General features: G+C 41.8%; 2 protein-coding genes across 7 annotated transcripts; both read right to left on the bottom strand.

The window, feature by feature from the left end:
- Positions 1-26,305: 26,305 nt before the first annotated feature.
- pym1 (PYM homolog 1, exon junction complex associated factor) lies at positions 26,306-40,840 on the bottom strand. Of its 5 annotated transcripts, none has more exons than XM_060821009.1 (4): positions 40,549-40,743; positions 38,907-39,000; positions 34,705-34,744; positions 26,306-30,825 (listed from the first exon to the last, which is right to left on the bottom strand). In XM_060821009.1, the coding sequence occupies exons 2-4, from the start codon at positions 38,929-38,931 to the stop codon at positions 30,354-30,356; spliced, it is 537 nt and encodes a 178-aa protein (XP_060676992.1). In that variant the 5' UTR covers positions 38,932-39,000; positions 40,549-40,743; the 3' UTR covers positions 26,306-30,353. The 5 variants fall into 5 exon arrangements, with proteins under 5 accessions (XP_060676992.1, XP_060676993.1, XP_060676994.1 ...); XM_060821010.1 differs by lacking the exon at positions 40,549-40,743 and adding an exon at positions 40,342-40,495; XM_060821011.1 differs by lacking the exon at positions 40,549-40,743 and adding an exon at positions 39,482-39,656.
- A 9,715-nt stretch (positions 40,841-50,555) lies between these two features.
- Positions 50,556-92,312, bottom strand: eif4ba (eukaryotic translation initiation factor 4Ba). Of its 2 annotated transcripts, none has more exons than XM_060820885.1 (15): positions 92,285-92,312; positions 80,706-80,843; positions 78,227-78,432; positions 77,938-78,054; positions 76,134-76,188; positions 75,586-75,720; positions 72,410-72,508; positions 65,077-65,262; positions 64,091-64,334; positions 60,868-60,962; positions 59,413-59,656; positions 57,794-57,858; positions 56,904-57,024; positions 56,449-56,518; positions 50,556-53,476 (listed from the first exon to the last, which is right to left on the bottom strand). In XM_060820885.1, the coding sequence occupies exons 1-15, from the start codon at positions 92,295-92,297 to the stop codon at positions 53,405-53,407; spliced, it is 1,860 nt and encodes a 619-aa protein (XP_060676868.1). In that variant the 5' UTR covers positions 92,298-92,312; the 3' UTR covers positions 50,556-53,404. The 2 variants fall into 2 exon arrangements, with proteins under 2 accessions (XP_060676868.1, XP_060676867.1); XM_060820884.1 differs by having other exon boundaries at positions 59,413-59,662.
- Positions 92,313-144,179: the final 51,867 nt, after the last annotated feature.

Here is a 144,179-nt window from a genome sequence, read left to right on the forward strand (position 1 = left end):
ACATTCATGCGAGTGACCGGGTAAACCCCGAACTTGGTTACATGTTGATTACTCTTTCATGGATTCCACCTTCTTAGTCATTGTAGACACCACTCAAAGTGGTTGGATATTCATAGAGGTCATTTGTCAAACACGGGCACGACGATAGAAAAACTGGCCATCTGATCAAGATCCCGCTGTAATCTGAGGTTGTCCACTACACCTCCAATTTTGGTATCATCTGCAAACTGTACCTCTTATGCTCACATCCAAATCATTTATATAAATGACAAAAAGTAGAAGACCCAGCACCAATCCTTGTGGCACTCCATTGGTCACAGGCCTCCAGTCTGAAAAACAATCCTCCACCACCACCCTCTGGTCTTCTACATTTGAGCCAGTTCTGTATCCAAATGGCTAGTTCTCCCTGTATTCCATGAGCTCTAACCTTGCTAACCAGTCTCCCACGGGGAACCTTGTTGAATGCCTTACTGAAGTCCACATAGATCACATCTACCAGTCTGCCCTCATCAATCCTCTGAGTTTTTTTAAGTAACAATCAAGTTTGTGAGATATGATTTCCCTCGCACAAAGCCATGTTGACTATTCCTAATCAGTCCTTGCCTTTCCAAATACACGTACATCCTGTCCCTCAGGATTCCCTCCAACAACTTACCCACCACTGGCGTCAGGCTCACTGATTTGTAGTTCCCTGGCTTTTTCTTACTACCTTTCTTAAATGGTGGCATCACATTAGCCAACCTCCAGTCTTCCGGCACCTCACCTGTGACTATCAATGATACAAATATCTCTGCAAGAGGCCCAGAAATCACTTCCCTAGCTTCCCAAAGAGTTCTGGGTACACCTGATCAGGTCCTGGGGATTTATCCATCTTTACCCGTTTCAAGACATCCAGCACTTCATCCTCTGTAATCTGGACATTTTTCAAGAAGACACCTCTGCTTACAAATTTGTTTATCAATTTCTCTCTGACTATTAGGGGGTCTGCAATACCATCCCAATAAGGTGATCATCCCTTTCTTATTTCTCAGTTTCACCCACATAACTTCCCTGGATGTATTTCTGGGAATATCCTCCCTCAGAACAGCTGTAATGCAATCCCTTATCAAAAACACCACTCCCCCTCCTCACTTGCCTCCCTTTCTATCCTTTGTATTCTTGAACATGTTGCTGCCAGTCCTGTCCATCCCTGAGCCATGTTTCTGTAATTGCTATGATAGCCCAGTCCCATGTTTGTAACCATGCCCTGAGTTCATCTGTCTACCTGTTAGGCCTCTTACATTGAAATAAATGCAGTCTAATTTATATCGTTTGCTGCTTTGTCCCTGCCTGCCCTGACTATTTGTTTGGTACAGTTGGGAAAAGGAGCAAGTCAGTGTCAGACTGATCTCTTTCCTCCCACCTTACTAGTTTAAATCCTCCCGAGCAGCTCTAGCAAATCTCCCTGCCAGTACATTAGTCCCCTTCCAATTTAAGTGCAATCCATCCCTTTTGTACAGGTCACTTCTACCCCAGGAGAGATTCCAATGATTCAAAAATGTAAATCCTTCTCCCATACACCAGCTCCTCAGCCACACATTCATCTGCTCTATTCTCCTATTCCTACCCTCACTAACTCGTAGCACTGGGAGTAATCCAGATATTACTACTCATAAGATTTTTTAGATTAGATTACTTACAGTGTGGAAACAGGACCTTCGGCCCAACAAGTCCACACCGACCCGCCGAAGCGAAACCCACCCATACCCCTACATTTACCCCTTACCTAACACTACGGGCAATTTATCATGGCCAATTCACCTGACCCGCACATCTTTGGACAGTGGGAGGAAACCGGAGCACCCGGAGGAAACCCACGCAGACACGGGGAGAACGTGCAAACTCCACACAGTCAGTCGCCTGAGTCGGGAATTGAACCCGGGTCTCAAGCGCTGTGAGGCAGCAGTGCTAACCACTGTGCCACCGTGCCGCCCATAAGGACCTCCTTTTTAAATTCCTGCCTAACTTTCTATATTCTCCCTTCAGAATCTTATCCTTTTCCCTTTCAATGTCGTTGGTTTCAAGTGCACAATGAGCTCCTTCTGGTCCCTGTCCCCCTTGAGAATATTCTGTACTTTCTCAGAAATATTCTTAATCCTGGCACCAGGGAGGCAACACACCATGCTGATTTTTCACTGTTGGCCATAGAAACATCAGTCTGTGCTTCTGACTAGACAGTCCCCGAACACAATCGATCGTTTGGAACCCGACGTACCCCTCATCACACTAGAGCCAGTCTTGGTACCATCACCCCCTACATTTTCCAAAACAGCATACTTGTTTGAGATGGGGATAGCCACAGAAGACTCCTACACTACCTGCCTACCCCCCTACCTTTCCTGGAGGTAACCCATCTACCTGACTGTATCTGTGGCTTTTTTCCCTTCCTATAACTGCCATCCAGCACACCCCCCTAGCTCTTGTAAATTCCTCATTGCCTCTAACTGCTGCTCCAACCAATCCATGCGATCTGATAAGATGCACAACCAAAGACACTTCCGGCAGCCATATCATCAGTAATATGGAAACTCTCCCTAAACTCCCACATCTGACAGGAAGAGCACATCACTCTACTAAAGGCCATCTTTGCACCTTAACAATCTACAGACCCAGAAAATAGCACAGGCTTACTAGCACCTATTTGTAGCCACTGTATTTACATGGCCAGTCCAGTTGAGTTTCTGGTCAATGGTAACTCCCAGGATGTTGATAGTGGGGGATTCAGTGGTGGTAAAGCCATTGAATGTCAATGAATGATGGTTAGATTATTTCTTATTGGAACTGCTCATTTCCTGACAAATGTTACTTGTCACTTTTCAGCCCAAGCCTGATTATTGTCCAGGTCTTAGACATGAACTGCTTCTGTATCTGAGGAGTCTCAAATAGTGCTGAAGGTTGCGCAGTCATCAGCAAACATCCCCACTTCTGACCCGCTGATGGAGAGAAAGCACTGAAGACGGTTGCACCTAGGACACTACCCTGTGGAACTCCTACAGAGATGTTCTCGAGTTGAGATGACCTCCAACAACCACAACCATCTTCCTATGTGTCAGGTATGACTCCAACCAGCAGAGAGTTTGCTTCTATTCCCACTGACTCCACGTTTGCTAGGGCTCCTTGATGCCAGACTTGGTCGAATGCAGCCTTGATGTTAAGGGTTGTCACTCTCCCCTCTGGAATTCAGCACCTTTGGCCATGTTTGAACCAAGGCTGTAATGAGGAACTAGATGGCCCAGACAGAACCCAAACTGGGTGTCACTGAGCAGGTGCTGCTTGATAGCACTGTCGATGGCACCTTCCATTACTTTACTGACGATTGAGAGTAGACTGATGTGGCAGTAATTGGCTGGGTAGGATTTGTGCTGCTTTTTATGTACAGATCATACCTGGGCAACTTTCCACATTGTTGGGTAGATGCCAATGTTGTAACTGTACAGGAACAGCTTGGCTAGGGGAGCGACACATGCTGGAGCACAAGCCTAAGTTACACTTGTTGGAACATTGTCAGGGGCCATAGCCTTTGCAGTTTCTAGTACCTCTGACCATTTCTTGATAACACAGAGTGAATTGAATTGGTTGAAGACTGGTAGCTGTGATACTGGGGACCTCTGGAAGATGCTTAGGTCCTGTGATGGGATGCTGTTAGAATTACTGGAATTGTATTTTTGTGTGTTTTACAATCTTGAAAGGCCTCTTATGTGTAAATAATTTAGAGTCATAGTCATACAGATGTACAGCACGGAAACAGACCCTTCGGTCCAACCCGCGCATGCCGACCAGATATCCCAACCCAATCTAGTCCCACCTGCCAGCACCCGGCCCATATCCCTCCAAACCCTTCCTATTCATATACCCATCTAAATGCCTCTTAAATGTTGCAATTGTACCAGCCTCCACCACATCTTCTGGCAGCTCATTCCATACACGTACCACCCTCTGTGTGAAAAAGTTGCCCCTTAGGTCTCTTTTATATCTTTCCCCTCACCCTAAACCAATGCCCTCTAGTTCTGGACTCCCTGACCCCAGGGAAAAGACTTTGCCTATTTACCCTATCCATGCCCCTCAATTTTGTAAACCTCTATAAAGGTCACCTCTCAGCCTCCGACGCTCCAGGGAAAACAACCCCAGCCTGCTCAGCCTCTCCCTATAGCTTAAATCCTTCAACCCTGGCAACATCCTTGTGAAACATCTTTCCGAAAGAAAGGAGACCAGAATTGCACACAAAAGTGGCCTAGCCAATGTTGTGTACAGCCGCAACATGACCACCCAACTCCTAGCCTCAATACTCTGACCAATAAAGGAAAGCATACCAAACGCCTTCTTCACTATCCTATCTACCTGCGACTCCACTTTCAAGGAGCTATGAACCTGCATTCCAAGGTCTCTTTGTTCAGCAACACTCCCTAGGACCTTACCATTAAGTGTATAAGTCCTGCTAAGATTTGCTTTCCCAGAATGCAGCACCTCACATTTATCTGAATTAAACTCCATCTGCCACTTCTCAGCCCATTGGCCCATCTGGTCAAGATCCCATTGTAATCGGAGGTAACCCTCTTCGCTGTCCACTACACCTCCAATTTTGGTGTCATCTGCAAACTTACTAACTGTACCTCTTATGCTCACATCCAAATCATTTACATAAATGACAAAAAGTAGAGGCCCAGCACCAATCCTTGTGGCACTCCACTGGTCACAGGCCTTCAGTCTGAAAAACCCTTCACCACCACCCTCTGTCTTCTACCCTTGAGCCAGTTCTGTATCCAAATGGCTAGTTCTCCCTGTATTCCATGAGACCTAACCTTGCTAATCAGTCTCCCATGGGGAACCTTGTTGAATGCCTTACTGAAGTCCATATAGATCACATCTACTGCTCTGCCCTCATCCATCTTCTTTGTTACTTCTTCAAAAAACTCAATCAAGTTTGTGAGACATGATTTCCCACGCACAAAGCCATGTTGACTATCCCTAATCAGTCCTTGCCTTCCCAAATACATGTACATCCTGTCCCTCAGGATTCCCTCCAACAACTTGCCGACCACAGCAGTCAGGCTCACCGGTCTATAGTTCCCTGGCTTGTCCTTACCACCCTTCTTAAACAGTGGAACCACGTTAGCCAACCTCCAGTCTTCCGGCACCTCACCTGTGACTATCGATGATACAAATATCTCAGCGAGACGCCCAGCAGTCACTTCTCTAGCTTCTCAGAGTCCTTCGGTACATCTGATCAGGTCCTGGGGATTTATCCATCTTCACCCATTTCAAGACATCCAGCACTTCCTCCTCTGTAATCTGGACATTTTGCAAGATGTCACCATTTATTTCCCTACAGTCTATATCTTCCATATCCTTTTCCCACAGTAAATACTGATGCAAAATACTCATTTAGTATCTCCCCCATTTTCTGCAGCTCCACACAAAGGCCACCTTGCTAATCTTTGAGGGGCCCTGTTCTCGCCCTAGTTACCCTTTGGTCCTTAACGTATTTGTAAAAACTCTTTGGATTCTCCTTCATTCTATTTGCCAAAGCTATCTCATGTCCCCTTTTTGCCCTCGTGATTTCCTTCTTAAGTATACTCCTACTTCCTTTACACTCTAAGGATTCACTCGATCTATCCTGTCTATACCTGACATATGCTTCCTTCTTTTTCTTAACCAAACCCTCAATTTCTTTAGTCATCCAGCATTCCCCCACACCTACCACCCTTTCCTTTCACCCTAACAGGAATATACTTTTTCTGGATTCTTGTTATCTCATTTCTGAAGGCTTCCCATTTTCCAGCTGTCCTTTACCTGCGAACATCTGCCTCCAATTAGCTTTCGAAAGTTCTTGCCTAATGCTGTCAAAATTGGCCTTTCTCCAATTTAGAACTTCAACTTTTAGATCTGGTCTATCCTTTTCCATCGTTTATTCTATGTTACCTTTGTTTCATTTGTGTACAAAAACTCGATTTAGTTGTTAAATCCAAATCTGCAGCTTTTAAAAAAAAAAATCCATCATCAAGGCAGATTTCAGTCTAGAATCTGACATGTCTAATAATAATATCAGCTAGCATCATAAAGACAGACATAAATTATTCCCTTACAGTGAATGGTCAAAACCACAAAGTTCAAGTGTTCTCAAACATTTGCTTTTCAGAGTGGACACCTATGACCAGTGACACTGCACAAAGATCAGTGCTGGGTCCACTTCTGTTTGTCATTTAGATGAGAAAATAGTAAGTAAGTGGATAACACCAAGGTTGGTGGTATAATGGACAGTGAGAAAGGTTATCTAAGATTACAAAAAGATCTTGACCAACCAGGTCAATGGCCTGAGGAGTGACAGTTTAAATTGTATAAATGAAGTATTACACTTTGTTTTACCAAACAAGGACAGGACTTCTACAATTAAAAGCACGGCCTTGGATAGTGTTGTCGGACAGAGACATAGGGGTTCAGGTACATAATTCTTTGAAATTTGCATCACACTGTGGTTAAAGGCGGCATTTAGCGCACGCGCCTTCGTTGCTCAGTCCCTTGGAGTATAGGAGTTGGGACGTCATGTTGAGGTGGTACAGGACATTAGTGAGGCCTCTTCTGCAGTACTGTGTCCAGTTCTGGTCATCCTGTTACAGGAAGGATATTATTAAGCTGGAGAGGGTTCAGAAGAGATTTACCAGGATGCTGCCTGGAACGGAGGGTTTGAGATTAGATTAGATTAGTTACAGTGTGGAAACAGGCCCTTCCGCCCAACAAGTCCACACCAACCCACCGAAGCATAACCCACGCAGACCCATTCTCTTACATTTACCCCTTCACCTAATACTACAGGCAATTTAGCATGGCCAATTCACCTAACCTGCACATTTTTGGATTGTGGGAGGAAACTGGAGTATCCAGAGGAAACCCACACAGACATGGGGAGAATGTGCAAACTACACACAGAGTTGTCAGAGGTGGGAATTGAACCCAGGTCTCTGGTGCTATGAGGCAGCAGTGCTAACTGCTGTGCCACCCACAGAGATAGGGGGACAGGCTGGGACTTTTTTCACTGAACAAAAGGGAAATGAGGTCAAAGCAGATTGATTCTGAAATCAGACCCTGGTGGTGTTTCCCAGGGAATTACAGATATAACACTAGGCTGCAAACCAGTGGCCCCAAATGATATGAGTTCATGAAAGCATTCAGGGAGTGGGCTGGTTAATGGTGCTTGCTTTTCCAGCTTCCTGTTATCACTGTTTTCTGTGAAAATTACTTCGCTGCAAAACCAACCACGTATGGGTTAAATGATACCAAACCAAAGACAAAGACAATCATATAAATATTTAGAGGAGATTGTATTTTTTGTGTGCTCAGAGATCCCAGAAATACCTTCATCAGGGTCAGACCGGCTAACCTGCAGACAGAAACTTCTTCTGGTCAAGAAGTTTTGGAATACTACATTCAATTCTGGTCTCGCTGCTATAGGAAGGATGTTGTGAAACTTGAAAGGGTTCAGAAAAGATTTACAAGGATGTTGCCAGGGTTGGAGGATTTGAGCTATAGGGAGAGGCTGAATAGGCTGGGGCTGTTTTCCCTGGAGTATCAGAGGCGGAGGGTGATCTTATAGAGGTTTATAAAATCATAAGGGACATGGATAGAATTAATAGGCAAGGTCTTTTCTCTATGGGGGGGGGGGGGGAATCCAAAATTAGAAGGCATTGGTTTAAGATGAGAGGGGAACGATATAAAAGGGACCTGAAGGGCAACTTTTTCACGCAGAGAGAGTGGTGAATGTATGGAATGAGCTGACAGAGGAAGTGGTGGAGTTTGGTACATGAATAGGAAGGGTTCAGAGGGATATGGGTCAAGTGCTGGCAAATGGGACAAGATTAACTTAGGATATCTGGTCAGCATGGACGAGTTGGACCAAAGAGTCTGTTTCCGTGCTGTTCATCTCTGTAACTGTAAGAGCAGGTCAAAGGCTAGGAAGACTGCAGTTAGAGACTCACCTTTTGACTCCTCAAAGCCTGTCTACCATTTTCAAGGCACAATTCAGGAGTGTGATAGCATACTCCCCACTTGCCAAATGGAGTGCAGCTCCAACAGCTCTGAAGGTGGTCAACACCATACAGGATAAAACAGCCTACTTGATTGGCACCATATTCACAAACACACACTCACATAGTAGCAGTGCAAGCCTACAAGGTGCACTGCAGAAATTCAGCAAGGCTCCTCAGGTAGCACCTTCCAAACCCACGACCACTTCCATCTGGAAGGACATGGGCGACAGATATGTGGGAACACTACCCTCTGCAAGTTCCCCTTGAAGCCACTCACCACCCTTACTTGGAAGTAGATCACATTCCTTCCATGTCACTGGGTCAAAATTCTGGAATTTCCTCCCCAAGGGCATTGTGGGTCAACTACACCAAATGGATGACAGTGGTTCAAGAAGGCAGGTCACCACCACCTTCTCAAGGGCAGCTAGAGATGAGCAAGAATTACTAGTGTAGCCAGTGATGGACATGTTCAACATGTGAATTTAAAACCCAAACAAATACATTCTCTAACCCCACATAAATTTTGACTTGGTTATGGTTTCATTTCCCAGTTGAGATTCTGATGACCTTTCATAAAATAGCTAAGCTTAGACTTTCTCATCTTCATATAACTTCTTCAGACTTTTAAACAAACACTTCAGGTCTGGAAACTTGAATCTAAACTCTATCCATTGAGGTAACCTTTTTCTAAAAAAAACACAAACAGTCCTAAACTACCTCTCTTTCTTGGGAGCAACTGTTTCACACATCCACCTTCAGCCAAGACTTCTGTAAACTCCCCAAACTGAAATGGAAAAACAAATCTGTTTTTCAAGCTGTGGGGGTTTCCCTTAAGTACCCCCCAAAATTACAGAAAGCCTGACGCACTGCACTGTTTCCTTTGTTTGCTCATAAACCCTCCAAAATGAACAAAGCCCCATGAATTCCCAGCAAATCTCTCTCTAGTTGAGTGTTTCAAAAACAAATCACCATGGCTGCAGGAATACTTACAAATTAATAATTGAACTCCTTATTGGGCACACAGAAAATCCATATGCCACTTGTTCAAAATTTAGAAAATCCAAGTAACTTTAAACTGTACAAAAATCATATACCTTGGATGACACCATCTTAACTTGGGTGCAGTCCTGCAGCTGTCCACTGTCCTTTGGTACCTGCCCTAGTGATCATTCTCCTCATTTGAGAATGACAGTAAATGATGGTAAGCTATTCAACTACAAGAGGCATTTTATGCAAGCCCAACCCATTCTTAAGCAGGAGGCAAGAATCCTGGCTGGCTGACCTTTCTTGTTCAAAAGTACAGTTGTGGAGCTTCCCCAATTAAGTGCAGGCTGTCGGTAGAACTTTGGACTTGCCTGGGAAATTATCATTCTCATGAACTGACACACTAATCAGAGCTATTTCTACCAACAACTTTCAGAGACTCACTCATTGATCCTCACTGCACAGAGTCAGCACCACCTGAGCTAAACAAACGTGAAGATGATGGAATAAAATAAATCCAAAACAAAGAACTGCAAATGCAGGAAATCAGAAACATTCCCCCATCACCCTCCGTGAAAAAATGTCCCCTTGAATCTCCGTTAAACCTACCTCTCACCTTAAATCACCCCAGCTCTGGGCACAGACCAGGAGAATAGGTCCTTCTACTACACTAAGTAGACCCATCATAATTTTATTCATTTCAATTAAGTCTGCCCTCAGCTTCATCAGTCTAGCTTATTGAATTCTTCCTCACAAAAACAATTTCCCAGTTCACACATCTTTTTCAATCTACTCTGTATTCTCTCGTGCAACCATACCCTTCCTACAAATGTGGTGACAGAATGGCATGCTATAATCCAACTGTGGTGCTAGTATAATCTACAAGGAGACAGTGAGGACTGTCAACGCTGGACAGCAGAGTCGAAGCGTGTGATGCTGGACAAGCACAGCACATTAGGCAGCATCTGAGGAGCAGGAAAATCTACGTTTTGGGCATAAGTCCTTCATCAGGAATGCCTGAGTGGTTTATGCCTGAAACGTCAATTCTCCAGCTCCTCAGATGCTGCCTGACCTGCTGTGTTTTTCCAGTGCCACACTGACTCCTAGCATAATCTCCCAGCTTTTATAGGCTATTCCTTGGCTAAAAGACAAGAATGCACATGTTTTCTTGACCACCTCATCAACCTGTCCTGCTAACTTCAAGCCTCTCACTTCCTCTACACCTCTCAGGATCCTACCATTGTGTATTCCTTCCTCAAACAAAGGATCCTTCCCTTCTTCCGATTCAAATCTCCACAGTCAGATGTCCAACCAGAGTTAGAGAACAACAGGTCAAAGAAACCGCATTTGACAATCAATCAAATTATCTAACAACATTGCTATGAAGTGCCTTGAAACAGTTTACAATGTAAAATAACGCTTTATAAATGCAAACTGTCGTTGGGCTGCTGATGGTCCAGTAACTAAACACGTCAGAGTAGTACCAGGATTTCCATCTATTTTTACAATAGTTCATGGCACTGATGCTGTGGTGTATTCCAACATCTAGCCGATCCTGGCACTGACTCGGTAATGTATTCTCTATACTATTTCCATTGAAATCACAGCCTAAATTAAGAATCGACAAACTGGATCGTTGTTAACTGACTCTCCTAATCCCTGTGTTGGGATGCACATACATGTAGCCAACTTTGTGTGACTTAGCACTTGAATTTAACAGAGTAAGTGTCTCAAAGTGTTCAGGGCAGATAGGTAGTGTTTTGGTTACTTTTGTCTAAACAATGCAGCGAATTGAAGTCCAGGAATATTCAAAGTAAAGGTTTTCAGTTTGTGCTCAATCTCTTTTCTCTACAAATTGCTTGATCGGTATAAGATTGATACTGTTGATTTGAAAAAAAAATGAAAAATACACAAGTGTAAAAGGAGGAGGGGAACTGAAATGACAATTAACAAGTAAAATATGATCGAAGCGACAGGTCAGTTACTGTGTTGTAGCTGAACACAAGCATGATCGATAGGTATCGAGACAGGCTCTAATGCAATGAGGGCTACGTCAGGTTCCAAGAGATTGATTGTGTTAGGGGACTGTCTAGTCAGAGACACAGACAGACATTTCTGTGGCCAGCAGCGAAAAATCAGAATGGTATGTTGCTTCCCTGGTGCCAGGATCAAGGACGTCTCAGAGAGGGTGTAGAATGTTCTCAACGGGAGAGGGGCCAGCAAGAGGTCATTGTACACATGGGAACCAACAACATAGGAAGGGAAAAGGTTGAGATTCTGAAGGGAGAATATAGAGAGAGAGAGTTAGACAGGAATTTATAAAGGAGGTCCTCGAGAGTAGTAATGTCTGAGTTGCCCTCGGTGCTGTGAGCTTGTGAGGGTAGGAGTAGGAGGATAGAGCAGATGAAGGTGTGGCTGAGGAGCTGGAGTATGGGAGAAGGTTCACATTATTGGATCATTGGAGTCTCTTCTGGGCTAGAAGTGACCTGTACAAGAAGGACGGATTGCACCCGAATTGGAAGGGGACTAACATACTGGCAGGGAGATTTGCTAGAGCTACTTGGGAGGGATTAAACTACATGGTGGGGTGGGGGTGGGACCAGGACCCAGACAGATAGTGAGGAAAGAGATCAAGCGGAGACTAGTACAGTTGAGAACAGAAGCGAGTCAAACAACCAGGGCAGGCAGGGACAAAGCAGAGAATAGAGAACAAAGTAGGACAGATAAATTAGACTGCATTTACTTCAATGCAAGAAGCCTAACAGGGAAGGCAGATGTACTCAGGGCATTGTTAGGAACATGGGACTGGGATATCATATCAATTACAGAAACATGGCTCAGGGATGGGCAAGGCTGGCAGTTTAATGTTCCAGTATACAAATGATAGAAAGGGAGGCAAGAGGGGAGGGGGACTGGCGTTTTTGATAAGGGATAGCATCACAGCTGTACTGAGGGAGGGTATTCCATGAAATACATCCAGGGAAGTTATTTGGGTGGAACTGAGAAATAAGAAAGGGATGATCACCTTATTGGGATTGTATTATAGACTCCCTAATAGTCAGAGGGAAATTGAGAAGGAGATCTCAGTTATCTAAGAATAATAGGGTGGTCATGGTAGGGGATTTTAACTTTCCAAACATAGACTGGGACTGCCATAGTGTTAAGAGTTCAGATGGAGAGGAATTTGTTAAGTGTGTACAAGAAAGTTTTTCAGGTTGTAGATGTACCAACTAGAGAAGGTGCAAAACTTGACCTACTCTTGGGAAATGAGGCAGGGCAGGTGACTGAGGTGTCATTGGGGGAGCACTTTAGGCTAGCGATCATAATTCTATTAGATTTAAAATAGTGATGGAAAAGGATAGATCAGATCTAAAAGTTGAAGTTCTAAATTGGAGGAAAGCCAATTTTGACAGTATGAGGCAAAAACTTTCAAAAGCTGATTGGGGGCAGATGTTCACAGGTAAAAGGATGAATGGAAAATGGGAAGCCTTCAGAAATGAGATAAAAGAGTCCAGACACAGTATATTCCTTTTTGGGTGAAAGGAAACACTGGTAGGTATAGGGAATGCTGGATGACTAAAGAAATTGAGGGTTTGGTTAAGAAAAAGAAGGAAGCATATGTCAGGTATAGACAGGATAGATCGAGTGACTCCTTAGAAGAGTATAGTATAGAGAGGGAAATCAGGAGGGCAAAAAGGGGACATGAGATAGCTTTGGCAAATGGAATTAAGGAGAATCCAAAGAGATTTTACAAATACATTAAAAGGACAAAAGGGTAACTAGGGCGAGAACAGGGCCCCTCAAAGATCAGCAATGTGGCCTTTGTGTAGAGCTGCAGAAAATGGGGAGATACTAAATGAGTATTTTGCATCAGTATTTACTGTGGAAAAGGCCATGGAAGATATAGACTGTAGGGAAATAGATGGTGACATCTTGCAAAATGTCCAGATTACAGAGGATGAAGTGCTGGATGTCTTGAAACGGGTAAAGATGGATAAATCCCCAGGACCTGATCAGGTGTACCCAGAACTCTTTGGGAAGCTAGGGAAGTGATTTCTGGGCCTCTTGCAGAGATATTTGTATCATTGATAGTCACAGGTGAGGTGCCAGAAGACTGGAGGTTGGCTAATGTGATGCCACCATTTAAGAAAGGTAGTAAGAAAAAGCCAGGGAACTACAAATCAGTGAGCCTGATGCCGGTGGTGGGTAAGTTGTTGGAGGGAATCCTGAGGGACAGGATGTACGTGTATTTGGAAAGGCAAGGACTGATTAGGAATAGTCAACATGGCTTTGTGCGAGGGAAATCATCTCTCACAAACTTGATTGAGTTTTTTGAAGAAATAAGAAAGAGAATTGATAAGGGCAGAGCAGTAGATGTGATCTAGATGGACTTCAGTCAGGCATTTGACAAGGTTCCCCATGGGAGACTGGTTAGCAAGGTTAGATCTCATGGAATACAGGGAGAACTAGCCATTTGGATACAGAACTGGCTCAAAGGTAGAAGACAGAGGGTGGTGGTGGAGGGTTGTTTTTCAGACTGGAGGCCTATGACCAGTGGAGTGCCACAAGGGTCGGCGCTGGGTCCACTACTTTTCGTCATTTATACAAATGATTTGGAATGTGAGCATAAGAGGTACAGTTAGTAAGTTTGCAGATGACACCAAAATTGGAGGTGTGGTGGACAGTGAAGGCAGCTACCTCCGATCACAACGGGATCTTGATCAGATGGGCCAATGGGTTGAGGAGTGGCAGATGGAGTTTAATTTAGATAAATGCGAGGTGCTGCATTTTGGGAAAGCAAATCTTAGCAGGACTTATACACTTAATGGTAAGGTCCTAGGGAGTGTTGCTGAACGTAGAGACCTTGGAGTGCAGGTTCATAGCTCCTTGAAAGTGGAGTCGCAGGTAGATAGGATAGTGAAGGCGGCGTTTGGTATGCTTTCCTTTATTGGTCAGAGTATTGAGTACAGGAGTTGTGAGGTCATGTTGCGGCTGCGCAGGACATTGGTTCGGCCACTTTTAGAATATTGCGTGCAATTCTGGTCTCCTTGTGAAACTTGAAAGGGTTCAGAAAAGGTTTCCAAGGATGTTGCCAGGGTTGGAGGATTTGAGTTATGGGGAGGCTGAACAGGCTGGGGCTGTTTTCTCTGGAGCGTCAGAGCTGGAGGAGTGATCTTATAGAGGTTTATAAAATCATGAGGGGCATAGATAGAATAAACAGACAAAGTCATTTCCCTGGGGTGGGAGAGTCCAGAACTAGCGGGCATAGGTTTAGGGGAGAGGGGATAGATATAAAATTTTTGCACGCAAAGGGTGGTGCGTGTATGGAATGAGCTACCAGAGGAAGTGGTGGAGACTGGTACAATTGCAACATTTAAAAGGCATCTGGATGGGCGTATGAATAGGAAGGGTTTGGAGGGATATGGGCCAGGTGCTAGCAGGTCAGACTTTATTGGGTTGGGATATGTGGTTTGCATGGACGAGTTGGACCGAAGGGTCTGTTTCTGCACTGTACACCTCTTGGACTCTAAATGCTTGCAGCTTGAACAAATTCAGATTTGAGTTGAGGTACTGGAGTCAGAGCTGCAGCCATTGCGCCACATCAGGGAACGGGAAAATGCCCCGGACACTTTGCTCCAGAAGGTGGTCATACTCCTTAGATTTGGCAGTAGTTATAGAGCATGGAAACCAACGTTTTGGTCCAACTCATCCATACCAACCAGATATCCGAAACAGATCTAGTATCATTTGTCAGCATTTGGCCAACACCCTTCTAAACTTCCTATTCATGTACACATCCACATGTCTTTCAAATGCTGTAATTGTACCAGACTCTGACAGCTCGTTCCATACACTCACCACCCTCTACACAAAAAAAAAGTTGGTTCTTAGGTCCCTTTTATATCTTTCCCCTGACTTTAAACTTATGCCCTCTAGTCTTGGACTCCCTTACCCTGGGGAAAAACACCTTGGCTATTTACTCTATCTTTGCCCATCATGATTAGATTCCCTACAGTGTGGAATCAGGCCCTTTGGCCCAACCAGTCCACACCAACCCTCCCAAAATTAACCCACCCAGACCAAATTTCCCTCTGACTAATGCAGCTAACAGGGGAATTTAGCATGGCCAATTCACCTGACCTGCACACCTTTGTGGCTCTGGGTGGAAACCGGAGCACCTGGAGGAAACCCACGCTCACCACTGAGCCACCGTGCTTATAAATCTCTCAGGTCACCTCTCCACCTCCAATGCACCTGGGAAAATAGCCCCAGCCTATTCAGCCTCTCCCTATAGCTCAAACCCTCCAACCCTGGCAACATCCTTGTAAGTCTTTTCTGAACCCTTTCAAAGATTCACAACACGTTTCCTGTAGCTTCTTCAGTTCTGAACTGGAATCATACCAGACTGGAAGCATTAATTCTCTTCTTCGCCACAGATGCTGCCAGACCTGCTGAGTTCCTCCAGCATTGTACATTTGTTACTGATGCTATAGTGCAACACATACACTATCCTGGCACTGACCCTAAACTATATTCCAACACAATCTACATTATATCGCAATGCCCATTATACCACACTAAGCTTCTAGATTACATTCATATTGCACTACAGTCTTGTAATTACATACATCATATTTTAACCAGAGAGCTGCTTACATCATGGCTATCCTAAAATTCACTACAGTGCTCCATACATTCAATGTTGTCCCCTACTCATGTTGATGTGCTTGCTGTCTTTTTTTTTAAGGCTTCAAAAGCACCCTAATACAACCTCTTTAGACTATTTGGAAGTGCCAGACTTGTTTCAAGGATTGGATAGGCCAAGAAACGCTTCAATTTTGGCATTGAAGAAACTTAGCAGCACGTAGTCATTGCCAAAAACGATGATCCATCCAGAACAGTGTGACTTATGATTCCGTACAGTCACAGTAACTATTCTTCCTGAGACTGTAAAGATACATACAAAAACAGATTTAAGACAGGTTTGAATCAGGATTCAGAATTACAATTCCCAAACGATATAATAAGCACTGCATAGTCAAATGCAGCAAGTACACTAGACTTTTTTTAAAAATTGGGGAATGCAGTGCTATCACGTGTATTAAATATTACACTCAAATTCAAGATTCTATTTATTCTACTCTAGAATATTGCTGCAATAGTCTAGATGCCAAGAAAATGATCAGTGTGTTATTCAGGTGGCCATTTGTCACATGTCAGCGTAAACACCAGAGCTTGTTATAGCCAAACCTGGATCTGCCCACACCTTAAGTTCACATATGGCCTTGACAGCAGGTCACTGGATAGGTACCAGGGGTCAGCCTCATTGACAAATAAGTTGGCATTGATGCAGGGACACAAAGCTGGAGTTAGCAATTCATAATAAAAAGAACAAAACATTGAAAATACCATGATGTCCCTCTCTTCCTGCAGGAAATTTTGTACATGGTTACAGACATCAATTGAGTAGGATGCGCTAAAATAAATCATAAGCTGTAACTTTGAGAAGAGTGCAAAATACTGTTTCTGAACAAAACAAGCGTTTTGGAGAACGAGGACATAAGAGGAGTCTTAAATCTAGGTTGCTGGCGTTACATCTGAGCAATGCATTGCAGTGGTCAGGGACCAACATGCCCAAAGTTAACAAAACTATCAAAGTGAACAGGAGTGGCCTCTCTTCTTGGAAATGATGATCAATAATGCAATTTTGTTGGAGAAAGTAATTAAACTTTCAACGTTCAACTCTGGAAGTATGCACATGGGCTTTGGCTTATGATTATTTTGATTTTCTTCTGTACAGTTTTCTATATACTTTGCATCCTGAAGTAGTGGGTCAGGTTTACAATTTCACATACAACCACCAAATCAGAGCAGGTGGTGAAGAGGAGAAAATGCCAGGTTTCTGTTGAGCTGCGGTGTTGCACATCTTTTAACTACTAAATCATATGGCATTAGAATGGTATAGACCAACAATACATAAGTCTTAGCCAGACAATATAGCATTATATAAGGTGAACTGAACAAAGGGAAGATGAGCTTCTTCCTGCCCTCACTCAAAACCACACATTTTCCAGTTTGGGTCACTGGATAGCAACAGGAATGGGAACTGTGGCTGCATTCCCCACCCTATCTACTCAACTGCTTTCTGCTGTGGTACAACTCAGGAACTTTACATATTCTTGTCCTTTTGATCATCATGCAAGAATCACCCAGGCAGCAAATATCAAGTGGCTAGAATGTCCAGTGTTATGTGGATACAAACAGTGTTCTGGCAGGCTGTTTCATAGTGCTGTCAGTCTGGAATCACATAACCAAATGCAAATAGCAGATTTCCTTCCCTCAAAAGGCATCCAGGAAACAGATGGGTCTTTAGGACTGTTTGGTAGTCTCAGGGTCAGCATTACTGACTCTAGCTTTTAATTTCAGATTTATTTAAATTAATTTGAAATTTCCACGGTGGAATTGGAACTTACCACAATTACTAGCCCTGTAACCTGACCACTATGCTACTGCACCCCTGTTGCAATAGTATCCACCAGTAATATGACCCATTACATTAAAATAGTCAGTTTGATGATTTCAGGAATCCCAAAAGCACTCAATTGAGTACTTTTGGGAGTAATATTGTAACATAGGACAGATGGTAGTACATTGTGCACAGCAAGCTTCCACAAATATCAAATAATTAAAAATGTGTTTATTGTTGATTGAATATTTACCATTCAACACCACTCCAAGAATAACACCCCAGCTCTTCTTTCAGTTAGTGCCATGGGATCTGTTCTAGTGCTTTGAGGAGAGTGTCATGGCCTTCTAATTTGGATGAGACATCAAACTAAATGTGACCTAGAACTGATCATTGGCAGTTTTGAGTGTAAAGGAGTTCTTAATTGCTTTCTTCAAAAAGAAGTGTTTGCTTGTATTTCACATTTAAAATAAAAGGAATAAAGCAGAAAAACAGTGGATATAGTGTACTTAAATTCTAAGAAGACATTTAAGAAAAAGGTCCCTTAAAAAGGTTATTGTGGAAAATACGGTAGTAGGGTGACACCAGCATGGATCGAAGACTGGCTCACGAACAGGAAACAAAGTAGAGTTAATGGGTCATTTTCTGGTCGGCAGGTTGCAAGTGGTGTGCCACAGAGATCAGTGTTGCGGTCTCGACATTTTACAATTAATATGGATGAAATGGATGAAGGGATGTAAGGAATGGTAGCTCAATTTAAATGACAAAGTTCGCTAGAAAAGTAAGTTGTGAAGAGGACACAAGGAAGTTACAAAGGGATATAGATTGTCCCCTCACTTAGCCAAAGATCTGGCAAATTAAACAAAATGCAGGAAAACGTGAAATTGTCCAGTTATACGAGAATTTAATTAAAAAAGGCATTATCTAACAAATATAGGAACAAGAGTAGGCAATTCAGCCCATCATGCAGGTTCGACCAGTCAGTACAATCAAGGCTGATCAAACACTGCTTTTACACACGCTATCATCTTTAACCCAATAATGGCATAGATTTAAGGGGGAAGGTGAAAAGTTTAAAAGGGGATCTGAGGGGCAACTGTTTCACAGTGGGTGGTGCATGTATGGAATGAGCTGCCAGAAGTAGTGCTGGAGGCTGGTACAATTACATTTAAAAAGGCATCTGGATGGGTATATGAATAGGAAGGGTTTAAGAGTGATATGGGCCAAATGCTGGCAAAATGGGTTAGATTGGGGAGTCTGGTCAGCCCAGACGGGTTTAGCCAAAAAGGTCTGTTTCAGGGTTGTTTGACTCCATAGCAATAAAAATTAATTTACCTCTAGTCCGCTTCCACTTTGAGGTAGAAGTTTCCAGAGATTCACAATCCTCAAAAGTAGAAAGATTTCTTCTCGGAGCTGAAAGTGTGTTGCTGGAAAAGCGCAGGTCAGGCAGCATCCAAGGAGCAGGGGATTCGACATTTCGGGCATAAGCCCTTCTCCTCTGTCCTAAATGGCAACCTGCTTACTTTTAAAATGTTACCCCCTGGCTCTGGACTCCCAAACTAAGAGGAAAAGCTTCCCTGAATGTACCCTGTCTATCCCTTCAATTATTTTGAACGTTTCATGGAGATCATTGCTCATTCTTTGAGTCTAAAGAATATAGGGCCAGTTTGCCCAACTGCTCTTCACAGAGGACAGTCTCATCATCACAGGAACAAGGCTGGTGAACCTTCATTGCACTCCATGGCAATAATTTTTCCTGAGATAAGGAGACCAAAACTGCACAGAGTTGTCCAGGTATGGTCTAACCAAAATCTTGTACAACTGAAGCAAGATATCAACTCCTGTACTCTCATCCTCTTGCAATAAAGGCTAATATTCCATTAGCCTTCCTAATGGCTTGCTAGACCTGTACACTAACATTCAAAGACTTATTGGCAGATGCACTCAAGTCCCTTCGCATATTTACATGAACGAACCACGCAGCATTTAAAAGTTGAAGAATGTGGCACCAGAAAAGCACAGCCGGTCAGGCAGCATCAGAGGAGCAGGAGAATCAATGTTTTGGGTATGAGCCCTTCATTCCTAATGAAGGGCTCCTGCCAAAACGTCAATTCTCCTGCTCCTTGGATGCTGTCTGACCTGCTGTGCTTTTCCAGCACCCCACACTTGACTCTGATCTGCAGTCCTCCCTTTCTCCTTGCAGCATTTAAGAAATAGGCTGCACGCCTGCTCGGAGTGGATAACCTCCGAATTTTCCCACGTTATATTCCCCGTGCAACGTTATTACCCACTAAGCTTGTCCAAATCCTCCTAAAAACCCTTTTAGCTTTATATCATCTGCAATTTTGGAAACACTGCACTTGGTCACCACCTCCACATTACTGATATATAATTGTGAACAGCTGGGGACCAAGTACTCACCCTTCAAAACACTAATGACACAGTCTACCAACACAAGAATGGCCCAGTTATTCTTGTTTTCTGTCCATTCACCAAATCTTTAAACTATGCTAGTATATTACCTCCTATATGATGTGCTTTAATTTTGTTAAACCCCCTGTGGGGGACCCTAAAAGCCTTTAAAAATCCAAAATATACATCCATCAACTCCCGTTTAATCAACTTTGTTAGTAACATCCTCAAAAATCTTTAAAATTTGTAAAACACTATTTTCCAACGCAAATCAATGCTGACTAAAATGGTGAAAGATTGCAAAGCCTAAACACGCAGAGGTATCTGAGTATCTTCCTGTATGAATTGCAGGAAGCTAGCATGTAGGTACAGCAAAGTAATTAGGCAAGTGACAAGTGATAACATGAGGGAAACGGAATCCAAAATTAGAAGGTTCTCCTTCAGCTACACAGGGCATTAGTGAAACCAAATCTGGAGCAGTGTGTAGTGTACGGATCTCATTTAAAATAGCATGGAAATGTGTTAAAATCCATTGAGGGGATTTACTAGACTAACACCTGGAAAGAGTGGGTTGTCCTTTGAGGAAAAGTTGAACAGACTGGATTTATATCCACTCGAGTTTCAAAGAGTCAGCTTGACTGAAAGATAACATCCAGTGGAGTCTAGATAGATTCTTGTTAACCAAGTGGGTGAAAGGTTATCAGGGTCGTAATCAAATCAATCATCTCATTGAATAGCAAAACAGGCTCAAGGGACACATTCATACAAGCATGTACATTAGGAGCAGAAAGATGGTACCTCTGGCAAGATAGCACGCCCTCAATGCCACAGATTGCCAGTCTAGATTTGTGTGATCAGTGACCTTAACTTTCCAAATCAGACACAAATGTGCTACTCACCAAGCCACAAAAGGAAGCAGCAAATTCCACATTTCCATCATGAAGTTGTGAAACATCTTGATGTTTAAGGTAATTGATATTGAGGCAGATACACAATTTTACATTAAAAACAGTTCAATCTTGGGCCAGGAAAAGCTGTATTTGCAATGCTTGACTCCTGCTTAGTTGCAACACTAAATCTTAAAAATAGATTGATGTACTGCTAGACTACAGGACAGTAAATTGCTTTGGGATACCAAGTACTGTTTTGGATATATTAAAAAACAGACAGCTATTTTGTGAACAGGCAGATCATACAACATCTATAAAACCACCACCAGCTTGTGTTTTTCATGATGTTGGTTGAAGCATAGTTACCATCCATGACACTGAAGGGATAGAAGCAAGACCAACACGCATGTAACCTAGGAGGAAAAGTTTAATAAACTCTGAAACCAAAGTTTGGTTGGTGTACTAAGCTTGTCCATTACAACTGCATGTCAGCAGCTAACAGCAATTGTAAGTTATACATAGAATGATTAAGCTGGGAATTTGTGTTGCAGACATTTCGTCCCCTGTCTGGGTGACATCCTCAGTGCTTGGAAACTGCCTGTGAAGTGCTTCTGTGTTGTTTCCTCCAGCATTTATGTAGTGGTTTGTCTCTGCCGCTTCCGGTTGTCCGTTCCAGCTGTCCGCCACAGTGGCCGGTATATTGGGTCCAGGTCGATGCGTTTGTCCACAGATTCTTTGGATGAGTGCCATGCCTCTAGGAATTCCCTGGCTGTTCTCCGTTTGGCTTGTCCTATAATAGTAGTGTTGTCCCAGTTGAACTCATATTGCTTGTCATCTGTGTGGGTGGCTACTCAGGATAGCTGGTCGTGTCGTTTCGTGGCTAGTTGGTGTTCATGGATACAGATCGTTAGCTGTCTTCCTGTTTGTCCTATGTAGTGTTTTGTGCAGTCCTTGCATGGGATTTTGTACACTACATTGGTTTTGCTCATGCTGGGTATTGGGTCCTTTGTCCTGGTGAGTTGTTGTCGGAGAGTGGCTGTTGATTTGTGTGCTGTTAGGAGTCCTAGTGGTCGCAGTAGTCTGGCTGTCAGTTCAGAAATGTTGTCGATGTATGGTAACTTGGCTAGTCCTTTAGGCTGTGGCACATCCTCATGCGTTGTCTTTCCCTTAGGCATCTGTTGATGAAATTGCAGGGGTATCCGTTTTTGGCAAATACATTGTAGAGGTGTTCTTCTTCCTCTTTTTGACCTGGACCCAATATACCGGCCACTGCAGCGGACAGCTGGAACTGACAACCGGAAGCGGCAGAGACAAACCATTATAAATGCCGGAGGAAACATCACAGAAGTGCTTCACAGGAGGCTCCCAAGCACTGAGGATGTCATCTAGACAGGGGACGAAACGTCTGCAACACAAATTCCCAGCTCAGTAAACAGAACCACAACAACGAGCACCCGAGCTACAAAATCTTCTCACAAACTTTGAATAGAATGATTAACTAGATTCAGTCTGGTAACAAAAAAAAAAAGAAGTGTTTGCTGGCACATAGCCCGATAACGTACACAAACACCACAACACGTCCACGTTAGTGGATAGAAATATGCAGATAGGAAAAAGATGACAAATCTCAAACCAGAATCCAGATTAAAACCAACTTGAATTTGCTGATTAAGCAGCAGCTAACACGAGGGTGTATGATGTAGGCTGTAACTGAAACAGGTTAGCTGAAGAACAAGAAAATTCTTAAAATTAATCTCAAATTGCTGGCCTTGAGCATCCAGGCATTTATTCGCATATAAAGAACCCACAAGTACACTTTCTTACCACTAGCTTGCCTCGCAGAATAGTCATACGGACAATATCCCAGGTTCATTCCTCAGGCTATCATGAGCCGATGTCTGTTAGTAGGGGCACTATAACAAAAGCAGCAACCCCTGGATTTTGTAGTGGCATCGGTGTTCTGCATAACATTTGTGGATGGCAAGTTGCAAAATGTGTTCATTGCACTAGCACGCCTAACATATGGGCTCCCAGGCAAGATACTGAAGATTGGGTATTTCGCATCCGATTGTGCCTTGGGACTTGCACTAATTTAAGATTAAATACAAGGGTTTTTTTTTTGTCTGGGGAGCCAGAGTTGGTACTTTGATATGGGAAAAAAAGTGAAGAAAATTTATCAAAGAGTGCTTCCAGAATCTTGGCACAACCAGGCAGTTAGAGGCTGTGACAAAGGCGCACACATAGTTTTGTATGGAAAAAAGGAATTAGGTGAGTCGAGTCATTTGGCCTCCATCTGCAGTAATCATGCCAGACACTGGGTGAGAATCTTGTCACTTGCTCCCTAACAGCAGCGTGGCTGTACTTGCACCACAAGGCATGCAGCAGCTCACTACCACCTTTTCAAGGACAATTAGGAATAATCAATAAGTGCTGGCCTTGGCAGTGCTGCACACATCCTCCAAAAAAAAAGGAGTTAGTGGTCAGTCACACTAAGAGCTTGTCATTCAAAATGTGATAAAGCAACAGCATGATACAAATTTGCGCAACCGAAATCTAAACAGCTTTTCCAAGTGTTGACCTGAAATATCAAGCAAGACCATTAGAAAGGATGGAATATGGAGGGAAAGTGAATTTGAACTGTAAATGCTGTTGACCAACAAGTGTGAAACTTCGAAACCAGATGTCCTTCAGGGGAACTGTTGTAAGAAGAGTTAACATTTGGGAGACAGTTACCATCTGCCATAATAATTACTTTTATATTGAGTCAGTTAGCTCAGTTGGCCAGACAATCAGTTTGCGAAGCAAAGTGATGCCAACAGTTGGTTTCAATTCCTACCATGAGGTGACCATGAAGGGCCTCCCTTCTCAACCTCACCCCTGAGAGGTGTGGTGACCCTCCGGTCAAATCTAATAAGAGCAGCCCTATGGTCTGATAAAGCTGTGGCAACTTCACTTTTTAGTTAGATTTAATTTGATTTCTAATTTTGTCCCTATTATACATATTAAAATTACTGTAAGTGAAACCTTTTGACATGAATGAGTCACATCTTGACTTAGACATCATTCTAAACAATTTACTGTAAACTTCCACCATAAACTCAAATAACCCATTTTAGCACTTTTTAAAAAAAAACACCACAGCATGGCTTCCATTCCAATAGATTTGTTAATCACATGCATTATCTGAAGGAGTTTCTTTTCATTCTGGGTCAAGGCTCCTCAGGTCTAGGATGAATATTCATGTTCCAGGTCCAAGTATAGTTGTTCACAGATAGTCACATGCTATAACCCACCAAACACCCACAGACACACTCTTGGCATTGACTACCTCGTTGAAATTTTCTTTCCTGAACTACTTGGCCCAATTCTCTCTCATTCTTACTGAGTTGAGCTGTTGCTTTGGTTAGCCAGAGCAAACTTTTCAGCAACTACTAGGTCTGCCCTTCCTCTGCTTGCTGACTTATTAAAAACCAGAACACAGTTTCTGCTCAGGGTATAAACAACCTCAGGGCTTTCTTGCTTCTAGAAGCCTCACGAACGGTCAAAGGTTCAAGCAATGTTTGTGAGCATAGATAAGCATAAACAAAAGTAATCACCTTGAATTCACCTTAAAAATGAACCCAAAACTACATTTTCAACTCAACGCAATCCATGACTTAGAGTCAGATGCACAGCATGGAAACAGACCCTTTGGTCCAACCTGTCCATGCCAACCAGATATCCCAACCCAATCTAGTCCCACCTGTCAGCACCCGGCCCATAACCCTCTAAACCCTTCCTATTTATGTACCCATCCAAATGCCTTTTGAATGTTGCAATTGTACTAGCCTCCACCACTTCCTCTGGCAGCTCATTACATACACATACCACCCTCTGCATGAAAACGTTGCTTCAACTGGCCTCTCCAATACCATCCCTCAACCACCATCCCCCTTCCCCCCCCCCCCCCCCCAGCCTTCAGTCACCAACTTCATATTCTCAACTGAAAGAAGATTGCATGGCAAGGAAAATAATTCTTATAGCACTCTCAAAACATTTATATTGCACTTCTCAATTTCAGGGCCATACAAAGTGCTTCACAGCCAATTAAATATATTTGAAGCACATCTACTTCAATGCAACATAAGAAACAAGGCAGCCAGCTCCCACAAACAGCAACATGATCTTCAGATAATCTAATTTGCATTGCTTTATGGCTAAACATTGGCCCAGGAGATTAAACACTGTAGTACTCCCTCAGCACTGCAGTTGTCAGCGTAGATTGTACGTTAGAATCGGACCTGGGCTCACAACCTTCTGACTCAGGTGAGCACTACAACTAAACCACATTCAAGCTTGATTTACCAGCTTTTTCTTCTCTGGTTCCCCACGCATTTAAAACAGTGTAATGTGAACTTTGTCATAAAATCAACTAAAAGACTAAGCACAGCCTGCAGGACACCAAGACCTGCAGATAGAAGAAAGGAGTCAGACAGATTTTCCAAGACATTGCAAAACCAACCTGCAGAAAATCTGTTTAAAAAGACAAATTGTTGTGCAACTCTAGGCTGCAGCAAAGTTAACATTTTAAACTGCATCAACTAAGGATTCCCTAGTTAATGGTTTCTAATTTTTCTTTCTAGTCACAGTTGTTTGTGGAGTTACAGCTCTTTCATTACTTCGGTCATCCGGATTTGAAGAGTATCTTAATAGGTGCCATCATTAACAATGCTGGCCTAGTTTTCAACCAGCGAAAGCAGCCAGATGGGAAATAGATTGCGATGAGCATGGGGAATCAGGTTATTGCCATTAGCTAAGCATATGGGAGACAATTGCAGTGTCTCACATTGCCTTCCTGGTTGAGATTAACTCAGTCCAAGCAGATATGGGAGCTAAACCTACCTAGGCTGCATATTCAATGATGAGAAGGTTTCTTAAAACAACGATTTTGACTTGTGACCAACTCAACCCCTTCATTTATCAAATAATGGCAATCTGAAGCTAGAAGGTAATTGCGCCTTCAAAGATTTGCAGAGCCTCAATATAGTCCAAAGCATATTTTATCCAAGTGGTGTGTTCAGTTGCATACATTGGAAATGCAGCAGAGTGCACAGAGTAACATTCTACACCAAGTGTATAATAACTAGAAGATTGGTCAGTGATATTGAGTGATAAAACGTAGTCAGGACACCAACAGAATCTCTCCTTCCAAAGAGTACCAATGAATATTTTGCACTCATCCAAAAGGTAGATGGAGCATTGGATTACTTGCTTGGCTGAAAGAACAAACCATTGACAGTCCAGCATTCCACCAGAACTGCATGAGAGCACGTGCAGCTTTGATCCAAGTCTTGAGGTGGACTTTGTCCCACAGTCTACAGGTTTAAAAGGCAGGTGCACTATTAGCCAGTCTCTGCAGGGATTGACTATCATTTTGTATACGTTACTGTAGTATAGAAATTGAGTTCAACACCAAATGCTGAGACTCACTGATATTGATCATACTGCAGAGATTTTATTTTTAAAAACCCTTTTATTATACAGTTATACAACACTTCAGAAGTCTAAATGTTTGGTGTAAGAGATTAGTTCCATTGCAACTGGTTTAACAAGCTACAAATTGGAACCTGGGCTAAGAGCAAATCAAATGAGATACCACAATTTACCATTATTCGTCCAAATGTTGGGTGAACAGTTAGCGAAAAGCAAGCAAGAACAGGCATTGTTGATAACATATTTCAACTTTATTCACTAGATCTGGAAAAGCTTTGTACCACATCACTGATAATCCACAACACAGCAAGCAACACATTTGTTATAGTTACTTAGAATAAAACATTTTAAAATTTCCACTTTTCTAAGTTTCAGTCCTGTTTCAATTCAAATGTTCCAATACCAAGAACTGGGAGATTGGGGGTGAATACTGGAGCTCTCCAAATCCCATGTATCGAAATTTCATAGTGGCCCGATATCAATAAATAGAACTTCAATTCTTTGCGGGGCGAAAGCCCAACAGGTTTATGTAGCACTGTAAACTGTGGTAACCACCTGCTAGATGCAAATTTCTGTTGAATGCTTCTGAAAGAAAGTTCCCTAAATTACTTGGTTGCTCAATGCAGCATTTCAAGGTATAATATAAACTTGAGTTATTAGCCAGTCTCTGCAGGGATATTACAAATGGGTCAACCTCCCAAAGTTAAGACAGGAAAGTCAACTTGACCCCCACTTCCAATAACTGATCAATTCTTCAGAAAGATTTGGAGAAAGCATACAAAGAAAACTAACACTGATTAGTGTCTTAGGTTTGCTTAACTCACACCAAGATGATCAATACTGCTCAAAATGTCAAAGTTATATTTATAATACAACTTCCAAAGTCAGTGTTTTTTCACATTTTACCTACTTCTGCGCAGCAAGCATGGGGTGTATTCCTTGTTTGTGGAATTACCAAAATGCTATCAGGCTAAGCTGGGGCAACAGGAAGTGGCATAGGAAGATCGGTAACGGAAAAGGTTCTGAAGCTAAACAAAAATATAATGTACAGAATATGGTCTTAGTTATATTGTGGTAACACATTCGACGCTTTCGTTTTCTACCCCTCTTCTTTCCAAGTATCTAGATAAATGGACAAATATTTGAAAGAAAAGAAAACTGCACATCTGTTAGCGCTGGTTAATTATTTTGACAATTATTTCTGGCGATTTTCTCCAAAGCTCTCCAGTGCCTTAATAGGCAAATATCCAAATGTGGTATAGAGTTCTTAAGTCCTAGACCCAATGTTCATTCCCTTGTAATCTGTGTTAACCCATCTAGGATGGGACAGCAGGAGGAGAACTACAATTAACCAGTGCTGCTAGGCTAGGGAATGAGAGACTCTTGAAAGGAGGCCACATGTGGATGTAATAGGAGCACAAGATTCCTAGGTTGAATGCTCTTCAGCAAAATCATCTTGGCTCATCTCCAGTACCAGAGGATGCCAACACTTTGGTAATCATACGCCAGCACCTTTAAATACTACAAACCAACTGAATTTATAAAAGTATTGTTCCCCTACATCAAAATCTAACTTGGTCTTAACTGAAGCTTGTACAACAGGCTTCTGCCAGTGTAACTTTTCCCGGGTCAGGTCAGGGAACCTGATCCTCCAAAAATTCCTATCTTTCCTTGGAGAACTAAACCCATCTTCCATTGGCCCTCTGGGTCAGTCAGCAGTCTTTAATCTATTGCCACATGCTTGCAGCAACAAGTTTCACCCATTTTAAGACTGGATTGGTCCCAAGTTTACAGCAAGTTTTCTTATTGAAAGCAGTGATGAAACACAAGCTTCAGTACAAATCAGCTAATAAAGACAATTTAAGTATCAGGTTGAGGCAAGTACTCCATTGTTATGCATGCAGATGGGATAATACACACACCCTGAACTCTCAGAACCTGTAGCAATGACAGTGTTTCAGAAACCAGGTAACAACCATGCAAAACTAAATCTGGCAGGCCGGAATGACAAGACAGCCCAAACAGCCATTCTTGAGCCCTCTACAAAGGAGCTCCTTGCTGCTGATTTACAACCACTAAGTGATTCAAAACAAACAGAATTCATCGCTCACGTCAGACCTATATGCAACACAGCTATGTGTACCACCTTCTGACATTTAGCCAGAGACCACTTAAAAATGTTTAAAAGGGTGATATATATCAAAGTGTGAAATAGATTCAAACAGAACGCCAGTCAAAAAAAACAAAACTGAAATTTACACTGATTGCCAGCTGCCATTTTAAACCCATATCTAAGAAGTTTGTTATCATTCCAGATTGCTTTCCTAAAATGTACATCTAAAATATATACAGTATAGTAAAAAAATTTAAAATGGTAATGACACAAGGACTAAAAGCGTGGAAAGTTCCAAACAATATAGTATTGGCAGCTTTTAATAATTTTCAATCCTTAATTGGGTCATAAAAATAAATTGTCTAGTAATTAAAAAACTGGGCAAGTTGATTTTGTTGTTCTTCTAGAATGGGCAATTATTTAAAAGTTTATAAAATATGGCTTTAACCCTTAGCCAATACATTAACTGGCAACCTCATTACAAGCACTGAATTTAGTTGACTGTAGACATTTACCTCTCTGACACGAGGAAGTTTGAGATGGCTGTCAGCAGAAGGGCAGAAACATTACCTGCATATATTGTTGGTGCAGAGAATCTCTGTACAGCTTTTAAAAGGTTTCTCCTGCCAACATCAAAATATTGCCATTTGGCAGCAAGACCATCAATGCCAGAGCCCATTTCAAACCCATCCATAGCTAATGCTTGATATTGACTGGAAATTTTATATTATGTTGTGAATGTGAAATACTGCAAATTCACCCTTGAATTTATCTCCATTACCTGAATAGAGAAACTTTATGATAGACATTGTCACGTTTCTTACATATCCAAAGATTTCAATGGGCAAGGTATCTCTTCCTCCAATACACATGCCCTATTGAGTGCCACCAGGCAAGTGTGCAGTCCTATACTGTATACATTTGCAGTCAATATAGACTTAAGAATTGCACTCATACTGCACCTCGTTTCTGAAATGTCCCAAAGAATGCAGTGTAGACTGAACTACGTTGAAGCACAATGGCTGGTTTGTAGGTAAATTCTCGATAATACATAGCGATGCTTGCTGTCCACGTACAGCAAATGCCGCACAACTCTGAAATTATACTTATGGCAACAAGATAGTGAAAAAATCAAAGATGAACAGACGTTAACGGCACCATTCAAGTCTGAGTTCAAACCAGTATTGCATCATTAACTTTATATCAGTGAAAGCACAGTCAGCACTTCATGAGGAAAGTGCTTTTTGATCATTTTCTTTCAGCACTTTTGAATGACAAAAATGATTTTATTAAAGCCTTTGGACAAGTGCTCACCACATGGGAGACATACAAGTAGCAATTATTCCCATCTCATTAATGGGAGCAAGCACAATTTAAGAACAAAAATCAGAAGTGCAGCAGTATCCCAGAAAGGATTACTTCTACTGTAATGTTCCCAATCAAAAATGCATCTTACTCCCCTCATTAAGTGTTTCACAGTCTGAATACGCAAAAAGAGAGAGGGGGGTGGGAGTTGCTTTGAACACGTTTGCTGCAGTGAACTCTGGATGTTCTCCCCCTAATGAAAGAACGAGACGATCAGGCCTTTTGACACAGCGAATCCCCTAGTCCAGATTAAGCACGCAACGACAGATGCAGTGCTTAGACAATATTCTGAAGTCACGTAGTCTGACAGTGAATACCCAATGCAGTCCACTGAACAGCACATTTATTCCATACCTCAGTATCAAGATTTAGGAATGATATTTTTGGAAAATATTCCCTCCATTTCTAATAAAACTAACAGTGTGAAAGGCAGCATGAGCACCAGCATGGGCGATGTTGTCTTATTGTATGACCCTTAGTCTCTTTAAGATGCGAGCCTGTATTATCTGGTAGTTATTTGGTGTGGATATCTTGTGCCGGTATGGAACAATGACTCTCCCAGTATTCTTGGTAGCATACAACAGTTATTCCTATAAACCCAATTCCAAACCCTCCAGCTCCTCCTCCAGCAGTTTTCGGCGGCTCAGCTTGTCCAGCTGCTCTTTGGTCGCCTGTTTAATCTCACCAGAGTCTAGTTTTTGCTGCAGTTCATCAATTTGGCGCAGTTTCTTTTTAAGATTTTTTACCTTCTTTGCCTTCTCTACTCCATCGTGATCACCTTGCAACGCAACAGCCTGAGAGTTCGGACTGCTACCACCGCCGCCAATGGTGGTTTTCTGCAATGTTTGACTCAGCTCATCGGCCTCGGCGGTGCCGTCACTTTCCTGCTGCTGTTTGCGCTTCTCTTTGCGCTTGAGGTTGCGTTTAGCTGACTTGGATAACCCAGCCAGCTCTCCGTCGTGCTTTGACTGTTGCTGCTTGCTTTTGGCGGTTTCATCTGGATTAAGGCCAGGTGGCAGGTCGGGTTTGCTTTTGAAAAACTTCACATACTTGTTTTCGTACCTGCACACAACAAATACAGATAATAACAGGCCATGCGAAGTGGGATACACAATCAGACCACGTTATCACAAACAAGTTTTTTTTTTGATTTTCTCTTTTCCTGATTCTTGTTTAGCTACTACTTCATGCACACTAGTCACCTTCTGGTATCTCTCACTCAAGTGACTGCTCTGTGCCTAAACTAAGTGTGCCAACCATACAGGGAATTAAGAGACAAACCCGATCCTGTCATCCTCATCTGACGTGCAAGTATATTACTGCCATATCAATTTCAAGACCTCCTCCTCCTCCCCCAACCAGAGTCAAATACTGGAGAATACTTTTATCCTTCAGCAGTGCGGTGACACTGATGAATATGTAGAATCAGGCCCAGCTGTAATGTCCTGGCAGCTAAACAGCTATTGACACTGAGAAACGGCAAAGAATAGCCACTTGGGATGGGAGGCTAAGAATCACCCAATGAGCTAGATCCCATTCAAATTAGAGGCTGCAAAGAGAGTATCTGGGGGAAAGAGAAGAAAAAGGAGAACTAATTTACATGGGCAGCAGAGGAGAGGGGTTTTACCTGCAGCAGGCACAGCCAGCCTTCAGTAGATATAACAGCCAGTGTACAACACACTTACACATGGAAAAAGATTTCAATTACTGCACATCATCTGGGATAACTGTGCAACTAAAGTAACTGACAGAGATACCCCTCAAATTTGACTCTGGTTATTGGGAACACGGTACTATTTAATGTTAACAGCCAATATAATTTCTCCTATCTATGCATAAAGAAAATGGTCTTTTACTGGGCCATTTTAAGTGTGGCCATGGCTGTCAAGGAATATGGAAACAAACTCCTTTCACAAATGGCTGCTTAAAAGGAGTGTGAATTATCCATTAACATCCCTCAGAAATTGCAGGTTAGTTACAAAAGAAAATGCAGCTGATTATGCCCCAGCCTGGAGATGGTAAAGTGTAAATGAGCCACTTTGCTGCTGCTTGTTTGAACCACATCACCTAAAGCAGTGAAAATTAGTTGAAATAAGTCAATCTGACATGTTCTCTTGGAACAGCCATTTGGCAGTTTGCAGAAAATCCCAAAATCTAGAATATCATGAGACAGTATCTTAAAACACACTTGCATTTAGGTTAAAAAAAGCAAAATAGCACAATGTAAGATTTTACTTGTAAGAATGTAAGAATATTCAGTATAGGAGTTGGGATGCCATGTTGGGGCTATACAGGACATTGGTGAGGCCCCTTTTAAAATACTGCATACAATTGTGGTCTTCTTACTATAGGAAGAATATTGTTAAACTTGAGAGGGTGCAGAAAAAATTTACAAGGATGTTGCCAGGACCAGAGGGTTTGAGTTACAGGGAGAGACCAAAACCACTGGCCCTTTCTCCCCCGTTCATGTCGGAGGCTGAGGGACTGACCTAATAAAGGCTTATAAAATCATGAGGGCCATGGATAAGGTGAATAACCAAAGTCTTTTTCCTGCAGTGTGGCAGTCCAAAACTAGAGGATATAGGTGTATGGTGAAAGGGGAAGATTGTTGTGGACACTGTTGCCCCTCTGTCTTTTTTCAAAGGGTGGTGCGTGCATGGAACGAGAAACTAGAGGAAGTGGTGGAGGTGAATACAATTACAACATTTAAAAAGGTATTTGGATGGGTAGGTTGAGGGATATTGGGCCAAATGTTGGAAAATGGGGCTAGGCCAGATGACTTGTTCACAAATAGCAAAACGTCTACACAACAAATAGCTACTGCAAATGACTGATTATGCAGTATTTAAAATTTGTTTCTTTGTGCACATTTTGCACCACTCAATAATCTTTTGTAGTTAGCTAAGAGTTCTCTTTGGCATATGAAAAGATAGATAACAAATTGGCTTGTCAACAGGTACAAATAGATTACTTGTCTGAGCTTAGCACTGCTCTGAGCAATCTTGCACTTTAGTGTAACAAAGCAGACTTTTGCTTATTATTGATGAACCTATGTAGCATCAAAAAAAAAGGGGGGGGCATTTCACACTAAATCAGGCAATGTGCACAGCAGCTGAACAGTCACAAATGACTAAATCCAGATTGGTGGGGATGAGAGGTTAGTATGGCACTGACAGAATATGAAATTAAACATCTTCAAATTACGCTTACGTTTGCGCGTGCAATATTGCGAGCAGAACAAACGGGTTGGGCTGGCAGTATTGAAGAGAGAAAAAAGGACATTAAAGCATATTGTTCTTGTTACTTAGGAGAACTGAGGTGAAACCGTAGATCAAGGTTGAAAAAGAATGAAGTGGATTTAGCAAGCTCCAAAAAGTGAACTGAACTCTTGAGCCTAGCACGAGGTTTCACAGCACTAAATTTCAGGCTGTTTATTAGGGCTGATAAAAAGGATGGAAGATAGAGTGATGGGAGCAAATATTATGAAATTACAAAGAAAGATGGAAAGTTTAAAATAACAAGCTCACACTAAAAGTGACAAAGTCTCAGAATTCTAAGCAGTGATGCACTTGTAGATGGTACTGTCAATATCACGTTACCTGACCAGTAAGAAATCATCTACATTTAACACCACCACCACAACCAAACAATACCTCAAGTGAATTAAACTCGCAGAAAGTAGGTCAGAAACATCAGAAGTCTGCTGGCTTTCCCTAATAAAAGGTAAGGAGAATGTGAACAGTTACAATTGGGGCGATTTCAGCCAAAAGTTGCACCCCCACTGCCTGGACTGCATGCAAAACTAGATCTAATCTGCTGGGGCCACTGCCCCTTCGTACAAAGGTCTCTCCTAACTTATATCCAACCTCTTCTCTATACTCCTCCCTAAACTATAAATGGCAACTCAACTTGTACTCAAAATGCTACTCCCCTCTGACAAAACCTCCCTTCTCCTCCCCATTTACTGCATAGTCTGTTTCAAACTGGCTACCAATCCACCTCCAACACTAGTAATTTTAAAAAGTTTCTTTCAGCCTACAATCTTCCTATTTACATTAAATGCCTTAAAATATTTCCTAGTTACATCAACCCCTTATCTGATGGGTGACTAATGAATGATGGCTCAATTTCAAAACTGATCTAAAATTCCTCTTGTTCAGCATCACAGCCCAACCAGTGGCTGATGTGTCCAACAATTATCATTCTGTCACCCAAAGGCTTTGATTTGAGACTTCAAAAGGCATAGATCCATTCTCGTGATCATCCATTCTATTACACTCCTCCACTCTACCATTTCTTCACTACCCTCAGACTCAAACTCCAATTCCCCCAACCTCCTTTTCCCTGTACCACCCCACCCCAAAGAGCTCCTGTATACCCCATCTCTATCACAGCTCAATCTGAAAATATTGTAACTATGACCAGTTGCAATGCCAGAGACACCAGAAAGTTTCAGAGAAGGGCAAGGAGAAAGCTGGATACACCATGACCAATTGTGAATGTAAACTTCGGAAGACTATTAGGGACGAAGCAATGACTTGTGATAAACTCCCGTCTTTCTTGACGACCTTCAGAATTTCCAACATGCTAACTGGATTATTAACATTCAAATTAGCTTAAGTTTTCACAAGAGGGTGTTAACTCAAAGCCACCTGCTGAAACAGTTTTAAACAAATAGCCCTTTGCACACCACTTTGAAAAGCCAAATGTATTTCAACAATCTGCTACAAAATGCAGTAGGGTGGGCATGATACAATCTAGCAAAACTCAAAACTTTACTTTCCTTGGTGCCAAATTATGGTTTTCCTATATAAAGGCAAAGCTTAACATTGACATTTTGGAATAAGCCATAATTAAAGCTACTTTGCGCAGTGAGCGAGCATGGGAATCAGAAGGTGTGCAATACACATCATAAGAGAGCGATAAAGACTGTTCAGATACCTTTCATGATGTAGAAGATATGCCCCTGCAAATGTAATGCCTGTTGAGTAAAATAACATTCTTTCAATTTTTGAGTTGCCATTTTGCACACAATTGCACATGCCATGAACTGAGCAAAAGGTCACCCAATGGGCCAAGAAACATTAAGAGGTTTATTCAAAGTTCATCCTGACTGAAATTTCTTTTTATTTTTATTGGGGGGGGGGGGGGGAGAAGAGAGAACAACCAACTATTCATTTCCGAGTGGAATTTTCAAAATTGGTGCCTGTAATAGTTAAAGGTACCCTTACATAGGTGCAACCATGATATGATTGACTTTTACATCAAGTTGAAAGGGTGAGAAAGTTGTTCTTAAACCAGTACTTCAAAATCTTAAATGAGGGCAACTACATGGGCATGAAAGCTGAAATGAACTGGGATTCTAGGCTAAGAAATAGATCACTGATGGGCAGTTAAGCAAATATTTCAAAACACTTGGAATAAGTACACCCCTACTATGAAGGGTATTTCTAAGGAGAGGACCCATCTGTAGTTAACTAAAAAAAATTAAGGAAGCCAAACTTAAGAATGCACATACTTGCACAAAACATGAGTAGCAGGTTCAGTAATTCAGCAGAATATTAACAAGGGCAGGGAATGATGAAAAGATTAATTCAGAGAAAGAAATACTGTATTAAGAGAGGGATGCTAATTAGAAATGTAAAACAAATGCGAAGATTTTCTGCAGGTCTTTAAAAAAGGGACAGAGTGTAAAATTAGCATTGGTCCTCTAGAAGCAAGTATGCAGAATTAGTAAGTAATGAAATGGTTGGGATGAAGGGGGAAGAGAAACTTGACGAAATTACAAATCAACAAGAAAGCAACACCAAGCAAACCGATCAAGCTGCGGCTGATAAATCCTTAAGTCCTAATGTATTGCAGGTTTGGGTCTTAAAGAGGATGCTAATGAGGAGTAGATGCATTAGTGTTAATTTTCTAAACTTTGTTTTATTCTGGGAAAGTATCAATGTAACTCCACTATTCAAAAAGAGGGAGGAAGGCAAAAAAAAAACCAAACAGGAAACTTTAGGCCAGTTAGCTTAATGGCAGCCTTGGGAACAGTATCAGAAGCAATTAAGGTCATTAAAGCTGGGCATACTGATTCTTTCCGATTACTTTTGAAGTTTTTTATGAAAGGGAGATCACTAATTTACTGGAATTCTTTGAAGCCAAGATATACTATGGATAAGGGAGAGGCCGCAGATGTAAGTTATTGGATTTCCAGAAGGCATTTGACAAGGTGCCACAAAGGTGGTTGTCGTGCAATGGAGGAGTTCATTGTGTGGAGACAACATAATAGCATAGATAAGAGTGTGGCTGGCAGAAAACAGTCTGCACAAATGACACTTTCTCCAACTGGTAGGTTGCAACAAGCATAGCCTGACATGGTTTCAGCTTTATACAACATGTATCAATAACATTGATTAGGGGAGTGAAGGCATGGTAACAAAATTTGCAGATAAATAAAGATTGGAAGGTGTGTTGTGATGCAAACAAATAGGGTACAGACAGGTAGGTCGAGTGAGTAGGCAAAAATCTGGCATTGAAGTACAATCTAAGAAAACGTGAAGCTGTTCACTTTGGCAGGAAAAGTAGACAGAGTACGTGTGTAGACAAAGACTTGGAATTCCAAGGTGTAGGGATATCTAGTTCAATACACATCACAAAAAGTACACAGGTATAAGTAAGTGATTAAGACTAATGGAATGCTTTCCTTTATTATGAGATGGGTTGAACGTAAAAGTAAGAAGCATTGGCTTTAGTTACATAGGGATTGGTAAGACCGCATTTGAATACCGCGTGCAGTTTTAATTTCCTTACTTAAGGAAGAATGTCAATGCATCGGAGGTTCACTAGATTGATCCGTGGAAAAGCAGGGTGTCTTCTCAGGAAAGGCTGGACAGACTGGGCTTACTTCCAACGGAGTTTAGAAGTGAGAGGTGACTTGATTAAGCATATGAAGATCGTGAAATGCTCTTGTGGCACAGTGGTGGTGTTTTTACCTCTGAGCCAGAAGGGCTAGGTTCAAGATCCACCTGCTCCAGAGATGTACCATAAAATGCCTGAACTGGTTGTTTAAAAAGATCCATAAAGGCTTTGAATAGTCAAAGCGAGATGGACCCAGAAAGTAAATATGCGTCCTTTCATCAGGGAGCCCAGAACTAGGGCACGTTGTTTAAAAATTATGGGTCAACTTTTAGGGCAGAGATGAGGAGATTTTCTTTTCCCTCCAAGAGGGTTGTGAACTTGGAACACTGCCTCAGAAGGCAGCGCACTGAATATTTCTAAAGGTGGGGGTAGATTGATTCCCCTGCCCAACAAGAATTTAAGGATTTCCAAGGTAGATGGAAATGTGGAATTCAAAACAGATAGGCTGTACTTGAATGGCAGGGTAGACGTGAGGGACTAAATGGCCTACTTCTGGTCCAAATTTGTGTGTTAATTACTTTTAGAGCAAAAAATCCTGGGTACATGAAAACCAAATCCACATTGCTTAGAAAAAAGTTTTCCATTTGGAGACATATTTGGTATACCCCCAAAAAAAACTAAAGTTCCCTGCTTATCTATGGTAAAAGGTACATAGACAAGCCCTGGACCTGATTGACTGGAATGGGGAAAGGAAAAACAAAAGGCACGATTCACTATCTGGTTTCATCTACCAACAAGTTCATTTGCAGACATTGAGTTCTTGATGCATTCTCCCAGCCAAACAATCTACTGACAAATTATCTTAACTCTCACATCAAGAATGGGTACTTGCAATGGAGAACTTCAGCAAGAGCTAGTACTTTCAAGAGTGGATTTTCGGTGGGGGGATTGCACAAGTAATAATAAAAAGGTAATTTCCTTCATTCTCTAGATCTTAAACGGTGACTAAAATACCATGCGAGTAATCAGGCTGTAAAAGCCTGTAACGGTATCCCACAGCTTGTCAAGAGGAACAGCTTAATGTAATTTTATTTTCCTCTTTGAAATCAACTGTTGTCTAATTCTCAGTAACATGACTGTGACCACCCAGTCTCTGGAAGCCATAACCCCATAAATAGCTGCTCAAAAATATTCCCAAATGTTGCAATGTGGACACTGCATTAGTCGACATCTACATGTTGACGTTTGCTTTAAAGAAGCAGTAATACAAGGTAATGGTTCTATATGCCAGTATTACTGGCCAGACTTGTATCGGATTATGTGACAGTGCTTCGGCTATTGCGTTGGGGCTGTTACAATGATTTTATGAACAGGATTAATGAGTTAAAAAGGTAGTAGATTAACCAAGTGCTTTTCATGCCATCAAATCGAAACCTGACTAATCAGTAAAGAAAAGCAAAACCTTGTCACTGCTGTCCGAAACTCACTGCAAAGATCTTTGTTAGTTATAACTCTCTACCCTAACTATAATGGTGGAAACACCCTAAACCCCTTCACCCAAAATTGAAGACCGATTTCTTTACCTCATCTTAAGGAAAGTCTTGTGAGGATAAAGGGAAAAAGAGTCATACTTGCTTCAGTTTTAGAAAACTGAAATTTTCTTGGACTCCACGTCACTTACTCTTCTTTCAAAATGTCTAGTTTGTTAACTGAGTCAGTATGACAATTAGGAAATTACTTCAATATAAAGACTTTTCTTTCTTTAAAAACCCTTAACATGATCATCCTTTTACATTCTATGAACACGCCACTACACAATTGAAGGCACAGCTCAGGCTCATTTCTACTGCATATCACTATCACTTTTGAAGCATAAGACAGCTGTCTTCTCCAAAAGATTTGGTTGGAAAGGGGAAAATCAAAACAGCAACAAAATGCACTTTCAGATCGGTAACAGTAGCCAACCAGCAAGTTCACTCAACTGTCACTTCGCAGGATAAAGCTGATATTTGATGGCTGGCTACAATTTAAAATTTTAAATCACATGCACAGATTTGTGGAAAAAAGGTTTTTGTCCTCAAAAAAAAATTAAACCCACCCCCAGGTAACCCTTGTACATTTAGTAGTCAGCAAGTGACATACCATTCAAGGAAGCAACAGCTACTATGGGGCATTATGAATGGCAGTTAGTAGACCAGGTAATGCAAATAGACTGCTCATCACTTCTTAGAACAGAAAGTTGGAAATAATTTTGCCTTTCAAAGACTTAGTTTCTTAAAAGAAAAGTTACTTACACTGGCACCTCTTCCTGAGGTACATATCCTTCCCTTACTCGTCTTGGTTTCCGCCAGGTCCCATCAGGGCGCTGAGAGGCAGGAATATATTTGCCTGCAAATATGGAGAAAGAACATTTTAAATATTGACTAGGGTATTTACGAGATTTAAATAGGGGATTCTATGTAGTAAGAAGCACAGAAGCGGTTACTGAAATCAGTCCTATCAAAGCTAAGTTTTATGCTCCAAATGATCAGTGGGAAAAAAAATAGCACTGTTAATCTTATTGTAAAACTAAATGTTTGGTAACCACTGAACATTAAGAGATCTTAAACAGTTCTTCATATCCTCAGTTCTCACCCTGCCCTATGTGAGAAGTAGGGGAAAAACATTGGAAAAGTCAGGTTTCAGCAATTAGAAAAATGCAAAACTCTAGGTTAGGCACCAGCGAAACTTTGGCAAATGAAGAATTAGTGCAGGAATACAGTAGCTATCCAATATCTAATCAGCTATCTTTCATGCACAAGATGATAATACCTCAACATTTCTCAAATGTAACAATAGGTTAAAAATTCCAAAGGAAAGAACTGCAAACCTGCACTGATCAGCACCTCTCAGTGTCCATGAGCACAGCTTGATGTCCAGTTACCAACTTTTCCTTTCAAGGAGGCTCCTAGCTTTTTTTTAAAAAAAACCTTTTTACAATGTCCACCATCTTGAGCCCAAGTGGGGGAAATAGCAGCAAAAGCTCATCTCAAACGAGTGGTTACACATTCCATTTTACTTAAATCAAAAAGTGTTTAATTTGAGAAAAATAAATTTAAAATGGTTAAACAGGGACAGTACTTCAGCTCATCCAGAATCAGTGTATTGCTTCTCCAACAATTTTTGTTTCAGATTTCCAGTCTCCATAGTTGTTTTTATTTCAAAATATGAAATTTATTGGCTATTGGAAAGTGAACTTACAGTATCATTCAAGTCTTCTGACACTTCATAAAGACTCCAGAAATAATGTACTTTTGACACCATCACTTATCTAGTACAAGATGAAATCAGTGAATTTAAGGCTTAAAATTCGTTAAAAATCAGTTTTGGAATTTTATGAAGCGAATTTGCTGAACGCGCCAAGAAACCTTGTGAGCATCAGAACATTTCAATTCGTCATTTAAAGAGAACAAGATTCATCAACTCGAGTTTACGAGTGTGATTTGGTATTGTTTTTGTTCCAGGCCACAAATGCCGCCTCGGATTTTCCCGATTATTCAGGGCGGCAGGCGCTCTGGTAAAGCTCATAACGAATGCGGCCGCGGGACTTTAGCGATTTAAGCAAAAAAAAAAGGAATTAACGGTGAACATTTAAAAAGGTGACTGCCTTCGGGAGTGCCACCGACCGGGATCGGGGTAAAGATTTCGCTGCCTTTGGCGCCTAGGAACAGGAAAAAAAAGCGCACTCACCCGTCTCGTCCGTCACATAGGCCGCCATGATAGACCAGCCGGAAATTGCGCCCGTCTCCCCTACCATGGCGGGCAGTGAATCACTGCGTCGAGAAAATCATGAGGAAAATCTAGCTTTGTTTTCTTAAAAATATCGAGTTCTGAAAGATTAGAGGAGGAAGAAGAAAACGCGAATACTCTACTTTGTCCATATATTCTCACCCCCACCTCGCTCTCTCCTTCAACGTTTGCCCTGATTGTGTCGCTGTTTCCGCAGGCCACAGGCTTCAGCCCGCGCAGTCTCGCTCAATTTTGAAGCTCAATAAGTGACCTACTTCACTCCATCTTACTCTTCGATCATAAATTCTCCCACCCTCTACGTTCAAATTGCCTTTGTCGCTTATACCAACCTTCACATTTTAAAAAAAACTGGGGGAGGGGATTTCCTACCAGATTCGGCAGCAGGAACAGCCTCCATAGCAGCCCTGGAAAAAGACGATTTGAATTACGCCACTAGGGTGAGACTGGGTGTGGCCCAGTGTCATCAGAACAAGAGCCAACTGAATGTCCTTCTTCAGAGGCGGGTCCCCTTCATAAAACACTAATCTGTCAGCAAACTGAAGCCTGCATGAACTGTTAACACAAATCTTTAAATCAGGAAATTGTTTTTTTTAAAACGTTCATCGTAATGAAGACATTCTAGTCTTGCAGGATCCAACAACAAGGCCCAGATAATGAAGGACTGAAACAAAGAACTGCGCGTACTGGAAATCTGAAACAAAAACAAAAATTGCTGAAGAAACTCAACAAGTTCTCTCCACAGATAACGAAGGAAGTCTCCTTCTGAACTTGTGGAAACCAGGCGTTTAGAGAAATAGAGATGTACAGGCCCGGAAACAGACCCTTTGGTGCAACTCATCCATGCAGACCAGATATCCTAAATTAATCTAGTCCCATTTGCCAGCATTTGGACCATATCCATCTAAACGCTTCCTATTCATATGGTCATCCAGATGCCTATTAAATTTTGTGTGGAGGGTTTCTGAGCCCCAAGAGCCTATAAATAATTGTCCTCTTCAATCAGCAGTGAGCACTGCTAACTCCCCTGGAGAAAAGACTTCTGATGACATTTGCCTCGAATCTTAAAGAATGTGGAGACATTTTTGAAGAAATTTCAGGGCTTAAGTCTTGACCACTAATAGTGGAGCAAAGGGAGTGGGGATGCACAAGAGATCTGAATAAGAGAAATATAGTTTTCTTGGAGATTCAAAGACTGAAGGAATCTAGGGAGAGGTTTGAACACCAGGATGAAAATAATAAAGTTAAGCTATGTATGTCAGCCATCACAGGGACTTGATGCATGTTAGGATATGACAGCAAAGTTTTACGTGTGTTTATGCAAGATAATTGAAGATCAGCCAGGAGAGCATAGGAATAGTTGTATCTGAAGGTAACAAGAGCAAAGTAGAAGGTTTCAGGAGGTAACATTGAGGGTTTTAGTCGCCGGTAAGTTGAAACAGACGGAGACAAGCAATATTACAACCAAACATATGAATTAGAACAGGATTCGGCAAATTCAAGTTTGCTCTGCCATTCAATGAGATCATGCTGATCTGATTGCCTCCCCAATAACATTTAACCCCTTGCTAATTAAGAATCTATCTACTTTGCCTTAAAACGACGTAAAGACTGTGCTTCCACCACTGTTTGAGGAAGAAAATTCGAAACACTCATGGCCATCTGTGGGAAAAAGAAATTTCATTATTTCTGTCTTAAATGGACCACCCCTTACTTTTAAACAGTGACCCTTAGTTCTAAATTTTCCCACAACTTTCCGACATTCACCCTTGGGACCTTTGTATTTTAAGCAAGTTGTCTCTTACTCTTTGAAACTCCAATCAATACAAGTCTGGCCTGTCCAATCTTTCCTCATAAGACAATCCACTAATTCTAGGTATCAGTCTGGTAAACCTTCTCTGAACTGCTTCCAATGTATTTACATTGTTCCTTCAATAAGGTGACCAATGCTGTATACAGAACTCAGATGTGATGTCATCTTTGTCCTGTGTAGCTGAAGCATAACCTCCATACTTTTACATTAAATTCTGTACATAATAAACAATAACATTTTATTAGCATTACTAATTCTTTCTGTACTTGCATACTAACCTTCTGTGAATTATGCAGTAGAGGACCTACCTGTTTTCTTCCCAGAGTTCTGCAATCTTTCACCATTTAGATAATATGCTTATTTTTTAATTCTTCTTGCCAAAATAGATAATTTCACCTTCCCCAGATTATCCTCTATTTTCCAGAACTTTACCCACTCACATAACCCATTTATATCCCTTTGTAGCCTCTTTATGAACTCTTCACAACATGTTTTTCCTACATCTCTTTGTGTTATCAGCAAATTTAGCAATCATAACTTTTGTCCATTCATCCAAGTTATTTACACACATTGTAAACAGCTGAGGCCCCAGCACTGATCCCTGTGGCATACCACTTGTTACCTATTGCCAATAAGAAAATTTCTATTTATGCCTATGCTATGTTTTCAGTTAGATGGTCAGTGTTTTACCCACGCTAAAGTGTTAACCTCCATCCCATGAGATCTTATTTTCTGTAGTAAACTTTGATATGGTATCTTATTAAATGCCTTCTAGAGATCTAAGTATCTGTATAGTACACTTACTGGTTCCCCTTTATCACAGCATGTTATTTCGTCAAAGAACTCCAATAAGTTGGTTAAACAGAATTTCACATTCATAAATCATGTTGACTCTGCCTGATTACCTTGAACCTTGCTAAGTGATTTGCTTTACCTTTAATAATCATTTCTAGCATTTCCCAGATGACAGACATTAAGCTAACTGGCCTGTAGTTTTCTGCTGTCTGTGTCCCTCACGTTTTGAAGAAAGGAGTTACATTTGCTATCTTCTAATCTAATCAAGGATGCAGCTAAAAGAACCTCAATACCACTTGCCTGGTCATTGTAATTTTGCTTGAGTTCCTTCCTCCTTTTTCCAGATGTACATCTATTTTGGGAATGTTACTTGTATCCTCTATATTGAAACTGATGGAAAATACCTATTCAATTCATTTGCCATCTGTTTATTTTCTATTATTAATTGGCAAGACAATTCTCTCTAGATGACTAGCACTTTTAGATGTTCAAAGTTTGTGAGAAGATTTGTAGCTCGGGTGCTCGTTGTTGTGGTTCTGTTTACTGAGCTGGGAATTTGTGCTGCAGACATTTCGTCCCCTGCCTAGCTGGTCATGCAAGGACTGCACAAAACACTTCATAGGACAAACAGGAAGACAGCTAACGATCTGCATCCATAAACACCAACTAGCCACGAAACGACACGACCAGCTATCCTTAGCAGCCACACACGCAGATGACAAGCAACATGAATTCGACTGGGACAACACTACTATTATAGGACAAGCCAAACAGAGAACAACCAGGGAATTCCTAGAGGCATGGCACTCATCCACAGATTCAATCAATAAGCACATCGACCTGGACCCAATATACCGACCACTGCAGCGGACAGCTGGAACTGACAACCGGAAGTGGCAGATTCAAACCACTACAAATGTCGGAGGAAAGATCACAGAAGCGCTTCACAGGAGGCTCCCAAGCACTGAGGATGTCACCTAGACAGGGGACGAAACGTCTGCAACACAAATTCCCAGCTTGGCGAACAGAACCACAATGACTAACACTTTGTTAACTCCTTATATCTATAGAAATATTTCTAGCTAGCTTTCTTTGTACATTAATTTTTTTTCTTCATTTTGATTTTGTCATTCTTTGCTAATTAGCTGGAAGATTCATTTCCAGCTCAGTGAGCAAGCCTACATCCAGAACCTCAACCTGAGCTACAAATCTTCTCAAAACTCATTAATCCAATCTCGTTGTGTAATAGCAAGTCCAGTATAGCCTGCTATCTGGTTAGCTTCAGAATGTGTTGTTCTCTTAAACTACTCCAAAAATTGACTGTGAACTCCTCATCTAAGCTACTTTTGCCTATCTGATTTTTCTCATCTATTTGTAGACTAAAATCGCCCATGATTATTGCTGTACCTTTCTGATAAACTCCCATCATCCGTTCCCTTAAACTCCATCCCACCCTGTAATTACTGTTAGGAGCTAGTACACCACTCCATTAAGTGACATCTTGCCTTCATAATTTCTCATCTCTAACCAAAATGCTTCTACATTCTGGTTTCCTGAATTTAGGTCATCCTTTTTTGTTGCTCATAATTAATTAACAGAGCAATCCCTCCCTCTTGTCCTAGCTTCCTGTCCTTCTAAATGCCACGGGTACCCCCCAATATTCAGGTCCCGACCTGTCATCCTGCAGTTGTTAGTTCTTGCTTATATATTACTATTTGCCCTGTCAGTCATCTGTTTTGTTTTGAATGCCACATTCATTCAGATAAAGAGCCTTTAGTTTTATTAATTTTGTAACTTCTAGCCTTATTTGTTGATTTACTCTTAGATTAATACTCACATGCCTTCCTATCACTGTCTAAAGCTGAAACAAAAACAGAAATTGCTGGGAAGTCTCAACAGGTCTGGCAGCATCTGTGGAGAGAAATCAGAGTTAACATTTCGGGTCCAGTGACCCTTCTTCAGTTCCAGCAATTTCTGTTTTTGTTTCAGATTCCCAGCATCTGCAGTTCTTCAGGTTTTTTGCAGTCCAAAGCTGATCAGGCTGGATGCAGGTGCACCCACATTCTGCAACTGCAACGCATCCCCTGCCCTGCCATTTGTATTGTATATTAATTAATTAATTATTATATAAATGAACACTTCTTCTCACTACCAGTTTGTGTGTTAACTTACACTTTAGAATGCAATAACTTCACCATTCAAGAATAAGAATGTTATCAAATCACTAGTTTCTTACTTTTCTTCTGTTGGATTTGCTTAAGTAATTATAAGCTAGGTAATTACAGGTTGTTCAAAAAATAGTTTTTCTCCATTTGAGCACTTCACAGCAGTTCTCACCAAGCAATCAACTCATAACTTTCCTGTGAAATCATTATTTGATTTTGTTTTAATGTCCAGCATAACCGAACTCCTTCCCAATCTGTATATTTTCCCTTGGTCTACCTCTGCCTCCTCCTCTCTCAAAGGTAATGATTATCTTTTTTGATATTTTATTTAGACATTCACTTTACCACCACTTAGAGTACTAGTAATAGAATAGACGTTTCCACTTAAAATTTTAAAAAAACATATGATGTCCCAATTTACGTATCTTCCCTAAGAGCAGTTATTTACAAGCCAATCACCTGATAGCCTTTCTGCTATGTCACCATTCACACAGGGTCCTCTTGTCCACATCTTGACAAAATTGACAGTTTTTGCTACAAAAATATGTTTTATTCATAAAAAGATTACAAAAACAGTTTGACCTGAATTTTATAGCATTTGCAAAATTATTTAATATGTCTTCATACAGCATAGTCCACTCAATATGCTGATAATAACATTAATATTTACAAACTGTCTTCAAACTATCGTCATTTGTATGGCCTGAGGGTGAAACCAATTCAAGTTAGAACTTTACAGGAAGTGCAAAATGAAGTAACTCCACAGACACCAGTATCCGGTCAGCAAATCACCCTTTATTTACATATGAACAGTCCTTGACTAAGTACTGCTCCATTTGGAGCCAACTATCAGAGTGGCAATATCTCTGATATTCCCCTTTTTATCTATCAGCCAGGGCTTCCTGTTTACCCACCCCATTCAGGAAAATAATATTCTATGAGGTCCAGCCAGCTGACCTTTCATATAATCACAACAACACTTCCCCTCAGAGTCCGCACACATATGCCGATCCTTTTTCGAGGAGAGCCTCCTGGGACGTTTTAGCACCAGGTCAGATTCATCTGATTAGGTGTCCGATATGGGTGATGTGTAACACATGGGAGCTTGCCTTTTGTGCCAAGAGCACCTCGGTAGAATTTCTTCTGGCAGCAAAGGCCTTGAGGCATTTACATCCGTCATGTCTCAAAGAACTCGAGAGAGGCCGGTATCCCGTCACCCTTTATCTACATTTGATAAGTTCTTGACTCTGGCACAGCCTCGTCAGAGGCAGCTCTCAGAGTGTCAGAATTTCTGACACTCCTCTTTATCTGTCAGCCAGGGCTCCCTGATTTCATCAGATTAATAGCCCCAATCAGGGAACTCTTTCTATGAGGTCCACCTGGCTAACCTTGTTACAATCAATACATTCCTCTCCCTCTGAGTCTGAGGACATAGGCCAGTCCTTTCTCTTGGAGAGCACTTCTGAGAATTTTCATCTAAATGCAATTGCAAATACGCATCGCTCATGTCCAGCTTCGTGAAGGACAGCCCCCTACTCCATCCCCGCCAGCTTTGTGTATAAATCCTCTAAGCGAGGGATTGGTTATTTATCCAACTGCAAAATGGCCCCTTTGATAGTCCCTAGACCTTCCTGAAAAACCTCCAGGTATTTAATTAGGAACTCACTTAGGCAGTCACTTTCTAATCGAAAAATGTTGAGCCAATCAAGTTGGATCTCTCTTAACCAGTTATGCCCCATCAGGCTTGAGCCTGAACCTTTTAGACAATCACTGGTAGCTGAATCTGCTGCTTTTCATTCAAGACTGGAACCAAAGTTGTCCCCTTAATCTGTAAAGGATCCCCAGTATACATTCGCAGTCTAGCTAAGGGTTGGGGTTCAGAGCGAATTTTGTTAAAGCCTGGTTCTATGATGACTGATACAGCCGCGCCGGTATCACTAGAACTGGGTGACCATTTAACCAGATGTTTATTTTGATTGGTTCTGGTTTGGATGTTGCTAGGCAATTTAACTGTTACAGACCAGATGTAGGTGGGCTTTCCAGGGTGTGCACTCCCCTGGATACTGGCCTTTGAGGTCTCTTACTCAATTCAGTGGGACTCTCTTTCTGTCTTGAGTCAGCATTCTGACAGTAACTATAATGGCTTGCCGGCAGGATCCTGAAGAAAATTTTCACCGTTTGGCCGAGGCTTGGCTTTATTTTGGGGTTTTGCTGTGGGCTGGCTTAGAGTCCCTCTGTTCAGAATATATCCTGAGTGAGGCTGCACAATTGCCTTCACTCAAGTGGTGTTCCCCAAGTTCAGTCAGTGTGGCGAGGGTGCCCACTTCCATCAGAATAGCCTATAACTCATATACTCCACTTGCTGCATTTTCTAATGACAAAGACAGTTGTAGTGCCTGTTTGAAGTCTAGTTTCATCTAGTAGGCACTTTTGCATGGTTACATAATTCATCCCACATACCAAACTGTCTCTCAGCATCTCATTAACATTGAAATCAAAGTCACAGGCTTCTGCTAGTCATCTTAACCTAATCAAAAATCCCACTGCTGATTCCTGATTCTCAAATTGCTGAGTAAAAACAATAGCGTTCCAGAATTAGAGGGAGCTTGGATCGTAATATTCTTTAACCTTATCCATCAATTCTTGAAAGATTTTAGTATGCGTCTCAGAGAAAGTTAAGCTCCCAATAACCGAACACGCTGTGGATCCGCAGGCTGTCAGGAGAGTTCCTCATTGCTTTTCATTTGGTCCAATGTAATTTGCTTAAAAAAAAACGCATATTTTCCACATACTGGGCCCACTCTTCTACAGCAGGATTGAATAAGTCAAACTTCACAAATAACTGCATGATGCTAGAAATGCTGACCCCAACTCAAAGAGGGCTGTTGTAAGCAGGTTTCTATAGGAAAATGCTTTAGAGTTTGTGGTGATGACAGTAAAGAGGCTGGTATCCTGTCACCAAGTCACCCTTGATTTATACATGAACAGTCCCTGACTTTAGTACTGACTTCATCAATGTCAGCTATCTCCGACACTCCCCTTTTCTCTGTCAGCAGGGTTGTTGGTTGGGACTGTTATCAGGGAACTCACCCGTAAGAGTAGGGTAAGATACTAAACAAGTATTTTGCATCTAATTACTGTGGAGAAGGATATGGAAGCCAGAGAACTTGGGAAAATAAATAGATATCTTGACAAGTGTCCATATTATAGAGGAGGTGCTCGAATCATAAAACAGATCAAGGTAGATAAATCCCAATGACCTGATCAGGGTGCATCTCAGAACTTTGTGGGAAGCAAGGGAAAAGATTGCTGGGCCCCTTATTGAAATATGTGTATCATCAATTGCCACAGGTGAGGTACCAATAGACTAGAGTTGACTAATGTGGTGCCATTATTTAAGAAAAATGATAAGGAAATGCCAGGGAACTATAGACCAGTGAGCCTGACATTTTTGGTGGATAAGTTGTTGGAGGGGATTCTGAGGGACAGGATTTACATATATTTGGAAAGGCAAGAGTTGTGATGTAAATATGGTAGAACATTATGTATACTCACTACATTATATTTCTATTAGTGTGTATTTTTTCATTAATTATGTGGACTTCTTGGTTATCCAGAATATTTGATCAACCAGCATATTCCTGGTCCTATAGGTTAATAGGAAGTTTACTATAGTATACATATTCTTTAGTAATGATGTCAATGAGAAGAAATCTGTAGGGCTGAATGTGCCTTTATCCAGTTCAAATACAGTGCCTTTGTAATGCCAGATGATGACTGCTTGTTTATTCCTATCATACTTTTCTATATCAGTTTTATATAACTGATTGGTGCGTAGTTACAAGTTAGCTACATTGCAGTGGGTTTAGCGTAGCAAATAGGCCAGACCAAGTGAGGACAGCAGATTCCCTTTCCTAAAGGCCATTAATAAATCACATGGGTTTTTACAACAATCTAGTAGTCTAACAGTAACTGTTTTCTCCAGTATCGAATAGATTTTTTAAAAAAGAAATTCCACACAAAAAAGGATTATTAATTCAACAAGTATGTTGGCTCAACTTGAGAGTGTTATAGTAAAAAACGATGTATTTTTAAAATATGCTAAGTTTTTCATGTGGGATCAGTGAGCGTGCCTGCACCAGAGGACATCAATCAGAATCAGGAAAGCCACTTGCTTGGTAGCAGAAGACCAGTTCCCCAGATATGGTGATCACATTTATGTGTACTCACAGCAAACCAATCATCATGGTATTAGGTTGCCAGTTCTACTGGAATGAATTAATGGTTGAAACAGGGTGTATACAATTCTCACTAAAACATTAATTGCCATAGTCAGGCTTTTATGATTAGTCAGTGGGCAGCCTCAAGGATTACATATGTCATCTGGATCAACATACAAAGCTAAGCTAATGTGCACACCCAGCACTTTCCACATGTTGGCAGTGTTGTTGCTCTGGCTCAGATGCAGGGATGGATTGAGGCACTTAAGATTGTAAAGGATTTGATAGGTTGCTAAGTAATCAGACTACATTCTCTTTGGGTAACCCCAAGTTTTAAGGATCTCATCAAGCTGCTTTGACTGTTTAACCTTGTAATATGCAAGTATCTCTCAACCTGAAACAGTACTGATATAGTTAGGGGGAGAGACTTTGGTTTAATTATAGTATCAAAACCAGTTGAGGAGCAGGTACCAAAATATTTGTAGAAATGGTGCCACCACAAAAAAAAGTGTTACTTAATGATTTATTCAAAGCAGCATGGGGCATTCCATTTGCAGAAGATGCTTCATAAACCAAAACAAACTGGCTCTATTGATTGAGACAAGATGTTACAAGCCATTTGGACTCTCAGAACTTTCACATTTTGTTCTCCACACCCCAAAATCTTACTTGTCTTTTGCACCACCATCATGCCAATAGCTTGAAGAGATTTGCCACGAAATTCCCAGATTCTTCATCCTTTTCATAATTGTTAATTTCTATAAATAATTCAATTTTGTGAAGTTCAACAGGTTGCCTGTTACCAAAAAGTATTCAGGTGTGGTCAAAAATAGAGGCTATAATGTGCTACAGATAACAAAAGCTTTCTGGTCATAGGGATTATGGCAGCACATTGAAGTTGTCTTATGATATTAAATAGGTAAAAGAAAACTTTGGGAAGTAAATTCAAATCGTAACAGCTCTCAACTTGAAACCTTGCACCATCCTGTACACTGTTCAAAATTCCAAGATGAGTAGAGGGTTAGAGAATGCTTGCAAAAATATTTTTTCACCTTGTGGTGAATTGAGTCATAGTAAACTATATTTTAAAAAGTGTAATCCACACAAAAAAAAGAAACAGCAGCAATTGTGAAGGTATTCCAAAGATTAGTTTATTGGAAGGAAAACTGATGGGGCATTATACATGATAATAAAAGACATCTCCTGGAAAGCAGACTATAGAGTACAAATCTTTTTTAATAGAAGGTATTATACAAATTTTACATAAGTTCTCTGAATGGTGATGTGGTGTAAACTAACTCATTAAATTCTTTTAAAATGGAGGGAAAGGGCTCACTTAGAAGTCTTACCAATAAATACCTGTGCCTAAAACTTGATTTCTCAAGACACAAACTTCTTTTTGGACTGTATAACCAAGAATTTCAGAGTTATGAATTTGAGTTTTATTTCAGCCAATTTTAATGTACTATACACAAAGATTTCCAATTTTTTGCCCATCAAAATACTTCAGCTGATATTATGAGTTCACAAACCTATTCCTACCAGATGAAACTGCTTTAATATTAGTACAAACCACTGCAGCCATAAAATGACGCTAAATCTGGTAAAAGAGCAAAACACTGCTACTCGAGAACAGTTAAGCAGTGGGTGAGAAATTAACAAGCTGTTAAAAAGAGTCCAGTTTGAACCGCTAGTGACCAGGTAAATCAGTACTGTACAAAACAAATTCATTGTAAGATGTGGGTTTTTGATTTTCTTAAATCGGTTTGTCAATGACTCATTTCGCAGTTGCTCTTTAAAGAGCCCTGATCACTGGTTTAGACCTGATTCACATACCTCTCAATGTGATCACAGTAATCTCATTGCTCCTCTACTAAATAAATCTTCAAACTATATAGAAAAAAAATTGCATGGTTCTAAAGAGGAAATCAAAAGACTCAGGGCTGTTTCGAATGACATGCAGACCCAACATAGCTGAAAAAGAACTTGAGATCTAATTTCAGGACTATTCAATTTTTAAAATTTGTAGCCCCAAATAACATTAGCAAAAGGAATCAAAGACAGGCATTTTTTTTTCAAAGCCTGAATCTGATCACCTAAAAAAATCAGGAAAGGAATGCAATTTTGTCAAAATGCTTGTTCTGCAAGATTTAGGGCTGCATCAATGTGAGCCGTAAGAATTTAAGCCCTTTCAACTAGGGTGTGTTGTTAAGTCAGACAAAAAAAGGTGATCACCTTTATGAATAGCATTGGTTGTAAACCAGATTGAGTTGAGTACTTATGAAATGGAATATATTTCTGTTACCTTACAAATCAATGAATTTTAAATCTCAGTAAGCTGGAAAAAAATTAAATACAGTACATGCTTTTTTTTGTACTGTGAAAGGTTACTCGTTTGCAGGAAATGTGTTCCATTCAGGTCAAGTGCAGTAGGTTAGACAGTGTTAAGCTATCCTTACAATGCTCGACCTGGAACAGCACTCAACTGTACCTGCTATTACAACCTATGTAAAGGCTGCTTCAGATGTACTAAAGTTAAGGGTAATATCCTGTATACTCATTTGTTGGGGAAGTATTTTGAGATTGCTCTAAATTATTGTATAAAACTGGAATTAGTGTATCAAATGTACTAAGGCAGTCTTGACTCTAGAAACCATACCAGTACAACGAGCAGCGTTTTAGTATTGGAGATTTGAAAGTCAAAACAATTTTTTTTCTGATTGACTTGCAAACGTCCAGGACTTCAGGCTGCATCCAGATATCCTTTTACATAGAATTAGGGAATTTTATGCACTTCAAACATCAGAGCATGGAAGCAACAGAAAACAGAATAAAAACCAATCCCAGTGTGTCCAACATATTTGACGTGCTTGTCTAATTCACTTTCATATATAAAATTTATTTTGATCAGCACATAAAATTCTCTCATTAGTTTGTAAGTCTTAGCTTGTACATATAACTAAAACAATGCCACAACTGAGTAAGCCTGGAATCTGCAGTTTCAAACTTTGACTTCAATGACTTCCAAAAACTATATATAAAAAAAATCAGATCATAAAGGTGCACTGACTAAATATCATTAAAAATTAGACTGCAAGTAATATCTTGACTTTAATAATGATGGTCTGTCGCGATCTCAACCTGTGTAAGGACATTAACTGTTTTTGTGGCAGTATGCATGCATATTTGTCAGAAACGAGTATTACTGCTTTCAGAAACTGATATCCTGAAACAAGACACCACTATTGGCCACTAACCCCAATGCATATTAGTTTACAGATGGAAGTACAAGATTCATATTTGGCCCCAACAATAGTCTCACCTGAAGACAGAAATACAAGCAATTTGACAGCAAGGAAAGCATAACCCATCCAAATTTATGGGAGAAGGCAAAACAAATTGTTGGGAATTTCAGCAACGTCAGCGGACAATCGTAAAAACTCAAGATTAACTCCAGTACCAGGTTGATTAATTTGGATGTCATAGTAGAAATCAGAAAAGAGAAATGATAATGTTTGGCTGACTGCGTCCCGAATCTCAATTTTTTTTTTCAATTTTTAATCTTTTTTTTAAAACACCATCTGAAGCTTTGGAAGGAGCACCAAAATTGTGAAAACTATCTGCACCAATCGCACTAGCCCATTTTATTTTACCTTAAAAAGTGCACCAACAGTTATAATTTCTCTCATTTCATGGCCCACTGCTTCCACTATTAAATTTTTTTTTTTGCCAAACTCTACCTGCTTAAGTCAAAAGAAAATAAGGGATATCCAAATGTAAAATACCATTCTAACTACTGCACACAAATGTTTTCTCAAAAGCCTGAGGTTGACATGTTTTTAAATGGATGATGAAATCTCCATACGTTTCATGTTCAATGGCTGCAGCAGCATGCAAGAAAAAGTTCCGGGAGATGTAAGCCAAATGGGTTGTTAACAGTCACATTTTAATTGAAGTTCATTCTTTCAGTTCTCTGAAAAGGGGTAAGTGATGTGTTTTCCTCAACTAGAACTTTAGTCTGTACTGTCATCGTCTTCATCAGCATCGATCATCAAAGCAGCATATTTGCTGGCTGAGCTGAATTTCTATACAAAGACAGAATGAATATATGAGACAGGATGAATAATTACACAGCCACAATGCACAATTCCCTCCTCTTCTGACTGACGAGTCTTATTTGCAGTAGGGAATGATCTCTGGCACCTGCAGCATTTTTAAAATTTACCCAACAAACCAGCCTCTATAAAAGCCTGGACAGAAGACCATAACATGTAGGAGCAGAAGGCGGCCTTGCAGCCCAATAAGCCTGCTCTGTCAGTACTTCAAATCATGGCTGATCTAATGATCCTTAATACCACTTTCTTACTTTTCCCCCCACAGCCCTTGAATCCCATACTTAAAGATAATCTGTACTTCTCAGCTTTGAGTAGAGTTAGTGACCCAACATGAACAGCCCTCTGCAGTAAAGAACTCCACCAATTCACAACTCTCAGAAGAAAATCCTCTGCGTCTCTCAAATGCGTGACCCCAAACTTTGAGACTGCTCCTCCTGGTACTAGAATTTCCTACAAAGGGAAACAACCTCTCTCTACCCGGTTATCCTTAGAAATCTGCATGCTTCAATAAGGTGGCCTTCCATTCTTCTATTTTCCAAGAAGCACAGACTCAGCTGGTTCGCATAAGACAGTCCCTTCATACCAGTACCAACCTAGTGAAACTTCATTGGACTGTGTTCAACCCAGAACATCTTTCCTCAGATAAAAGGGACACAAAACTGAATGGTGCCACTATTCAACAAAGGATCAAATATCACAGCTAAGCTCGATGTTGTCTTCACCCAGGTGCTCACACAAAGTGTCACCAAACAGGAAGTTTGACCCAGACATTTAGACAGTTAACACTTGAGTTAGAACATCTGTTTGATTAGTTACTGATTCAGATTAATTATTTTCACATCATTTTTCACATCCTGTGGACCTCCATTCTTCAATAATGCAACTATTCCGTCATCTCAACTTGTCTACACGAATTTCAACTCTGTTCCTCACAACCTGCAAGGATTTTATATATTTGAAGGGCTTTCTACAAATTTGACAAAAAAAAGCTCATGTCTCCAAAGCACCTTTTGAAAAATAAACCACCAAATGAGTACAACAGACCTTGATCAGATGGGCCAATGGACTAAGGAGTGGCAGGTGGAGTTTAATTTAGACAAATGGGAGGTGCTGCATTTTGGAAAGGCAAGTCAGGGCAGACTTATACACTTAATGGTAAGGTCCTGGGGAGTGTTGCTGAACAAAGAAACCTTGTGGTGCAGATGGAGTCATCGCAGGTCGACAGGGTGGTGAAGACTGTGTTTGGTATGCTTGCCTCCATTGGTCAGTGCATCGAGTATACGAGTTGGGATGTCATGTTGCAGCTTTACAAAACATTGGTGAGGCTACTTTTAGAATACGGTGTTAAATTCTGGTCTCCCAGTTATAGGAAGATATTGTTAAACTTGGAAGAGTTCAGAAAAGATTTACAAGAATATTGCTGAGATTGGAGGGTTTGAGCTATTGGGAGAGGCTGAATAGGCTGGGGCTATTTTCCCCTAGCGAATCAAGGAATGATCTTATAGACGTTTGTATAATCACAACGGGTATTGATAGGGTGAATAACCAAGAATTTTTTCCCCAGGGCAGGGGAGTCAAACTAGAGAGAACATGTGTTTAAGGTGAAAGTGCGAAATTTTATAAGGGACCCAAGGGGCAATTTCTTCACACAGAGGGTGACGAGTGTATGGAATGAGCTGCAAGAATAGGTGGTGGAGGTGGGTACAACTACAACATTTAGAAGTATAATGAGTAAGATTATATGAATATATGAGTAGTAAGAGTTTAGAGGGATATGGGCCAAATGCTGGCAAATGGGACTAGATCTGTTTAGAATATCTGGTTGACATAGATGAGTTGGACTGAAGGGCCGGTTTCCATGCTGTACAACTCTGACTTAAATCCAGATGTCCTCTAAACAGTTGCCACAATGACCTTTAAAAACTATTTTATACACAGGTAAAGCCCAAGATGTGTATCTTGACACCAATTCATTTTGACTTGGAGCCCAACCCAGTAGTAAAGCACTAACCTCAAAAACCCCAGCAGGACCTAGGAGGTTGAATGGATCACATTATGCAATGCATAATGTACACGGTGTAAAAGAAAAACAGCCTTCAAAGCAGCAATTAATCCACCATCTTAACTTAAGCATTTTCACATACCATAGTAATGGTGGAAATGACACCAATTTAAAAACAAGGAGCCCCTGTGGACGAATTCAATACCACCAGGACCAACTGATCAGATGGAGCAGGAAATACAAATGCATTGTGCACTCCTCATGCGATGATTTATAAGGAAGCTCATGACAGGCCCTTACATTATTTCCATCCCCATTTCCTTTCGCAAACCGGGGTGCACATCATCAAAACCAGATTACTTATGCATTCAAAAACAACCAGCCTTTCCAGAACAGCCTGCCCATAAATTTTTACTTCAGCTAATACTTCTAACACCATTGCATTGATTGATATTTTGTTGGTTAGCTGGTATGGACTCGAGAGCTGACAGAACACATTGTGCTGTAATGACTATTATATCTACCCACTTGCTAGGGCATTGTTCAGCCTTGAACATTTCAAAACTACTGCACCTATCCCCAAGCTGAAAGTTGAAGTAAGTATTCCATTTGACCATTTAGGTCATTAGTTATCTAGCTTTCTGAACATCTGACATGAATTACAGCATCAGTTATTAGTATCTGAAAACATACCTTCTATTAATCTTCAATCTGTTAATTCAAAGGATGGGTCAAAATCCTGAAACTTCTACCCTAACAGCCCCACTGGCATCCCTACACCCTCCAGACTGATACGGTTCAAAGCAACTCATCATCACCTTCTCCAGGGCAATGAGAGATTTCAATAAATGTTGGCTTAGATAATAACACCCATTTCCCCATTAATGAAAAGAATGTTACAGTGCAAATAGGCAATTATTTTACAATCTCTGTAACTTACAGGAGTGGGTGATTCTTCATATTTCTTTGGCTCAGTTACAGGTTTTGAATCACGGCCCTTTTTATCTTTCCTGTGCAAGAAAAATTGTAATTGCTATTTAATAATCATATACTAGAAACAATCATGCCAGGAACTGAGAAAGGCTTGTTTTTTTTTGTAGAAAATATCAACCGACGTTTGCTGGTTCACAGTATGCAGTTATAATCTAGAGCTGAATTTGGCAATGTTCTACTTCCAGTTATCAAAGTCACGATGCAGATAACAAATGTGAGCAGCAGCATATCCCATGATATTATACCACACAGTAAAACAAACACACAAAGCAAATCTTCCAAATTAAGTTAGCTTCCACAAATATTTGACATCAGGTTCTTGTGCACAAATGAGATTAAGTTACAACTATCCTTCAAATCATGGGAAATCTGGAAATGTAGCAATTGAAAAAGGAGGCAGACCTGTCTGGTTCCTTCCTTCGATCCTTGTTGATGCCATCATTTTGTCCCCGGCTCATACCACTTGCACCACCACGCTCTTTGGGTGAAGTTTTATCTCTTATTTCAGATTCTGCTTTATCATCTAAAAATGATAGAAAAACTTAGATGCTTTCATGTAACGTGCAGATTAGTTCAGGTTGGGCCAGTCCATTAGCAAGAAGTAGAGATGGGTGTTTTCAATGAATTGTTTTAGTACAATATTCTCTAGGAGCTCCCTATTCCACTTTGACCAAAATTAGGAGCTCCCTATTCCACTTTGACCAAAATATACCAAGAACACAAATTTCAAAATGTCATTAAGTACCATTATAAAAAATTGTTGATGGGAATAAATTCAAGGTGGATGCAGTGATCACACAATGAGAATGCTATATCCTATTCAGGATTTATTTAAACTGGATAGGTAGATTTTAAACAAGAGCACACTAAATTGTAATCTAGCTGTCACTATCACAGAAGTATGGAGTGATTTTCTCACACACGGTTAGGTCTGGAATCCACCGAAAGGCTATTCTTACAGAAGGACAAGCAAATTTTTTTTAAAAAAAGTGTTCGCCCATCTTCAAAGTTCACAATTAATTAGAATTTGGCCAAAAGGAAAAAAAATCCAAAACAATTTTGATTGCAGTTAACTGCTTTTAAAAACACACGGCCCACGTTTCACAATGTGATTTACTGTCCCGCAGAGAAAGTCAATTCCAGAGAAGGAAAACCAGAGCACTGGCAATTCAACACAGGAACCAGTCAATTTATCTGTTGTGAACGGATTTTCCACTTTTAAAAAAAACTCTCAACATTCATAATGATTAGATGCCAAGAGTCAGGTTACTATTGTAGAGTTCTTGCCATACCCTTAAATGGTGTCTTCATGTTCGTATGTGTAGGTGAAACTAAGCCAGCTTTACCACTTGGCGAACTGTATGGGAGGAAAGTGAAAAGATCATTGTCAGGACAATTAAAATTCACTGTTGTTTGTAAAATCAAAATTAAAGACGGTATTCACCTCATGCTTCAAACTATAATGGGCACTACAAAAATAAGGAGAAAATGCATTGGAGGAATATAAAATGGATGCCTTCACTCTTACTCAGGAATGAATTTTTTTTTAAATTAGAATACTTACAGTGTAGAAACAGGCCCTTCGGCCCAACAAGTCCACACCGACCGGCCGAAGCGCAACCCACCCAGAACCATTCCCCTACATTTACCCTTTCACCTAACACTACGGGCAATTTAGCATGGCCAATTCACGTAACCCGCAATTTTTGGACTGTGGGAGGAAACTGGAGCACCCGGAGGAAACCCACGCAGACACGGAGAGAATGTGCAAACTCAATACAGCCAATTGCCTGAGGTGGGAATTGAACCCGGGTCTCTGGCACTGTGAGGGAGCAGTGCTAACCACTGTGCCACCCATTTATTCTAATTAGACAAGCAGGAGGCTGGAAGAACACAACAAGCCAGGCAGCATCAGGAGGTGGAGAAGTCAACGTTTCAGGTGTTACCCTTCTTCAAGAAATGGAGGTGGGGTAAGGGGAGCTGCAGATAAAGGAGGTGGAGTGGAGGAGAGATTGGGTAAGGAGAGAGGTGGTGGGTACGACTTGGTCAATCGATGGGAAGAATTAATCTGGTGGGTAGCTGGAAGGAAGCGTCGGTAGGTGGAATGGAAAGGAGGTGGTGATTGGGGGAGAGAGAGAGAGTGAGAGTGAGAGTGAGAGAGTGAGAGGATATGAGGTGGGAAGGTTATTTGAAATTGCAGAACTCCATGTTGAATCCTCTGGGCTGTAGGTTGCCCAGGCGGAAGATAATCCTCCCACTTGTCTACCTCAGATTTTAGCATCTGCAGTTTTGTCTCTAACATTTATTCTAATAGCTAAAAGCTTGAGTGTAACATTATGGCAGTATAACCGTTTGAATTTTAGGAAAGGAAAAACAAAAATTAGCCTCCTTCCTCCTACTCCTGATCCCTTCCCTTCACAAGGAAAGTTAATTACTGAGTCTGGGGGTCAGAGACAAAAAAGGATGGGCCCCAGTACTATCCCTGACCTGAGCACTGCGGATGTCCTACTTTTAGGGTCTCACTGGACACACACACCCCCTCCCCACCCCCCCTCCCTGTTGGAGCCTTCATCCTCAAGATATCAAGGTGAGCTGTTGCAGCTCAAATCATTATTTCAAAACAAACCAGAAAGAGTAGAAATCTTTCCTTGAGGCACAGTCACACACAGATGCAATTCAATGGACGGGAGCAGCTCTTGAACATCTCCCAAGTGGCTATTCTTCATATGCAACCATGACAATGAGTATCAGGAGGCTATTTGCTCACAAACAACAGCTGAAGCCAACCATATTCTAATGTAACACACCCATCTTTAATTGATCTAAAACCTTTTAAGTTCTTTTCAACGTTACAAAAATTCTCAACTGGATTAGAATTGTTCATATTTGTTCAAGAAATTGCAAACTTTACCCGAGTGGTTTATTTGATAGCACACTAGCAGGTGAAAGAGGTGCTGTGACTTCTGCTTCAGCACTCTGGTTACTACTGGAACCTCCAACTGTTCTCTTTGTCCAGGCATTTTCTTTAGGTGGAGGGGCAGGTACAATCTTAAGTGGAATCTGGTCTGGTTTAGTTGATTTGGACACTGGTGACTGTGGCTCCTCCTCCTTGTTGAACATATCATTTTCCAATGACTTCTCACTCTCTCTCCGAACTGTAGCTTGATTAGATAGAAAATAATTGATTTTAGTAAAACAAAGTTTATATCAAAAAGCTTGACACTAATCTTTATGAACTCCATAAATATGGATGGTGTTCAAAATGTTCATTTTTAATACTAAGTGAAAAATTACTCCAGAAACCTACAACCTTCCTAATAATTGGCAATCAACATGCTTTACAACATTTTCTGTTTTGTTTTAACTGAAACAGCATGATGATGGTAGAGAAAACAAAAGTAAATCACGTTAGGAGATGAAGATCATGCTCTGTGGAATCAAATTTACTGCACAATTTTCTCAGGATATGGATAGACAAAAGATTTTTATTTCAAGAGGAAGCACATTCATCTTTTCTCCATATGTTTTCACTGGACAATTTAAACATGGACTTCTCATTACACACACTGCAACAGGGTTCTACCATTTTCCAGCAATATTGGGGACAAGCAATTCTGAGCTTTAGTGTGTTAACGAAGGATCCATTGCATGTAGTCTTTACACATCAACAAAAAGAACTGTCATGTTTCTGTCTCTATCAAAGTAAAATACACGATGGCCGTGAGATGTTATAGAGTAGGATCGCCTTCACAAAACAATCCGTCATAAAAGCCGAAGCTTTACCTATGTGGCTTTGCAATTGCATTCTTCTATCTTTGTAGTCCCAAAACAATTAGTAAGCATGTACAAGAGAAACAGAAGATCAGTTTTGGCTTCAGATAACAAAATATTAACATTAGTTTACAAAATTGAAGCAGTTGTCCTGTGCAGATCATATTAGACATTATAAGGACAGCCATTTACCAGTTTTGTTTTTCACTACAATCAATGATGTGGTGAAGTGTACAGTTCTTTATGCCTTAAAAGGTTAATGAAAATGATTAAGCTAACTAACTGGGTGAAAGTGACACACATTGGATAGTTGCCAAACTACTGGGAGTGTAATCACGTAGTAAAGTTTGACAAATGTAAACTAAACAGAAAACTTGCCACATGGAACCATTTCTCCAGTTTTGCACTGCAGTGGACAGATTTTCAATTTTGTAAAGTAGCAAACCTGGCGAATACTTTTAAAAAAGCACATCAATACATTAGCTGTACATTTGCTTTAGAACTACCAATCTGCTTAACAAGCTTAAAAACTGTAAAACGCTCGATGTTTATCCTAATAACTTTTTGAATAGTCTGTGTAAACATCAAGTCTTACCTCGACCTCCAGAAGCACTGGTATCAGTTGGCTGTGAAGAATCGCTAGCTGGTCTTGAACGTTCCAGCTGTTCCTCACTGCGCCAGCTTGGATGCCTATATTGAACCAATGCTAATGGCATTAACACACAGTTTTTACATGTTAATTAAGAGAAAGATTAGTTGGTTATCACGGGAAGTCAATTAAAGACAATAGGAACATTTCCAAATAATCCAGGGTGTCAACTCGCAGATAATTGCCTTTGGAATAAAACTGCATCTTAACAGATCAGCAAACTTATATGTTGTGCACCCTTCCTCAACAGGAAGGCCACCACTTTCTTTGCTTGGACTACATTACCAGCTACATGGCATTGAGAGTTATTCAGCAAACCTTCGTGACTTTTAGCATTAAAAGATTTCCATGGGTCAAGTGGGTAGGTGGGGAATGACAGGCACCTGTGGGAATAGCGAACCAACATACTTAAAAAAACCTTTTTGAGTCTAACAATAGAAACAAACAAACATCACAAAATGCTCTGTTCACCACAATTTTTTAAATTAATATGTATTTTACAAATATCTAGTGGGACAGATGAGTAACTTGAACTCAAATACTAGTTATGGCACATTTCTAATCGAGTATACAGAAATTTGTCAAGTGAAATAATGGTCATTGACAACTAAATTGTTACCATTCCTCTGGCCATACACAACAGACATTGGAACACCAACTATTCCATGCAAATGTTAGTATCTCCCCCCCCACTTCCCACCCTACATAGTCGGTACCATATTAAATCAAGTTAACTATACAATAATACCAAAACAAATTTCCACTTGGCCCGATTCAACACAGCATCTGGACTGCAGTAACCACTGCAAACTATGTCAATCTTATCTTGCCTTAATACTCACTTGGATTTGTTTTCCAAAATATTATTTATTTGCATTAATGTTTTAAGATATCTTAATCTTAACAGCTTTCATTTCTGTGATACTTCAGTTATATTAAAACAGATGTTGCATACAGATGTATTTTAACAAGCATTGGAATTCAAAACATGGATCAGAAGATAAAGATTAATTTGCACAACACTACAAATAGCACAAGCTGATATCAATGGTGAAGGCACTGCATTTTAAACTTTTTGAAGGCTGAAAAAGCCAAGTTGCAAACAAATTAGAGTGCTGTCACTTCAACCTCTGGCACTGAATAACCCTACTTAATAGATGGTTGAGAATAGTTACAAGTATTGTTATCAAGTGCTTTGTAAAACCTAGGACTGATTAGGGACAGTCAACATGGCTTTGTGTGTGAGAAATCATGTCTCACTAACTTGACTGAGTTTTTTGAAGTAGGAACAAAGAGGATTGATGAAGGCAGAGTGGTGAATTTGATCCATATGGCCTTCAGTAAGGTATTTGACAAGTTTCCTCATAATAGACTGGTTAGCAAGGAGAAAGTTCTTCAGCCAGAGAGTGGTGAGTCTATGGAATTGATTGCCACAGAAGGCTGTGGAGGCTGGGTCATTGAGACTGAGATCGATAGGTTTTTGATTGTTGAGGGGACTAGGGGCTACGGGGAGAAAGCAGGACAATGGGGTTGAGAAACTAATCAGCTATGATTGAATTGCAGAGCAGACTCGATGGGATGAATGGCCTAACTTCTGCTCCAATGTCTTATGATCTTAGATAACATGGAATACACAGAACTAGCCATTTGGCCACGGAACTGGCTTGAAAGTAGAAGTTAAAAATCACAACACCAGGTTATTGTCCAGATTTATTTGGAACCACAAGGTTTTGGAGTTTTTACTATAAATTCTGGTTCTATGATCCTGCCCCACTAGCTACCTGATGAAGGAGCAGCACTCTGAAAGCTTGTACTTCCAAATAAACCTGTTGGATTATAATCTGGTGTTGTGTGATTTTTAGTGTGGTCCACCCCAGTCCAACACCGGCTCCTCTACATCAAAAGTAAAAGACAGAGGGTGGTAGTGGAGAGTTGTGTTTCAGACTGGGGGTCTGTGACCAGTGGTGTGTCACAAGGATCAGTACTGAGTCCACTGCTTTTCGTCATTTATAGAAATGATTTGGGCGTGAACATAGGAGGTATAGTTAGTAAGTTTGCAGATGACACCAAAATTGGAGATGTAGTGGACAGTTAAGGTTACCTCAGAGTACAATGGGATTTTGATCAGACGAGCCAATGGGCTGAGAACTGGCAGATGGAGTTTAATTTAGATAAAAGTGAGGTGCTGCATTTTCGAAAGGTAAATCAGGGCAGGACTTGTACACTTAAATGGTAAGGTCCTGGGGACTGTTGCTGAACAAAGAGACCTTGGAGTACAGGTTCATAGTTCCTTGAAAGTGGAGTCACAGGTAGATAGAATAGTGAAGGTGACATTTGGTATGCTTTCCTTTATTGGCCAGTGCATTGAGGATAAGAGTTGGGAGGTCATTTTCCCCTGGAGTATCAAGAGGCTGAGGGGTGACCCTATAGAGGTTTGTAAAATCATGAGGGGGTAAATAGACAAAATAATTTCCCTGGGGTGGGGGGAGTCCAGACTAGAGGACATAGTTTAAGGGTGAGTGAAAAAGTTGCCCCTCGGGTCCCTTTTATATCCTTCCCCTTTCACCCTAAACCTTGAGGGGCAACCTTTTCACAGAGGGTGGTGCGTGTGTGGAATGAGCGGTCAGAGGAAGTGGAGGAGGCAGGTACAATTCGAGCATTTAAAAGGCAGCTGGATGGGTATATGAATAGGAAAGGTTCAGAGGAATATGGACCAAGCGCTGGCAAATGGGACTAGGCTAGGTTAGGATATCTGGTCAGCATGGACGAGTTGGACCGAAGGGTCTGTTTCTGTGCTGTACATCTGACTCTACAGGCTGCTTGAATAACCCACTACTCCACACAGCTTGAATTGCAAATGCTGCAAAACTTGTGCTTTCAGATATAAACAAATGCAGGTAAGGCGACACTATTTTAAAAGCAGTGCAAAGTGCTTCTGACTATATACTACGCTAATGAGTTTCCAGAGATTTGTAAGATGAACAATTAATTTCGTGGTTAGAATAAAGTTGTGCATCACTAAAAAGCAACTGGCTGTGCTGGATTTCAGTAGGATAACCAAACACATTACATCTTCTTGAATATTCCCATTTCTACAGCAAAATGTTTACATTATTTTTAACTCAATTCATTTATCCTGAAGACTGTGGGTATATTTAGACTCACTAACCTTTCCCTTGGTTGCTTAACCCCTTTAATCCCTCTTTCTTGATCCTCTATTTGCCGCTGATATTTTTCTTGCTCCTTTTTCAATCGCTCCTCAACCTCACGTTCTTTAGCTGTTGTGTCTACTGGTTTGGCAGCCCCAAATATGGATGCAGATCTTCCAGATGACTGCGCTGGAGGAGCTCTGACAACTTCTTCTTTTGGAATGCTGCGAGGTTTGAGGTTCAGTTTAGGTCTCTGCATGGAACCTATTGATACAATTTCATAAAACACAAGTTAAAATGCTGCACTATTCCAAATTCACTCAAGAAATCATTGACCAAAGAGCCCAAATCAGAAGCATTTGGCCATATTTTACATTCCTTTATCACTAATATATTACCTTAATTTAAAAATGTCAAGATTTACTTGTCGTTAGAAGCTACATCAGAAGATACAAAAATATTGCATACAATAAAGGAATCTGTTCAGGCAATTAACTGGAGACAGTGTGTTGTGGCAAGATATTTATTTGCTAATTTCTTCAGAAACAAACTGCTTTTCAGATCAACAATGTACTGTTGAGTCTCAGTACGATGTGACCTTTAGCATGGTGATAATCTCACATGTAGAACACAACTGGGGTAGGAATCAGAGTAATGGAGGTGCACTAAATTACTGAAAAGATAATTTTGTCCCAAAATTTGTAAGCAATCTTTCTAACTTTGCTGGAGTAGTATAGTTTCTAAATTGCAGCACGAAAAATAAAAATAAAATTGAGAAAACAGCATCCACTGAGGCAAAAGTGAGAGAGATAAGTTAAATGGACCCACTGACATTAGTGCATAAAACATCTACTCATAAAGTGACACATTCAGGCAAGTTCAACATTTATTTTTACCATAAGCTCACTGCAACTGAGAAAGGCTCAAAATGCAATGAGTTATTCCAAGGGTATTTCAAAGTTTTGAAAAAAAATTAAAACATTTACTTTAGCAAGACATCAGTTACCTCTATCTTCATGCCTCATTTCATCTCTTGAACCATAGTCACTTCTCCGTTCATCTCTTCTATCAAAGCGGTCAAAGCCATCACTGTAGCGGTCACTATAACGATCACCACCACCTCTGAAATCATCACTCCGCTTGTCATCATAATTATCTCTTCTGAAGCCACTGCCAAACACACGCCGGGAGCCTAGAAAACAATTGAATCGGGCTGAGATACTTTTCACTAATAAAAATATAGAACTTGTAGAAATGTACTTGCCTTGATTAGTTCTATTTCTTATTTGCCTACATCACAAGAAGCTTGACACCATCCAGAATAAAGCAGCTCATCTGATCGATTTCCCATGCGCTATATGCACTGCAGTAACTCAAGGCTCCTAGAGTTGGCATCTTCCAAACCTGCAAGTTGATCTCCAAGTCACTCACTATCCTGACTTGGAAATATATCACCCTTCCTTCACTGTTTCTGGGTTATATCCTGGAACTCCCTGGCAGTGTACCCATAGTTCATGGACTGCAGCTGCTTAAAAAGGATGTTCACCATTGCCTTCTCCAGAACAATTAGGGAGGAGCAAAAACACTGGCTGAGTCAGTGATGCCAACATCCCAAGAGCAAATAAAAACAATTCACTTATGAAAGCAAAAAACCCCTTTATACTCACTAACTAATCAATACAATTTGTTAATTCACTGTCCTCAGTGAACCTTATTTATTTTTCATTAGTCTCAGTAGAATATACATTTCTGCAGAATGCCTAATTTGCAGGAAAATTCCAAGCATTGATCACATGGGCGGCACGGTGGCACAGTGGTTAGCACTGCTGCCTCACAGCGCCAGAGACCCGGGTTCAGTTCCTGCCTCAGGCAACTGTGTGGAGTTTGCACGTTCTCCCCGTGTCTGCGTGGGTTTCCTTTGGGTGCTCCGGTTTCCTCCCACAGTCCAAAAATGTGCGGGTTAGGTGAATTGGCCATGCTAAATTGCCCGTAGTGTTAGGTTAGGGGTATGGGTGGGTTGCGCTTCGGCGGGTCGGTGTGGACTTGTTGGGCTGAAGGGCCTGTTTCCACACTGTAAATAATCTAATCTAATCACATTTACACAATCTGCTACACTTGTGGAATAAATAGCACCCAATATTTCAAAATATTGTATATTCCCTTATACTGTAAAAAGGATACTGTCCCAAGGAATACTAAAAACAAAATTATGAGATGTTAAAGGGGTTAAGTTACTGCTACAGTTACTCAGTCGAGCAATTACAGTGACATGCACCAAGCCAGATGGCATATCCAGATTCTCTTTAATCAACAGGAGTATTTTATGAACAAAAATATATTGATAACAGTAGCAATCTCAACAACAGAGTGCTACACTACTGCACTAAGTTAGCAATATATTACAACATGGTCAGAATTTCCCCAGTATGTTAAAAACATCTAAAGGCCAGAGAGTATTTTTCTTTTTAAAATCATAGAAGAATGGACTTCCGTCAAATCAGATATTTCTCTGCAGTTCACACCATATGACGACTGAAAATTAACCCTCCCACCTCCAGACAACCAAACGTTCACAGGATAGTAGAAAGCTTCTCTCTCATGCTCTAAGATACAAGACTGACCTGAACAAAGACTCAGGGAATGCTGTTTTGTTTATAAATATTCTTGGTGTGGAACCTTAAACAACCCCAAAAGGTGCATTCAAGCTCCCTGCTCTAATTATATCATTTCCTTTTGTTTGTGCTGATTTTTCAGATTCAAAAACGAGAAACAGATAGAACATCTAGCTCAAAATAAGACCTAAAATCTGTACTAGTCTCTCCCAAAACTCATTCAGAACTGCAAGGCCTAGCTCTGAAAGTTAAATGAAAGGCCAACCTCTTTCTTAATATGAAAAGGGCGAAAAAAAACATCATACGTGGCAAAACTTTTAAGACCTTGTGACGGGAAGCATGGTTAACAGTATAACAAAACGGATTTCCAAAGTTAATACAAGTGACTTCAAGAAAAGATCATGCAACTTATGGGGATACCGAATGGGACTTTTATGAACAAAAACTAAACACTCATATCCAAATTATGAAAGGAAGCTCTTGCCAATGTATCTACGGTAAATAGCCTATAGCTAAAAATTAATAAAATTAAATTCAAATAGGAGAGAAAAAAAAATCGTGTGGTCTGGTCTGTACCCACATTCATATTCCAATGGCCAGTGCGCTTTTAGAGTAGTGTAGATTGGAGTTGCAGGTCAACACCATGCAGAATACCTGACACAGAGTCAGTGGGATTTACCTGGGAAATTGAGACTTCTGAAGGACAATTCCCCTGCGCCCCCCAACAACCAAATCACCCGTCTGGAACCCTACCTGTTGACACACATGTTTCCTCAGTCACTGTCAAAACGTCCTCTGGGACCTTGTAACTCCTGAAGTATGTACCACCAAGTGTCATTAAGGAAAGGGACACATCTTGGCCTGCAGCACTACCCCTATGCTGAGTGGATTGCGTCCTAATTTCTTCTAATGGACAAATTCAAGACAGGCCGGACTTGGAATCTTGGCCAGAAAAATTAAAGACAGGCAGGTGGGCTGTTTTAAAGATAATTACCATTGAATGAATCTGTTCTAACAGTATAGCCATACTATTGTTTTCATAAGTTTTGAAAAGTACATATCACAAACTGCACTTCGAAATCCAATACAGAGCAAACTCTATTATCCAAAAGGACACGGGCAGGAAGTATTTCGTTCAGTTAATGGAATGCCGGATAACAGTTAGACATGCATTGGGACCCTGCGATCTTGTTCGGATGATCCGAAGTTTGGTTAATCGAATGCCAGATAATCGAGGTTCCTCTGTAGAGAGCAACCTGTTTTTGAGTACTGCAATAAATTAGTAGCTCAGACAAACTCTTCAATGCTTGGATAAACTCAAAAGGTGAACAAAGGCAAGTCTTGTACTGGTAATGATAGGGCTCAAAGCATCTTTCCTCTAAATTTTCAAAAACACAGGTTGCAGCTTGCTTTGCTGCACTCCTGGGTCTTAATGTAATGCACTCAAGAGTGCTTGAGGAAATGATTATTTATCAGCACTGACTATAATCAGTAAAGTTAGATCATGTGGGATTCAGGGAGAGCTTGCCAATTGGATACAAAATTTGTTTGACAGTCGAAGAGAGAAGGTTGTTTGTCGGACTGGAGGCCTGTGACCAGCGGCGTTCTGCACGGATCAGGGCTGGGTCTACTGTTTGCCATTTATATAAACAATTTGGATGAGAATTCAGAAAGCATGATTAGTAAGTTTGCAGATGGCACCAAAATTGGTGGTATAGTGAATGTGAAGAAGATGACGGGGTTTTGGGGGGTCCTGAGTGGGATGCAATGCAGAAGGTCAGTGTGGACTCAAATGGTCTGAATCTCCTGCTTCCATACTGTATGGATTTTAGGATTATACGAATTGGGGTTTAGTTTGGATAGATCGGAGGTGTTGCATTTTGGTAAGGTGAACAAAGGCAAGACTTGTACTGGTAATGATAGAGCTCTGACAGTGTTGTTGAACAGAGAAATCTGGAGAAGAAGATACATAGTTAGTTTAAAATCTGATTGAAGATTTGTAGCTCGGGTATCCGTTGTTGTGGTTCTGCTCGCCAAGCTGGAAGTTTTTGCTGCACACGAATGCAGAAAAATCAAATCCTTCCACAATGTGTCAAGTACAGACCTCCAGTAAATAACCCACAAGCCAGGGAAACAGCCAAGAAGAACGGATTCAGGATGGTCCAGGTGATGATCACAGACGCTCACAACCGACTGCACAGATACAAGCAAGAAATTGCGCGCCAAAAGTCGTTAATTTCAAAAACCACTAATCAGGAATGGACCCGGACCATAGAACAGGCTATCACTATAGGACAGAACAGGACAACACTCCGCAAAAAAACAGCACTAAGAGAAAAAATGGACAAACTAACACACAAAAAGGAGGTCACTACAACACACAACTGGGTTAAAAACCTCTCCCACAGACATGGAAAGAACGATACTGGCCAAGGGACTCAAATACAACCACAGGGATGCCAACACAGCAGACTTCCTAGCAGCACTAGAAAGCACACTCAGGAACAATGGACTGACAAAAGAGACACAACAAACAGTGAGACAAACGGTAGTACCCATGATGATAAGAAAACGACAAACACATAACCTCAACACCAAGGAGAGGGAAGCACTGAAAGCACTGAAAAATGACAAAAACATAATCATACTACCGGCAGATAAAGGCAGAATGACGGTCATCCTAGATAAATCAGACTACATCAGTAAAGCACAACAACTACTCGCAGACACCAACACCTACCAAATGAAGGATTCCGACCCCACACCACAACTCACCAATAGAATAAACAACACACTAAGGAATCTACAAAAAAACGGACAGATAACCAAAGCGGACCAGCAAAGAATGAAACCTGAAAGCAACAACACCCCCAGATTCTATGGACTACCCAAAGTACACAAACCAGACATCCCACTCAGACCCATAGTATCACTACCAGGGACACCAGCATACAAACTGGCCAAAGAACCACAACAAAAACTGAAACACCTAGTCAGCGGATCCAAACACTCCATACAATCAACACAGGAATTCTTGGACGTCATCAGGAATACACACATAGACAAAGAAGAAACCATGGTATCATTCGATGTGACGGCACTGTTCACTTCAATTGACAAAACCCTAGCCAGAGAAACAATAGCCAACCTACTGGACATACATAACAGAACACAGGAGGCCGAACCTATCAACAAGGACGGCATACTTAAACTACTGGACCTGTGCCTCACCACACACTTTACATTCAACAATCAGATATACGAACAAATCAACGGAATACCCATGGGATCACCAGTCTCGGGACTCATAGCAGAGGCAGTTATGCAAAGGTTAGAACATACAGCCATACCACAAATCCAACCCAAACTCTGGATCAGATATGTTGATGACACCTTTGTAATCATCAAAAACACAGATATAGAAAAAACACACCGAATCATCAACGCCACACTCACAGGAATCCGATTCACACGAGAAGGATAGCCAACTCCCATTCCTAGACGTGTTAGTAGAGAGAACACCCAACGGAGAATTCACCACAAGGGTACACAGGAAACCAACACACACAGACCAAGTCTTAAACTATGAAAGTAACCACCCCAACACACACAAACGAAGCTGCATCAGGACACTATTCAAAAGGGCCACAACACACTGCAGTACACCAGAACTGCGAAAAGAGGAAGAGGAACATCTATACAAGGTATTCGCCAAAAACGGATACCCACGCAACTTTATCACCAGATGCCTAAGAGATAGACCGAGGAACGAGGACATGCCACAGCCAAAAGGACTAGCCACTCTACCATACGTCAGGAGCGTCTCAGAACTGACAGCCAGACTACTGCGACCCTTAGGACTCATAACAGCACACAAGCCAACATCCACGCTCAGACAACAACTCACTAGAACAAAGGACCCAATACCCAGCATGAGCCAAACTAACGTAGTTTACAAAATACCATGCAAGGACTGCACAAAACACTATATAGGACAAACAGGAAGACAGCTAACAATCCGCATCCATGAACATCAGCTAGCCACAAAACGACACGACCAGCTATCTCTCGTAGCCATACACTCAGACAACCAGCAACATGAATTTGACTGGGAAAACACCACTATCATAGGACAAGCCAGACAGAGAACAGCCAGAGAATTCCTAGAAGCATGGCATTCATCCCCAAACTCCATCAACAGACACATTGACCTGGACACCATATACAAATCACTGCAGCTGAAACTGACACCCGGAAGCGGCAAGAACAAACCAATATAAATACCGGAAGAAACATCAAAGCAGCGCTTCACACGAGGCTCCAACAGCACTGATGATGTTCCCTAGCCAGGGAATGAAACGTTTGCAGCAAAAACTTCCAGTTCGGCGAGCAGAACCACAACAACATAGTTAGTTCATTGAAAGTTGCATCACAGGTAGACTGGATGGTAAAAGGTAGCATTTGGCATGCTTGCCTTCATTGTTCAGACCATTGAGAATGAAACATAGTGTTGCGATTGTACAGGACATTGGTGAGGCCACTTTTGGAGGACAAGTACAGTTCTAGTCACCCTGCTATAGGAAACTGATATCATTAAAGCAGAGAGGGTGCAGAAAAGATTTACAAGGATGTTACCAGGACTGGACAGTTTGAGTTATAAGGACAGGCTGGGACTTTTTCCCCCTGGAGTGTAGGAGGTTGAGGGTGACCTTTTAGAGGTTTTATAAAATCATAATGGGCATTGATACAGTAAATAGCAAGATCTTTTCCCTGAGATAGTTCAAAACTAGAGCGCATACTTTTAAAATTGAGAGGAGAAAGATTTTTAAAAGGGGCCTGAGGGACAATGTTTTCACACAGACTGCACCTGTGCTATGAACTGCCAGAGGAAGTGGTAGATGCAGGTACAGTTACAACATTCAAAAGACATTTAGATAGGCACATGAATAGGAAAGGTTTAGAGGGATAGTGGTCAAACGCAGGCAAATGGGACTAGTTCAGTTTGGGAAGCCTAGTTAGCATGGACCAGTTGGAATGAAGGATCTGTTTCTCTACTATCTGACTATCTGGTTCATCAATAGGAAACCCATTTGCTCAAGGTAATACAAAAGGAAATAATAGGCATAGAGAAAAGTACAGCACAGAACAGGCCATTTGGCCCACGATTTGCTTAAACAAAATCAGCCAATTTACACAGACTGCTTAACATCAAAAAATTAAGTGCATTGCTTTTTAGCACAGAACTGACAAAATGATGCAGTATTCTAGTCAGAAGGCATTGCTCGTTCGACTGCTGGAACTGACAACATGTAACTATACCTGACAAAGCATTTAACAGAAGAACCAACAATACAAAATTGAAAATTTGAGTCCTTTTCAAATAAATTATTGTAAGATTTTTTATATATATATAATATATACATATATATATAAAAAAAAATAGAAACTTCTGCTGACATTCAACATTGTTAAGCAGAGTGGGATGCTGAGATTTTTCCTAAAGATTTTGACTAGCATTTCCAGTGATATTAATAAGTAGCCAAAGTTAATTAGCACAATCCTAATTTAGACTGCTTGCACGTTTATGCTCAAATTAAATACCCTAAACAATGAAGGTGATTGCTTTTCAATATTTATTCATCACTGTGCATCCAGTGATTCACAAAGTACTGGGAAGGCAGGTGCTTCACTGTCTACGCTATAGCTGTTAAGCATTAGTGAACATACCTCTGTCATACCCACGATCCCTGAAGCTGTCATCCCTGTATCTGTCCCCATCTCGACGAAGACCATCCCGGTCACGGGACTCGTAACGGTCCCTAGTTCCTGCAAAACACCGTACCAGAAATGTTAAGCATTACAAGAAATCATACAACCAAAATAATGCACACCTTTAAAATGCAAAAACACAAATCCTCCAAACTGTATGCGCTACATGCAACAACACACTTGAGTGTTAAACACACATTCGTGAAGTAAGTGATTGACAGTAGTAGTACTAATAAGGATGAGCTTCACATTGAAAATGGGAAAACATTGCTAGCACTGTGAGCAGCCGAGACCTATTTTATATCATACATTTTTGAATAATTAAAATTTGGTTTGTTTTCTGTAAGCCTGCTAAAACAAGGTACTTTATAAAATGAAGCATGCACCCAAGGGTGGCGAGGTGAGAAACAGAAAAGGAGAGGATAATCTAACGGATTCTGAAATAAAGCCACAGAGATATTCTTTCAAGAGAATTGTTCAGAGGCAGTTCCAAAAAGCCAAACAACACAGTAAATGATGATACTTTGCAAAGATGCAGAGAGCTAAACACTAAACACAAAAAAAGGCCAAAAGAAATGCAGATGCTGGAAATCAGAAACAAAAATAGAAATTGCAAAATAAAAACACAGTCGTGATGATGGTGGATATTGTTGTCAACCATAAAAGGTGTTGAGAAATAAATAATTATCATTGAAGTCAGACTTGGCTTTGGCCAGGGTAGTCTCAATGGTGAAAGTAGGCCCGAAACTCAACTGGATGAAAGCAAACAATGTAAATGCTGAGTTTTAATAGATTTACTGCTAGATTAGAAAGTGGCAGCGGTCTAGTGTTAATACCACTGGACTAATAATCCAGGCTAACGATCTGGGGACATGATTTCAAATCCACCATTTTAAATAGCAAAATCTCAATTATACAGAAATATGGTATTAGAAGCTAGCCTAATGGCAAACCCATTGTTGATCGCTATAAATACCTATCTCCTTCACCAATATCCTTCAGGGAAGGAGAGCAGCCTATGACGACTCCAGACACACAATAAAGAGTGCCTTCTGAAATGGCCCAGTCATTCAGTTCCAGGGTAACAAATGCCAGTTGACACCCACATCCCATTCAAGGGAGTTTTAAAAAAGATAAGGCGGTAAGGGCAACAAGGTCAAGGGTGCCTGAAGGAAAAGGACTATTAACTGTCACCTAAAAATGAGTCCAGAGTGGAAGTCAATCACCCAGACATTAAAAGGAGTCAAGGGAGCATAAAGAGTTTTATGGAAGGGGTGACAGGAAAGAGTTAAGATGTGAAACAGAAGCTGCAGAGTTATTGGACAGGAAAGGGTGACAAAACAGGTTTATGCGTCAGGAATTAATAAGTTTGCCATAAGTTTTCTCAAACTGTGAAGGAAAAAAAGTACAGCAGCGTCACACATTTGCATCACTCATGTCATCTTCAGTTGATCCAGACTCAGCAGCATATTGTTTCAAATCCTCTTGATTACAAAAGACTTTCTCACAGTTCTAAGAAACCAACTGTAATTTTGACATTTTGTTTGAATGTTTCAGGGTTTTAGAAAGCATTTACACACTAAAGGCAGCAAAGTGGAGTTGATTATCAGATCAACCATAATCTCACCAAATGGCATAGCAGACTCAACGGACTGAATGGCCTGCTTCTGTTCCTTTATTGCTAGTATTTTCCTGATGGGTTTCTCAGAAGGAGCAGAAAAGACGTCCTCCAAGACCAAGCCATCACACATGTTGAAATTTAGTCAACACATACTTCAAGTTTGCAAACTCTGTACTGTTCTGACATTTTGAATGTTGAAATGTACATCACATTTTTCCTGCTACAGAGAATAGCACTACCTTAGCAGGGCACTGGAACTTTATTCTCTACTTCCAACACATCTTTAGCTCTTAACTCTTTATTACCCTTTCACTAATGCCATGATACTCCACTCACCTAGCATCATTAAAAAAATGTTGCCAATTGTCCGTCTGAAATGTCACTAACATTTATGCAGATGCTTCAATCTAAGTTCTGTTGAGCACTGCCGTGAATAACTCTTTAAACAAGATGACACATGATGAAAAACATTAAAAGCTTCGCAGAGTTAAACGGCAGTGATTTACTTTTCTGCTAATAATTCTCAACATCCAGATTTTAAGCGACAGCAGAACCAAAAGGCTGAATTAATAACATTGCCAATGTTACCTTTGCTATACTTCATAATATTCTTTTATTTGGAAAAGGCTTTAAAGTCCAAGAACATCATACACAAAGTTTGTGACTTGAATGGACATCTATAAGCAGTAAATTAAAATTTTGATAACAATTGGCTTTACTATACTTCAGAAATTAAACTTCATCCAAGGGGGAGGGAAAGGTTGAAAATTTGTTGCTGGAAAAGCGCAGCAGGTCAGGCAGCATCTAAAGAGCAGGAGAATCGACATTTCGGGCATTTCGTCGATTCTCCTGCTCTTTGGATGCTGCCTGACCTGCTGCGCTTTTCCAGCAACACATTTTCAGCTCTGATCTCCAGCATCGGCAGTCCTCACTTTCTCCGGGAGGGAAAGGTTATCCAGAACCAGAAGAGTATGCTATTTTTAGATTGGTTAGATTTTAATTTTTTTGCTTTGTAAAATGTCTATATCCTTCAGCTATAGATCTTTTCCCCCATTGCCTTCTCACCTTCTTTGCAAACAGTATTTGCTGGTGCTGACAAAATAAAAAAGCACAAGTCAAGGTGAGTGATGTTAGAGGCTGCAAATGTATGAAAAGCTCCCAAGCCACAGTCAGGTAATGCTCCGTCACCTACACCCAGGTCCAAATTAGAATGTTCCTTTTGCACAAGTTTAATTTACCACACTAGCCTTCGGTATACCTTTGGTGTGAAGCTGCATTGTGCATACAGTCTGATGCTTACCTGCAATTTCACTCATGACTCCACACAACAGGAGAGAGGGCAGGGTGGTGATGTCGAGATAGAGCAAGCTTGAGAGAGAAAGCGAGCGAAAGAGGAAAAAAGGAAAGACGAGAGAGATCTATCTCGTCTGATGCCCAACACTACAGGAGAAAGGACAGCATGCTAAACTATCGCCTTAACCTGTAAAGCCATAAAATAATCTTATGAACTCACTGTCCCCAAATGAATCTTCCATCCTTCTTAATGGATAATCATCGTTGCTGTTACTTGTTGGCCTAGCTCTCCAATCAGACTCCATCTCCGCATCACGAATTCTGTCTCGATCTCCTCCCCTGCCTGATTCTCTTTCTGAGTTCAAGCGGAAATAGAAACCACGGTGTTAAAATCAAACATCAAAAATTTCTCAGAACTGTATTTGTATTTACAATCTACATTGAGTGGTCCAGTGAGCCATGAAGTACACACATTTCTAGATCAGTCCTTCGTTAACTGACCAAGATCAAAGGGAAAGTACAATATTACATAGCTAAGTTAGTTATCGACAAGAGTATTTGATAGAAGAATGTTCAAAACTTGCAGTTTGGTTATATCCAAATAACTATTTCAAAAGACTATTTAACTTGAAATTTACACACTGATTTGCTTTGAAGAAATATTGGTGAAAATAGAAGTTATAATCTCAATACTAGCTCCAACAATTTCTCTCATTGAATAGGAAACATTTCAGAGGGTCAGTTAACCTATTAAATCAGAAACTATACCTTTTTCCTGGGCTTGATCAGCGATATCCACCCTTATTCTTCGATTTTGCAACATCTAAGAACAAAAACATCATAGATAGAAAAAAGTTTCAACATTGGTGCTAAAAACACTTCGGACTACTGTAAAGCATATTAACTGAAAATTTCCCACAAACATGCATACTGCCAATAATTTTACAAAACCCAAGAGTTATTTTGTTGAACCACAATCAACCATGTCTTAAGTTTGAGTCATACAAAGTCTAAACATGAGGTAACAAGACTCTAAAAAAGTTAACCAAATGCTAAAACGCAACGAGGTGCTGTCTCTTTTTTTCCCCATCTTACACAAGAGAGAACCTTCTTCAACCCCATGGTATCTAGAGAAGGTAATGAGTTTCACTTAGACATTTGCACTCAATGTACCAAATCTTTAAGACCCAGCAGATCGTGAGAATTAGTTTGACTTAATTCTGGTTAGAGCAACACAAGGAACTAGGAGCAAACAGTAGTGAAGCTGGATGGGTAGGGAAGGGAATGGAAAGAAAAGAAAAGATAACAAAATAACAGGAGGAACCGGTTTATGAAAACCCTGCAGTTCTGCACTTGCTCCCAGGCCTTGAAGCACATTAAAAGAGGAAGTATAGAGGACTGTAATCAAGAGCAACACAATACTATCAAGCAGCAATTAGGCATAAAACTACTCAAGATAGAACAGGAGACTGGGAATTTTGGGGAATGGTGCATTCTTTCAACATGCTAGATCAAGGAACACAAAGAGAAAAGCTTGTGAAAATGGATGAAAACTTGCAGAATCCGGTTCATGTGAGAATGAGCATGAGGATTTATGCTGAAGACATTGATAAACGTCATCTCAGGATTACACTGATTTTTTACAAATTGATTTATTGGATGTAAGCATTGCTGACTGGAACAGCATTTATTGCCCATCTTTAATTGTCCAGGGGCAATTAAAAGTCAACCTCTGGGTCTAGAGTCACATGGAGGAGTAAGTGAGGACTGCAGATACTGGAGATCACAGTTGAGAGTGGGGTGCTGGAAAAGCGCAGCAGCTCAGGCAGTATCCGAGGAACAGGGGAATCAAAGTTTCAGGCAAGAGCCCTTCATCAGAAGGACTACAGTCACATATAGGTCAGACCAGGTAAGATAGCAGATTTATTTCCTAAATAAAAAAGGGTATTAATGAACCAGATGGCATGGTACATATGCAGCTTTGTCTCATTGTCTGCTGATTCTTCACTTTCAGCCATTTTTCTTGGCAACTTTTAAACAGTGGTAGTTTGACACTCCCTTCCACTTTCAGGTGAGGAAGCAAGTCCCAGGGCCACTTCAACCTGAAAGGGGATTTAAACCGATGCTATTTGGGATATTCTGAACCACATCCAACTAGCTGTCCAACTAACTGAGCTAACTTGCTCCCACATCATTGGTTACATACACCAGTCAGTCAAAAAGAAAATGACTGAAACTGGCAGGAGAAACAAAGCTGAAGGTTTACAAATGACACCAAGATATAAAAACAGAAGAACTTTTATTGGCATGATCTATAAATCTATGACAAGTTGGAAAAAAGACATTTGATCCTGAACTTGGGCACAATGAGAGCACTCATTGTTTCTGAATAGCCTCAACTCAAAAAACAGAGAAACAGGAAACATGGAAGGTAATTTCTGGAAAATTACAGTCAGAACTTATTGATATCATTGTCCAGGTTTAGTAAAACTATTGACCTTTAAAATACTACGAAGTGATACTTTAGCCTAGAGAATTACATATATAAATAGGCTGAATACATTTACTTTACCTCTTCATTGAGACTCAAAGCATTCATGAGTGATTCCACATCGTCAAACTCAGCATAACCAAATCCTTTCAATCTGTCCTGATTGGTGGACTCTCTCGGCAAACGCACTGCACTGATCTTTGGGAAGCCAAAAATAAAAAGCAAAAAGTGATACATCTCACGCATGACAAGTTACAGTTTACCCTGGACAGAATTTCTTTCAACAAATACCAAGTTTGTTTCTTCCTCCCTTTTCCCTCGCTGCAATGGATTTGACAGGGTAAACAGAATGCTATGCTCATTTACTTACATTCATTCCATGGAAGAACTTTCTGATGGAGTCCTCAGACACATCATAAGGCAAATTGCCCAGAAAAGCTGTGTAGGGTGGCTGCTTTGGAATACGGTTCATGTCAACATCTGGTGCTCGAGCAGCACGAGGTGCTGTTGGTAGCAATGCCCGGTTAATAGCAGGCTTATAAATATCCTCTTCAATTCCAGGCCAGGCAGTGGAAACTATCAAAATAAAATACAATGAACACATTGATTAAACACATAGAAGGTTATTTTAAAAAATAAAAATGATGCCCTTTGAAGTGGCGTGAACACTGTAGATCTTATTTCTTTGATGTAAAGTGCATGCATGTGGTTATTAAACAAGAAAGGACCATAATGTGCCATTAAAATTCACCGTGGTGAATAGCCGGTAGGCTCGTTAAAGACATGATGGATTTTTAACTACATTGAATTTTTAACTTGCAACCTTTACGGCCAGCAGCAGCAGCAGAGGAGTTTAAAGCCTAATCACAAAAGGTTAGCTTTCAAAAGCAAAGCCACAGCTCAGAGCAGACAGGCTGATCGTGGTAACCTTCACAAGGTGCCAATTTTTAAACACCTGATTTTATTTTTGTGAAAAGTGGGTGTTAAATGACTGTATATTTCACACTGCATGCCTAGTATCATAAGCTCTTGTTAAAGATTAACTAACGGTTAATATTGACAAAGGAGTGCTCACTTCTTGTTTCAATATAGCCTTAAAGTACCATGAAGGATAAAAATTTGACTTTACATGAATGATGAGTGATCCAGGCAATTTGCCAGTCATTCAGCTAAACTCTGTTCAGAGTAAAAGCACCTAATTCTTTGACCTGGTATGTTAAGCCCTTGGACGCAGTTCAATTTTGGATTTTAAACATGTGCCCTCTTTAGGGTTACTTTTTCTTTACTGGTTGTTTTTCCCTTCTCCACCCTCCTTGCTTAAAGCCTGGTACATCTCTGAATCTTTTTAGCTTTGACAGAAGTTTATTGATCTGAAAATGTTATCTATTTCTCTCTCCACAGGTGCTCTCAGACCAGATGAATATGTATTTTCTGTTAATTTCAAAAAAGTTCCATGTTGTGCCAACTAGCAGAGAAGCCAGGCTAGTTTGATGCCACGTTTCACAGTATAAGTGAACTTATATTAAAGTGTCAACAAAGCGACCAGGTAGCATCCATACTACCGGGTGCAACAATAACAACAACAGTGGTGAGATTTTGCATTTTATATTGCATACTGTTCATTTATGTATTTTGTTTCAACAAACCAGCTGTTGATTCAGAATCTAAATATTGGCCAATAGAGCAATCAGCATAACTTTCAAGAATGGGGGAAGTCATGTGGCACAGAACTTTGCAGTTTCCCATGTAAAAAAATCACAGGTCTCACATTAGTAACACTGCAGAAAAAAATAGTTGGATAAAAGATGAAGATCTGCTTACCAGAGTAGTTGGGAGATACTAAAGCAGATAAATCATTTACTATTAAATATCACACTTTCACTACATTATACAAACAAGTTGCCAAAAAAAAAATGGGAACAGTATCCAAACATCAGCAATTTCAGCAGAGGAGAGGAAAAAAAAACCAAGCAGCATCCTAGGCCCAACCATCTTCAGTTCCTTCAAGGACCTTCCTTCCATAAGGTCAAAAGTAAGGATATTCACTGATGATTGCAGCACTCAGTTCTACTTACAACCTCTCAGATACTGATGCAGTTTATATACTTGTATGCAGTAGTACCTGAACACCACAGGTTGGACTCATAAGAGTGGTAAATGTGCCAGGAAATGACCATCTCCAACAAGACAGAATCTAACCATCTTCCTTTGATTTCAAAGACATTACTACTGCTGAACATCCCACCATCAATATCCTGGGAATTTATCACTTACTAGAAACCAAAAACAGGATCAGCCTGCAAACAGACTACATTAGCAAGCCTGATGCTAGGAACTGTGCAGAGTAACTCCCCTCCTACTGCCCCAAAGCCTGTCTACTCTTTACATGGCAGGAGTGTGATGGAATAGTCCTCACGTGCTCAGATTAGCGCAGCCCCAACACTTAAACTTATCACATTCCAGGTGAAAGCGAACTTTTTGATTCACACCTAATCCAACACTCAACACCACTGGCATAACATGCATCATTTACAAGATGCACAGGGTCTTCTCAACAGCACTTCCTAAACCTGTGACTTAACATGTAGAAGGACAGCAGAGACTTCATTATTTCCAAGTCTCACACCACCCTGACTTGGAACTATCTTGCTCAATTGTGGATCAAAACTCCACACCAACAATATTGTGCACGTACCTACACAGTTATAAAATGAGCAATAAATGCTCATCTTGCTAGTGATGCTCATATCCCATGAAAGAATAAAACAGTTGTTACATGCATTTTTACACAACTGCTGAATCCCACATATTATAAAAGAGGTAGAAATTAAATTTGGTGATCCTCTTACCTTCACTGTCCAAGTCATCGGTCTCATCTGCCCAGCTGACAGGTTTTGAGGGAATGAAGAATTGGGTCGACCCTCCACCATCCTCTGCCAGAAAGTCAGTCAGGGTAAGAGTCTTTCCCTTTTTCTGCTTCTTCTTCCCTGTACATTAGGAGTTACAATTGTTAATGTTTTAAAGAACTCATTTGCAACATTAATACACTATAAAGACTGCTTATTTGTCAAAACAGAGACTAATTTGATATTCTGATGGAACCTTCTCTCCCCATGTTGCACTGTTCCACTCCCCATACTGCAGATTAGCTGTGTGCAAAGGACTATTCTTTAGTTCTAGGGCAAGGACAAAAATATAAACTCAATCCCAAAGGGCTGCTGCCTAGATTATTTACTAAACAGATACTTGCTTGAAAATTGTTTTCCTCTGGCAATTAGGTTACCTTCTCAACCAGACAAGTATTGAGAGGACTGCGGTACCTCAAATTGAAATGAGAGAAAGAAAAAGGCACAAATAGGGTTACCGACACAAACAGAACAGTATATTTAAAAAGCCTCTTGACAAACCGTACTTAATTATGAAGCATGGTTAAGAGAGACAAAGACAGACCTGTAGGGTTACAGAATTGCAAGAAGGTTTAGAGTCAAGTATGAAAATGTCTATCACACTTTACCTAAAGATGAAAGCCCTGCAGGGATAGTAAACTAGTCATTTTTTAAACCTACAGGAATTTCCACAGCATATTCCAGAGATCAAGTAATTTTTGAATGACCACAGTTTGTTACAGCAACTAGATCTTGTCATGTGAGAGAGAGAGAGAGAGAGAGAGAGAGAGAGAGAGAGAGAGAGAGAGAGAGAGAGAGAGAAAATTATGATGCATATTGTCACTCTCCATACAAAACAGCATTTTCTATAACTTAGTGTGAATTACATGAGACCCATGTAAAAACAATGTGTGCTTTACTCAGTGTTTTCAATGGCGTGCACTGCATACTCCTGATCCTAATTTTATACTTCCCAAAAATATATTTCATATCATTACTACCTCTTGTCAGGAGCTGATAAAAATTAGGAAAATCTTGCAAGTAACAATTTTGTCAAGGAAGAGAAGTTCACAGCCATAGAAAAATCCAGAAAAATGCACAAGTAAACAGAGATAAGAATTATTATGCCCACTTTCCGCTCATTGGACTGAAGAAATCAAGAATCACTCTTCCACCCACTACATCTTTGTTAGAAAAAACTATTATTTGTTTCTGCATTAACCACAGGTTTAAAACAGGCTTCTAAAGTTTAAAGGCAAAAGATCCCAGTCAGAGAGATGAAGTGTAACCTGGGGATGGTACAAAAAGTGAACCCACAGCTAGTTTCCCTCCTTGTTCATTTTCTACAAACAGATGCATGTTGTACAAAGTACATTATTTTTCCCTCCTTCAGTTCCAAACTTACCAGTAGACTAGTAGTAACTTGCTCAAGTGACATGTTGTAGTGACAAACGTGGCAGCACCAGGTTGACTCTGGGGCAGTTTTGGCTTCTTGACTAGAGGCTGTCACACGGAACACTCTTCCAAAACTACATTCCATAGCAGGAAGAGAGAAATTTCAAGGCAATGTTTCTGAAAACGCCTTTTTAAAAGTAATTTAATTATTCCCCCAAGGTAAGCAAATTTCAGTCTATGCCTCCTGTGCAGTCTGTACACAAAGGCCAACGTGCACCATAATTTAGAATGGATCAAATAAGGAGATAGAATTCAGCAATCCAGACTTTTGTTTGAAAATGGAGGGTAGGAGCAGAAGAACAAGCAACTATGCCCAAATTAGTTCTACCACAAAATCAGCCCAAGGTGCGTATCTAATGTTTATAGCTAGGGTGGATAGACAACACATCAAAAACTATTCCGACTAAAGACATTTTTGTCCTAAAATGCAATTCTGATAAAAATTAAATATTTTTAAAGAATAACTTGAGTTGAAAAATGACAAACCAATGCTGCAACTTTTTTAATTGAACTGATAGTGCAATTCATTTCTCTCCTCCCATGCTGTAGAATATTGCTTGCACTGATTAGATGCAAATTATTAAAAGAACTTCACAGTCAAAAGCTTTACGTTTGAGGCTCCAGGTGTATTTCTTTCTTAAGCTTTGATTTAAAAAAAAATTTCTCTGGTCAGTAACAGTAAAATACCAGTGCATATTTGCTTTACAGTGGTCACAAGCAACACCACTGAATTGCTGTTTAAGCAGCATATTTTCCAAAAAAGCCAAAAAAAATGTTGCTACATGAGTGCAACTGCCAATCTTTTGAAACGTGTTTCATCAGAAGCTCAAGGTATTTCCTTCACAATATAGGCTTTGCATAAAGTATTGTCAAAATCTGAAGAACACTGCCCCAAAATATTAATTTTCTAAAAGCAACTGGACATACTTGAAGAAAATGAATATGCAGTGCGCTGGGAAAAATCTGGCAGGTGGAGCTAAATCAGACAGCTTGTTCAAAGAGCTGGATAAGACCTGAGCTAAAAGGCTGCCTTCAGTACTGCAAGATTCTAGAATTCTACTGCAGCCTGATAATCCAAAATTAGCAGGGCTGATTTAAGGCCTATTTGATTCAGTGTCCAGTTATACTTCTGTTGAATACCCTGGGATGTTGTGCCTTTCAGACAAGACAATCTAAATACGTTAAAGGCTCACAAAGGTTATAGTACAGCAATATGGCTGTCAGTGCATTTTAAATTAAAGCACTCAAAAGATACATGTCCAAACTGCTCAGCTGAAGCAAATGAGACAGTGTGCGCTTGTGGAATCTCAAGAACACAAAGCAGATTTGGAAGCCTGTGAGAAAGATATCAAGACACAGTTCTTCCACAAAATCTCTTTATTGCATTAGTCATTTATTTTCCTTTATCTTGTGCAACATAGTTTCAAGTTCCAATCATCAATAACTTGGGATTTTATTTAAAAGATCAAAGTTTTTCCATAATGGTTAAACTAAGAAACAGCACTGGATCATGATCTTTTGCTGTTGAATGAGGCATCATGAAGTGTGAAAGCAATCAGTACAGTGAGGATCTGACAGGACAGTCCTGGGCCTACTGAATTATTAACACCAAGCAGCTAAAGGTGCAGTTGTTCTGCCCAAAATGTTCTTTAACTTTAGAAAACATGCTTGGCAGCAAGTATAAATTGACTGACTGGGGTGTTTGAAGTTTGGGAAAAACCAGAAAGATCACACAGTTGTGCTCGACTGGGGAGAGAAAACTCATTCAGTTTTCCATCAGCAAGGAAATAGAGAGAGCTTGGATGAAATCTTAGTGTTCATTAACTGTCATGCGTTATGTTCGATGCCTATTCTGAAGCACAGCTTTCCTGAGTTGGGAGGACCATGATTCCACCTTCATTTAAGTTATTTACTTGGTGAATTAAACTCGTTCTATTTTAAAGCTGCATTGTATGCAGCACTCACTGAAACTGCAGCCTTTGGTCGATGAATATCATTTTGTGTTATTTGAAATGCTCAGTACAAAATTAATACGATCTTACTTGCCTGTGATGTCTGAGAGTATACACAATATTTTTACAATTACTTTAATAGCACAGATGTTCATATTCACACATATTGATCTATATAACACATGAACTTTAATTAGGTTCTGAATGTTACGATGCTTTATTGCAGAATTTGTTTTTGCTGGGGTCACATTGGAAAATAGCTTGGGAACCACTAAGCTCCACTGTGATACATTATATATTAGAGCTATCTTTTATTAATGCATCACCTGTCAATTGATATTACTGCAGTGTAGAGAAGATGATGTTACAGATATTCAGCATTACAACTTTATTGACTGCTTTCTGATTTTGGAGGTGCTCCTGCAGAAGTGGCTACCCTGACAGTTCCCCAATTTTACACTACTCTCGTACTCTTCTGTTGCTTGAAACTATTGAAATCCAATGTTAACAAGCACAATCTCAAGATTTCTACTGAGCACTCATGACTTAAAATGGTCTGCTACAATCAGAAATGCATGATTTCAGGCTGCTGAAAAATGTTATTGGTTGGAAAATCAAAATTCACAAAGTTGAGACTTGATTTGCATTAACATTTTTCCAAATATAAAAGATACACAATTCTATGTGTAACATGATCCTAATTGTGAAAGCAGATCAGGAAAAACACACACATCTATTGGAAATCAGAAATAAAACTCATTTTCAATTTTGAATCTTGCAGCACAAGGCCATTGATCCCTCTGCCGAAATATCCTTATGAACAAAAAATATGCTAGGAATAAATTTAACAAACTGTAGTTTAGTTTGCTAAACATACACAAGGCTGTCTAAAACAAACAGTCTATAACAATTAATAGCCATTGATACATAGAGGTCAAATGTTTCAATTTGTTGTAGGAATGCAGAATTTCAGTGTAGCATCAGTGCACCAGAATCAGAATCATCTGGATTCAATAGTCTCTACACAATAACTCACCCTAATTTTCATCAATTCCCTCTAAGATGCAAGTTTTTTAAAAAAATGCAATTCTACGGATTTTTGTTGCATCAAATATAATCATAAAATATATACAAACATATTATACCAATTCATTTCATGAATAAATTACAAAACCGCATCTACTTCAGCCATAGAGGACATTTTCTGATGTGTTTTATAGACCATATTATATGACTTTCAAAGAAAGCATTTAAAAAAAAGACAATGCAACACACAATAGAGATAGCATCTTTCCCCAACACACTCTCAAATTAACTGATTAAATAATGATCAGTTCTGCATCGTTGATTTTTAAAAAAAAGGTTGCTCAGAAATGCTTAAAATAAACACAGTAAGGGCCCAGGTATTTTGCATGCTTTTGACACTTACCATATGAAGATTTTATTTTTTGGTGGAATTGAAGATATTCACAACTAATTTAAGTATGCGAAAAACATTTTTAAGAATAAAGCTCAGAAAATATACAACAGGTTAACTTTTAGCAATGACGTGCATTAATACATTACCTTTAATGTACAAAAAGCTGCTCAGACTTCACAGATACATAACCAGACACAAATAATGTCTGGTCATAGGAGATGACAAAAGTCTAGATCAGTTTCAAGGAATTGTCTTCAAAGGAGGAGCGACAGATGGATGTTATTTTAAAGAATGGGGCTTACTGATACCTGAAGACATGACCACAAAACTGAGTAATACAGAGGTGCGTGGGAGAGCTGGTTGTTGGGTGCAGGCAACCATATAAATAGGGAAGGGACAGGCCACATGGGACTTTAAACAAAGAAAAAAAATAAATTTAAAGCCGTTGGTGGGGTAACAGCATATTTAGATCAAAGACAATGGTGATGACTGAGCAAGACTTTAACAGCAGAATTCGGGGTGAGCTAAAGTTTACAGTAGATGAGTGTTAATAGCCAGCCAGGTGAGAACTGGAACAATGGAGTATGGATGTGAAAATGCTTGGATGAGGTTTTCAGCAAATGAAATGATGCAGGGGCAAAGATTAACAACAACATGGAACGAGAGTTGACAGTCTTTGTGGTGAGGGGGATATAGGATTGAAAACTTTGTTACCATTTTTGACCTTAAACTACGTTATTCAGACAGACAATAACCAGAGAGGAAGATGATATTGATGTTTGAGACGACAATGGAAATGTAGGTATGCCAGTGCTTAGACAATCAAGTATGGCTCGCCCAATAGAATGGACAACCATATTGGAAAATTCACAATGATCATGGTCACAGAGACATCAAGTGATTTCGGTTACAGAATTTACCGTGCTTTAGCAGAATGGAATATCTAACACAGAGATATTACACTACAAATCCACTATTATGTTAGCCCATTGTGCACTAAATATAAAAGGTTGAGCAAAAGCAATGAGAAAAGAATGAGTATGCTCTCTGGTGCACTGCTGTGGAAATTCCTATTGCTGAACTAAAAGTTGACTTAAATCCAGTCAAATTTCAGAAACATGAATCCATGGAGCAAAACTGATAATGGACTCTATAAAACAAGGCTTACTATCATTTTGTATGTGGAGGACAATGGAAAGATTTTGCTGGAGGTCTCATTTAAGCATAATCCTGTCATTACATAAAAGTGTAATCTATTGAACTGTCACAATAATATAAACTGTTACCAAGAGATAAAACACTGATGTTTGTTGTATACCTACCACTAATTACAAGCATTCTTGGAAAAATACATTGCATAGAACTCCCTGAACCGATGTCACTGAGTTCCTATTCCATTCATCTGATAAATGGGCAGTATTCACTCATATCAATGTGGCAGAGCCTTTGAGAGATAACAGTGGAGAACTACGTATGTCTACAACTAGATTAGATCCAACAGTTTTAACTTATAAAGCCAAACCAACAGGAGGTAACTGATAGGCTATTAATACAGTATTTTGGATTCCCAGAAGTAGGACTTGCTTCCTCATTTAATTTTTTAGGTGAGCATTTACATGATGGCAGATTAAATACCGATTTAAGAGTCTCAAATGTTATGAAGTACAATATTCAAAATGGGCTTCTACATGCTAGAATTCCAAAGAGATGACAGTTTAGAAGGTCAGAATTTGGGAACATAACTGTTCTGAACAGAGATCAATAGAATGAATTCTGCGTACACCACTGGAACTTAGTCTGTAGCATTGAGAAATCAATATCACTCACCCATATACATCTAGGCATGAAGTGCAAGTGAAATGTCAGTGTGGTGTCCTATGATTACATCATTAGTTTAGAATTCTAACAAGAATTATGGCACAAAAACATGCCAATCGTCCTAACCAGTCATCATCCACATTTCTGTTCCACACAAACAATTCCATAAATCACATTTATCCATTGTTAGCATACTAACTCTTAAACTCCTTTTCCTTCACTACCTATTCAATTAATCTCAAAATGTTGACAGTTATGGTGTTACCACAATTCTTGGAAGCAAACAACAGTCTCTCAACTTTCTGTCTTCATTCTGACTCTTTAATTAACCTTGCATTTCCAACCCTCATTTTTGACTCAAGGACTGAAAATTTACTGCTGCGTTCTCTCATAATTGTAAACACTTAATTATATTACCTATTAACTGTAGTTGTGCAGACATTTTCATGAGTGGTGTGTTGGAAAATGACCACGGGAATACATGTGAATACTAAAAATTTGAGACTTCCGTATGTTTGACCAGCAATACTTACAAAATGCCCATTGTAAATACACCTGATAATTTTAATTTTGAACTTAGGTGGTGTTATAAGCCATAAGTAGTGTTTAAGAATAAACCATGGCTGCTTCTTTAGATGCACTTACCAACCTGCCAGTATGTTTGTAAGACAGGATATCATCCCAAGCTGCTTCACAGGAGAAAATCAGACAAAATTTAAACACCAAGCAGAAGGAGGAGATATTAGGTTAGGCCTAAAAGGTGGATAGACTTTCGCAAGTTTCTTAAATGAAGAAAAGGGTACAGGCAAAGAACTTTAAGGGGGGAACCTCTCAGCTTAGGTTGGTGAAGGCATGTACATCAACAGTAGTATAAGGATATAAGGATGCACAAGAGATGAGTTAGTGGAAGGCAAAGTTCTTCAAGGGAAATATATTAAGAAGCAGCCACAGCAATAGATGTGGGTTAGGAGTAGAACAATGAATTGGGTTGGGGTGGGGTGGTTGAAATGTGATTCAACTGTGAAGGAGTGAATATTTTGGCAGAGGCTGAAGGTAATGCCTTTGGACTACTAAAGTGGAGAAAACTAATAATATAGAACAAGCAATCGAAGACAATGGAGAAGTTGAGACAGATACAGAATCCCAACAGCGTGGAAACAGGCCCTTCAGCCCAACAAGTCCACACTGACCCTCTGAAGAATAGTCCACCCAGACCCTATCCCCTCCTGCTCTTTGTTTACCCCAGACTAATACACTTAACCTATGTATCCCTGAACACGATGGGCAATTTAGCATGGCCAATCCACCTAACCTGCACACCTTTGGATGGTGAGAGGCAACCGGAGCACCTGGAGAATAACCACGCAGATACAGGGAGGACGCACAAACTCCACACAGACAGTCGCCCAAGGCAGAAATCGAACCCGGGTCCTTGGTGCTGAGAGGCAACAGTGCTAACCACTGAGCCACCCCAGTCTCACAAACTTGATTGAGGGTTTTTGAAGTAACAAAGAGGATTGATGAGAGCAGAGCAGTGGATATGATCTATATGGACTTCAATGTGACAAAGTTCCTCATGACAGGCTGGTTAGCAAGGTTATATATACACGGTGAACTGGCTCAAAGGTAGAAGACCTATGGTGGTGGTGGAGGCCTGCCTTTCAGACTGGAGGCTTGTGACCAGTGGTGTGCAACAAAGATCAGTGCAGGGTACACTGCTTTTTGTCATTTATATAAACGACTTGGATATGAACATAGGAGCTATAGTTAGTAAGTTTGCAGATGACATTAAAATTGGAGGTGTAGTGGACAGTGAATAAGGTTACCCTTACAGCACCATGGGATTTTGATCAGATGGACCAATGGACTGAAGTGGCAGAAGTATAATTTAGATAAATGTGACGGGCTGCATTTTGAAAAGGCAAATTAGGGCAGGACTTATACACTTAATGGTAAGGTCCTGGGGAGTGTTGCTAAATAATGAGAACTTTGGAGTGCAGCTCATAGTTCCTTGAAAGCAGAGTTGCAGGCAGATAGGATAGCGAAGGCAGAATTTGGTATACCTGCCTTTATTGGTCAGTGCATGGAGTACAGGAGTTGGGAGGTCATGTTGTGGCTTTACAGGATATTGGTGAGGTCACTTTGGAGTACTGCGTGCAATTGTGGTCTCCCTCCTATAAGAAGGATATTGTGAAACTTGAAAGGATTCAGAAAAGATTTAAGGATGTTGCCAGAGTTAGAGGGTTTGAGCCATAGGGAGAGGTTGAATAGGGCGAGACTATTTTCCCTGGAGTGTTGGAGGCTGGGGGGCGGGGGGGGGGGCGGGGAGATATAAGATCACGAGAGACATAGAGTAAACGGACAAGGTATTTTCCCCGTGGTAAAAGAGCCCAAAACTAGAGGGCATAGGTTTAAGGTGAGGTGGAAAAGATTTAAAAGAGATGCAAGGGGCAACTTTTTTCCATGCAGAGGGTGGTGAGTGTATGGATTGAGCTGCCAGAGCAAATGGTGGAGGCTGGTACAGTTACAACATTTAAAGGCATCGGGGAATAGGTATGTGAATCGGAAGGCTTTAGAGGAATATGGGCCAAATGCTGGCAAACTGGACTAGATTTACACAGAATGTTTGGTCAGATTGGACAAGTTGGACCGAAGGGTCTATTTACATGCTGTATATATCGCTCTCTCTAAGTGTGAAACCTGACATTACACCTTCAATGATGTTGCTGAGGGGCAGCACATAGCTTTTGAAATAGGTGGTGGCCATGGACATAAGCTTAGGTGACTCCAAAGCTAACAGCGAGGTAGCAGGAAACAAAAGCAACACAGAAGCTTCTCTGGCTACAACTGAATGGCGAAGAAGAACAATGGCAACAAGAGTAGTGCATTCAATTCCATTAGTTCACACTGCCAAATAGACAATGGTTAGTTTGAATCAGAACCCAATCTACCCTCCTTGTTTCTGTGATTCTTAACACCTTACCTAACAAAAATATATCAATTGTAGCATTGCTGTTTTCCAATTTAGATTTTTACTACCTTTTTTGTGAAGAATGCTTTCAGACTTCACTCCTGGAGAACCTAGTCCTTGTTTTGGACTCTCCTACAAGAGACAATAGTTTCTTTCTATCTACCTGATAAAGTCACTAATTATAACACATTATTTAGATCATCTTTTAATCTTCTGTACATCTTGGCCTTATAATTTAAATAATTTTAGTCCCAACACCATTCAGGTTTGAATACATACCCATTTTCTCTACTCCCTTGTCTAACTCCTCTCCAAGCCTATCAAATACAGCAGAGATGTTGTGAAAGATGAGGAAGAACAGTCAGCAAAGTCACAGGATGCCTTTGGTTAAAGCCATTTCAATGATCTGACATGAGGCGTGATAATGGTAGATTTGGAGGAAAGAGGAGTAGTGCACAAGCAAAGAAAACCCTTTACAAGAAAAGTTGGGGTGTAAATAGTTTAGGAGCAATAGGGTCCAAAGAGTAAGAGCTGGATCTTTAACCCTCCTCTACCATTTAATTAGATGATAGCAGATTTGTACACCCAACTCCCAGCCTTGAGTGACTGCGTAAAGTTTGCATGTTCTCCCAGTGTCTGTATTGGTTTCCCCCTACAATCCAAAAAGATGTGCGAGTTAGGTAGATTGGCCAAGCCTGTAATTTTCAGGGCTGGGTAGGCTAGGTGGATTAGCCATGGTAAATATGGGGTTACAAGATATGGTGGTCTTTGAATGGTCAGTGCAGTCTCGATGGGCCGAGTGGCCTCCTTCTACACTGTAGGGATTCTATGAATATTTAAAAATAAAAGTGAATTTGAATTTTGAAAGCACCATGTATCCCATCTTTCAAAGTTGCTCTGGGAAAAGAATTCCAGTCGTGGATGAGAAAAAATCTGATTCCCCAAATGGCCTAGCTCTAATTTTAAGAAGACCATATCCCTTCATCCGCGATCCCCAGAAGGAATAGTTTCTCTGTACCTATCTTACTGAATCCTTTTAACACCTTAAATACCTTGAACTACCCCTCAAGGAATTACAAGTCACCTTACTCTCCTGATCTAACCCTTTAAACTTGCTTCAATTCTTTGCCACTTAAATTTAGGAGTGAAAATGGGGGTGGCAGAGCATGCCAGGAGAATGACAACTAAAGTGAGAGAGCACAGGGATTTTTCTACTGGAAATGGGAGAACATAGCTGGAGAGGAGACATATTTGAGCAGATCAGTAGTTGCGGAAGCATCCTTGCGAACAGGAGACCAAATTAGTCTTGATTTGATTGGAGGTAATGGGAACAGACTCCGTACGTAAGATGGTGGCTCCGAACCTGGGCAGGAAAGCTGATCGGGAAGTCAGTCGGAATCGACAGGTTTGCAAACCAAACAGTGCGACTCAAGTTTCGGCCTCCAGAATGTAGAATGTGCAGATACCATTTTCGCGAAATGGGCGATTACAAATGATGCCGCTAGGACTCGCAGAAGTTCCAACACACGCGTACGCAGCGTGACAGTTAGGACCACAGGGTAAAATACCGGTCCAAAGGGGGTGGCAGCATTTTTTGAGAAGCTGAAGTTGATTGCATATGGCCTGACCCGTCCGGTGCGCGCATGCGCACCGCGCCGGGAGCAGCCAAGTTGCAGCAGAGGCCGAAGCCCCGAGTTACCGCTCGCTCATTCGCACACGCACCACAACGTACCGCAACCCATAAGGCAGCCGTTCGCCTTGCTTTTATTTGTCCTCGCCACGCCGCAGGCCTCCCAGCCGCCCAACGCAACATCCGTTCACCCCGCTTTCCAAATCAAACGAATGGCGGGGAGGGAGGGCTGAAGCCACAAGTTGAACGCATTTCGTCCCTTTTTCCCGGCCCCGCGCGACACCCGCAGCTACTCACCTGAAGACGCCATGTTGGAGAATGACCACTGACAGAACCCGGATGTCGGCGTCACGTGATGCCTAAACTTCTTGGCAGTTGGAAGGTAAATCTTGTGGTTCGCGATTGTTTAGTTTAAATAAAGCGCAGGCGGTCATTTTTTTTCATTTTTTTTGAAAACATGCTGCAAAATGACCGTTTAATATAAGAACACTTTAGAATCTGAAAAGAATAGAAGCACACTGAGTTGTTTGTGGATAAACAAAAATCTCATCAGCATTTCCAGGTTTTTAAAATAAACTGGCTTTTCAGCACCAACAGAAAGTTAATTTTTGTTCACATTTCAGTTAGTCAGTTTACATATGAGAAATAGTCTGTCAATCTATAGATCTACGACTTAATACCAAGTTTTCCTTTGCCACAAATCCCAACTACTTAGGTTTCTTCCCATTGGTAATGCCACCCATTAACTGATAGAACCATCTCTTGTGATTCTTCCACTGTTCATTGTGAAACGTAACCAACATTTCTGATAAGTTGAAATTTCCTTCAATTAAAAGCACTGGCAAGACTGAAACCTTGGCCTTTGTGTCTCTTCATCCTTTGAGGAGATGGGCAGGATGTTAAAAGTCTAAGAGTTATAATTAATAAGCTTTTAACTTTAAAATTAAAATTACAGTCAAAGATAGAAGTCAGGGTACACTTCTTCACTCAAAGAAGTGTGGAACTTTCTCCCTAAAAGAATAGTGGATACAACCTCAAATCTTTTTAAGTCTACAATCGATAGATCTTTGCTGTATTCCAAAAGGAAAAACCAGTAAAGCTTGCAAACATCTTGCTGTTTTTATTCCTGGTTTCTTCTATCGGCAGTAATCTGATGTGTATAGGACGCTAACACACCAGGCATTTTCCTTTTTCTTCCTTAATTACCACAGGTCACCCCCAATATATAGAAACATAGATGATAGGTACAGGAGGAGGCCATTCAGCCCTTCGAGCTTGTTCTGCCATTCATCACGATTGTGGCTGATCGTCCAACTCAATAGTCTAATCCTGCTTTCTCCCCATAATATTTGATTCCATTCACCCCAAGTGCTGTATCTAGCTGCCTCTTGAATATATTCAATGTTTTGGCATCAACTACTTCCTGTGATAAGGAATTGCACAGGCTCTTTGGGTGAAGAAATGTCTCCTCGTCTCTGTTCTAAATGGTCTACCCTGAATCTTCAAACTGTGACCTCTGGTTCTGTACACACCCGTTATTTGGAACATCTATCCTGTCTAGTCCTGTTTGAATTTTGTAAGTCTCTGAGATCCCCCTTCATTTGTCTGAACGTCAGCGAAAACAATCCTAACCTAGTCAATCTCTCCTCATACATCAGTCCCGCCATCCCTGGAATCACTCTCTTGAGAGCAAGAGCATTCTCCCTCAGAGAAGGAGAACAAAACTGCACACAATATTCTAGGTGTGGCCTCATCAAGGCCCTGTATAACGGCAACATTTTTCACATTCTAAGATGAAGAGCCACGCAAGTCACCCTTCACGCTGCACTGTGTTTAAGTTGAGAGTGCTGATTTAGATCACTCTGTCCCCAAATTGGGGAATATCCCAGCAAAACTGGGATATAATGCGCTGGTCATTACTGCAGTTCCATTTCAAGTATACAAATTAAATCGGACCAGTAGTCATCATTCCCAAGTTTAATTTGATTTTTATCTTCTATCCAGCAGCTTAAAAATCTGCTTTATGGGTGGCACAGTGGTTAGCACTGCTGTCTCACAGCGCCAGAGACCCGGGTTCAATTCCTGCCTCAGGCAACTGTGTGTGGAGTTTGCACATTCTCCCTGTGTCTGCGTGGGTTTCCTCCGGGAACTCCTTCCTCCCACAATCCAAAAATGTGCAGGTTAGGTGAATTGGCCATGCTAAATTGCCCGTAGTATTAGGTGAAGGGGTAGATGTAGGGGAATGGGTCTGGGTGGGTTACGCTTCGGTGGGTCGGTATGGACTTGTTAGGCCGAAGGGCCTGTTTCCACACTGTAACTAATCTAATCTAATCTTTTCTTCAGTGTCGAGTTGCTCCTGTTGGATCGACTGCATCTACCATCCCTATCTAGTCTGGGCTGACATGTGACTCTAGTTCCACAGTAATGAAAGATTTGTAGAAGAGGATAAGTTGATCTGTTCATTGATGGTGAGCCAGTGTAGACCAGCAAGGACATTCAGATGTGGAGTTTGGGTGATTCGGAATTTATTGTAGTTAAGTGACAATAAGATGATGTGAAATAATTAAGTCTATTGATGGAGGCATGAATATGGGCCGCTATATTTGGGAGTGGAGTAGGGTACGTAGGTTAGCTATGTTGTGGGCTTGGAAATAAATGATCTTGATAATGCATAAGATATGGGGTTTAAGCTCAGCTGTGGATCAAACAGAAAGCCAAGGAGTTCAAAGTTTGTGAGAAGATTTGTAGCTCGGGTGCTCGCTGTTGTGGTTCTGTTCGCCGAACTGAGAATTTGTGTTGCAGACGTTTTGTCCCCTGTCTAGGTGACATCCTCAGTGCTTGGGAGCCTCCTGTGAAGTGCTTCTGTGATCTTTCCTCCGGCATTTGTAGTGGTTTGTCTCTGCCGCTTCCGGTTGTCAGTTCCAGCTGTCCATTGCAGTAGCCGGTATATTGGGTCCAGGTCGATGTACTTATTGATTGAATCTGTGGATGAGTGCCATGCCTCTAGGTGCATGGCACTCATCCACAGATTCAATCAATAAGCACATCGACCTGGACCCAATATACTGACCACTGCCACGGACAGCTGGAACTGACAACTGGAAGCGGCAGATTCAAACCACTACAAATGCCGGAGGAAAGATCACAGAAGCACTTCACAGGAGGCTCCCAAGCACTGAGGATGTCACCTAGACAGGGGACGAAACGTCTGCAACACAAATTCCCAGCTCGGCGAACAGAAAGCCAAGGATTTGACATGACACAGAAGTTACAGCATTAAACAGCCATTTGGCTCGACTGGTTACTATTGCTTTTTATGTTCCACAAAAGCCTCATGCAGTCAACACATCCTTCTGTTGGTTTCTTTCTCATGTATTTCTCCTTAAGTATGTCAATGCTATTCACCCCTTGTGATAGGAAGCTCCACATTCTAACTACTATCTGGATTACGCAGTTCCTCCTGAATTCCCTGTTGGATTTATTGGTGACTATTTTATTTATGGCCATTATTTTGGACTCCTTAATAAATGAAAATATCTGCTCTGTCTATTCTATCAAGTCCTTCTAAAAACTCCCAGAGCAAGGAACCCCAAGCCTTTGTTCTTGATATTCAGTTGGTCAAAATTATGGCTCATCTGTAATCTAGGTAAGAACTGACAAAAATACGTGTTTCTAATTGATACTTTTCAGATTTAACTGAATTTAGTCAGATTTTTCTAGTCATTTTCCAGTTGGTTTTGTCTTTCTAACACTCAGTCTGTGGCTCACAAACACAGTCCGCTACTATTTAGTCTGTTAAGCACACTCTTAGAATCCATCAAATTGCATAACCAAACTGCAAAATGAATGAATCACCTCACTTGCAGAAACATTAACAATAAAATTTGTAATAAACAAGCATGATAATATGTCTTAATACAGTAGACTAATGCCAGTCATGCTATTGTTATGGCTCCAGTTGGAGAGATCAAAGGGAACATTCTATGCAACTATACTGGTTACACCCATTCTCATTGTACTAAGAGGCTACTATTCACTGAAAAAATATGGTTTGTGAAATGTGAGACAGCATATATCACAATGTCATTATATTCTGCTGTAGCTGACTCCTTAATTGCAGTGAATGTCAGCTCTTAGGAAGTGGAATGTGTTTGCCGTGTAACCTGAAATAATAATTACTGAAAGCCCCCAACTAATGTTCTTGACATGGCCCTTGTATCAACTTGAATGAAGAGATTGCAGACTGGAATTTTCTCTTTAAATTAGCGTCCTCGTGAGGTGCCTTTGTAACATGCCAAACTATAAACCTGTGGTCAGAGCAGGCTTTCACTCAATAACTTAGCTCTCCTAGTCATAGGGTCATAGAGATGTACAGCACGGAACCAGACCCTTCGGTCCAACTCGTCCATGCCGACCAGATATCATAACCCAATCTAGTCCCACCTGCCAGCACCCAGGCCATATCTCTCTCAACCCTTCCTATTCATATTCTTATCCAGATGCCTTTTAAATGTTGTAATTGTACCAGCCTCCACCACTTCCTCCGACAGCTCAGTCCATACATGTACCACCCTCTGTGTGAAAATGTTGCCCCTTAGGGCTCTTTTATATCTTTCCCCTCTCATCCTAAACCTATGCCCTCTCGTTCTGGACTCCCCGACCCCAGGGAAAAGCTCTTGTCTACTTATCCTATCCATGCCCTTCATGATTTTATAAACCTCTATAAGGTCACCCCTCAGCCTCCGACGCTCCAAGAAAAACAGCCCCAGCCTGTTCAGCCTCTCTCTATAGCTCAAATCCTCCAACCCTGGCAACATCCTTGTAAATCATTTCTAAACCCTTTCAAGTTTCACAACATCTAGCTGAGCATTTGGAACATCTAAAGAGGGTTTTCATCATTTAGTATCCATAAACAATCTTTTAGTAGAAGATGTTTATATTGGCTCCATCCCAAACAGATCAGAAAAATAGAAACAGGAGTAGACCTGGTGTTCAGCCATTTTACTAGCTGGCAGCTATACCCCTTTAATTCAAACTTATCCAGATCTCTTCATAATGTAGTATCATGCATTGCCTCATTGTCAGAGGTGCCATTCTAGGGGGGAAAAAAGTTAAACCAAGATCCTCGTCTACCCCAATACCTCGGGTGGTTTTTCTAGCACATTTTAAAGGGGAGCCAAGCAGTTTTCCCAGGTATTCTGGTCATAAATCAAGGAGAACAGGTGAACTGGTCATTCAACTATTTATAGAATCATGCTGTGCACAAAATGGCTGTTATGTTCATCACCCATAACAATATCTATCCTATAGTCCAACCATGGGGGAGGGGAATGTGTTCTTCCAAGTAAACCTTTGGTGTCGTCCCCTTCTTCAAATCCCTTATTTGCCACTGATGTCTCTCAAATGCTTTAGCCTTGAAATGGCTTGATGAGATTAGTGTACAAACATACAATGGGTCAAATTGTGCAAAAGTGAGGCATCTTGCTTGCACGGTCTGCTATTTAGACACTTTTTTTCCTGCACATTTCAGCTCAATTACAATTACGATTTCCAGCATAATATGTTGGAAGTATGACCTAAACATGGCATGGTGAGGGCATCGGGAACCTTCAAGAAAAATGGGATTAGCTGTCTGAACCAATGACATTTAAGCATTCAACACATAACATAGGAATAATGGGGAAGGACGATACATTGGATTGAAATCAGGTTCAGAAGGCGAAACAAACAAAATGGGAACTCAGTAGAACACTGCCACTCTGTGTTAAGTTGACGTTATTGCACTTCTCCTCTTCTTTGAGAAATTCCCTGGTTGGTTGGTACTCTGTAACCATAAAGTGGATATAAAATCTTTTTGTTAGGCGTTTCCGTGTTGCTGAGGATGCTTCAGGCCAGTCCACATCCAACAGCCTACTTTGAAAGCTCTGCTCACATTTCAATAGCTGTGACAAATTGCACCTCAGCTACTGAGACATTCCACAACGAAACAACACACATCATGAAAAATGACCAATGCGCCCTATCTCCCAATGTCAATGGGTTCTTGAAAGAATTCCAGAATCTGAATCCAGATCTGCACCTTCATCAAAATATTTCCTCTTAGGTCATATCCTACATGTGTACCAAGTTTCCTTTGAGATTGGAGCGTCGGAAGCTAAGGGGTGACCTTAGAGGTTTATAAAATCATGAGGGGCAAAAACTAGAGGGCATAGGTTTAGGGTGAGAGGGGAAAGATTTAAAAGGGACATGAGGGTCAACTTTTTTCACATCGAGGGTTGTGCGTGAATGGAAGGAGCTGCCAGAGGAAGTGGTGGAGGCTGGTACAATGACAATATTTAAAAGGCATCTGAATGGGTATATGAACAGGAAGGGTTTAGAGGGATATGGGGAGAAAGTGAGGTTTGCAGATGCTGGACATCAGAGCTGAAAATGTGTTGCTGGAAAAGCACAGCAGGTCAGGCAGCATCCAAGGAACAGGAGATTCGACGTTCTGTTCCTTGGATGCAGCCTGACCTGCTGCGCTTTTCCAGCAACACATTTTCAGTTTAGAGGGATATGGGCCAAGTCCTGGCAAATGGGTCTACATTAGGTTAGGATATCTGGTCAGCATGGACGAATTGGATCGAAGGGTCTGTTTTTGTGATGTACATTTCTATGACTCAAAGACCTGGATATTCATTACTCCATGAACTTGCTGGTTGATTTGCACATTAAAAGCATTACCCATCCCTTTGACTGTCCAACTGTGATTCTCTCCATCTGTCTGTCTGTCTCTATCTCTGGCCTCCAGATCTTCACCTATTGTTTACTCCTCCCCCATCTTCCCAACCTTTTCCCAGCTACAATTAGTTCTGAAGAAATGTTACTAGACCTGAAATATTAACACTGCTTTCTCTCCACAGACCTGTTGAGCTTTTCCAGCAATTTATTTGTTACAAGTAACCATTTGGTACAAACAATACATTTCCTGAGGCACTTAAGTGTGTGGGCAAATATAAAGTGATCAGTTTAGAACAAAGGAACATATTTCCAGTGGACTGTCATGATTCAAATGATTTGAGGTAAGGTAGAGTGTAAGATCTTTTTAAAACTATTTTTATTGAAAAATGTTTCTTTACAAAATTAGAAAGTTACAGAAACAGAGTGCATTAAAAACAACAATAAACCAACTACTATACTACTCTACAAAATAAATCAAAACTACCCATATTACAAATCAAGAAATAAATAATGCTGCTCAGCGCAACAACACCATAGCTCCACATCTTTGAGAGCATCAATTACTGAACCCACATTGGTTTGAAATTCTTCCTCTCATGGCCTTAGGATTATCAGACCAAACCACCATGGTGAGACAAAAACCCTAACCAAAATGGCAGTCAGATTTGCTTCCAAATAGTTTTAAAAGGGCTGCCATGTCCTGTAAAAGCTGTCTATTTTCTCGTGCACCATATTTGTAAGAAAGTCCAAAGGAACGTCTTCCACAATTAACTTATGCCATCCCGACAGACCCGGGGGGGTTCTCAGACACCCAGCACATCAGATTGTTCTTCCTTGCAAAAAAAGTGAGAATGATAAAAAGCTCTTTCCCATGTGTGTTTATGTGAGGTAAATTCCACAGACCCTGGAGCAAAGAGACTGGGTCCATTTTGACTTTGGTCCCCAAGACCCTCTCTATTACTCCTGCCAAAGCACTCCAATATTCACGGAGCCTGTGGCAGGGCCACAGACATTGAGTCAGGATACCTGTATTTATTTTACATTTGGGGCACATTGAAGTTGCACCCTGCTTAAACTTTACAAGACGATCTGGGGCCAGATGCGCCCTATGAAGAATCTTTAACTGCATAGCAGGGGTTCTATTACATATCAAAATCCTCTTTGCATTTTCACAAATGTCCTCCCAAGTTTCCGGAGTGATCTCCACCCCTACCTCTCTCTCCCAGACTTCCCGTAATCGCTCAATGTCACCCGAGGAACCTCCCCCCAACAAATGATAGTCAGTACTCACTGAAAGAGTGCTCTTAGCCTGAAGCACCCTCTTTTCTGTATCAGATCTATAACACTCAGTCAAAAGCATGGTGTCCTTTCGGATAAAATCTCTAATCCGAAAGAAACAGAAGAGGTCCTGACTCGACAATCCATATTTCCGAGTTATTTGATCAAACTACATCAATGTTTCACCCTCAAACAGATCACCCAAACAAGAGACTCCCATCTCCGCCCAAAGTTTAAACCCAGGATCCATTGTCCGTGGCTGGAAAACCGGCATGCCAACTATGGGAGTAAGAAAAGATGTTTTAGACATGTTACCCTCCATCTGCCTCATTGCCCTCCATGCCATGACTGTGTTAGTAACTATTGGATTACGGCAATGTTCCGCAACTGTCCTCATTTTATCTAAAAACAACAGGTTGATCATTTGGGAGGCCTCAATGTCCAACCATGTCCACACCGAGTCCCCACAGGCCCAGTCACTTACAAAAGTCAGTCAGTCCCCACCGAGTCCCCAGTCCAAAGATGTGCGGGTCAGGTGAATTGGCCATGCTAAATTGCCCGTAGTGTTAGGTAAGGGGTGTATGGATGGGTTGCGCTTCGGCGGGTCGGTGTGGACTTGTTGGGCCGAAGGGCCTGTTTCCACACTGTAAGTAATCTACTAAATCTACTAAAATATAAGAAGGAGCTCAGTTGATATCGTCTAATGTCCAGGACGTCCACTCCCCCCGGTCCCTGGGGCAGTTGCAGTTTTGCAAGCTTAATAAGGGGCCGCTTATAGACCCCCCCCCCCCAGAATAGGCATAGCCTCTGACTTTGAAAAATTGATCTTGTAACTTGAGAAAGAACGAAATGAATTAATGCACCGTATAAAGCAGGGCACCGAGACTGCCAGATTTGAAAGAAAAATAAGAGCATCATCTGCATATAGTGTCATCACATGTACCTTCAACCCCACCTTTGAGGCAGCTATATTAGGTCCCCACGAATGGCCTCCGCCAATGGCTCAATCACCAATGTGAAAGCAAAGGTGAAAGGGGACAGCCTTTCCGACTGCCCCTACCAGTGTGAAAATTATCAGACCTTATACCATTGGTGAGAACCGCTGCCAGAGAATCCTTACCCATCGAGTAAACACTTCACCCAGGCCAAACCGCTCCAAGATATAAAAAGGATATGGCCATTCCACCCAATCAAATGCTTTCTCCCCATCCAAGGAGACCACCAACTCTTGAACTGATCGCTGCTAGCACACTTGAATCATGTTAAGCAACCTCCTAACAATAAAGGGCAACACCCCTTCCATCCTCAATGCCAAAGTCTTAGACAAAATTTCAAAACCAGTGTTTAAAAGCGAGATGGGTCTGTAAGAAGCACAATCCTCTGGGGCCTTCCTCTTTCTTGAGGATAAGAGAGATATTAGCCTCTATCAAAAATGGCGGGAGGCAATCCCAACTATATGAATAGTTACATATGTCTAGCATCGGCCCTGACAGTATGTTTACAAATTTTTTATAAAACCCACTGGGAAGACCATCAAAGCCGGGTGCCTTTCCACTTTGAAGTTGTCTCACTGCTTCCTGTATCTCTTGTGTTGTTAATGGAGCACTAAGGAGAGACGCCTGCTCAGCAAACACCCCAGGAAGATCCAAGTTGCTTAAAAAAAACTCCATTTTATCCCGTCCATCCTCACAACATTCAGATTGATACAGTTCGGAATAGAACCTCCAAAACACCGCATTCATCTTTTTAGCATTGCAAGTAAGAGTCCCATTCCTTTCTCTAATAGAAACAATAGATTGGGAGGCATTCTTCTTCCTAAGCAGATATGGCAAATATTTACCCACCCTATCACCATGCTTAAACAGCCTCTGCTTTGTAAAGGAAAGTTCCTTTCTGGCTGTATGCGTAAGCATGAAGTTTAAGGTGAATCGAAGGGCTATGATCCGCTGCAACTCAGTCACTGATGATCTACTGTAATATGCCGTCTCAACTGCCTTCGATCATGCCTCGAGCAGACGCTGCGGCACTCCCTTCCGTCGCTTCTGGCTGGCAGAGTATGAGGTAATTATCCCTCTAGCATAGGCCTTAGCAGTCTCCCAAACAACGGACAGATTACCAGCTGCACCTGAGTTGGTGGCCAAAAATGCTTCAAATTCCCTAGAAAAGTACTCAACGATCTTGCTGTCCTTGAGGATGAAGGGATCCATTTGTCAGTACTGTGAGCTCATTGCATTACCCTTAATATTAACCACTAAATATACTACTGCGTGATCAGAGATGACAATGTTCCTAATTGAACAAGATACCACTGAATCTAGAAGAGCCTGGGAGTTAGGAAAACATCGATCCTCGTATAGCACTAATGAGGATTGGAAAAGAATGTCAAGTCCCTGCCCGTAGGGTGGCGACGTCTCCAGTTCCACACATAGATCACCCAACTGTTTAGGTTGTGGAGGAAGCTTTGGGGGGCCTTTGGGCATTCTATCCAGTAGCGGATCCATAAGGCAGTTAAGGTGTCCCCCCTCCCCATAATAATATGCCATGACGCAAAGGCCATCAGCTTAGTGCATCAGTCAAAAATTTAAGGAGTTGGGCTGAAGGACAATAGTCATTCAAAGTACCATATTTCCCGCCATGTATTAGGGCCTTAAGGATAACAAATCAACTATATTAATCTTTAACACATCTATTAAATTAAATGGAAGATTCTTCTGGATGAGTATGGCCAATCCCCTGCTCTTAGTATTAAAGGACGAGAGAAACACCTGACCAAATCCGCCCTGCTGTAACTTGCAGGTGAGTCTCCTGCAACAGGGCAACATCCACCCTCTCCTTTCTAAGGCTTGACAACACCTTTTTCTTTTTAACTGGTGACTAGATCCCTCTAAATATTTCCAGGTGCACCATTTAAGAACACTGCTCGCCATAATCCTTTACAACCACCTTTGACCTGCCAAGAGACAGAATTCAACATACAACACACTGGGCATCTTCAAAAGAAGACTTAGTGTCTATTTACAAAAAACCAAAACACCAACTACAAAACACAAAATGCACTTGATGGGGGAATTCTACCCCCTGCCCACAGAGGGCGCTTACACCTCCCACACACATCTCCATTCTCCATCCAGCTCGAGCTGCACCGCAGGCTCAAGCAAAAGAAGGAAACAGACAAAATAGTGAGCACTCCGCCCACTCCCAACTATTTACCAACACCAATCCCAATCAGAAAAAACAAAACACATCAATAGCAGCTCCTTTAAAAAAAGGTAACATTACAAGAAACATAACAAGAGAAAAAAAACCTAAACATTATTGTCCATGTCTATGAATCTATCCAAATTATTTTTAAAGTGTCCAAAATCTTTCATTTATTCTGAGGAGTGAAATGACCACGCCGTCTCCTAGTGAGTAATACAAAACACCACTGGCATCTCATTGAATATTGAATATCAAGGTCCCTTAATTTTCTCTTGACCCCATCAAATGATTTCCTTTTATGGATCACCGCTGCAGAAAAGTCCTGAAAAAACATTATCTTAGTTCCCTGATGAGTCAGGGTCTGTGGGTCTTTCCCCACCTTTCTAGAAGATTCCAAGACCCTCTGCTTGTCCTGGTAGCTTTGAAATCGCATTAGGACCGGGCAGGGACGCTGATCCAGGCCAGATCTATGCATCGCAACCTGGTGAGCTCTGTCAATTTTCGTCCTGTCCGTCTTGGCATCCTAGCCAAGAAACTGTGGCAGCCAGCCTTCAAAAAAAGCTTGCTAGCTCCCCACCTTCCACTCCCTCTGACAGCCCAATGGCAGACCCTGGTGTTTCTCCTCCTACCTCGATTTTCCAGATCATCGACCTGTTCAGTCAAGGCCTGGACCTGTTTTCGAGGGCCTGGACCCTTCCCACCAAGGACTCAACCTCTGTCTCTGACACCGCAGTCCGCTGCTTGACCTCTTCAACTCGCTTCCCGAGCCCTTCCAAACCCTTCTCTTGCTTTTGTAGCATGACTGAAATCCTGCTCCAGCCGAGTACACTTGTCTTCCATCATCTCTTTGATCATCCCTCGGATCGCCACGAGTTCTTCAGCGACATTCTGCTGCGTAGGTACCTCTTTCTCAGCTGCCAAGGGAGCTGCAGTCGCAGTCTCAAGCCGGTTCGATGCCTTTGGCAAGTGTCCCATGTGTTGGGGCTTGGCTGTGAGCTTTCCTTTCATCATTCTTGCTCGCTCAAATCAAATTTACAGAGGAACCACAACTATCCGAACATCAACCATCCAAATCCCAGACTATCCGAACAAGATCTTAAGGCCCTGCAAAAATGGCACCAGGCAACCCAGCATTCAGTTATCAGTTAAACAGCCTTATGGCATGCATTGCTGGATAATCAAGCGATGTTCGAACAACCAGCATTCATAGGTTACCGCTTGTTTCTTGGCTAACCGGCATTATGGCGTGCGTTGCCAAATAATCGAGAAATGCTTGACTAACTGGCACTCGTAGATTACTGCTTGTTTCCGGCCACGCGATCGATCAATCGTCCAAACCAAATACTCCCCGCCCGTCTCGTTCGGACACTCTAGGCTCCACCACAAATGGATTTGTACGGTTTCACAACCATTTAATAACAATTTTCTCCAAAAGAAGGTAAGTTGGGGAGTAAAAATATCACGACTGCTGGGCTGGGGTGCAGAGCTCAGCAAGGCAGATCTGCTCAGATCGCCGCCATCTTGGATCCCCCAGAGCGTGACCTAGGATGCATGTTATGACACAGTGATAAGATCATAAGCATGTCTCTTCAAGGTATGCCGATATACTGACTGTGAGACAGAAAACAACAGGCATCTCTGACAGTGTAGCACCCCAGCACTAAATACTGCGATGAAATATTAACTGCAAACATTCTGATTCAGATGTGAGGATGCCGGAAAAATGGGCCAAGCTTAAGGTAGGAACCCTTTGAGATGATATTGGCAAGGAGAAAGTGAGGACTGCAGATGCTGGAGATCAGAGTCGAGATTGTGGTGCTGGAAAAGCACAGCATCTGAGGAGCGGGAGAGCTGACATTTCAAGCATAAGTCACATTCCTGATGAAGGGCGTGTGCTCAGACCGTTGACTGTCCTGCTCCTCGGATGCTGCCTGACCTGCTATGCTTTCCCAGTGTCACACTTTTCAATAGATGATATTGGCAGCCTGGTGGCTCAGTTGTTAACACTGCTGCCTCATGGGATCATGTTAGTCAACATGGCTGGTTAGACAACATTGTGTAATATTGAGGGTGACCTCATAAGGGGAGATTCAAGAGCTCCTTTTCTCGTGGGTCCAATCACCGAACTGGAAATGATAATCCCGACGTTTAACCAATGAGTCCAGGAGGATGTCTATTTGGAACCATGCAGCTTCTATCTGCTTGATATTATTCGTTTTTGAATCATCTCCAGAGTGGTTAGCAGGAGTGTGCAAATAAGCAGATCTTTCCTCATCGTAGGCAATGCAAGGTTCAAAATACCGTACCAAAAGGGTCTTACACCAGAATAGGGCCAGGGAGTGCACTGAAATCTGAACTGTCCAGTACAAAATCAACCAAATAGTCACCTATCCAAGATATATACACTCTTTGAATTCAGACTGTGCCTTCAGCTGGAACCTACACTCAGGTTCCCTCTCTAAGCCTCTCCACATCTCTATCTCACTCTTCTCCTTTCAGACTCTCCTTAAAACCTACCTCTTTGACCAAGCTTTGGCCACTCATCCTAATGTTGTGTGTGGCTCTGTGTCAAATTTCCTTTGTTAATCATGCTAGGGTGATGGTGATTCTGCAGTTACATTTTTTTTTGCCTAATTTCTTCCAAATCTCCTAATTCCTTTCTGGACTGTAACCCCAGAGGGACATTCCATCTTTGAGGTTTAACCAAGTCCAAATGACAACAACAACATTTGCATAACACAACTGACACACAAAACATCCCAGGGTACTTAAGGCACCAGTGAGGCAGAGAAAGGTTAACTTCACTGTTATAAGGCAGCATTTTGCCTGTGGACCCCACAAGTAAGTTCAGTACTTCAGATTGACCCAGGAAGCAGATCTGTTGGAAACAGAGATCTGCTTTGTCTGAGATCCTGACAACCAATATTTAGTAGAGAATTTCACATAATTGGAAGTTTGGAAAGTTCTGTAAAGCCCCATACCCTTGTTTTAAGGACATAATTAAACGTGGGGACAGGCAAGAATTTACCCCATGTCTTCTCTTTTTCTATTGTATTAGATGTACTGTGAACATTTACCCAACACTTCCCTCCCTTCCATGTGTTACTCTCCTGCTAAACTCTCTGCTTTAATATCTCTTGTGCATCTCCTCACCCTTTGCTTCACTATTTGTAGCTGTGTCTTCAGCCATTAGGCCTTTCACTCTGTAATTCGCTTCCTAAATGTCTCCCTTCACTTCCCTTTCCTATTTGAAGATACAAAATCCAATGCTGGAATCTTATGTCACATAAGGCAAGAATTGAACAAGATGTCTGATGAGGCCTATCTCAACATAGGAAGTATCTTGCTGCAGCTTCTATGCTTTTATTGAGTGGCATAGCAGGTTTCTTGCTAGGCAGTGGCAAATTGCCAAGTAAGGTTAATGCTTGTTAAAACTGCAACTCGCCAAATTAATATGTAACCTCCTATCTTACCTAACACCTCAAACCAGCTAGATATCCAAATATCTTGACATGGAAGTCAGAGTGGGTACTTGGCGACTTCAGCTTGCTAGGAGAAAGTGAGGACTGCAGATGCTGGAGATCAGAGTTGAAAAATGTGGAACTGGAAAAGCACAGCAGGTCAGGCAGCATCTGAAGTGCAGGAGAGTCAACATTTTGGCAATCAGGAATGTGCAGTCACTTTCCTGATGAAGGGCTTATGCCCGAAATGTCGACTCTCCTGCTCCTCGATGCTGTCTGACCTGCTGTGCTTTTCCAGCTCCACACTTTTCAACTTCAGCTCGCTGCTGGCTATGAGTTGCTTCCATGTTGCTCAGCAGCAAACAGCATCTCAGGGCACAAGCCACATGCACTAGCAGTGCACTCCTTTCTTCAACGAATAGTGGCATCTGACAATTGCCAATCTTCACAACTATCATGGCACTTTGCTGATACACTGCAGGGCTGCTTCAGATGGCACTCACACTCAAAAGCTGCAGTAGAGACAAAAACACTGAATGCTTATTCAACCAAATGGCCATGTCAGAAACTGGTAGGGGCTAGTCCTCAGTCCGGTCAAGTGGCAGGGGTGGGGGAGGTGGAGCACTCTCAGGTGGGGGGACCCAGTTCTGTCAGTTATGGGCACTCAGTCCAGGGGCTTAGCAATGGTCAGTTGTTAATTTAGTCCACTCACAGTCAGGGGATATACCTGACTGCAGCCCAGGGAGTGGGCAGCGGTCAGGGTAATTGTGTATCGGCAGTCAGGAAGGGACAAACACAGGCCAGGGTCTGGTCAGCTACATCTAGAAGCTGCTTGTCGAAGATGATCAGAGGTCTGGATTGAATACAGTCCTGGAAGTAGGTCTGTTGATAGTTCAGGGACATGCAAATCACAACACTGGAATCATCAACAGGAAAGGGTTCCATTCCATTGATATTCAGGTGATCTGTGATCACTGTTAACGCTTCCTGGAGGTGTGTGCCCGCTACCCTGGCAGCTGCCACAATTCCCACATCCTGGAGCACTCCCGTGTACCTAATGCATTCAAAGAACCAGGTGCCTTCCAAGGTTGGTTATTGGGGGACACTACAACCATGGCTCATGACACCATTGAGCATCTCCCTGACTGATGCGGATCATAGATGTAATGTCACCTGCATTTTGAGTCGGCTAGGGTGGAGCAGACAATAAGGTTGCTGAAAATGTGATTCCACTGATCACCAGTCATAGAATATAGAACATTCCAGTGCAGTACAGGCCCTTCGGCCCTCAATGTTGCACCGACCTATGAAACCAATCTGAAGCCCATCTAACCTGCACTATTCCATTTTCATCCATATGTTTGTCCAATGACCATTTAAATGCCCTTAATGTGGGTGAGTCTATTACTGTTGCAGGCAGGGCATTCCACACCCTTACTACTCTGAGTAAAGAATCTGCCTCTGACATCTGTCCTATATCTATCACCCCTCAATTTAAAGCTATGTCCCTTTGTGCTAGCCATCGCCATCCGAGGAAAAAGGCTCTCACTGTCCACTCTCTCTAATTCTTGGATCATCTTGTATGTCTCTATTAAGTCACCTCTTAACCTTCTTCTCTCTAACGATAACAGCCTCAAATCCTTCAGCCTTTCCTCATAAGACTTCCCTCCATACCAGGCAACATCCTGGTAAATCTCCTCTGCACCCTTTCCAAAGCTTCAACATCTTCCTATAATGCAGCAACCAGAACTGCCACACTAGAGTTTTGTACAGCTGCAACATGACCTCATGGCTCTGAAACTCAGTCCCTCTACCAATAAAGCTGCAAATGTGTTGCTGGTCAAAGCACAGCAGGTCAGGCAGCATCTCAGGAATAGAGAATTCGACGTTTCGAGCATAAGCCCTTCATCAGGAATGAGAGAGAGTAGCCAAGCAGGCTAAGATAAAAGGTAGGGAGGAGGGACTTGGGGGAGGGCGATGGAGGTGGGATAGGTGGAAGGAGGTCAAGGTGAGGGTGATAGGCCGGAGTGGGGTGGGGGCGGAGAGGTCAGGAAGAGGATTGCAGGTTAGGAGGGCGGTGCTGAGTTGAGGGAACCGACTGAGACAAGGTGGGGGGTGGGGAAATGAGGAAACTGGAGAAATCTGAATTCATACCTTGTGGTTGGAGGGTTCCCAGGCGGAAGATGAGGCGCTCCTCCTCCAGCCGTCGTGTTGTTATGTTCTGCCGGTGGAGGAGTCCAAGGACCTGCATGTCCTCGGTGGAGTGGGAGGGAGAGTTAAAGTGTTGAGCCACGGGGTGATTGGGTTGGTTGGGCCGGGCGGCCCGGAGGTGTTCTCTGAAGCGCCTCTACCAATAAAAGCTAACACACCGTATGCCTTCTTAACAACCCCATCGACCTGGTTGGCAACTTTCAGGGAGCTATGTGAATGGACACTGAGATCTCTCTGCTCATCCACACTCCCAAGAATCTTACCAATAGCCCAGTACCCTGTATTCCTTCCAAAGTGAATCACCTCACACTTTTCCACATTAAACTCCATTTGTCACCGCTTAGCCCAGCTCTGCAGCTTATCTATGTCCCTCTCTAACCTTCAGCACTATCCACAACTCCACTGACTTTAGTGTCATCTGCAAATTTACCAACCCATCCTTTACGCCCTCATCCGGGTCATTTATAAAAATGACAAACTGCAGTGGTCCCAAAACAGATCCTTGCGGTGCACCACTAGTAACTGAACTCCAGGATGAACATTTCCCGTCAACCACCACCCAATTTCTGATCCAAACCGCTAAATCACCCTCAATCACCTGCGTCTGTATTTTCTGCAATGGCCCACTGTGGGGAATCTTATCAAATGCTTTACTGAAATCCATATACACCACATCAACTGCTTTAACCTTCTCAAAGAACTCAATAAGGTTTGTGAGGCACAACCTACTCTTCACAAAACTGTGTTGACTATCCCTAATCAACTTATTCCTTTCCAGATTATCATAAATCCTATCTCTTATAATCCTTTCCAACACTTTACCCACAACCGAAGTAAGGCTCACTGGTCTATAATTACCAGGGTTGTCTCTACTTCCCTTCTTGGACAAGGGGACAACATTAGCTATCCTCCAGTCTTCTGGCACTATTCCTGTAGACATTGATGACATAAATATCAAAGCCAAAGGTTCTGCAAACTCCTCCCTGGCTTCCCAGAGAATCTTAGAATAAATCCCATCCGGCCCAGAGGACTTACCTATTTTCGCACTTTCCAAAATTGCTAACATCTCCTCCTTTTGAACCTCAATCCAGTCTAGTCTAATAGCTTGTATCTCAGTATTCTCCTTGACAACATTGTCTTTTTTCAGTGTGAATACTGATGAAAAATGTTCATTTAGCACCTCTCCTATCTATTCGGACTCCACACACAACTTCCTGCTACTGCCCTTGACTGGCCGTAATCTTACTCTCGTCATTCTTTTATTCCTGACATACCTATAGAAAGCTTTATGGTTTCCTTGATCCTACCTGCCAAAGACTTCTCATGCCTCCTCCTGGCTCTTATTCGCGCTCTCTTTAGGTCCTTCCTGGCTAACCTGTATCTCTCAAGTGCCCTAGCTGAGCCTTCACATCTCATTTTTACATAAGCCTCCTTCTTCCTCTTGACAAGAGATTCAACTTCCTTAGTAAACCACAGTTCCCTCACTCGACCACTTTCTCCCTGCCTGACAGGTACGTACTTATCAAGGACATGCAGTAGCTGTTCCTTGAACAAGCTCCACATTTCAATTGTGCCCATCCCTGCAGTTTCCTTTCCCATCGTAAATTTTGTCTAATCACACCATAAGTGCCTCCCCTCCTCTCCCCTTCTCTCCCTCCTCTCCCTTCCCCTTCCCCCTTCCCCTCTTCTCCCCCCCTTCTCTGCCCTCTCCCCCCTCTCCTCCCCCCCTCTCCTCCCCCCCCCTCCTCCCCCCCCCTCCTCCCCCCCTCTCCTCCCCCCCTCTCCTCCCCCCCTCTCCTCCCCCCTCTCCTCCCCCCTCTCCTCCCCCCTCTTCGTCCCCATCCCCATCCCCACTCTTCTCCCCCTCTTCTCCCCTCCCCCTCTTCTCCCCTCCCCCTTCCCCCCCCTATCCTCCTCCTCCTCCTCCTCCTCCTCCTCCACCTCCACCTCCACCAGCTATAACCCTTGCCCTTCAGTACATATCTATCCCTTCCCATTGTTAAAGTAAAGGTAACTGAATTGTGGTCACGATCACCTGCAAAGACTGAGTATTCAGCCTATGGACACTCCACTCACACCATGTCTATGATTGTTTGGTGTCTCTGCCTATGAATTCTGTGTCTGTGTGCTTTCCTTCACTTCACCTGATGAAGGGGCAGTGCTTTGGAAGCTTGTGATTTCAAATGAACCTGTTGGATTATAACCTGGTGTCGTGTGCCTTCTGACCTTGGACTGGTCTGGAAGTGCCCTTCCGTATTGTCCAGACAAAGTGTGCTGCATCATCCTGGTGTGCTGACAATGAGGTGACGTGCTGGATGCTGAGGAATTGGGGGAACGGGAGCAGTCTCCGAGGAGAAGGAAGACCTCCTTGTCCATGCCAGCTCAGCTGTGTTGAGTGCTCCAAGGCAGATAGGACCTTGAGGACACCCACTTCCAGTAGATGAGAGCAGGGTGCAGCAGTATATCATGGACTCATCATTGGTCATGTAGCTAGCATTTGGTTTGCATTGTGGAGGTGAACCTCAGGCTATATTTGTTAGTTTGTGTTCGCTTTTGCTAGAAATAAATGTTCATGTTCGGAATATCCAGTTGCTTTTCTGTTTGTGATATTTCCCAATGACAAGATGCACCCCTACAGTGGGCGCAGAGGGCAGAGTAGAGGTCACCTAGAGAAGGTGTTTAGATGGAATGTAGCTACAGACAGGTAGAGGATGTGGTGTGGTGGTTAAACAGCAGCAAGGCTGAGAGAATGGAGTTGTATGTACGAAGGAATGTCAGCCATGCTGGCTATGTATTTGAGCAGCATAGTTTTGTGGCGTTCTGCCATTATGCTACTGTTGGGGAACGCAGTGTGGCAATACAATTACCAACGCTGGCTTTTAAATATGGCATAGGTGCACAATACCAGTCTTTCAGCATCTATCTGCTGAGTGGCAAGTTGTAAGAATAGCATGTGGTAAGGTGGGATTCAAATCAGGTGTGAGGGAAGCCATTGGGGCAGAGTAGGTAGTTAATGAGATGTGTTTGGTAAGATATGGTGAGAATCCTTCTGAAGAAATGTAACTTACACATGTGAGATTCCGTCCATGTCTTTTATCAGATTTTTGCAACCATACTATTTTAATAATTCGTCTTTTTCCATTTACCTCTAAGAAGCACCTTGAGATGCTTTCCTCCATCAAATGCACACCACAGGCATTGCCCTATCCCCACTGTACATGCACATGTTTAGACTTCATTTAAAATATTTTCTGACTCCATTGCAAATAATGTAAGATGCTGACATTAAATGCTTCACTCCAGTGTTATTACTGAGACGTTAAACCAGTACTTTAAACTGGTTAACATGGTGGGCAAAGGCTTTCGTATATGTCATTTCAGCCTTTGAGTACAAGAGCACATTCCATCACCTTGCAACAAAATCCAGTGCTTCTGACCAATGACTGGAGGGGTGGGTGGAACTGGTTCATGATTTAGGAAACTTGCTGATTCAATTCCCTCTTTAAGCCAGGGTTTCTGATTCCAAATGTCAAGCTCCTATTGCTACAGTGCTGCTTAGATCAGCAAACTCTGGGGATCGAACTTGTGACCTCCTGGTCCACATGACTCAGAATGACATCATACTCAATGCTTCATTGAGTAGAAAATGTCTCAACCTAGTGCAGTGAAGCCAATAGAGACAGTGGCAACAATAGGTAGGATTATATTGAAAAGGCCAGACAATATTATCTTACTGGCCTTTGTGGCATGTTCAGTCAGCTTAGTCTAAAACCTCCATTTCCTTTGCTGCTATACTGGGCACCAGGAAAGACTAAAGTAATGTTGCATTTGTTTGATTTGAATCAGGAGCCTTTTTCTCTGTTAAGGTGTGCTTGGTAGACAAGCAGGAGGCTGGAGGAACACAGCAAGCCAGGCAACACCAGGAGGTGGAGAAGACACGACTTCGGGTATATCTGAAACATTGACTTCTCCACCTCCTGATGCTACCTGGCTTGCTGTGTTCTTCCAGCCTCCTGCTTGTCTACTTTGGAGTCCAGCATCTGCAGTTTTTCTGTCTTTAACCAAAGTGTGCTTTTGAACAGTAATTATGTCTGTTGGTGTGGAGCGGTAATTAAACTTTTTGATGGTATTAGGCATGAACTTTCAAAAGCTGATTGGAGGCAGATGTTCACAGGTAAAGTGACGACAGTAAAATGGAAAGTCTTCAGTAATGAGATAACAAGAATCCAGAGAAAGTATATTCCTGTCAGGGTGAAAGGGAAGGCTGGTAGGTATAGGGAATGCTGGATGACGAAAGAAATTAAGGATTTGGTTAAGAAAAAAATGGAAGCATATGTCAGGTATAGACAAGATAGATCGAGTGAATCCTTAGAGTATAAAGAAAGTAGGAGTATACTTAAGAGGGAAATCAGGAGGGCAAAACGGGGACATGAGATAGCTTTGGCAAATAGAATTAAGGAGAATCCAAAGGGGTATTACAAATATATTAAGGACAAAAGAGCAACTATGGCAGAATAGGGCCCCTCAAAGACCAGCAAGGCAGCCTTTGGACCCAATATACCAATCACTACAGCGGACAGCTGAAACTGACACCCGGAAGCGGCAAGGACAGACCACTATAAATGCCGGAAGAAACATCAAAGAAGCGCTTCGCAGGAGGCTCCACAGCACTGATGATGTCTCCTAGCCAAGGGACGAAACGTCTGCAACAAAAACTTCCAGCTCGGCGAACAGAACCACTACAACAAGCACCCGAGCTACAAATCTTCGCACAAACTTTGAACACTTACAGCCTTTGTGTGGAGCCACAGAAAATGGGGGAGTTACTAAATGAATATTTTGCATCAGTATTTACTGTGGAAAAGGATATGGAAGATATAGACTGGAGGGAAATAGATGGTGACATCTCGCAAAATGTCCAGATTACAGAGGATGAAGTGCTGGATGTCTTGAAACGATTAAAAGTGGATAAATCCCCAGGGCCTGATCAGGTGTACCTGAGAACTCTGTGGGAATCTAGAGAAGTGATTGCTGGGTTTCTTGCTGAGATATTTGTATCATCGATAGTCACAGGTGAGGTGCCGGAAGACTGGAGGTTGGCAAACATGGCGCCACTGTTTAAGAAGGGTGGTAAAGACAAGCCAGGGAACTGTAGACCGGTGAGCCTGACCTCGGTGGTGGGCAAGTTGTTGGAGGGAATCCTGAGGGACAGGATTTGGGAAGGCAAGGACTGATTGGGGATAGTCAACATGGCTTTGAGCGTGGGAAATCATGTCTCACAGACTAGATTGAGTTTTTTGAAGAAGTAACAAAGAAGATTGATGAGGGCAGAGCAGCAGATGTGATTTATATGGACTCCAGTAAGGTGTTCGACAAGGTTCCCCATGGGAGACTGATTAGCAAGGTTAGATCTCATGGAATACAGCCATTTGGATACAGAACTGGCTCAAAGGTAGAAGACAGACGGTGGTGGTGGAGGGTTGTTTTTCAGACTGGAGGCCTGTGACCAGTGGAGTGCCACAAGGATTGGTGTTGGGCCCTCTACTTTTTGTCATTTACATAAATGATTTGGATGCGAGCATAAGAGGTACAGTTAGTAAATGTACAGACGACACCAAAATTGGAGGTGTAGTGGACAGTGAAGAGGGTTACCTCAGATTACAACAGGATCTGGACCAGATGGGCCAATGGGCTGAGAAGTGGCAGTTGGAGTTTAATTCCGATAAATGCAAGGTGCTGCATTTTGGGAAAGCAAATCTTCGCAGGACTTATACACTTAATGGTAAGGTCCTAGAGAGTGTTGCTGAACAGAGAGACCTTGGAGTGCAGGTTCATAGCTCCTTGAAAGTGGAGCCGCAGGTAGATAGGATAGTGAAGAAGGCGTTTGGTATGCTTTCATTTATTGGCCAGAGTATTGAGTACAGGAGTTGGGAGGTCATGTTGCGGCTGTACAGGACATTGGTTAGGCCACTGTTGGAATATTGCGTGCAATTCTGGTCTCCTTCCTATCAGACAGATGTTGTGAAACTTGAAAGGGTTCAGAAAAGATTTACAAGGATGTTGCCAGGATTGGAGGATCTGAGCTATAGGGAGAGGCTGAACAGGCTGGGGCTGTTTTCCCTGGAGCATCGGAGGCTGAGGGGTGACCTTATAGAGGTTTACAAAATTATGAGGGGCATGAATAGGATAAATAGACAAAGTCTTTTCCCTGGGGTTGGGGCGTCCAGAACTAGAGGGCATAAGTTTAGGGTGCGAGGGGAAAGGTATAAAAGAGACCTAAGGGGCAACTTTTCACACAGAGGGTGGTATGTGTATGGAATAAGTTGCCAGAGGATGTGATGGAGGCTGGTGTAATTGCAACATTTAAGAAGCATTTGGATGGGTATATGAATAGGAAGGGTTTGGAGGGATATGGGCCGGCTGCTGGCAGATGGGACTAGATTGGGTTGGGATATCTGGTCAGCATGGACGGGTTGGACCAAAAGGTCTGTTTCCATGTTGTACATCTCTATGACTCTATGACTCTTGGCCAACAGAAAAGGCTTGCATTTCACTGGTAACTTTCAAAATCTCAGGACTTCCAAGAGCATTTTACAGCCAATTAAGTACTTTTGATGTGTTATTACCTTAGAAAACCTGGCAGCCATTTTGTTTACAGCAAGGTTCCACAATCAGCATTCAGATAAATGAACAAATCAACCTTCTTGATCTGCTCCCCATCCACCATCTTTAAACATTAATTCCTGAAACACCGATGCAAAATGTCTGCAGTTGGTGTCAACTATAAGGTGCACTGCAGCAACTTGACAAGGCTCTTTTGGCAGCACCTTCCAAGCAAACAACCTCACCCATCTAGAAGGACAAGGGCAACAGGTACATGGGAACACCACCGCATATAAGTTCCCCTCCAAACCATACACCATCTTGACTTGAAAATATATTGCCCTTCCTTCACTTGCACTGGGTCAAAATCCTGGAATTTATTAATAGTACAGTGAGTGCGCCATCACCTTCTTCAGGGAGATTTTGGAATAGGTAATAAATGCTGGCTTATGAGCAATAGCCACATCCCATGAAAGAATTAAAGAAAAGAGACCAGATCATCTGTTTTCATGCAAGTGGCAAATCCATCTCCCTTCTGTTTAAAAAGTGGGATGAACTAATTTAAAACGAATTGGTTGATTGCCTTGTTGTGATGGTTTTGAGGGGAATTGGACACAAACAACCCTACAATAACAGATATCTGAGCTGACTTGACACATCACCATTAGGTGGCAGTAGAAGATAGTATGTTGCACTCAGATTCGCCTCATTTAAGAATTACAGTACTCACATGGGGGAGTTCATTTTAGGCTGAAGTAATGGGGAGCATCTGACAGCGTTGAATCCATTCAGATTAATTTCTCTTCTTCACCCATATTACAAAGGTGATGAACCATTTAAAATAAACAGGAAGATAATTTCTAGGATGCTGACATTTGACTAATTACATGTCAGCAAATCTATAGATTCTGGCGTTTGTTTTCATCAGTGTGTGCTTTATTAGCTGGTTTGTTGCTCTTTAATAATTAAACCCTTGACAGCTGGTTCTCAAACTCAATGCTTTATTCTGTAAACTAGTCATTAAAATTTCTCAAAGGTAGAAACAGCTGCTTCAGTTTACACACTGTTGATGGACTTGACACCTGACTTGGCTGTGCCTAACGCTGACAACAGGGGCCTGAGCCAGAGAGTACTCTGTAGGCCTCACCTTCATCATTACAACGTTCACAAAACAAGTTAATGCAAGGAACTGATAGCATTATGAAGATTCACATAAATCTGCAGCAATATTAAATTAAAATTACATAATAAGCAGAGAATGCTGGAAACACTCAGCAGGTTGTGTCAGTATCTATGTGGAGAAACATCTTATTCCTGATGAAGGGCTTATGCTCGAAACGTCGAATTCTCTATTCCTGAGATAGAACATAGAACATAGAAGGATACAGCGCAGTACAGGCCCTTCGGCCCTCGATGTTGCGCCGACCGAATCCTACCTAACCTATACTAGCCCAATAACTTCCAAATGCCTATCCAATGCCCGCTTAAATTACCATAAAGAAGGAGAGTTCACCACTGATACGGGCAGGGCATTCCATGAACTCACAACCCGCTGTGTGAAGAATCTACCCCTAACATCTGTCCTATACCTACCACCCCTTAATTTAAAGCTATGTCCCCTAGTAACACCTGACTCCATTAGCGGTAAAAGGTTCTTAGTATCTACCCTATCTAAACCCCTAATCATCTTATACACTTCTATCAGATCTCCCCTAAACCTTCTCTTCTCCAATGAGAACAGCCCCAAGTGCCTCAGCCTTTCCTCATAAGATTTTCCTACCATTCCAGGCAACATCCTGGTAAACCTCCTCTGCACTCGTTCTAAAGCTTCCACATCCTTCCTATAGTATGGCAACCAAAACTGCACACAATACTCCAGATGAGGCCTCACCAGAGTCTTATACAACTGCAACATGACCTCAGGACTCCGGAACTCAATTCCTCTGCCAATAAAGCCCAGTACACCATATGCCTTCCTCACAGCACTATTTACCTGGGTGGCAACTTTCAGAGATCTGTGTACATGGACACCAAGATCCCTCTGCTCATCAAAGATCCCTCTGCTCATCCAAAGATCCCTCTGCTCATCCCAAGATCCCTCTGCTCATCAACAAGATCCCTCTGCTCATCCCAAGATCCCTCTGCTCATCCCAAGATCCCTCTGCTCATCAACAAAATCCCTCTGCTCATCCCAAGATCCCTCTGCTCATCCCAAGATCCCTCTGGCTGGCTGGCCAGCTGTGCTTTGACCAGCAACACATTTGCAGCTGTGATCTCCAGCATCTGCAGACCTCATTTTTTACTACGTGGAGAAACAGGGTCAATGTTTCACTTCAATCACCCAGAACTGAACAATGTTAGTGATGAACTGCTTGTAAGCAAATACAGAGGTCTGGGTAAAGGACAAGGAAAGAACACATTTTACTTTTCCTCTGATCATTTGTTTTCTTCAAGATCAGTCCAATGTGGCCTGATGTATTTAGTGTCCGACAAGTAATTCGGTTACAAAAGCAGAAGTTTCTGGAAAAGCTCAGCAGGCCTGATAGCATCTGTGAAGAGAAATCAGAGTTAACATCTCGGGTCTGGTGACCCTTCCTTAGAACTGATGGGAACTCGGAAAATGTTGGTTTATATGCAGAAGATAGGGTGGGGGAAGGGGGTAAGGAGTAATTGATATGTAGGGATGGAGCCCAAAGAGAGGAAAGAACAGTTGGACAGACAAAGCAGTGGATAAAGATCTGGCTGAGAGGACGAATAGCTGTTAATGGAGACAGTTAGTGGTTAACAATAGGTCATGTGTAATGGCAGACTATGTGATAACAAGGCTGGTGTTTGGGGAGTGGGCTAGGACATAGGGGAGTACAGGCCCTAAAATTATTGAACTCAGTATTGAGTCCCGAGGATTACGGGGTCCCCAAGTGGACAATGAGGTGTTATTCTTCCAGTTTACACTGAGCTTCACCGAAACACTGCAGGAAGCCTGAGACAAAGATGTTGACCAGGGAACAAAGTGGTGCGTTAAAGTGAAAAGCAACTGGAAGCTCAGGGTCTTTTTTGCGGACACAATGTAGATGTTCTGCAAAGCTATCACTCAATCTGTGCTTCATTTCCCCAACGTAGAGAAGACCACATTGTGACCAGCAGATGCAGTAGATGAGATTGAGGAAAGTGCAGGTAAAGTGCTGCTTCACCTGGAAGGTAGGTTTCAGCCCTTGGATACTGAGGAGGGAGGAGGTAAATGGGCCGGTGTTACACTTCAGCGATTGCAGGGGATGGTGTTGTGAGACCGTAGGGTGGGATTTGGGAGTGGAGTATGAGTGGACTGGGGCCTCCCTGAGGACGCAGTCCCTGTGGAATGGGAACAAAGGAGGGGAGAGGACTCTTTGTCTGGTTATGGCACCTTGCTGGGGGTGGCGAAAATGGTGGCTGATGATCTTCTGGAGGTTTTGTTCTGAAGAAGGGTCACTCAACCCGAAACATTAACTCTGATTTCTCTCCACAGATGCTGCCCAGACTTGCTGAGCTTTTCCAGCAATTTCTATTTTTGTCTCTGATTTACAGCATCTGCATTTCTTTTGGTTTTTAGTCAAGGGTTTAAGCCTCAGTTTAGAGACTCAAGAAGCATCCAGACTGACATTGACAGTGTGCTACTGAAGGAGTGCTGCACTGTGAGAGATGCTATCTTTTGATGGGAGGAGACACAGTCAGCACTTCAACAGAAGTACCGTACTGGCTATAAAGCACTCTCGGCTCACTCTGAGGTTGTGAAATGTGCAATAGGAACGTAAATCTTATGCTCCTCTGAGTATGAAACTGAGGCCTATATTCCTCAGTGCTGAGCACCCTAATGCTGACCATGGCCTGTTTTTTGGGGGAGAGAGAAATACTCTGCTTCCCTTGGGGTTTGCGAGTGGGAACAATCGGCCACTATTTCTGTTTTTGCAACTTGCACTTCTTGTTGACAGTGCATATACCAGTGCTGCCCACCCGGCTAATGAAATGGTCAGCATACAGGTAAGGTACAGGAGCGTATATGAAACCCATGGAACTGAACTTCAGCAAATTGAAGAAAAAAAAGGGCAAAAAACTAACTGCTTGTATTACTTTGCCAATTTGTTTAATAGATTAATAATGCACTGTTCAGTGACTCATAAACTTGTCAGTGTGCTGACTAGTGCAAGATAGGATACGATTAGGCAAAAGCCCTCCTTCTTGTTATTCTTCCCTCTTTATATTTTATCAATGATTGTGCACATTCCAAGCGCTCCAATAAAGATTTGGAGATGTTGGTGTTGTACTGGGGTGGACAAAGTTAAAAATCACAACACCAGGTTATAGTCCAACAGATTTATTTGGAAACACACTAGTGCTCTGAAAGCTAGTGCTTCCAAATAAACCTGTCGGACTATAACCTGGTGTTGTTGACTTTTAACTTTATTCAATAAAGATGTTTGTGTATCTAGACCAGCCTTGCTGAATCTCCTATTCAGTGCCCTGAGTTGATGCATCCTCTAATATCCATTGAACTGACATCATTTCAGTGCCCCTTTGCAGCCCAGCAATGCTCTTTCCAGGTTTATCAACTGATGCAGGAACCATGAGTCAAAGTTGCACATAGTGTACTATATTGGATGAAATCTTTTCATTTTCTATTTTAACAAGGGGGTTCATTTCATCATAGAGTCATAGAGAGATACAGCACGGAAACAGACCCTTCAGTCCAACCCATCCATGCTGACCAGATATCCCAACCCAATCTAGTTCCATTTGCCAGCACTTGGCCCATATCCCTCTAAACCCTTCCTGTTCACATGCCATATATGCACCACCCTCTGTGTGAAAATGTTGCCCCTTAGGTCTATTTTATATCTTTCCCCTCTCACCCTAAACCTATGCCCTCCAGTTCTGGACTCCCACACACCAGGGAAAAGACCTTGTCTTTTACTCTAACCATGCCTGTCATGACTTTGTAAACCTCTATAAGGTCACCCCTCAGCCTCTGACGCTCCAGGGAAAACAGCCCCAGCCTGTTCAGCCTCTCCCTGTAGCTCAGATCATCCAACCCTGGCAACACCCTTGTAAATCTTTTCTGAACCCTTTCAAGTTTCACAACATCCTTCTGAGATAGGAGGGAGCCCAGAATTGCACACAATATTCCAAAAGTGGCCTAACCAATGTCCTGTACAGCCACAATATGACCTCCCAACTCCTGTACTCAATGTTCTGACCAATAAAGGAAAGCATACTAATCACCATCTTCACTATCCTATCTACCTGCGACTCCACTTTCAAGTGTTTATTTTAAATCTATCCAAGTCTTTAGTTAAAAAGTAGATTAGCAAACAGCAATCCCATGTGTATTCCTGATGTGCAAGCTGAGTATCATCAGGCTTTTTATCCAGGAAGGGCATCGCAGTGTCAGGCGCAGGAATGATTAAAGTGCTCAGGTTCTCAAACAGGGACAGAACCCGAAACATTCCATATTACAGTAACACACAAGACTTCCCAAACTTGGAACTGGAGCAGCTATGAAAGGCATGTTAACTCAAAACCCCATCTGCCCTCTCAGGTGGATGTGGAAGATCCCACAGCACAATATGAGAAATGCAACATAGATGTTAGTTGTTGTTGGTTTTGCAGAATAATATAATTGGCCTTACAAACCAGGGAGATGAAAAAGATCCTGGAGAAAGGAACATCACTTGAGGATAAAATCAGGCTTGACCATGACATCCCCTGTGGTGGAATTGCGTGGTAAGCTTCAGATTTCCACATATTATTTTAATGCCAATCTTAATTCTTTTTACTTTAAGTAGGTGAATGCTGGGATTGAAATAATTCCAATCTGAAAATCTAGGTTTTTCTTTTTAGCTTTCACTGGACTTGAAAAGTCCATTTGTACTGGCAAAGTTGGGCAATTGATGCGGGGGTGGGGGGGGGGGCAGAGATTGCCATTTATGATCTCAAAGAAGCAGTGGTTAATGGACTTCTTTGAGTTCAGCAAACAATCGGGATCCGCTTCGATTCTGTCAGACTGCTTTGCACACAAATACCTTGGCTACACTGCACCAAGCCTCCATGTCGAATGTTGTCCCGGTTTGATGATCATCTGCATCCTTGAACTCATAAGGACCTCCGGGAAGTCACTGATGGCAGTGTGAGAACACAGTGCAGGACAAGAAGTTCTGAGCTTTCAAAGCTGTTCCAGAAGCTTGCTTGGGATGTTTGGTGTGATGTTGGAACAGGAACGTTTTCAGCTTCTGACACTGTTTGTGCTGATTCTCAGCCATGTGTGTGGCAACACAGCTGTTGACCTGAACACTCCTGGAGTCAAAAAAGAAAAAGTAAAATTGTTATTCTCAATCCTGTCAGTGACCGGATCCAATGGATGCCCTCCTTGATCAAACAATCCACTGACATTCAGCTTGGACGTCACAAATGACCACCTGAATAGCTCCAGACATCCTGCTGTGCCTCAATTGGCTCCAGCCCTTGTCGACACCGGAAGGAATGGCAGGAAGGGAAGAACATCAGAGAATTGGAGAGCATAAGGCTTTGTATGGAGTGATGGTATAAAGGTCGTCACGAGCCATCAGACTCTGTGAATCACACATAACTTACTTACAGTATGTTCAGATGTGATGTGAAACAACCTTTATGACCAGATTCTGAAATGAATGAGTCTCACACAGGCTGCATTCAAGTAGAAGACTAAAATGGGACACTACCACATTAATTCTGCTTACTTGTAAACCTCCGTAAAGGACTGTGTCAGCGAAGGTGTCGGCAGCAGTTGTCATCCTTAATACTGGTAAATCTATAACAGCCAGGGCAGTGTCAGTCATATTTAATAAACTGAAATTGGACTTGTGCTGTAATAAATGCCTCCATTCATAAAACTGGCTGTAAGTAATGAGTTAGCAAGTTATCCAGCGGGTCTGATACTCTCCGTGTGAGAGTATTAATCTAATCTAAATGCTAACAACATCCCTGCCCATTTATATACATTATTAAAATCAGATAGTGGGATGCAAGCCCCAATATATACAAGAGAATATTGGATATCTGAGAGCTCTTTTCAGGCAGTGATTGGATGGTAATTTATGGTTAGAATGAGACTAAAGTTTTGGTAATTAAATTACTGTCTTGAAACTAATACTGTATGATATATTGTTTTAATATAATTTACATTAACTCAATGCCATTATTTTACTGTGGGTGCACCTTCTAGATCCCTGACAGGTGATTAGAAAATAATTTGCAGCTTGATACTGGAAACCTCTACACACGAGATGTGAACTTGTTGAGTTCAGAGCTTCACGAATGTGGGGTTCAATGAGGAATTTATGTGTGGTTCCTGAAGGATTTTGCGTCCATTACAAACTAATCTCCAATGTATACATTGTACAAAGTTACTTGTCCCTTATTTCGTAATCCTTCAAGATCAGTTGCTCCCTGTGTTTCAGGCTCAAGTCCAGCTATTGCATCACTGGTGGGGAGGGGAGCCTAAACTAGCTGGGAGCACATCCAGCAAAGATCAGAAGGAGTGCTCAATGTGTGTTCCCACACTGGGATCGTAAAATTGCAATAGTCAGCCTTTTGTTTTGTCACTGTGAAACTATTTTGGCTTCATCTTGATTCCAAAGATGGATTCTAACTTGGCTGTGAAATTATCTAAAAAAGTAAGAACTTATGCATTTTGATAGTGCCTTTCACAAACTCATGATGCCCCAAAGCACTTTACAGCCAATGAAGGATTTCTGAATTGTTATCACAATTGTAATATAGGATCTAAAACCAAGTTAGATCTGGAATTAAACCATCAAGTGCTGAAGGTACTCAGTAGGTCTAGTAACATCGGTGGAGAGAAAAATATAGTTAATGTTGAGCCCAATAAGTATGACTCAAGTTCTGAAGAAGTTCTGTGAACTTAAAACTTTAACTCCATAAGCCCATAGGATGTAGGAGCAGAAGTAGGCCATTTAGCCCATCGAGTCTGCTGTGCTGTTCATGGCAGTTGACAATCCTCAATTTCACTTTCCTGCCTTTTCCCCCCACAACCTTTGATTCCCTCACTGATAGATGGATTTTCAATCTTGGCCGTTAATGTATTTAATGACCCAGTCACTACAGCCCTTTGCGGTAAATAATTCCACAAATTAACTACTGTCTGAGAGAAAAAAAGATCCTCCTCATCTTTGTCTTCAATGGGGGTGACCTCTTATTCTGAGATTATGCCCTCTGCTCTGAAACTCTCGCATAAGGAGAAACAATTTTTCTGCATCTAATCTGTCACATCCATAAAAAAAATGTAAATTTCAATAACATCGCCTCTCATTCTCCTAAACACCAATAAGTACAGGCCTGAACTCTACTCATAAGGTAACTGGGATCAGCCCAGTGAACTTCTCTGGACTGCCACCAATGTCAGTACAGCATTCCTCAGACAAGGGGCCCAAAACTGCTCACAGTAATCCAGCGGTGGTCCATTCCCCTTTGAGATAAAAGCCAACATTTCATTTGTCTTCCCTATTACCTGTTGAACTTGTATGCATTTGGACTCCCAAATCCCATTGTGCTGCAGCTTTCTGCAGTCTTCCCCAATTTCCTGTCTTCTTTGGTTAGCCAATCTCTATCCGTACTACCCCCAACACCATGGACTCTTATTAAGTAGCCTAATATGTGATATTTTATCAAGGGCTTTCTGAATATCCAAATATGTTACATCCACTGTTTCTTTCTCCACCAAAGCTGCCATACTTACTGAATTTCTCGACTTGTTTTTATTTCAGGTTTCTAGTATCTGCATAATTTTGATTTTACTAAAGTTAGATCTGTGATGTGCCAATTATTACATTGGTTTCACAATCACCACAGTTCTACTCAAACTGGGTGTGCACTTTCTAATTGCCAATTTACCCATTGAAATACCCTTTCTGCTCTGCAATTACGCTGTAACTGAGCCAGGATTCAGTCATTTCTCCATGTTCCCTGACTGCAGACGGTTGCACAAGTGGGAGCATAACTCAGTTCTGATTATCCTCCAACAGGTTTAATTGGAAACACACTAGCTTGCAGAGCGCCGCTCCTTCATCAAGTGATCACCCGATGAAGGGGCATCGCTCCGAAAGCTAGTGTGCTTCCAATTAAATCTGTTGTACTATAACCTGATGTTGTGTGATTGTCCACCCCAGTCCAACACCGGCATCTCCAAATCCTGATTATTCTCAGCAGGTATTGGTCCCATCCAGCTTATAGCTACACTTTCCATATAAAAGTAAACCATCGCAAAGGCGTTGCTCTTAATGTGATTCACTCAGCAATCCTGTGATTTGCAATCCTGCTGGTGTATATAATTTTATCTGAATGCGTTTGTGGTTTTCAGAACAGGATGTTATGCAAGCATATCTGTGACTTGCCAAGGGCTATCAGAACAACAGCGATCAGCATGATGTTTAAAAGGGATGAAAGGCAACACCTGCTGAATTTGCATGTTGTCAAGGTGCCTGTTTGAGCAGAGTCCTAGGTGATAACATGCACTAACACTACACCCCTGAATACGCTTTGATCATTGACTTGCTGAATTTACAAAATGCAAAGTATGAAGTCACACCTTCTTTTAGAAGCCATACAAATGTCAAGAATCAGGATTTCTCACACAAACAGAACCACCTGAACATCTTCTCAGCCTTCAATGTAAATCAATTTATCTATCCTTAAACTGCCAAGTTCAAGTAGGTAATATTCAGCAAAAGATTCGTTAGATTGAAGTGTGTGGGTTAGTTAAAAAAGCCTAAAAAAGCGCTGACAATCATCTTCCCATCCAGAGTGATGTGGCCTGCTGATGACAGTAATATTAACACTCAGTGCAAAGTGTAAACCCTCATGCATCAATAACATTCTCCAGTATATCCACTCATGTCCTGCAGGGGAACTTATACTGGTTTCCCAGAAATTGTAAACACGCCAATGAGATGGCAGAAACAAAATGACCTCCAGTTTTCACAGTGTTGATGTGGAAAACAATAATGGTGCCTGCTCTACTGTTGACTGCTCCTTTAACCAGCTCTGTTCCAAGCTAAGCATAAACAATTTCGCATTCAACTTTGGGAAAGACCACTGTCTGCAGTCTTTCTGCCAAAGTACAGGGCTCCATTCAATTATCAAACCCTCTTATTGCCTCAAAATAAATTGTATCCTGTATGAGTAGACAATGCCTTTGGTTGCAACTGCAGGGAATTTCCAATTCCAGTGTTTGCTTTCCTTTGTATGCAAAGACTGTACAAAACTGTTCTAGTACCTTGTGTATGTATCTAAGGATTTTTTTATGAATAAAGTATATTGTTGCAATTAAAAAATTTGTTGCTGTCTGCTATATCTCTGAGCTCATATGAAGGACATTCAGGATTGACATTTTAATTATCTGACTGCTTTAACTAATCTCTATAGTCAGAATGTTCCCCTGCACATTCAATTTTCGGAGCTGCCAGATCCCACAATTTCCTGCTTTCATGTCCTAATTATATTGTTGCAACAATATAATTAGGACATGAAAGCAGGAAACAGTAGTCTGCCTTCTGCCAAAGGCACTAACTGGTGCTAGGGTAAACCTCATCTGTTAGCTGGGCTAAGGGAGGGTCATCTGGTACTTCAATCACATCAGGGGCATCACTACTGAGCCTAGTTCTGCCATCAGTCAGCTGGAGGAGATGAACTGGAACAAAAAACATACCGTGAAGCAGCCAACAATGCCTTTCAGGCTTTGTGCCCGGTGTATATTTGCAACTTGTGATCTGAGATAGCACAGGTCACAGTTCATTGTACTCCCTATTTGCAAAGAGATACTGGAAGAGTGAGTCAACAGAGTTGACTCCACAAGCTGACACCTTCATTCCCCCACTTGCCTGGATGGGTGTGGCTCAAACAACACTCAAAGCTTGATACCATCCTGGACAAAGCGGCCCCCAATCCCTCATCACTGACACACAGTGGCAGGAGTAAATACCAAGATTAGATTAGATTACTTACAGTGTGGAAACAGGCCCTTCGGCCCAACAAGTCCACACCGACCCGCCGAAGTGCAACCCACCCATACCCCTACATTTACCCCTTACCTAACACTACGGGCAATTTAGCATAGCCAATTCACCTGGCCCGCACATCTTTGGACTGTGTGAGGAAACCGGAGCACCCGGAGGAAACCCACGCAGACACAGGGAGAACGTGCAAACTCCACACAGTCAGTCGCCTGAGGCGGGAATTGAACCCGGGTCTCTGGCGCTGTGAGGCAGCAGTGCTAGCCACCGTGCCGCCCACAAGATTTATTGCAGTAACTCGCTGAGGCACCTTCGGCAGCACCTTCCAAATCTGTGACCTCTACCACCTAGAGGGACAAGGGCAGCAGATACATACGAACACCACCCCCTGCAAATTCCCCTCTAAACCAAACACCATCCTGATTTGGAAATACATTAGCCATTCCTTCCATTAGCCAGGTTCAAAATCCTGGAACTCCCTTCCTAACAGCTCTGTGGTTTTACCCACACCATATGGACTGCAGTGGTTTATGAAGGCAGCTCACCGCCATTTTCTTAAAGGCAGGTAGGGATGGGCAACAAATTCTGGCCCAGCCAGGGATGCACACATCCAATGGAATAACATCTAGAAATGATCTGGCTGAACCGTCAGGAATATAGTCAGTAAAACATTAGACCCCTTCAAACTGATTAGACTTAGCTACAGTCTGGAATGCCGAGATCTCAGTGGATTATGGTGGTGGAGATTACAGAGATAGGAAGGGGACAAAGCCATGAAGGGATGTGGGGGTGGAGAATTTAAAACCTTTGGTGTTACTAGACCAAGCGTCAATATATATTGGAGGGGCAGCATGGTGGCTCAGTGGTTAGCACTGCTGCCTTGGGACCCAGGTTCGATTCCAGTCTCGGGTAACTGTCTGTGTGGAGTTTGCACATTCTCCTGTGTCTGTGTGGGTTTCCTCCGGGTGCTCCTGTTTCCTCCCACAGTCTAAAAATATGCAGATTAGGAAGATTGGCCATGCTAAATTGCCCGTAGTGTCCAGGGATGTGCAGGATAGGTGGATTAACCATGGGAAATGCAGAGTTACAGGGATGGGGTGGACCTGGTGGGATGCTCTTTGGAAAGTCAAGGAGGGGTAGAGATAAGAGGCCATAAATTTGTGCAAAGGCCAAGTGATGTGAGGCAACATCTTTAAGGTGATCTCACAGTGTCTGCCATAGATTTGGTGCTTCACTCACTAACAAACTGCTGCACACCCTGCAGCATAACTAGGGCATTCAGTTTTGACGATAAGTAGTAACTTAATGCGAGTAAAGTGACTAAGGATAGAAAAGTATTCATTTACAACCTGACAGCAATTAGATGGGGGATTATTGGATGTCAATCAAGTATGGTTTGAACCTGACAATCACATTCCTCAGGTGACATTCCGTGGTTGAAAAGATGTCTGAAGTTGATTGTTCCACAGGAATTTTGACCAACAGTTGTAATCAATCCTGTTTTTGTAACCAGATACTTACGTAATTTAGAGAAAAAAAAATTGAAGAACATAGCATGAGTCCTCTTGATGCTCCACGTATTTCTCATTCTTTTAAACTGAAGCCTCACTAGTTTAATAGTGCTATCACCTTGACTGCTATGCAGAGATGAGGTCAAATAACCTTTCTTTATCTATTTTGCTGTTAGCACTGAAAGACCTGTAATATTTTCTGTCATTGGTAGCCCCAACCCCGCACCCCTGAAGGAGATGACTTCTGTTGGGTTCAGGTTCACAGATACTAAAAGCATCCTGATACCTCAGTCACTTGCATGGTCATTCATCATATCTAATCTCAGACAATGTTAACAGGCACCACAGACAAGCCCAATCTTCTCCTCACCCAGTAGCTACATGTATGCACTTTCCAGCAGAGCACAGTGAATGTGTTCGGAGAACAACTAATTGATTTAAAATTTCTCATACCTTGTTTTCAAATCTTCCATGGCCCTTTCTTTCACTATTTCTGCAACCTTTTGCAGTTCTCCATTCTCTGCATTTCACCAATTGTGGCCTCTTAAGCAACCACAATTTTAATCGCTCCACCACTGGTGTCTGTGCTGCTGCCCTTAAGCTCTGGAATACCCTCCCTAAACTTCTGCCTTTTATTTTCTCCTTTAAGTCCTTCCTTAAAACTTATCTCCATGATGATTTTTTTTGGTCATCTATCCTAATATCTCCATATATATCAAACTTAATACTCCCATGAAGCAACTTGGAACTTTTATATAGTGTCCTTAACTTATTAAAATGCTGGTTATAGAATCATAGAGATATGCAGCTTTGATCCAACTCATCCATGCTGAGCAGAGATCCCAAATAAATCGAGTTCCATTTGCCAGCACTTGGCCCATATCCCTCTAAACCCTTCCTATTCATATACCCATCCAGATGCCTTTTAAATGCTTTAATTGTACCAGCCTCCACCACATCCTCTGGCAGTTCATTCCATATATGCACCACCCTCTGCATGAAAAAAATGCCCCTTAGGTCCCTTTTAAAACTTTCCCCTCTCATCTTAACCGTATGTCCTCCAGTTTTGCACTCCCGCACCCGTGGGAAAAGACCTTGTCTATTCCTGCGGAAGGGCTTTTGCCTGAAACGTCGATTCTCCTGCTCCTCGGCTGCTGCCCGAGCTGCTGTCCGTTTCCAGCACCACACTCTTCAGTCTGATCTCCAGCATCTGCAATCCTCACTTTCTCCACCTTGTCTATTTATCCTATCCATGCCCCTCATGATTTCATAAACCTCTATAAGGTCACCCCTCAGCCTTCAACGCTCCAGGGAAAACAGCTCCAGCCTATTCAGCCTCTCTGTATAGCTCAAACCCTGGCAACATCCTTGTAAACCAGTTGTTAATTTTCTTCTCTCATGAGCAATGTATAACTAATGAAGTGAACAGACCACTCTTTCTCTACCTTCTATGATTCTTTGGCGCATTTTTTCTTATAGCTTTAAGTGTGAAAAGCTAATTTATATACAACACTTCCAGAAATTCTAGTGCTATTCACTTTAGTACCTTGGCCACAGTCTTTTAGAAGGATAGCACGGATGAGGGCATTCAGTTCTGTGTAAAATTCTGATGAACTTTCACTGGCCCAAAAGGTTCATATTCAATCTCTCTCCACAGATCATCCCTGACCTGCTGAGTGTTTCTCGCATTTTCTTACTTCGAACATCAGGAGCATTTTGCTCTTGGTCAAAGTAGAATATTAATTGTGTGGTTCATTACTTTGCTTCCAGCATGCAGGTTTCGACTCCTAACGACCTGGTCTGTTTCTGAAAATAGTGTATTTTGTGGCCAGCATATAAATTAAAAATAATGGCGAAAGAGCTTGATTTGTAACATGTTTGTGACGAAGGCCACAATATTTCGTCATTCCATACATCTTATTGTGTTGTTTAATAATCGCATTAGAATGCCCTGGTGAAAGGTTAGAGTGGTTGGAGAGTTTAACAACGCATATTCAAAAACATCAAAGTTTCAGCATTTAAGATGATTCACCTGTTAATACATGTTGGACAATGCATTTGTAAACATCATTGTTCGCAATGCTATTTTATGGAAGTGCTATTATAGGTATTTGTTTGCGGCCATATAATTTATGCTGGTACACTACTTCATTTGTAATTCCTTTGGGGCAGTAGGGTGGGGACCAGGAAAAGCACCCCACCAAGACCACAGTTCTCAATCAGACGAGTTCAAACGCAAGAGCTTCCATTGCTTCAGCAACCAATACCTTTATTCAGATGCCTCCAACTGTTTGATTGATGCCTCATTCATTTTCTTGTTCATCCCAGTGAACTTATGTGTCCATGGTTTTGGGAGCCTTTGCCAAACCTGAGATAACCAATGAGCATTGACGTCCACCTTGGGAGTTGCCAAACTATGGCTTGCACGTGGCTCTTTTCCACAAAAGGTCGGGCTGTCAAAACTAAATAGGTTCTTCTGCTGTAGCGCGTTTTGTTAACGCGAATTCGCTATAATGCAATTGACGAATCGGGGCCACTGTTTCTAAAGCGCAAACGTTTTAAACGTGTGTTGGCTGTAACGCAATTACATCGCCAACACTTTAAGCGCTGTTTCTAAAGGGCAATTTTTCTGTAATGCGGGGTTGTGCAAGAATGCAGCCATTGCGTTGTAGAAGAACTACCACTATGCAACTCATCCTCAACCTCAACCACTGCAAAATGCCCTCCTCACAATTTACATAGGTACTAAACAGGAAGGGTATATTAACACATTCTATTCAGGGAAGTAGTGAGAGCGACAGTAAGTTTTTATTGCAGCTGTTGAAATGTATGCCTGTGACATGACCACTGCAGTCAGTTATGGGACAGCACCCCCAGTTTGAACAGCCACAATAATTTTGAAAATTAATTCCTGTGGGAATCACGGTCATGAGTGGTAGGAGACAATTAAATAACAATGGAAAGATGGTGGTTTATTGGTAATGCTACTGGACTAGTATTCCAGAAACTGAGACTAGTCTTTTAGGGACATGGGTTTGAATTCCACCATAGCAGATAGAGAAATTTGAATTCAAGTAAAAATCTGCAATTAAGAACTGGACTAATGGAGACCGTCTAACCACTCTCGATTGTCGTAAAAGCTGTATGGTTCACTAATCTTCTTTAGGAAAGGAAATCTGCCATCCTTACCTGTTCTGGCCTACAGCCCCACCCAATGTGGTTGAAGCCTGAAAGTACTGTACGGCCAATGAAGTACTTTTAAAATGTAGTCATTGTTGTATTGTAGAGTACACAGCAGTCAATTTGCACACAGTACAATCCCACAAACAGCAATGGGATAATGGCCAGATAATCTCATCTTGTGATTTGGATGAGTAAGTAATATTTGCAAGGACCCCAGAAAGAACACCCTTGCTTTTCTTCCCAATTGTATCAGGAAATCTTTTGCTTTCGTTTTAGTGGGGAGACAGAACCTTGGGTTTAACATCTTACACAAAGCAAAATGCAACATGCCCTGAATACTGCATTAGATTGTTAACCGAGAAGTTTGTACTCAGGACTCTGGAATGGGACTTGAACCATAAAATCAGGGGGCCATTGCTGTTGGTGGGAACTCACTGTGAGCAACTTGGTTGCTGTATTTCCAAAATGACAGCAGTGACTACATTTCAAATGCACTTCACTGATTGTAGAACACTTTGAGGGAGTCTTGTGGTTGTGCCTCTCAGAGGAGAACTGCCCTCTCTCTGCCTTGGTGGCTTCATTTTAACCTGAACAAGTATTGACCTCAGAACAACAGCGTCTTTAAATAAACTGTAATAACTGCACTTTCCTACACTGACTGGCAACAGATAACGCAGGAGGAAATTAAAAGACCTTTGAATTTTTCAAGCGAAATTAAAAGACCTTTGGATTTTCGCACGGTGGCTCAGTGGTTAGCACTGCTGCCTCACAGCGCCAGAGACCCGGGTTCAATTCCTGCCTTGGGTGACTGACTGTGTGGAGTTTGCGTATTCTCCCCATGTCTGTGTGGGTTTGCTCCGGTTTCCTCCCACAGTCCAAAGATGTGCAGGTTAGGTGAATTCCCTGTAGTGTTAGGTGAATTAGTCAGGTGTAAATATGAGGGGATGGGAGGTTGTTGGGCCGAAGGGCCTGTTTCCACACTGTAGGGAATCTAATCTAAATTCGCTTTTACAATGACCATTCATCTGGTTAAAAAGAAGCAATCCTCAATCATCCCATTCTAATCCCTTTGCAATCAATTCAAGCCTTGCTTTAGAGATTTAAGGTTTTCAAAATAAAACTGACAGTTTTGATTCAACTTTATACATCAAGGGAATGATCATTTACAGTTTTTAATCCAGCTCAGCCATTCAACGCAGATTGTCAGGAGTAAATGCTCTAGGTATACACTTCCAATTTTACAATGGTTGCATTGTCTTCACCAAGGGTACGGACATCAGCAATAGGTGAAAGTGAGGACTGCAGATGCTGGAGATCTGACAGCAGGTCAGGCAGCATCTGAGGAGCAGGAGAATCGACATTCCGGGCATCAGGAATGGCTTATGCCCGAAACGTCGATTCTCCTTCTCCTTTGATGTTGCCTGACCTGCTGCGCTTTTCCAGCAACACATTTTTAAGCTCTGATCCCCAGCATCTGCAGTCCTCACTTTCTCCTAGTACATTAACAATGCCCTAATTTTCTGTGGGGCTTGGTGCTGAAGTCCACTTCCACTCAAGCAAAGCCATCCCTGCTTGGTGGAGCCTCCTTCTGCCTTCTGCAATAGGGCATGGGGAGGGGAAAATGGGTCAGTAACACAGGCATCTGAGAATTTGTGTCCTCCCATCCTGCCATTTACATGTAGTCAGACGTAGCTTGGTTGATGATAAGAAGGACTCTCCCTGTTAAATCCTTCCTGTCCATCTCATTGTCTCTCTATGTTGCCCTCAAGGTGGCTGCAGTGGAAGGGACCATTGCCCACTTTCGCTGGACTATGCCTTTGCAAAGAAGGTCTGGGAAGAAAGAGACGCGGGGGTTTTGTCAAGGTTCAGCCTGAGCAGCTCTGAAATGCATGGGCTGTTGTCAGTGACACACACTGAGACATGTAAGTGCAGGGCCGTCCAGACGGGTAGCAGGAGGATGTACTGGGGGTTGTGGATTTGCACAAGGAGTGCAAATGCTAAAATAACCCCTCTGAGACCCTCTTGTTTGGGAATGGATAATGTCTTATCTGTAAAGGTTCTCGTCATCCATTAAGAGTAGGCTACAGAGATTTCCCTGAAGCTCAACTGTGTGAAAAAGGGATGCACTTGGATCTGTTTATAATTTCGCAAAACCTTTCTCAGCTTTATCAATCAGCATCACTCCCTCTTTCTGTCATGAGGATAGCTTGAGCAATTGTCACAGATACTTTCAGCTCTTTGTAAATCTAGTATCATGTAGAAACATTTATCCAATGCTCAGAACAGGTGCTGAAAGAAACCTAACAGACTGGAATCTGCACCTGTAGTTTCGGTGCCTTTTCTGTGTTGCCAAAACAATGCAGTTGAATTGAGCTAACCTTGAAATGGGTGTGTCAGTGTTTAAGTTTAAGCTTCAAGCTCACTGAGCTCAGTTTTTGCAAACACAAAGTTTCCAGACTCCGATATTATCTTTAATCAATCAATGAAATTGGTGGTGTAGTGGACACTGACAAAAAGGTTATCTCAGAGCGCAACGGGACCTTGATTCGATGTGTTGAGGTGTGGCAGATGGAGTTTAATTTAGATAAATGTGAGGTGCTGCATTTTGGAAAGGCAAATCAGGGCAGGGTTTATACAGTTAATGGTAAGGTCCTGGGGAGTGTCGCTGAACAAAGAGATCTTGGGGGTATAGGTTCATAGTTCCTTGAAGATGGTTCACAAGTGGACAGGATAGTGAAGAAGGCGCTTGGTACGCTTGCATCTATTGGTCAGAATATTGAGTACAGGAGTTGGGAGGTCATGTTGCGGCTGTACAGGACATTGGTTAGGCCATTTTTAGAATATTGCATTCAATTCTGGTTGCCCTGCTGTTGGAAAGATGTTGTTAACTTGAAAGGGTTCAGAAAAAATGTACAAGGATGTTGCCAGGATTAGAGGGTTTGAGCTATAAGGAGAGGCTGAATAGGCTGGGGCTGTTTGCCCTCGAGTGTTGGAGGCTGAGGGGTGACCTTATAGAGGTTTATAAAATCATGAGGGGCAAGGATAGGGTGAATAACCATGGTCTTTACCCCAGGTTAGGGGAGTCCAAAACTAGAGGGCATAGGTTTAGGGTGAGAGGAGAAAGATTTAAAAGGGACCTAAGGGGCAATTTTTCCATGCAGAGGGTGGTGTGTGTATGAAATGAGCTGCCAGAGGAAGTGGTGGAGGCTGGTACAATGACAACATTTAAAAGACATCTGGATGGGTATATGAATAGGAAGGGTTTAGAGCGATATGAACCAAATGCTGGCAAATGGGACTAGATTGGGTTAGGATATCTGGTCAGCATGGACAAGTTGGACCAAAGAGTCTGTGTCAGTGCTGTACATCCCTATGACTCTATGAATCCAGCTGACCATTTTCAGTCATTTAGTTTGGCCCTTTTATTGTGCAGCAAATGGCAGGACTTTGCCATTCTTGGCACTCAGGAGTGCAGCACTTTGTCGATGGGTGGCCAGAATGATAAGGAATAAAGTTTTCTTGCTGAGTGAGATCCTGGAGTTGGTGAGCTCATTGCCAATGATCGTTATCACAGTGCTGCCTGCCCACGGGCACATAGTTTGCCAACCTCAAATTAATGTTGAACCATAAAAGAAAACAAGGAGAGAAGCCCATTGTCCCATTTGACTTGTCGAGTCCCACTGGCAAGAAGAGAGTGTGCTAACCCCATGAGTTTAGTAACTTAATGTAAGATAACAGAGCATAATTCAAGACAAGGATCAAAGTTGAAAGAAATTGAAGAGCTGTGATCGAACACATGGACAATAGTTTGGTTTCTTCGGCCCTTGACATCATCTGAAACTTCAGCCATGCCAACCCAGATGTCATCTCAGCAGGTATTTGAGTGTGTGGCAGCCTGCCCTCACTCTCATTTACCAACAGGAGCTGGAGACATTGAGGGATTAAACCTTGGCTGCTCTTCCCAGCCATTACCCAAAGTCAGAGGGGTTTAGGCCAATTGCAGGACGACTAGTAACGTTCCAATTGAGAGGACTAACACGATGCTGACTGGGAATAAAAGCGAGGATCTGTATGCTCAGTTACGGGTTAGGAGTGAGATCTCATTTATGCAGTTGTACTCTTCACTATCTTGGAATATCAGAGTTAAAAATCACACAACACCAGGTTATAGTCCAACAGGTTTATTTGGAAGCACTAGCTTTCGGAGTGCTGCTCCTTTATCAGGTGGTTGTGGAGAATAAGATTGTAAGACACAGAATTTACAGCAAAAGTTCACAGTGTGATGTAACTGAAATTAAATGCGGAAAAAGACCTGGATTGTTTGTTAAGTCTCGCATCTGTTAGAATGACCATGTTGGTTTCAGTTCTTTAATATGTAAATCGCAAAACCTTTTTTAAAGTTACATTCTCAAGTGAACTTTAACAACTGGTGTCACGTCAGCCCAGATAATGTATTGAAGGTGTTAGCTCCCTGTGTGAGACTGTCTGTGCTCAATGGTCAGACTGACTCTAATCTAAAAAACGGATTTACAGAATTTACATGGATTCATGTAGTTTTTGAGCAAAGTAAAATGTAATTCTGCAAGTACAAATTCACCCCACAAACTTATATGTGTATGTGCGCGTGTGGGGGTGTGGGGGACGGGGTGGTTATGATGAGTGCATGTGTGTGAGTGTAAAGGGGTTTAAGTGTATGTGTGTGTGTAGTGCAATGGGGTCACCCGTAGTGTGACATGAACCCAAGGTCCTGGTTGAGGCCATTCCCATGGGTACCAAACTTGGCTATCAGCCTCTGCTCGGCCACTTTACGTTGTTGCCTGTCCCGAAGTCCACCTTGGAGGACGCTCACCCAAAGGTCCGAGGTTGAATGTCCCAGACCGCTGAAGTGTTCCCCGATTCAGAGGGAACACTCCAGTTTGTTGATTGTTGTGCGGTGTCCATTCATCCGTTGCCGTAGCCTCTGTTTGGTCTCGCCAATCCACCATGCCTCAGGGCATCCTTGCCTGCACCATATGAGATAGACAACATTGGCTGAGTCGCATGAGTACCTGCCACATACATGGTGGGAGGTGTCCCCATGTGTAATGGTGGTATCCATGTCAACACTCTGACACGTCTTGCAGCGCCTACCGTGACAGGGTTGTATGGAGTTGTCCTGAGAGCCAGGCAGCTTGCTACCAACAATGATCTGTTTGAGGTTTGGTGGCTGTTGAAAGGCAAGAGGTGGAGGTGTGGGGAAGGTCTTGGCGAGGTGTTTGATAATGTGTTGCAGGCTGCGAAGAACATGGTGTAGTTTGTCAGCTTCTGGGAACTACTGGACAATGAAATCATGTGGAATATCAGCTGTACGTTATTTGGTCATACTCTTGCCTCTCAACTTGAGCTCTGGTTCTGGTGTTATGTCTCATTCCAGAGCTTGCACACTAATATTGAAGCCAGCACTACAATGCAACACTGTCAGAGCTGTCAATGCTTAGAAGGTGGCATTAAATCGAGACCCCCAGCCCCTACCTTCCCAGGTAGATGTAAAAGATCCATGGCACTATTTTGGAGAAAAACAGGAGAGTTTTTCTTGGTGTCCTTGCCAATGTTTATCCCTTGATCATCAAATAAAAATGTTAATGCTCACGTTGCTGTTTGTGGGAGTTTGCTGTGCACAATTTAGCTGTTGTTATTGTAGATTATAACAGATTACATTTCAAAACCTCGTCAATGTCTGAATTTTGAGCACTGAAAAATGTGATAGAAGTGCAAGGCTTTTTCAAAAAAAGAGAAAAAAATTCGGCTTGGTGCAAAACTAGAATTGTACGTGATTTTATGGGTTTCCCTGTTTTACAAGTCAGTTTAAAATTGCTCCCATGTTGATTAGGACTCAGGCACATAATTGGTGGTTTTCCAAAGTCTGAGCATGCCAGTACTGGTTCGCTTGAATTCACAAAATCATCCCTTCTCAATGCCTTTAACGAGTGAATCATGAAAGGAGTGGCCAGTAATGGCAGTTTACACATTCCAATTAAGTAAAGTGTACAGAAAGCAATATCTTTAAACTGTACACCATGACCACTACAGTCATGAGCAAAACTAGGGTTGGGTACAAAGGCAGGTGTGGGAATACAGACTGCAGCCCTCAGTTTAGTGGGCACGAACTGAAACTGGAGTTGGCACAGGCTCTTTTTTCTATTGCAGCACCTTTCTCCAGCCTCGAGCAACTTACTCTTCTTGTCATGACTGATTCTTTTCAAATAAACGGTTGAAAGTCTGTAACTATGAGCCTGAGATTACCTAGCAACAGCTAATAAAGAATCTCCAGGTGTGTGGGAAGCGGGTGGGGTGGAATATGCAACCTTTCTGAAGGGAGTGGCAAATGATTGCTTTGGAGATTAGAACGATCAGACATTCCAGATTGTTCTTTCAACTGATTACTCATGTTTCTTTTAAACTGGGCCAGAAAAAAAAGCCTCACTCATTTATGTTGACTATCAGCAATGTTTCTTAAGTACAATAGTGAGTTTTCCCAGAGCTTGTTTCTCTCTGAAAATAAGGCTAATTGACCCCAGTTGCAGAAAGAATGGAATTGAATTGAATTTATTGTCACGTGTACCGAGCACAGTGAAAAGCTTTGTCTTGCAAGCAATACAGGCAGGTCACAGAGTTAAGTAGCATTGGTGAGTAAAGAATAGGAAAACAGCGGCAAAAGCAAAAACACAGGTACAGGCGAATGTTAAGAGTTTGTGAGTCCATTCAGTATTCTAACAACAGTTGGGTAGAAACTGTTTCGAAACCGGCTGGTGCGTGTGTTCAGGCCTCTGTACCTTCTCCCCGATGGTAGAGGGTGTAGAAAAACATTGCCAGGGTGGGATGGATCTTTGAGAATGCTGGCGGCCTTTCCTTGACATTGGGCCTGGTAGATGGATTCTATAGATGGGAGGTTGGCCTTTGTGATTGTCTGGGCCGAGTTCACCACTCTCTGTTACCGTCTCCGATCTTGAATGGTACAGTTGCCATACCCGGTAGTGACACATCCAGACAGAATGCTCTCGATGGGGCACCTATAAAAGTTGGCAAAGGTATTCACCGCCATGACAGTTTGTACATCTTTCTATAGCATGGACTGCCTCAGTTCTGTGAACATTGCATTAGTGTATAGAAAATAAAATTTGGGGTACACACTTAAGATGGCCTTCATCAGCAGGTAAAGGCATTGCTGAGTGTAGCATTTCACTATACAGTCTTTTCATTGTTCTACCATTGGTGAGTATGGCTTCAGCTACCTGGTCCTAAATGTTGGAATTCACTATCTAAACCTCTCTTCTCTCTCTTCTATTCCTTTTAAGGTACTTCAAAAATAAATCTACCTCTTTAACCAAGCTTTTGGTGACCCGTCCTAATATTTTCTTCTCCAGCTCAGTGTCAAATTCTGTTTAAGACCTCTCCTGTCGAGTGCCCAGTCTAGGTTTGCGGTAAAGTGCTAAATGCAGACTGTTGCTGCGTTTTACCTCCTGTACTGGGTTAGCTGATTGCAGCTGGGGTTGTATTTCTATTAGCTGCCACAATTCACCGTAATGTCCATTGGCATGAGGTGGTAATGTCTGCCAGAGCGTCTTCTCTTGATCGCTATCCAGAGATTCTTGCTGAAAAGTGTGTAGGGGAGTGTCTACATAAGACCGCAGGGCAGCCCGGTGACTCAGTGGTTAGCACTGCTGCCTCACAGCACCAGAGACCTGGCTTCCATTCCACCCTCATGCGGCTATCTGTGTGGGTTCCCTCCCAATGCTCCGGTTTCCTCCCACAGTCCAGAGCTGTGCAGGTTAGGTTGGATTGACCATGTTAAATTGCCCCGTAATGTGAAGGTTATGTGGGCTGGTCATGGTAAAAAAACACATGTTGGATTACAGGGATGGGCGGGGTGGTGTGGTGGATGATCTTCAGAGGGTTGGTGTGAACTCAATGGGCCGAATGGCCTCTTTCTGCATTGTAGGCATTCTGTGACCTTCCTACCAAAGTGAACCACCACCTCACATTTTTCTGTGTCAAATTCCACCTGCCTCTGGCCTTCTATTCAAACCTATTACCACATTCCTCACTGTTTACTCCACTTCAAAGTTTCATGTCACCCACTAATTTTGAGATTGTGTCCTGTTCTCCCGAGTCCATTTAATGTGTCAAAAACAGCAGTGGTCCCTGGGGCACAGCCCTATACACCTTCCTGCAGTCTGAAGCACAGACATTCACCACAACCCTCTCTTTTCTAACCACTATAATTTCCTATTTATGTTGTTACTGTTCCTATCCCATGGACTTCTCTTCAGCTGAAATTTACTTTAATTTACTCATGAGAGGCCTTTTGAAAGTTGAAAGACAGAACTGCACTGCCCTCACCTACCCTGATACCTTATCAAAGAACTCAATCAAGTTTGTGAAGCACAATTGATCTTAATAAATCTATGTCAGCTCCCCTTAGTTAATCCACATTTGTCCATGGCTTTAGTTTTCTCGAAGATTATTGTTTCCAAACCAGTGCCCACCACCAACACTAAAATGGCTGCCTGTAATTATCAAGCATATCATCTTCCTTTTATGAACAAGAGTGTAAATATTTGCAATCCTTTGGTGTTCTGGCACAATCCTGTATTTATGGAGAATTGGAAGATGGTAGACACCACCTCCGCAATTTTTACCTTTTCCCCTGAAGGATGGCTGACTCAACAACATTTTTGAGATCCTTATCTTTCGTTTGATCTTATTTCAGTATCCTGATAACCTTCTCTGAGACTCTAGCTGTTCAAATTTCTTTTTAAATACGCACTTGTGAGTCTAATGGTTCTGTTGTTACTTTTGTTTCTGTGTTCTAATATTCTTTCAATATAGAAAACTGCTGAGAGGCCAATGTGTTATAAATGTGCAACTGGGCAGTCTTTCACAGATAGTAACTGCTTTGCTCTCACAGCTAAAAGTGAAGGAGACACCCAGCCCTGAGGCTGGTAATGGAAGGTGTACACAGCTTCTTCTGCTGACCAATGAGGAGGGAGGTCACGTCTCATGGAAGAATCATTCAGTCCAGGAATTTGAGCTATTCTGTCTGCTTCCCATTGACTGTCTCAGTTTGCACACTGCTTATTCTGTTTTGCAGCAGGAGGTTGGAGACATTTTTACATTTGAGTTAGGGTACCAGGAGTCCAGTGCTCAAATGGAGTGCTATAGCCCGATAGCACTAGCCTCACTAAAAAAAAGAACAAACTTGTGTTTTCACAGCGTTTATCACAGCCTCAGGATATCTTCATTGCTTCATAGCTAATGGTTAGTTTTTGAACTCTGAGTCCTATTAGTTTGTAGACAAACATGGTAGCAAATATGTGCACAGCAAGCGTCCACAAACTCCAATTGAAATTACTGATCAAATAATCTGCTTTGGTAATGTTAGGAGGGTGGAATAGTGGGTCAAACCCTGGTCTTCTTCAACTAATGCTATGACACCCTTTATAGCTACCCAATCAGGCCATATTATAATGTCTGATCAGAAAAACATGGCACTTCCAACAGTGCAAGTGTCTCTCAGGAAGTGCTACTCATTGGAATGCCCAAATCCTGGAGTGGAGACTGAACCCATGGCATTCTTATTCAGATTCTGGATCAGTGGTGCTGGAAGAGCACAGCAGTTCAGGCAGCATTTTACCTCTATTCTTATTCAGAGGCTACTAACTGAGCCATGGGCTGGCATTGGCTGAAGGTTAAGGGCAAGATGCCCACAATTCAAGGGAAGAAGTCCATATAAGTCCAATTTTAGAATATCCTTAGGATAATTCCTGAGACCAATTTCTCACATGCCTGAACGGAGTTCGACTGTTACACTAATATGACCCCACCCCAACCCACCTAATTCCACCATCCTTAGAGGCAACTTCAACCCCTGGACATCTCAGGCTAATGGTATGACTTGAGTCTATTAAGGAATAAGTTTAACAGGAGACATTGAAAATCAGCATGTTTCAATTACATAGCAACGCTTCACATAACTCATAAGAATAACAGTAACATTTCTAGAACTTTTTTCAGTGGTAGATCTTTTAGTGTAATCCACATATTTTTCTGATTTTTTTTCTCTCTCAGCCTGTGAGGAGGCCATTTGCCCTGTTCTGCGCGTGTTAGTCCCTGCAAGGGTAATTCACTATTCTCTGCCTTTTTCTTGTAGCCTTTCTCCTCAGCCAACTATCCAATACTATTTTGAAAGCTGTGATTAACTATATAAACGCAAGTGTTCCTTTATAGTGGAAAAAATATGGATCTATTTTCAATTAGATTAGATTAGATTTAGATTAGATTTACAGTGTGGAAACAGGCCCTTCGGCCCAACAAGTCCACACCGACCCGCCGAAGCGAAACCCACCCATACCCCTACATTTACCCCTTACCTAACACTATGGGCAATTTAGCATGGCCAATTCACCTGACCCGCACATCTTTGGACTGTGGGAGGAAACCGGAGCACCCGGAGGAAACCCACGCAGACACGGGGAGAACGTGCAAACTCCACACAGACAGTCGCCTGAGTCGGGAATTGAACCCGGGTCTCAGGCGCTGTGAGGCGGCAGTGCTAACCACTGTGCCACCGTGCCGCCCACTGCCACCGTGCCGCTTCACTGTCGCGAAATGCACTGCCTGAAAGCTTCATAGAGTCAATTGTTGGCCAGACGGAGTTCAGGCAATTCATCGGCCCAGGTCTCTTCAAAGCTTTTTTGCAAGCAGCCACCAGATGGTGCTATACCCCTTCCATACCGATTTCCCTCGGTCTAAATGGGAGGAAAGACCTCAATCGCTCTGAAACTGTTCACTGTATCTGAACAGTGGCCTTTTCATGCAGCCCTGAACTCTCTGCTGTGATGTAAAAGAACTGTCCGTGCCCTTCCGATACCCTGGGACTGTATGGGCATTCTTGCCCTCTCATGGTGCCCAAATCTGGGGAGAAAGAGAGCACTGCTCACCTAAACACCAATCCTATCTGTTAACTGGTTATGAACATAATCTGAGTGCTGTGTTTGTACTGTGGCTGGTTGTTCACAGTCTGGGAGTGCACGGACATCAAGACAGGAGGCCACAATATAATTAGGATGCGCCAGCAATAGGAACAAACTTGCCCTTCACAAAACTATGTTTACGAATTCGCTCAAGCCTTTCTGAGTGTTCACAAATTTCAGTCTCTGCCATAGTCTTCTGTGAGCCCTATCATAAATCCAAGTGTGTGCAGCCCATTATTTTGACTTGGACATTTGGAACCCTAACAAGCCTGCCCTTTGACCTCTGTTGGTGACAATTGCAACAACATACCGTTACATTTTGCCTTTGATGTAATAAAATGGTGGAATGACAGAAATGAAAGTTGGGTAAGAAGCTAGAACTGGGGGTAGGGCTGAGATCACAAAGGCTGTCTGACTGCAGGTGCAGAGATAGAGAGCAGGCTAGGGCCATGAAGCAAGAAAAGCTGGGGGATGGTCCCATGATTTTCACACTTTCAATGGGCTGGGAACTGCAGCTATGTCCCTTTTTTTTCCTGTCAAAGGTATTGAAATACCTGGTAAAAGCACCCAGGGTCAAGAAGGGATGATGGTGTTCATCCATTGTAAAAATCTTTCTACTGCTCTGACTAAAGGGAGCTGCTTTAAAACTCGAAAAACTGCAAGAAGTGCAATAGGATAGATCCAATAATAATTGACATGTGCCAAAAGCAAAAGTCCCCACCAAAGCCCAAAGTTCCTAAGAAGACCCAGGATATTGGAACTGTAATGTTAAGACTTTCTGCCTCCTTGCCTTACATCAATATGCTTTTAAGGGATGGAGAGTGTTCTTACAAGACCATCCCAGACACCTTGGTACTTGGCTGAGGTTTGGTGTCACTTAACCTCGGCCTAGCTTTCAGCTTATTCCAATCAGAAACTCTGTCCTTTAGCCATCATCATTTCGAGCATCAGCCTGGACTTGCTCAAGGAATAGAACAAAAAACAAAGAACTTTAAGGCACAGGAACAGGCCCTTCTAAACCTGTCACCTATTTTCTCAGGATCTGTATCCCTCTGCCCATTCATGTATCTGTCCAGATACATCTTAAATGACGCTATTGTGCCCGCCCCTACCACCTCCGATGGCATCGCATTCCAGGTGCCCTTCACTGTCTCCGTGAAGAACTTTCCCCGTATATCTCCCCTAACCTTTCCTCTTCTCACTTTGAACTCGTGACCCCTAGTAATTGAGTCCTCTACTCTGGGAAAATGTTTCTTGCTATCCACCCTGTCTACACCTCTCATGATTTTGTAAGCCTCAATCAGGTCCCACCTTAACTGCCTTCTTTTCAATGAAAATAATCCTAATCTACTCACCTCTCCTCACAGCTAGCACCCTCCATACCAGGCAACATCCTGGTGAACCTCCTCTGCACCCTCTCCAACGCATCCACATCCTTATGGTAATGTGGTGACCAGAACGGTTCACAGTGTTCCAAATGTGGCTGAACCAAAGTCCTATACAACTGTAACATGACCTGCCAACTCTTGTGCTCAATACCCGGTCCGAAGAAGGAAAACATGCTGTATGCCTTCTTGACCACTCTACTGACCTGCATTGCCACCTTCAGGAAACAATGGACATGAGCACCCAGATCTCTCTGCATGTCAATTTTCCCCAGGACTTTTCCATTTACTGCATTGTTCGCTCTTGAATTGCATCTTCCAATATGCATCTCCTCTCATTTGTCCGGATTGAACACCATCTGCCATTTCTCTCCAATCTACCTATATTCTGCTGTATTCTCTGACAGTCCCCTTCACTATCTGCTACTCCACCAATCTTAATGTCATCTGCAAACTTGCTAATGAGGCAACCTACACCTTCCTCCAGACCATTTATGTATATCACAAACAACAGTGGTCCCGGCACGGATCCCTGTGGGACACCACTGGTCACAGGTCTCCATTTTGAGAAGCTCCCTTCCACTACTACTC

The sequence above is a fragment of the Hemiscyllium ocellatum genome, chromosome X (assembly GCF_020745735.1).
Source record: "Hemiscyllium ocellatum isolate sHemOce1 chromosome X, sHemOce1.pat.X.cur, whole genome shotgun sequence".
NCBI classification, from domain to species: Eukaryota; Metazoa; Chordata; class Chondrichthyes; order Orectolobiformes; family Hemiscylliidae; genus Hemiscyllium; species Hemiscyllium ocellatum.

Excerpts from the sequence above, each read along its gene's own strand:
- eif4ba (XM_060820884.1), bottom strand. Across the intron at positions 75,721-76,133 it reads TGATCAAGCCCAGGAAAAAG|AAAGAGAATCAGGCAGGGGA; the intron begins GTATAGTTTCTG and ends GCTTGAACTCAG. Across the intron at positions 53,477-56,448 it reads ATGAAGAATCACCCACTCCT|AAATTCAGCTCAGCCAGCAA; the intron begins GTAAGTTACAGA and ends GTCTTTGTATAG.
- pym1 (XM_060821007.1), bottom strand. The coding sequence starts at position 40,408 with ATGGTAGGGGAGACGGGCGCAATTTCCGGCTGGTCTATCATGGCGGCC. Across the intron at positions 39,001-40,341 it reads CTATGTGACGGACGAGACGG|GCAAATATATTCCTGCCTCT; the intron begins GTGAGTGCGCTT and ends CCATATTTGCAG. Across the intron at positions 30,826-38,906 it reads CCTCAGGAAGAGGTGCCAGT|GTACGAAAACAAGTATGTGA; the intron begins GTAAGTAACTTT and ends TGTTGTGTGCAG.